Source organism: Numenius arquata, chromosome 8 (assembly GCF_964106895.1).
Source record: "Numenius arquata chromosome 8, bNumArq3.hap1.1, whole genome shotgun sequence".
Lineage (NCBI taxonomy): Eukaryota > Metazoa > Chordata > Aves > Charadriiformes > Scolopacidae > Numenius > Numenius arquata.
In genome coordinates, this window is record NC_133583.1 from 27,126,323 (window position 1) to 27,267,229 (window position 140,907).

A 140,907-nucleotide genomic window follows, 5' to 3' on the forward strand; every position below is an offset into this window, starting at 1 on the left:
CACAGGAGAAGACGACCTCAGATATCCTGGGTGGGAAACTTCGTGTCTGCTCTGAGCTGCCAGAGTCCTACAGCTGGCTCGTGCTGGGCCTGAGGAACTGAAACTGGCTGCACCGTCCGTTCTCACGTTGCTTCCTGGAAGCCCTTGAGAGCTAAAAATCTGCAGGGACTTCTACAACAGCTACAAGATTTCAGATCTTGTCCGGCCCTTTTATGTCGTCTCGTGCTTCATGTTTTTTAAAACACGTGAAAGGCTCTCCACCAAAGCATGGACCCCCGCCCCCCAAAACCATGCATATACTTTTGAAGAAGTTTCTAATGGGTTAAGAAATGCAATGCAGTGAGACAGTGTGGCTGAGAGCAGCACAGTAGATAACACACAGGAAAAGCTATGCCTGAACACCATACAGTTGAGTGCCATTAGTATTGTCTGTGTGCTGATAACAGCATCTTCAGGACTAATTTCACAGGGGCAGGTTTTAAACACTTCCTTTTATGCATGTAGGCTTGGGTGAGTCATGCCTTGTGCTCAGTTAAACTTTCTCCTCGTTGCACAACGTCGGGGATAATGACAGTTCCCGGCTCTTTACACAGAGATCTCGAGATCTTCATCTGGAGATCTCAAGCCATTCAATAGGTGGGGGAATCGAGGCATGAGAGGTGAAGTGATATGGCCCAAGTCACTTAGCAGGCCACAGGCAAGGCTGGAAGAGGCACCCAGTCCAGCCAGACAATGGAGACTCTGAGTTCAGATAATATTTATGATTAGTTGCTGGCGTGCGGCTGTCAGAAGAGTGTATTCAGGTGGATGTCCCAGGCTGTACAGGCCATGCTCTTGTGCGAGATGCCATACGTGTATGTTATTGAAACAAAGGCTATTATTTTAGGCCCCTCACTACAAGAAACACATTGAGATTCTGCACTGTGTCCAGAGAAGGGCAATGGAGCCGGTGAGGGGTCTGGAGCACAAGTCTTATGAAGAGAGACTGAGGGAGCTGGCGGTGTTCAGCCTGGAGAAAAGGAGGTTGAGTGGAGACCTTCTCGCTCTCTATGACTCCCTGAAAGGAGGGTGTAGCCGGGGGGGGTCAGTCTCTTCTCCCAAGGAACAGGCAATAGGACAAGAGGAAATGGCCTCAAGTTGCACCAGGGGAGGTTTAGGATGGATATTAGGAAAAATTTATTCACAGAAATTGTTATCAAGCATTGGAACAGGCTGCCCAGGGAAGTGATGGAATCGCCATCCCTGGAGGTATTTAAAAGCTGGGCAGACGTGGTGCTGAGGGACATGGTTTAGTGATGATTTCGGCAGTTAGGTCAATGGTTGGACTTGATGATCTTAAAGGGAATTGGGGCTTCAACAGCTTCAGCATGGGAAGGGTCCCCTGTGTCCTGGCTGAGGACTCCAAAGGCTTGGGAGCAACAAAGGCAGGTAGGAGTCATGTTCTGATAAGGGTGAGTCTCATTCAGTTATTTCAAGTAGCACCTGCAGGCATCGTCTTTTAGGAAAAGGGTTCCAGCTTTGGTATCTGGAGTCAACAGATGCATCCGTCTTGTAGCCTGGTTCAGAGAAAAGCAAGACCAGGTCTGCTTCCTCCCTCATACCTGCCGTGCTTAGCATTTCTTAACTGGTAGGCAGCTTCCCACTCAAAATGCAAAATTAGATCATTTTGTTCAAGTGTCGTGGTATGGCTCTTATCTCTCTTTGTGTTCTATGTTAGATGTTTAGATATCAACTTAGGACTTAGCCAAGTCCTGAAAGCTGTGTGTTGTCACCTTTGGAGTCCCTACATCCATCTCTGCATAAAGGGCTTCCACAGACGTGAATTGACTCCGATAGCTCATGCCCATATCCCTCATTAGGGTTGTTTTGGGAGTCCTGAGATAAGACAGACCTTTATGCTGATGTATGCAGGCTAGACACGAAAGGCCGCTCCAGAGGTAAGTGAGAGCGTTCCAGGATGGCTCCTGCATGTAACTGTTGGTCCACGAACCGACCAGCAATAACCCCACGTCATTGGCGAGATGACTTCAGCGGGGATATTCTGGTTGGGAGCATTGGTTGTAGTAGCAGGGAAATAAAAATTAGTCTGGGGGAAATAAGTCAATCCATCTGCTCAATTTCTCCCCCTCTCCCTGAATTTTGTAGAACCCATAAGCATAGACCTTGCGTAAGCAGATTGCATTTCGCACCTAATGTGCATAATTATATCTTGCAAACAGTTTATTAATGGATCCATAATCATAGCTTAGCTTGTATATACATAACACTGGTGTTTGATTATGCTGCAGCTGCCATAGATCAATAGATACCCAGGAGTCTGGCTTATTAGTGTCTCACATGCGCGAAGTCTAGGGAACAACATAACATCGGTGCCGTGTGGTTGTTCCTCAAACGCTGCTACCTAGGGGAAACCAGAGGGTTTAAAGACATGGGTGAGAAGTGTGTATACAGGACTTGTCGGGTGAAGAAAGCTCCTTCTCTCAAAACCGGCCCACCTGTCAATCCTTAACTGCTGTTCTGTCTCGACTGTCCATGGGCTGTAAGCACGTTAGATGTGTTCTGGAAGCAGCATGCCTACAGGCTTCACCATTTCTGTTTTTTTCTGAAGGTGACTCACCCAGGGGCCTGATGAGCTGCCCAAAGTTCTTGTCAATCAACGGAGCAAGGATTTGCAGACCAAGGTAAGCCTGCTAACATTGGAGCGGCCTGAACCACACCGAAAGGGTTTGCAGAGCTATCGCTGAGACACCCTGAGGTCTCATGCACCGAAGCCGCACTTGGTTTTGCACCAGGAAAAAAGGTTCTAGCTCGTTTTGGGGGCGTTGATGGTACAGACCTAAAAACACACACACAGAAAAAAAAAATATGTGCGTTGAGCTGCAGAATTCCCACGCGTTTGTATCCCATCTCCAACAGGGCAACCTCGGCTCTCCCTCTCCTGTCCCCCAGCCACCACCTGCGAAGCTGCTTCTCATCTGTGTTGACCGTCTGGCCAGTGGCCAGCAACTCCGGCCCAACAGGGTAAATAACTGCGGAGGTTATGCAGTAGCCTTTCTTGCAGCAAAGCCATTAATTCGTGTGCCTCTCCTCAGCCTAGCTAGGAACAAAAAAAAACCCCAAAACATAGGAACTTCTCTGTCTTTAAGATCTGAATTGCCTTATAAAGTTTTGGGGGCTGCGTGGGGTAGAGAGAGGAAGAGCTGGTCTAATTTTATAAGCTTCCCTTGATGAGAAAACAGGCCTAAAAATAATTATTTTCTCCCGGTTGTATCCGTTACAATATAAAGGAATCAGTTCCCTTCACTAAGGAGGTGTTCTTCAGAGCAGAATTGCTTTTTCTTTTTTTTTTGGTGTGTCAGCTTAGTTTAGAGAAACTGGATAAATTCAGAAGGATAATGACACTGTGCCACTGGTCGCATCTCGCCCCCTCCAGCTGTCCCGTTTCCACATCAGACCCAACCCAAACAGAGGCAGTGTCTGATCTGTTACAAACTTTCCAATAATAGGGATTCACTCTATTTAAAACAAAAACCTTTGCAGCCCAGAGATGGCAACTCCAGGGTGACAAACCTTAATCAAAGAGCTGCCCGAAGGACAGCAGTCAAACCTCATGTTGTTTCCAAAGTCTTGAAAAATATGCGCCAAGGTCAAAACCCCAAACTTGCTAGGTGGTTATGTCTCCAGTTTCTTATTTTAGGGTTTTACAACCACTCCTCTTGCTTTCGACCTTGGTAATTTTTATTTATTTATTTTCTGATTGCTGTCTGGAAGAAGGCACGGGCCATTTCAGGGAGGGGGGTGAGGAGGTGGGAACTGGGCAATGCACCAGCAAGCGGTGAAAGATTATTGGAGGTTAAGGGAGCAGATTTCTACCTTATGAACTTGGCAGCTCTCCTGCAGGTCTCCGCTCTTGGTATTGATCTTGCTGTAAGATGAATAGTGATATGGATTTTTTTTTTTTTAAAAAAAAGCCTTATTTTGGGACCTTTAAATGTGCCTGACATTCATGAGAATTTTGCTTAAGGGTTGGTATTAATCTAAATGCATCAAGGTAATGCATAACACTTTTGTATTTTCAATCTCAGCGTATTTTCTTTTCAGATTTGGTTATTATTGAGGAAAGCTTATAAAACTGTTCTTTTAGTGCTTTTAACTTCTGAATTTGCACGTGTGTCTGCATTACAGTAACGGACCAAAAATGGGAAGACACGGCTTAAACACATAGGGAGTTACTGCCTCAATCTGCAGTTCATAAATGTATTAAACTGCTCGTAGAATATTTTCTACATTCAGAAAGAAAAAAAAAACAAACAGAACTTTTACAGCTTTTTTTTTACCAAGTCTGTATACAATTAGTTCAGGGATACAGACACTTCCCTCATTTTTTACTAATTTGCTCGTACTTGATTCAAATCATGCCTCCTGGCTAACCTTAGCATTGCCCTCTCCCAATTTGCATGAGTACCTGTAAAGTTAAGATTGCAATACTGAGAGATTAGAAAACCTCCTATCTCTATCAAAAGATCTAATACGCGCTAATATTTTTGTGTTGGCAGTAGGTATCGTAATACCCAACTGCTTTTTGGCATGGGCAGCCATCCTTACGATGCTCCGGAGCTGCCGAAAACCCGGGGGAGTGGTTGTAGGAAAAAAAAAAAAAAAATGATGAAGGTACGTATGGAACAAATGGATTTAGGGAGACTGGTGATGTATGTCCTGCTGGGCCCCTTGATTGAATTAGCTGCTGTAAAATGCCGGTTTGTGAAGATGAAATCAAGAACTCAGGCTGCTGTCTTGGTGCGGTGCTTTTAGCGTTTAAGTGAAGTTTTTTTAAGTGCTGGCGAAACTGGGAGAGCTGGGGTTGTTCAGCCTGGAGAAGAGAAGGCTCCGGGGAGACCTCATAGCAGCCTTCCAATATCTGAAGGGAGCCTACAGGAGAGCCGGAGAGGGACTCTGTCAGGAGATGTAGTGACAGGACAAGGGGTAATGGTTTTATTTTGGAAGAGGGAAGATTTAGATTAGATATTAGGAAGAAATTCTTTACTGTGAGGGTGGTGAGACACTGGCCCAGGTTGCCCAGAGAAGCTGTGGATGCCCCATCCCTAGAGGTGTTCAAGGCCAGGCTGGATGGGGCTTTGAGCACCCTGGTCTGGTGGGAGGTGTCCCTGCCCATGGCAGGGGGTTTGGAACTCAATGATCTTTAAGGTCCCTTCCAACTCCAACCATTCTCTGATTCTATTCTATTCTATGAAACAGAGCGCTGGGGTTTTTTTCTTTGCTGTAGGCTGACACCAGGATTTCAAAGGCGCCCAGCGGCCTTGCTGCAGGTTCTGGAGCGCTGGGTGCCGGGCTTGATGGATCTTACAGGTCTCTTCCAACCCAAACCATTCCACGATTCTGCTCCCCTGGGGCACAGGCCCCTGCGGCCTGTGCTGGGCCGGCTCCCCGCCTCTCCCGGTCCCAGCGGAGGGTCCCTGGGGGGACACACCAGCTTCGGGACCCTCCTTTGGGCCAGGCCGGGCCTCGCCTCTTCACCGACTCCCAGCCCTCGCTGACCCTGAGGGGAGGCCGGTCCCCCCCCCCGCCTCACCCCTCTCCTAACCCCGGCAGGTGCAGGCCCCGTCCCCGCCGTGAGGGGACAACCCGCCGCGGGGCTGAGGCTGCCCCCCTCGGAGCAGGAAGCCGGAAACCATCGAGACAAGCCACGCTAGTGGAGTGGGGGGGGGGGGGGAGGGATGGGGGGAAGAGAGGGGGAGCGACCCCGCTCCCCTCAGCGCTGCGGGGTGAGTCACCGGCCGGCTCTGAGGGGGAATGGCGCGGGGGGGGGAGAGGGGGGTGAGTCAGTGTCCCCCCCACCTCCCTCCGCCCGGCATCCCCTCCACCTCACACCCGCTTCCCGCCCGGGCGGGAGGGAGGCGCGGCGGCCCCCGCGGCGCATGCGCGGCGGAGTTGTGAATGGTGCGGCTGTTCGGCCGGAGTTTACGAGCCGGGGAGGAAGTCGGAGGGGAGGGAGGGAAGGAGGGAGAGGGGCGGCGGCAGCCCGAGCTCCGGCGGCGGCAGGAGGGAGGAGGGAAGGCGGGAGGGAGGGAAAAGGGGGGGGGGGGGGCCGCCGCCGGCGGGGGCTAACAAAGGGCGAGGCGAGCGCTGGGGCTGGGACAGCGCGGGGAGGGAGGGAGGGCAGCCGGCGGCCCCCCCACCACCATGCCGCGGGTCGTCCCCGACCAGCGGAGCAAGTTCGAGAACGAAGAGTTCTTCAGGAAGCTGAGCCGCGAGTGTGAGGTGAGGCGGCGGCGGCGGGGTTCCCCAGTTCCCTTCCCTTCCCTCCTCTCCTTCCCTTCATCCATCCGTGGGGAAAGTTTCGGCGGAGGGGCCGGGGAAGGGGAGCCCGGCGCCTCGCTTCGCCTCAGCGGCGGGGAGGCGCAGTCTGTGCACTCCGCTTTGCCCCCCCTTATCGCCGGGATTGGGCCCTTCCCTGATTGCGCGCCCTGTTCCCCGCAGATTAAATACACCGGCTTCAGGGACCGGCCCCACGAGGAGAGGCAGGCCCGCTTCCAGAACGCCTGCCGCGACGGACGCTCCGAGATCGTAAGTGGCGCCGGGCTGCCCTCCCCTCAGGGCCCGCCGGGCGCCGGGCAGCCGCGGGGGGACGGCCGGGCCCCTCCGCCGCTCGGGCCCCTCTCGCCGCTCACCTTCCCCTCCGTATTTATTTAGAAATATAAAAAGTTTTAGGGAGCCTGAGAGGCGGAAGGCTTCGAAGTACCTCAGGCGGTGCGACGGGAGCCGGGGGGCTTTGGCGGGGGGGCCGGGAAGTTGTTCTGAGGGGACAAATGACACCCAACGCTGAGGGAAGGGAGGCTGTGGTTACAAAAATGATATCAGACGGCGAGAGACGGGAGAGTTTCCCCTGAAGAACAGCGCTTTTTTCGGTAAAAGGTGTCCGCTGGCGCTGCCTTGGCCCGGCCGGGGCTAATGGGGGGGCGGCGGGAGGCGAGAAGAAGCCCTCGGAGCCCCCCGACAGCCCGCGGTGCCCGCACCTCCCTCCCTCGGCACATCTTACAGCTGGGAGCTGCTCATTTCAATAGTCAGCTGCTTTTCTTTCCCACCCTTTCCCCCCCCCCCTTTTTTTTTTTTCTTCTAGAAATACTAGCTTTCAGGAATGAGTAAAATCGTTCAGAAAGACGCAGGCTAAAAGTCTTGGTTGAGCCTTTTGCTGTATCTGTGAACTAAATCAAATGCTTGTAAAATTCGGCTTTGAAACTAGCAACTTCAGCCCCGTTTTTTCTCATTCATTAGGGTTAGTTACAGGCTGCTCTCTTCTTCAGAATTAAGAAGTGAGATGAAGTATGGCTCGGAGCAGTCGAGAACTGACTAGTTATTTCCTGGTTTGATTTCTGCTATATGTCCCTTCTGTAGGAACAGTACCTCATAGCATTGTTGTCAACTTCTTAGCTCTCTGCTGTTCTTAAAATGCAGAAGTAACCTCTTTTTCATTTATATTATATAATGAAAGACGAGGTAAAAATTCCCTTCCCGTAGAAAATTACCCCGACTTTCACCAAGTGTGGTTTATGATGATCCTTTAATTTCACGTGGTATAGATATTGCTAGTCAGTTCACAGTGAAATTATTCTTACGCACAATGAAATTATTCTTATGCACATCCAAACACATATAATTGAATGCCAGTTACTGCAATTGATCTCGTTCATTTGCATTTGTGAGTAAAAGGGTATACACTCAAGTACACGGTTATCTTTTACTAACTTTATTTTAAGTGGACCTTATCTGCCTGCTTATTACAGGTCTTAGAACCTGTACTGTTATTTTGTGAGAGGTGCCCTGGAGTCAGTCCCTTAATTTCACAGTTTTTTTAACATTCATTTTTCATTGTGCATGTTTGCCTCTTTTAAAAACTCACCAGGGAAACAATGGGTGGATGAGGAAAGTGTAGTTTGCTAGCATTTGAAGTTCCTGAACAGATAAAAGTGTGTAGTGTACCTGGGTCCTTCCCTAAAAAAGAGAAAGGACATGTAGCTTATAAACTAGCTTTCTAATGCAGCCTCTGAGGTTATTTATATAAATGGGAAATCACTGTAGTTTCACCTTTGTACTTCCAAGCCTGCTGCTGTCTTTTTCTGCCGTAAGTTCATCTTCTGGAAGCAACCAGTGATGCCTGTTCTACGTATTTTTGCTTCTACTTAATTGTAAAGCAGCCTCTAAATTTCTTGGTCTAAAACATCTGGTTTTGTTTTGTGAACAGGGCACAAGTAGTCAGGTTTATTTAGAAATGTAGTGTGTGTAATGACTGATGTTAAAAAGAGCTAGCAATTTTACTTTTTTTTTTTTTTTTTAATCTTGAATGTTTTTCCAGACATCAAGGATTTATTCTTTTATCTCCAAAGGGAGTCTTTGCAAATGACCTTACATATTTTTAAGCAGGCAAAAAAACGCAGAGAGCGGCTTAGGGATTTAATGTAAAACTGGCATTAAGTTGTTGGTTACTTCTATCAAATAAACCTTGATTGAATAAAGAAAATAATTACCAGTATTACTCAGGAAGCAACTGTGAAATATTAAATGAGATTTTGGGTTTACTGGTATTGCTTTTATAACCTGAAAAGAACTTCACATGTTTAGTTTGTTTTGGGAGGCTTTCTAACAGCCTATTTGTTTGGAAGGTCCTTGTATTTATGTTGTCTACATGTGGGTCAGATCACCCTTGTACTGCTTGATCAGCTTTTTTGCAAAATTTGAGGCATATGTGTACGACAGCATTTCAGACTGAACTTTAAAAGGCTCTGTATAGAAAATTATATTTTTCTTACTTTCAAGTTAAAGACCAAACTAGTGATGCAACTTTTTTTTTAAATTTTTTTAAAATTTGCTTGTTACTAGAAGAAAATTGTTGGGTTAGAGTAGTCCTGTGTAGTTACTAGCAAGACTATTCTTGAGTTTTCCAGTATTAACCTATGATTTTGATTGAGAAGCATGTGGGTATTTTAATTGGATGATTTTATCTGTTCAAAGGGAGGGAACAAGCTTCAAAAATCGGGCGAATACGTATCTACATAGCTTTTTAAATAGCCTATGGTTTAAATATTGCCTGCATGACTCTGTGAGGATGTGGGAATCTGTGTACTTTCATTTTCTTCTTTTCTCTGATAATTTTCCCATGGTTTTTCATGGCCCGCTAGCACAAGTCAGGGGGTGGAAGCAGGGAGCCATGGGCACTTCGCTGCCTGGCTCGGCTTCTCAGAAAGCGAGTCTAGTACTTCTGACCCAGTATCCTTGGGGCCTGTATAAACTGGTGTGGTCTGGAGGGCTGCAGAGGTCAGCTGGGTTACACTCAAAGGTCTCACTCTGTGGTATTTTGGTTTAAGTGTATGAATTCGGGAGGATAAAACACGGATTTGCTAAAGATGCTCAGGGGTGGGGCGGCAGTTCTTGAATGGGCTAGGTGGTGATGACTTATGTGTCAAAAATATTTGAAGATAGGCATATTTTTTTGTTGTTGTTGGTATGTTAAATAAAATCACTTAGAAAAGCAAAGGGATAATACAAGCTAGGCAGCCTGATGGTCTGCAGCTCTCACGGTTTTGATGCTTCCGATTTGTGCAAGTGTATCTTCGATGAAGCTTCTGTTACATTGACTGAAATGTTTGTCTCTGCGGATTGTAGGGCAAACAAATACTAATGCACCAATACAATAATCACACTCAGTATTAGTAGGACTGATTCGTCAATTTTAATGATGTTGAGAATGTGCTTAATAGGAGATTTTAAAATAAAATAAAAATCTGCTTTTAAGGATAGTCTGGAATGGAACCTGATGGCAGAGTATTAGTCTCTCTTGGTGGAGGGGACACCAAGTCTCAAGACAAAGCACTTCTACTTTGAAAATAGGACGTATTAATCCTGTGAGAGATAATGTTGCAGTACATGACCAGAACTATCTTAAATAACACGTAGAGCTATTGTGTCACAGGTAGTAGTACAGTTATACTATGAAGTTGCTGAATTCTGGGTTGCTTGAAAGAAATCTGCTCGTCCAGAAAATCAAACTATTAGAGTAGTATTTGTATATCTTTTAAGAAAAACCATATTCTGGATTAATGACCGTTTAAATCTAAGTGATCCAATACAGTTATTTGATTGCTACAAATTATGTTTAACCCTGGGATTTTGAGTAGAGTTGTATTCTGGGAGCACGTTTGGGTATTCACAAACTTACAGGATATACGTGTACCAGAGAAGGGTATAAATACTGTGAATCCAGCTTCTACTTGCAAAAGTAATTTATTTCATGTCTGGAAACTGACATACTCTTCATGGCTTGGAGTTGATAAGATATAAACTCTCTGTATTTATTTGTATAAAGAAAACTGAATCTTATTTTCATTTGAACCTACAGAAAATTATTTACTTGAAAGCCATGTGTGCTGTTTCTAATATGGTTAAGTCAGTCCCTTTAATGATTTTACAAAGGGCTGCAGCTGAGAATTCCTATGGTTGCCTGTTCTCACTGGCACAGCATCTGCTGATTTGGATCTCACTGGTGTCTCAATTTGGTGACAGGAGTTTGTCCTGTGAAGTTTAATTGGGCTGTGCATTGATGCTGCTTGCCTGTAGAAGATAGAATAGGAATATTTACACTTCAGATGAGTGTTTATCTAGGTACGAGTAGATTGTGAAAGGAAATGAGTCCTTTTCTTTCAAAAAAAAAAGTTGTCCCTGGTAACAGGTCTCAGGAGTTCATTTTCCTTCAGCCTTTATTCTTTTAGAGATATGCAAACTCTTTAAAAAGCGTGGGCAAATCTTAATGTTGCAGGTACTAAGTTGGTGCAGGGTATCTATACAGAACTGAAAGGACAGATTTTAATGTCAGCAAAACCGATTTAAAGAAGTATTGATTCCATGTTGTATTTTATATCCGAAGCAGCCAATGGCAGATGTTGTCAAAATGGAATCAGATGTTTGTAATCTAATACTTAAGAAAAATGATGAGTGCATGTTTTTGACTTTAAGTATTCTCTATGCTGCCTGGCTTAAGACATAAACTGATGTAAAAATAAATGACTGTCTGCATAATTTATGTAATGTCTTGCTCCCTGATCCTGTTTGTATTGATTTTTCTAAAAGGCTTTTGTGGCCACAGGAACCAATCTGTCTCTCCAGTTTTTTCCGGCCAGCTGGCAGGGGGAGCAGCGACAGACACCGACCCGGGAATATGTCGACTTTGAAAGAGAAGGAGGCAAGGTAAGAAGGAAATTGTTGCCACTGAAGGAAATTTTTATGTTATGCTTATGATCTTCTTAATATGGACTGCATGTGTGATGCAAAATTACTAGTATTTCACATCTCTGTGCGTGTAGGTAGTACCACGAGTGCAACTGAAGGTTGGTAGGATAAAATCTGGTATCTCCTTGTTTTAAAGCACGTTAATATTTCTGGAGGGAAACGTGTGGGCGGTACTGGTGACTTCTTATTTTGAAGAACAGAACATTATTTCTCCTGTTATGCTGTGATAGTATTGTGGGGAACAATGTAGATTTGGTGTTGAGTAGGTCCTTCTAAAATGGTTCAGAAATTAAGACTTTGGCCAATGAATTGTGGTAGACTAATGAAAATTTACGCTTTGAACAGGTTACTTCATTGGCTCTGAGGTTGCCAGTTGATACACCAAGCATTCAGTGTACTGCTTAGTGGAATGAAGCTTTTTTTTCAGTTTCACCATGTGCTGTAACACAGAAGAAGCACCGCTTTCAGAATTGATTTCTGAATACTTTTTTTTTTCTGAGATGGTTGTCCCATGGACTGATACTGAAAGCTAGAATTCCCTAATGACAGTGATGGTTACTGTGAAGCTGTGTTAGATTTAAAGTCAGAAACCTTGCTTAGTCTCATCGGAATAAAGTTATTGAAATCACTTACAGCTGGTTTTGTTTTACAGGAAAAACATACCTTTAAAATGTAGATGCTGTCTCTTATCTTTAGGTGGTTTGGGACTTACCCCAAAATCACTGAATTCGATAGAAGATTTTCTGCAGACCTCAGTAGGTTTGGACCACCACTTAAGCCTCCATAGCCTTTCTGTTTCAGGCTAATTTCTGTATAATTTTTTTACTTTAAAGAGAAAATTCTTGCTTTGCCTGATTTTTTTTTTTTTTTTACCCACTCTTGTAACAAGTAACAGCTAACGCTACCAAACCTACCAGGCTGAAGGAAATATTTGAAGCATATTCAGGTTTAAAGGCATGTCGGGTCTCTTAAACGCTGCTAGGTGGAAGAGAAATATTTCCTGTAGTGGGAAAAGTTGATTGGAAGAAAAAAAAAATAATTCCTGAGGGCAGATATGGTATTTGGAATTAAAGTTAATGGGCTTTTTTGGAAAAAATTGTTTTCCATTTGGTCCTGTGAGGCTCGATGAAGTTTGACGAATTCGGGGAGAAGGAGTGAAGTTGGCTATGCTGGGTACTGACTGCTTTGCTAAGGAAACTGAATTGAATCTGGCTCTTATTGAAAAATATTGATTCTGGCTCACAATTGAATGAGGAATTTTTCTTGTAATGTGTAAGAAGACTGAAGTCTCTCTTCTTGCCAGTTCAAAACTAATTTTATTTACTCCTATGATTTTTTTTTAACTTTGTTTTCTCTGAATGAGTTCTTAAAGTACTCAACTACTTCATCCATTTTCTTGTGTTGTCTTAATCATGTAAGAGTGTGGTAGATGTGCTGTGTATTAAAATAGAACATGAGCCTCATTAATGAACGCCACTCCCTGTTTTATGTGTGTTTACAGTAAATTCTAGAGTGCTTCACTGAAATATTGAGAAGATTTCATCTAAATGAGGCGAGAGGTGGACAACTAATAAATGGGGATAGTGTTATGCTCTAGTATGAACAAATCATAAATTCACTGTTGTAATCAAGCTTTACTAGTGTAAACAGCATGTGAATGCGGGCTTGCTCTGCGCGGAATTGAACTTGTTTGAAAGTGAGCCACTCCCATAACTTCAGAGGAGGAGTAAGTAGAGTGGGAGAGTGTTTCTTACGTTATCAACAGAACCAGTTAAGCGTTTCATAGGAATTGTCTGAGATTTTGTCCTCTGTAGGCTTTTGTCATTTGGTTTTATTAAGAATTTCTTTCATAGGCTTCAGCAGGCTCTTAACGCCATGTGATTTTTGTAGCTCTGTGCAACGTTGTTTTATGAGCTTTGATTCTTGAGGCAGTGCATAATGTGTGTTTGTTCATCACTGGATTTAAGCCAGCAAGGCATGTTTTTAATTACATGAATAAAAAAAGGCTATGGGGGGAGCTGTCAGTTAATTATTATTTTAGGCATTAGTTGGAGATCTAGAATGTAGATAAACTTACCAATGCTAGAGTATTTTTATTCTGGAATTCTGCTTTGGTGTTTGGCTGAGCAAATGATGACCCAAAATAGTTTATCCAGAGTTGAAGTATGTCACTATTGTGCCTAAGCAGTTTTGTACACAGATTGACAAAGCATCTGCTAGAATTGCTTCTTAAATGATTGAATTTTAGAAAGAGCAGCACCCTTGTGAATCCACGTGAAAGTCGTGATTCTGTTAATATCTGCTTCAGGGGCTTGAGGTTTTCCATTCTGGTATTTCTTAACTGAGGGTTTTTTCGTATGCTTAATTTGCCTTTTAATTTGATGCATCTGATGTTCACAATGGGTGGGTAGGCCTCTGGTGGATACCCTGTCTTCATTAATTCAAGAATTGGATAGCTAAGTGTTCATTTAATGTTTCTACTCATTTTAAACTCGAGCTTAACATTTTTTGATTTTTTTTTTTTGAGATGGTTGTAACATTCTGTGCTGTCTTTGACCTGTAGCAAATTTAATTGTGTATTTGAGCAATTGTTCAGGTTTGTCATGGCAGAAGAAAAGTAGCACTGAAAATAGGTCCCTAGATTGTAAAAATCGTAGAACGTTGTATTTCATTGTGATTGTGGGGGGGTGTGTGTCTTGTGTCAAATCCAGTGTATGTCCTGTTTCTGGGTGTCTGAACCATACCAAGGCTTCCTGATCTTTTGTGTTGCCAGCTAATGTCCAGATGTCCAGTTCTTTTTTTTTCTTTTTTTTTTTTTTTTTTTAAGAATGAGTAGATATTGTTAAGAAATTCAGAGAGAGTGTAGTAGTGTAACGTATTGCCTGAAATCTCACATAATTGAACCCTGAAATGGAGAGCTTTACTTTCACCTTGGTTTTCTGGTATCATTAATTACTTAGGCTGGCTTTATTTTGCTTAATGAAGTTCTTTATTTTTTACTTCAGTTTTATACTGATACCGTATAAACTTCAGGCTGAATTGTGTGTGTGTGTGGACTTCAGTGCTTCTTAAAATCTAATTTTATTGAAAGTCCCCTTATTTTGTTAAGAACAGTGTGATCAACTTTCTTTGCATGATTCACTTTCTGTACTTCTCACAGTAAGATATAACGTCCCTGGTTTTCATTTGTTATTTGAGATGTTTGTATAGCTCTGGTCTTTCTTACCTGAAAGAATATTAGTTCTCGGGCTTTCTTTTTTGTTGTTTCAATACCAGTCAGAACACTGATGAAGTGTGTGAAGTTGTTTTACTTCCCCTCCCCTTTACAATACTCTTCTCCGTCTCGCTTCTGATGCAGCTTAACTTCCTGTCGGCTGTTCGGCGGCGGCTGCTCACGACCCAGCATCTTCAGCACAGGCTGGTTGCAGTACAGCACGTTATGAACTCCACAGCCCTGGAGGAGAGCACATCAGGCATGGTTTAAATTGATTCAGAGTGCCTGGTACGCCACATGTGCGATGTAGCTGGGATTTCTACTCCTTAGACCAGTAATTTTGTTGTAGCCGTAACTAAAGATTACAGTTTTCTTGAAGATGCTGAGTTTCTACTCATGTAGGTTTTTTTTGTCCTAACTAGGAAATTTTATTTGGCTATAAGTTGATGTTAAGTGCTTGGATGAATCTAAAAAAACTTAAAATCTGTTTTGCTGCAGACATTCCAGCGGTGACAGAAATGTAATGTGAAAGAAAGGTGCTGTATTTGAATAAAAAAAACCCTGTATTTAAATCGCAGCCCACAGCACTGGTTTTCCACTTGTGCCCTCTTTTCTCGCTAGAGGTTTGATAGATAGGACTTGTCCTCAAATCAACTTTTTCTTTTCTGACTTTAGCAGTATAATTTCATACATCATTGGGATGGTGTATTGGCTGCTCCATTTTCTGAGCAAATGCAATTTCCAGTCAAACGTAGGATCACAGTGTACCCAGTGGAATTTGCTTGGAAAGCGAAGGCTTAATTTATGAGAAATATCTGAGTATCAGTGCTAGCCTGTATTGAATTGGAAGTTTTACTTTCTTTACTTTGGTCCCCACTACTTTCTGAAGAATTTAGATGAAACATTAATTCATTCAAACAAAGTTGGATTATCAGCTTTCTTTTTTTCTTTCTTTAGGTATGCTTACTTTAAAAAAAAAAAAAGAAGAGTCTTGTTGATTCCAGGTGTGAAGTCAAGCTGAAGTTCATTGTGTAGCTCTGTACAGTCCTTGACTGATTTTTAGCTAGTTCCGTGATCCACTGCGGGGTTAGGGTAACGGTATTTTGGGGTCACATTTTTGTCATGTTCATCTGCTGTTTTCTGCCTTTGTGCTAGCAGAATGATACAGAGGAGGCCATGAAGATGCTGGGAGGGCTGGAGTCCCTCTGCTGTGAGGACAGGCTGAGAGAGTTGGGGGGGTTCAGCCTGGAGAAGAGAAGGCTCCGGGGAGACCTTAGAGCCCCTTCCAGTCCCTCAAGGGGCTCCAGGAAAGCTGGGGGGGGACTCTGGATCAGGGAGGGGAGCCATAGGAGGAGGGGGAAGGGTTTGACACTGAAAGAGGGGAGACTGAGATGAGATCTCAGGAGGAAACTCTTTGCTGTGAGGTTGGTGAGAGCCTGGCCCAGGTTGCCCAGAGAAGCTGTGGCTGCCCCATCCCTGGAGGGGTTGTTCAAGGCCAGGTTGGAGGGGACTTGGAGCAACCTGGTCTGTTGGGAGGTGTCCCTGCCCAGGGCAGGGGTGGGATTGGATGGGCTTGAAATGTCCCTTCCCACCCAAACCATTCTGTGATTCTGATTCCACTTCTGGCTTAGTTCCAGTTTACTTCAAGAATGTGGAACATAGAGGATTTGACTGGTGCCTGTCCTCAGGGCCCGTGCTTTTCCGGAGTGCCCTTAAAAAACTCTTCATCCTCCTACTTGAATCTGCCTGATGGCCCACCACCCCAAAACATTGTGGGAACTGGGATAGGCTCTTGTGTGAAGAGCAGCTGGTGGTCAGTGAAGGTACATCAGCTGCTGAGTTGTCTGTGTGCTCGGGCCCTTCCAGGGGCTTTTGCCTGCTTCAGCCAAGGGAAGTGGTGTTGCCCTGGTGAAGCGCACATCCCTGTCGTTCCTTTTTGCCCTTCTCAGACTTCTTCTGTCAGCTTTAAACAAGAAAGTCAGTGTGCGGTTATTCTGACAGCAGACAAATGGGTTCAGTGGTGTATCCAGGTTGTACTCAGCCTGGCTAAACAGCTTAATTTTACCTTGGAGTTGTGTGGTGGGAGTCCTGCAAAGGCTTGGTCAGTGAGAAGAATCCACTTTCCTTGATCAGTCTTCATCCAGGATCATCTATATGGTTTGAGTTAAATGCTAGTTTTCTATAGATGCTTGTGATTCTAGATTTTATTCTTGTGTTTGTGCTTAAGAATGTCTTACTATTTAGTAGAGACCGCTCAGTTTCTTTTTTCTTCTTTCCTTCTCTTTTTTTTTTCCCCGGATCCATCATTCTCCTATACCATTTTTCCTTTAGAGGAGAGTACAACTTTTTCTTGTTTTGCCTAGATACTTTGGGGTGTTAGTCATCATGACCTGCTATTGCATCGAGGAGAGCTGTTTAATTGAAACTCCACTTGAAGCCAGAAAGTCATAGTGTATCTTTGCTTATTCACTTTCCCTCCAAACTGGGAGATGCCTCTATCTGCATCCAGTTCATACACTGTTAACAGTCAGGAGCTTGGATTTTGGGGGGGAGAGATCTTTATTGCTCATAGCTCGTTAGGTACACGTTGTCCTGTGAGATTTGGACAGTTGTTCCTGAAGAGTGATTTACCGTAGGGTGCCCTCTGCCACTGGAGCATGAGTCACACCAGGCATCTCTCATGTGACAAGTATCCACAGCCTTTTCCCTGTAATCCTTTCACTCCTCCCATCCTCCAAATGCTTGTGTTACCGCACGCAGCCTTGTTTGTTACGTTACGGTGCATGCGGTGACCATGCCAGTTTGAAACAAGGCTTATGAACGGTACTTGCGGCATGGCTGTGGGGTTTGTGATGCCTACCTACCAACCCTTTCTGTAGGTCCCGAATACTTAAGGTCTGCTTTTGATTAGCTTTTATTGCATGTTGTAGAAGCAGTCATTCAGCCATATTTTATATATTATCCTGAACTTTTTCCAGTGGTCTAAATGCACCCATTAGAGTTGCATGGACAAGGCTTCAAATTTACTCTTCCGTTATCCAAAAGTTTCCCAGAAGAGGAACAAACCCAGAGTTAGTAAGCTAAATTTTGCATTTGGAAACAAGCTATATATAAGGACAGATGAGTGCTGTGTGGATGAAAGTGGTACTTGAGATCTCTGCAGCATAGCTACTGGAAGAAATCCAGACAGTTGGATTGTTGAATCCTCTTGTTTGCATATCAGTCTCCACTTACTAAGCAAAGTTGTTAACATTATGGTTCTCTGCTCTTCTTATAAATGAATGAGAGAAATAAGAGCATCGCTGTTGAGGATGTGTGTTTCCCTGTGAAAATCACTTAATACTTCATATGAAAAAAAAAAAGAAAAATTCAATAAGATGATGAAACATTTGCTACAAGAAACTGTAATTTTTCTGAAAGTTATTGAAATGTTACTTCAGGCTTTATTGTCCAAAGCACAAGTAACAAAATGAGCTAATTAGCTTGCATAATTGCATATTTGATTTTTAACAAGTTGGCCTGGTGAAATATGTACTGTGACAATAATATGGGAAAAAAAATGAGGACTCTTGCACAAGACTGCTCTTCCAAGATGAGCGCTAATGAAAGGATCATTTTTGGGGGAAAAGCTGATGCTGGATGTTTTGTTGAAGCAGCAAGTCTGTATGTTTTCTGTTAGAGTAATATCTAGACTTGTATGAGATGCAAATTGTAGCTACTTGAGGTGTCTGTGCAGAACTTCTGCCTTCTTTCTGTATGTTAAGATGCTTTGCTTGGACAGTTGCAGGCAGCAGCTCTACGTCGTGGGACTTCTGGGTATGCAACTTGTTTTATCTCTTCATCTCGGTATAAATACAGAATGTAAAACCTATGGAAGGTGACAAAAGGACATGACATTAAACCTGACATAATTTTTACAGTAAGAGTTATTAAATTTTAATTTTCTATTGAAATACAGTGAGCGAGGTCAAAAGCGTCTATCGCATATTTCAAATACTTTTAGGTCTGAAATTTAGGGAAGAAAGCAGCTCTGGAACACTTGATATGGGCTTTTATGTCCTGATGAAATATCTTTTGATGGCAGTTAAGGAGTAGCCAGCATTGTTTGGCAGAACAGGTTGGAGGTGACAAGAAGAAGTGACAAGAATTTTTAGCTTCCTTTCAGCCAGTGTTTTTCTTGCAAAAAATAAAATAGATGTAAAAAAAAAAAAAAAAAACCACCAATGGGAAAAGCTTACATTCTTCAGTAGAGGCATTATTGGACTTTTTCTTTTTGAAAAACTAATACGAGCCTAAAGAATGCTTAAGAACAGGAAAACTAGGGCAGGAAGGCATCTTGACAAAGTAAAACAACCATAGTAGCGTATTTTTCTCATACTAATAAAGAGCATTTGAGGATTTCTTTATAAAGCTTGATATTCTTTGATTATTGGGGTTTTTTTAACATATTGAGGGCAAACATTTTTCATGTGAGTAGAGGGGCAGTGGGCAATCATCTCGCGTCCAGATGCCTCAAACTAGGGGAATCGGTACAGTGCCCCGCAATGTGATTGTGGAACCTGGTAGCCTGGTTGTAGCAGAAAACTACAGAAACCAGAAAGCTGATGTTTCTAATCACTTCAAAAGCTCTTACAACAAGCTGTTTGTGACACATACAGCATGGTGCTTTCCTGACAAAGCATTCGGAGAAGCGGTGTGAAATTTTTTTAAACTCTATTCTGATACCTAGACGTGGGAATCAGACTTTTGGGTGAGTATAGCTGATGTCAGCTATACATTTTTTGAACTTCAAGAAAATGAATCACTGAGTGGTTTATAGGGTATAAAAATAAATAGTGCATAAGGATTTAAATCCGTTCTGCTCTCCCGTGGATCACACAGTGTTGGTTCTGTCCTTTTCTGGTCTTGTGCTGGGAAAATTCTTGTTGCGATTTGGCTAACCAAACCTGTATTCATATTATTCAGTCTCTTAATAACTGTGTTGATTTTTTTTTTTTTTTTCCCCACGATTTTTCTGTTTGGAGAACTTGGTATTAAACATATATCTAAAAGTGCTAGTTAGTCTGTTAAAGACGGTTCCCAGCCATTGCTAATGATGAATCTCTGCAGAAGATGATAGTTTTGCACAGAATAATTATGACACTATGGAATTTTATTGGATGATGCAAGCTACATAGTTGTTATGGTATACAGAAGACAAAAAATTACTCGCATTGTTTTAAGGCTTGATGCAGCACTACTTGTTGAATAAATGTTCATGTAGTTTTTCCAGACTTGAATGCTGCTTAAGGGGGAAGGATGAGGCTGTTTAAAGTGCTCAAGAACTGCCAGAGGGCAGAAGAGGCAACTTTTCTTGCCCCTCTCCTGCTCAAGTCAGTTCCTGAATGGTTTTTATTAGTTGCTTGCCCATGTTGTCAAAATCGGGTATCTTTTAATTGAGTATACTTGCATCATGCGTTTTGAATTTTTAGTTCAAAACCACAGGTTTAACAGGCTGTGTATTTGCACACAGGTAGCACGGTGTGTAAATGATGTGTTTTAGATGAACCACTCTTTCTAACCTTCTGTTGTAGTTTCTAGTTATAACTTTTTTTTTTTGCTATGCTATTTTTTTGAAAGCTTGTAAAAAGTACTAATTTTCCAACCAATTTTGAAATTTCCGTCTGGAAAATATATTCTGTCAACGTGGCAGAAAACGGTGTGCGTCCTTGTGAGTTAACTGGTTTTGTGAGCATAAGCACTTGTCAGTTAGGTGCGTGCAGGCTTGCAGCAGCAAAACAGCAGCAGTCTCCTGGCAATCTTTTGCTGCAAAAACATTTATTCTTTTTAAATGTTGCAAGAAAAGTTTGGTCTTTCTTAATGCGTGCTGCTTTGGGAGAGTAGATTTAAAATCCAGCCATCTTTCTCGTGTAGAATCTAGTGGTAAAGATGTACTGATAAAAGACCCTGTAAAGTTCCACAGGGGAAACCCCCAGCATTTATTTGCGTTTCAGATTATCTTTATATTCTGCTCATTGCATTTTTGTTGATTCTCGGTTCCAGCTATGTGGTTGGATTTGTCTTTTTGAAGGCAAATGGATATGAGTCTGAGCATGAGACACAAGTCACGTTGGGAGGCATTAGGCCTTTTTGTAGTGACACTGTGGAAACAAGAAGCCACCTACTTTTTGCTTGTATTGGGGTGGTGTTTTTTTTTTCGGTCGTTTTGGTCAAGTGTAGTATTTCCTGCTCAGTCCAGCAATTGCAGTATTTTGGAATGATGAACTGTGCCTGGGGGGTTATTTGTTATTAAATGATGAGTATAATTTCTGTGCAGATTTTTCTCTGCTAGTTTCTTAGCATAAGTTCTGACCAGTGAACTTAATCCAGGAATAAAGTGCTGTAGTTTCCACAGATTTTCATCGCATTTGGTCTGACATCCTTAACGCTTCATATCCGTTCTCGGTTTTACAGACTTGTTTTTTTAGTTAACTGAAATAGTAACCTGCATAATTTAATGAAACATTGATCTGCTTTCAAAAAGGAGTCATGATTACATAGTTGATGCAGAAAAAACCTGATAAATAACAACCAAAAAACCATGAAAATATCAAGTTTTATGAAAGTGACTTGTAAATTCTGTTTCTGCAGTAGAGCGAGGAAGATTATTCTGCTGTACTTTCTTTGAAGTTTTGGAAACCAAAACAAAAACCATCACTGTAGTATTTCAGTAACCAGAAAGAGTGTTGAGAGAGGTTTTGTCACAGCTCTGATACTACTCACAAAGACATTTTTAATGTGAGTCCATGCATGGATATTTTTACTCCATAGAATTGTAAAAATGGATTGAGTTGCATCTGAGTCTTATCTAGATGGACGTTTTGTAGAACTTCAGTGATATTTGTAATAAAAACAGGTGACTTACATAAGCATACTTAAAAATTGGCCGAAGTACATGATAGCAGACCGTCAGGCTTTGCTATGAAATTGAAAATTGTAGCAAGTATTTTCTGAGATGGTTTCCTAGTTGTGAAGTGCACTCCTTCCTCAGGGAATACACCGAGGGAATGCTATCACTTGTTACCCAAACACCTTCTGCTATAATTAGAGAGCTAAAATAGCTTTTTTTTGTGTATTGTTGGTTGTCTTGAATGGAACTTCTGGAATTTTTTTGTTTTATTTTTTTTTCCTTGGCTGTGAAATGCCTTAATCTAATATATGATTTTAAGCTGTATCTTGGCTCCCCTTTGACATTAGCATGTGTATATATATCTATTAGCATATGCAGTATAAATTATAGGTTTCGGAGAGGGGGGTGGATGCATCAAAGAGTCTAAAATTTAGATTAAAAAAAAAATAATTGTATCCCTTTGACTCTTGAGTCTGGCAGGTACAGTATTTTGATAAGGCTCAGGCTAAATTTAAACTCTTGAGAAATTAAGTCATAGTTGCAAATTCATTAATGGACTTTAAGGAGAAGCAGAATGACCCAGGGATATAGTTCTCTAAAGGGGGGAAAATACAGGGGTTTAAAATCTTTAACAGCTATTTTAACTGATTGTATATAACAAACCCCTGCAAATAATACAGTCGGTTAGCCCTGTGCTCAGCTGTTTTTACTTGCTGCTATTAAAATTCTAGTATAAGCTATTAGCAGACCATGGGATATTTTGTATTTCAGCAAATTCTTTTCTTCAAGATAGTTTGTTCCTCACAGTGGGTGAATTTGTATTTCCTCTGCTTTTTGAATCTTAAAATGTTGTGGTATGAAAGACTGCATTTAGAACTTTTATTTTCTTCCTTTTTTTTTTTTTTTCTAAGAGTAACAGTCTAGACTGAGACTCTTAGCAAGCATACTGTTTTGTTAATCTTTTTGGTTTTGCTTGAGGAATCCACCTTTGTCATAGCTGATGAAATAGAGTAACCCTATTTCATTTTGAATGTTAAACTTTCTTTCCAGAAACTAATGCCTGGGTGGTTGGCTTTTGGTCTGTTTGGGTTTTGGGTGGGCGTTATGGCAGGTGTAGGTAACACAGAGGAAAGAAGAGAACTAGAAAGCTCAAACGGGCTTTTCCCAAAGAACATTTCATGCACTACAACTTGGACAGTCCTGCCCTTGCCAACCTCTTTCCAAATTATTTCCGTAAGTCTGAAGTTGCAAGTGAAATGTCTCGGTGCAATGACAAGACAGAGGAGCTTCAGGAACAGGTCTCAGGCAGAGAAATGGTGGTGCTGGGAGCTGCGGCGTCTGCTGTGCCCGCTGCGGTGGCCCAGGGCAGCCCCTTCCCAGGGGTCCCGAGGCCAGCGAGGGGCTGCTGTCCGGGGGTTGTGACTTGGGTGCCACCCGTGAGAAACTTAGAGCTGTATTCATCTTGAAAGCCACAGCTGGGTCATCCATGTACAACTGTTTAGGAAAGACTCTTGTGTCAGGAAGCGTCACTTCCTTTGCGTTTTTACAGAATAGCGTAAGGCTTAAATTTTAACAAAAACTCATTTTCATATAGTGGAAGCTGTTTCAAGATGTAGCTTTCAAAATAACTTAGAAAACATTTTGTCTTTAAAGGAAGAATAATAATATGCTTTGAGGCATGTGACAGAAGGATTGATCTAAATTTGTTGGATTTTTGAGTTCTGATTTCTAGTGATGTGTCTATTGTTCTAAGATTAAAAACGCTGAAAAGTCTCTTTCACTCATCTGAAAAGTCTCTTTCTCTCATAATGACTTTCTAAATTGAATTCTTTTCAACTGTTTCTATTTACTGTTTCATTCCCAGCTAAAGCTATGTTACAAGTGTTATGTTTCAGAATTGAACTTAAAGTCTGATAAATGCTGTAAACTCCTGTCTGTGACCTGGTTGTTTTTCGTAAGTTTCTATTAAAATATGAGTGATCAGTATCTAAAAGTGGAGTCTGAAGCCTTGTGTGGAGTTGTCAGCTTTTGCTATAACTTCGGTTGTTACACTAATGAAGGTGCTATTCTGTTTTGTTCCCCGAATAATTGAGGACTTTAGTGGATAGTTGGAAGAGTTTTAGAAAAGTGTTTTTTTTTTCTTTTTGGGTTTTTGGTTTGTTGGGTTTTTTTGGTGTGTCATAGATTGCTTCCTCTCTCATGCTCTTCCCCCCTTCTTGACACCCAGGGTATCATATATTCTTGACACCCCCCCTTCTCTGACTATGATGTGAAAGTGAGTCTTGATATTTAGGAAGGGGGGCACTGACTCAAATCTGTATGGCAAGACCACCGCATTTTAGCTATGAAAGTGCAAGTACGCTCCCTTCAGATTTCTGTTAAAGGAAAGAGAGGAATACATAATTTCCTACTTGAACATTTTGAATGGTAGTCTCTGTTTACTCGGCAGCGTGTACAGACTATGTTAAGAGAAGCTGAAATGATGAGGTTAGCCTTAACCGATTTAACATCTTTCTTCCTCGGGAGTAAATGTTTACAGCTGTTTCTTTCTTAGTGGTCAGCGTTTCATATATGAAGTCACTGGGGAGAGTGCTGTTTAAATATTTGAAAGTGGGGTATGATTCAGGGGAAGGTGGGATCAAGGCTGGGGGAGAGGCAGCTTGTGCGAGCAGCTCTGAATGGGCAGATGTGTGTGTGATGAGGCAGGCGGTGAGTCAGAACTCAGCCTCTTCTGAAAGAATGCTTTTTTCCCCAGCGTGCTGGGAAAAAGGAAAGAGGAGGGAGGGGACTGTACCGCTTCACTGGGGACTGGTGTTTTCGGAGAGTGGGGGGTGAAGTTGGGTCTGTCGGTGGCTGTTGAGAGCGTGCTGATTCACGAGTCAGTGGGCGGTGAGAACTGTGGGCCATGGCTGGGGAGGAAAAAGCTTGGTTGCTTTAGGGAGAAGGGACACTTTCTGTAACTGCAGGATGTGTGGATGGAGCATACCGATAGCGTATCTATAGCACATCACTTAAGTACTCTGGTGTTGTGAGATAAGGATTTACTAGAGGACTAAAATAGGATGTGAAACTGAGGTTTTGCGTCTGGTGCTCAAGTAAAGCAAGTTTTTTTTAAAGTCATTGAGAATCGTCCTCTGTCTGCTTCGCTATATTCAAATCAAGTTTGGCTTTTAAAATATGAACGAATGGTAGTACAGGAGCCAAGTCCCTGCCTATTTTTATCAACAAAGCTAACTCCCAGTTAGTTGGAGTCGGAGGAGAGGGTTGCTCATTTAAATGCAGATGAAAAGAAATAACATCAGTTGAAAGAGTACAAAAAGGAAGGTGAGATCCACTATATATGGAAGGTGGGGCACAGAGGTCCTTGAGATCAAGCCAGCTGGTGGGCTGAGAAAGCACAAATGCAGCTCAACAGCTAGTATATTGGTGCAGCGCAGTTCTCAAGTTTACGCGTGTTTATGGTGCTGTTCATCCTCCATCCAGATAATCTGCTCAGAGATAAGAGCGTTTACTCTTGCTAGTGGTTCAGTCAGCAGACAGAGTATTTGTTCTAACACTAAAAGCCCGTTTCCAATGTAAAAGTAACACGTTTACTTTTCTCGTTTAAAAATTTCGAATGCTACTTCGATTTGTAGTAGGAATCTGACATGGAAGAGGTAATTTGAAGTGAAATGGAACTTTTGCATAACAGCCACCTGGACAAAAACTCAGCTGGGAGAAGCTAGTAAAAATTGCAGATTTCAGTATGTGATAGATTTTGAGACCTAGGTAAACTAACAAGCTAATTCACTTCAGCTCTGTCAGTGTGTGCAAAATGAGGGAGAACTTATTCTCCTCCTTCAATTTGTTTATAATAATGCTTAACTTAGTTACACGACCATCTACTGTCACTGTCAAAAAAGCCATACGTTGTTTGGTACATAGAACGGACAATACTCTGAAAGGAGACAGCTGTGCGGTATATCTTTTGTTCTTATATTGTCCCTAAATGGTATTTCTTTGTGTAGCATTAAATTCGTCCACTGAGTAAGAAATTGGTAACTGCCTGGCTTTCAACCCCTTCTTCTTCCTGCCACTCTCTAGTGCTTTTCACCCAAATGTCTGAGTTTTACAGGACTTCAGGATAGTATTATGAAAAGCACCCAAGGATCTGGGCAGGATTTATAAAATTGTATGAACGCCCTTAATCTGGGGTTAGCAACAAAACTTTGAAACCGGTAAAAGAATGTCGTTGTTAGAATAACTACTTTTAATCAAATTGTGTAGCTCAGTAATATTAAGGGGGGAAGTTGAGGTCTTTATAGAAATAATGTGGCTTTTGCCTTTGCTGTCTTACTGGCAGCTTTCTGAAGGTGACTGTCTTAAGGCAACTTTCAGCATAGAGAATTCTGAAATTTTTCAAAGGACAACTTTGTGTCCTGGATTTTGAGGTGCCATAACAGATCACGTGCTCATAGACAAGAGCAGTAATTTGTTAATAATTCTGTTAAGTTTGGAAATTGAAAGGGAACCAGCATGGCTTTATCTGAAAAGAAGGAAATATGTGGTTAAACCGTTTGGGCCACAGTCTTAGGTGGTTTCCATTCTTCAGAAAGCGGGGGGAAGGAGTCTAAATTCCTTTCTCTAAAATAAAGGAAAAAGCACCAGTGTGCTTTATTGTATGTCGTATTGGGAGAAAAGTTCCCGCGTAAGCACATGTGGTTTCAATATGAATTATAGTCAACTTGAGTTAGTGCAGTAATTCCAAAATTCAAATATCTTGCGAAGGCATTCATCCTTTCAGAGGTGAAAAATGTGTATTGTCTGCGTTCTGAAGACCTGCATGCGGTGGTGTAGGGCTTTAAGGGCTCTGACTGGGGAGCAAGGGCAGAGTGCTTTATCTGGAAAGGTCAGGCTGGGTGCCAGTGGTTCAGTGGTACCTGCTCTGTCACCAGCTCAGCTCTTGGTCACTGTGCTTAGGGCAGGTAGTGGGCATCAGTAATCACATCACCTCTGTCAACTTCTTTCCCTTTTCCCCTTTGACTTCTGGAGACTTACACAGAATTTCCAGCACTGCTCGGGCTTCCAGGTGATGTGTGAGGCGTTGCATTTGAAGTACTGAGCCCTCGGCGGCCGCAGCCAGGCTACCTCCTGTTTGCACATAATGCACCAAGGCAATGGAATAGCTGCTGAAACAAGGCAGTTAGTGGCAGCATCGTATTCCTCGTTAAAGAAACAAACAAAAAATACTCTCATTCTGGACAACTTGAAAAGCTAGATTTTTGTCATCTATGGGAAGTCCTATGTAACTTCTGATTTCCCAGGATTTTGTTGCGGGCCAAGAAGGATAATGGGAGGCTGGGTGAAAGGTAAACCCTGAATGAAGATCAGCAAAATGCTTGTTTGCTTCTGCAAAAAGTAACTGGCATTAGAGTACAGACTCTTTTGTCTTTACAGGCCCGTAGTTAGATTATGCTGCTTTTTTTTTTTTTTCCTCCTTGTGAATTATTCTGCATTCTTAGAAGAGAATGACTTGATTCTAATAGCCTTTTTAACTGTCTTTCACTTCCAAACTAATTAAACACATCTATTAAATTGATGGTGTGTACTTCGTTTATTTGTCGGATGAATGAGTGAAGACTCTGCTGAAAGGGAGTAATGTTGTATTTCGTATGTTTGAAATGATTAATCTTGAAATGAGGGCTGTGGGAGGTGGTTTCCTGGTAGTCCACATCTTACTCACGCTGGTTCTGACACCTCTGCTCGCAAAGGCTGTTGGCTGGTAGGTCTGCGCCCTGCCTGGTGTGCTGTCATCTCGGAAGACATAGGTGTGATGACTTGCAGAGATGGGCTGTGAGTACAGGGACAGAAAACCAGTCTCTGCTCTTCGGAGTAGAGACCCTGCAGTAGGAGAGCTGGTACAGAGAAGATGTGCTTGAACTGACCTTTATTTCTTTGTTATTGAGCTACTGCATATGTACTAATTGAAGCTTCTAGACTATGTCACTTCATACTGAAGTATGTCAAGTTCAGCACAGGAAGGACATGGACCTGTTGGAGCGGGGCCAGAGGAGGCCATGAAGATGCTCCAGGAGCTGGAGCCCCTCTGCTGTGAGGACAGGCTGAGAGAGTTGGGGGGGTTCAGCCTGGAGAAGAGAAGGCTCCGGGGAGACCTTAAAGCCCCTTCCAGCCCCTAAAAGGGCTCCAGGAAAGCTGGTGAGGGACTCTGGATGAGGGAGGGGAGCCATAGGAGGAGGGGGAAGGGTTTGACACTGAAAGAGGGGAGACTGAGATGAGATCTGGGGAAGAACTTCTTTGCTGTGCGGGTGGTGAGAGCCTGGCCCAGGCTGCCCAGAGAAGCTGTGGCTGCCCCATCCCTGGAGGTTCAAGGCCAGGTTGGAGGGGGCTTGGAGCAACCTGGTGTGGTGGGAGGTGTCCCTGCCCAGTGCAGGGGGTGGGACTGGATGGGCTTCAGGTCCCTTCCAACCCAAAGTATTCTATGATCCCCCAGCACTGAGGCACCACCGTATCCCACACCCAGCCGCAGCCCTCCAAAAGGCATTTGTGGCAGTCAAGGAGAACAGAAGGTGTTTGCAGCAAATATAAGCAACATTTACCATGAAATATACAGGAAGCATGGCTTTATCACACTGGAAATGTCTAGAAAAATACCACTGCTCGGATTTCCTAACAGAATATTGTGCCAGGTGCTCACACAGCAGGGAGCAGGGACTGAGAAGCCCAGAGAAGCTGTGGCTGCCCCATCCCTGGAGAGGTTCAAGGCCAGGTTGGAGGGGGCTTGGAGCAACCTGGTCTGGTGGGAGGTGTCCCTGCCCAGGGCAGGGGGTGGGACTGGGTGGTCTTTAAGGTCCCTTCCAACCCAGACCGTTCCATGATTCTATAAAGGAAAATCAGGGTGACACTAAGTGGTCACAAGCAGAGAGCCTAAGAAACAGCCCAAAAGGGCACATGCTCCAGCTTACCAGGACAGCCTTTGCATTAGATAAACCTTCCTTCTGTACCTCCTGTAACTCTTTGCCTTTCCTTTTTCTGCTTGAGTTCCCTTAGCTGTTAAGCGTGGAACTGAGCAGGTAGGCAGAGTCGGGCTGCTTTCAAATGTGTTGTAGCACTAAAGGTCAATTATACTTTGCTGATGAGGATTTGCCGGGGGATGAATTGAGAGCTGCTGAAGGAGACTCTGTGTGAAAATTCCCCTTCTTAGCTGCACCACTTCTGAAGACCGAAGAGACTCGGTGGGATTTTGAATGTCTAGGCAGTCTTTAAATCTGAAGTGGGTGCAGGCCTGTGTGCGTGGTTTGTTGCTCTGGCAATTCAACATAGCCGAACTTCTGTTCCATGGGGGGTCTGGCTGGCAAAGTAGGCTGAAATAACTACTGAAAGTTGATTTTTATTTTTTTTTTTCTTTACAATTTCGGTAAGTTTACTGCGGTTTTGTTGTGTGGTGTTTTTTTTTTTTTTTTTAGGCTGATGTCATTAAATATAGGGTGTTAAACTCATTTAGTGTTTTATTTGCTTCTTTTTAAATTTCCTGTGTGGAGATTCATCTTTCGTCTTCAGGAGGGGAACTGCTTCTGCTTTAAATCACTATATCGTCTACCCTTATCTAGATGTAGGGCCTTAAGCTCATGCATTATTCCTTGCTGTAGCTTAAGGCACTGTGCAGGCTGATGCTGTAGATGGTTTTTGATCAGCTGGTGTTGCTGCTTCTGAAAATCCTTTCACAAATGCTAGAATAGACACAGGAAGACTTCCTTATTTTTAGCATGGTGTGTATATAGTGTATTTTACTGCACTCTGACTGGTTTGTAGATTTGAGGAGGACTGAAACTGATGCTTGTACTTTGTTGAAAGAGCTGATGTATTGGAGTAAAATACAGTGCTTCTTGGGGGTGGAGGGAGAGGCATGTGTTCGTTTAACCATTTAAATGTGCTGTAAAGGATCCTCCCTGTCTGGCAGCACGCCACTTCCTTTGTGACACGAAGGTAAGCTGACAAGAAAAACAGTTACTCTTAACTGAAAGCAGTAACAGAATTCTAACCAAATCCTGGTGCACGCCAGTTTATAAAATGAGAACACAGCTTAAATTTATTCCATCCAGTACAGTAGGCAAAAGTGAACAGCACTCGCTTGATTAAAATGAGTTCTTGGAAAGGAGGCAGGAGAAGCTGTTAAGTGGAGTCTTATGTTACCAGCTGGTTTGGATGTTCTTCTAAGAATACATATAGAAGCTTCCTGCACCGGTATTTTCGTTATGCAGACATGTGTAAATGCTTTAAAATTCATAGCATGTGTTTTGCTTTTATTTCAGGTGTACTTGAAGGCACCTATGATTCTCAATGGTGTCTGTGTAATCTGGAAAGGCTGGATAGATCTACAGAGACTGGATGGTATGGGCTGCCTGGAATTCGATGAAGAGAGAGCACAGGTAAGAAAGACAGTCTGCCCATGACTGGTGTGCCTTAGATGTTTGTTCTTATGGAAGGAAATATGCGGTCAGGTAGCAGTCACACATTCTAACTTGCTTGTTTTCTGCCTTCACTTTGAGTACAAATTCCAAAGAAAACTTACAGTATAGAAGTTCAGAAATATGTGATTGTAACTGATCTGGTGTTTTAATTAGATCAAAATACTAGGGGTGGGAATCATCTGGAGTTCACAACTTTGTGGGTGATTTAGCGCTATTACTATGCTACAGAGTAGTAAATCTTAAACTATTTGAAAAGCTATGTCTGTAACTTGAAACAAGTTAACTAACAAGTTAACTATTCTAGCTGTTTACTTTAGGGTCATTTTTTTTTTTTAAACTAGCTTTTTGTTTTATTATGTATAGGGGGAGGATGAATAGGGTTTTTGCAGTTGTGCTTTAAGAGTGGTAGACTCTCTTGTCTGTTAAGGTATGGCAGCTTTTGAGAGCTTCCTTCCTATCTACCTACTTCCTAGCAGCAAACTGACTGTCTAGCAACTGAACCTTTGGACATGTGCAAGAACAAAGTAAACACAGAGGAAATGACACTTTTAAGTGCATATCATGTATGTAAGTTTGACTTAGACAGCTGTGGGGTTCCTTAATTTCGTCAGACTTGAGACAGACCTTCTCTGCTTTTGAGACGTAGCTTGGTAACAAAGCTCCTTAACTGATATTAAAAGCTGCAGCACCAGCTTTGTGTGGGCTGGCATGCAGATCACCTGTCTCTGCAGTGGACAGAAAACTGGACGCAGTAACATCCGCTACCAGAGTTATGACTTACAAACTATATTTTATGGTGAACCCAGCAGTTCATTTCTATAGTTTGATGATTTAGAAACGTTAGAACTATATGAAGGTGTGGTCCAAAGTACTTCTGAATACAAGGGTTTGTTCAGCATGCAGAGAAAAGAAGGGTGAGAAATTTCCTGCAGCCTGTTTGTTTCTTTTAACTCCCCAAGTTCTATATTGGTACTCCAGCAAATGATTCTTAATAACTTATTCTGTACCTGTATATAGCCATTTTCTCCCAACTTCTCTCTGAAGACTTCCTCTTTCACCCAAGACCATCATGACTTCCCCTAACTTTTTTGGAAATTCGAGTAATTCATTTTGAACCAATGTTCAACGTCTCCTAAATGGTAACTCTGTCTTTTTCAGCCTGATAGCATAATAAAATTGGAACTTTCTTCATCTCCTTCCTTTTGTTCCAACTTGCTTGTGAATTATTGAACTGGTTTGTGTGGCATTGGTGATTCCCTTTGTCTTTCTTTGTTACACTTCATATATGCTATACATATGGGTGATTTTTGCAAAAACTTAATATTCACACAAACTGTTTTTCCAGTTTTCCTTTCCCTCTGTGCCCTCTGGGGGGTTTGCTTCTACCAACTGTGCAGTGGAGCTGATTTAAATAAGGGTGCATTTTCTGTTTCCACACTCTGCCTCTTGTTCTCAGCCCTCGCTTCCTTGGGCTTTCCCTTTTAGTCTTCTACAGCCACAGTTGGTCACTTCATAACAAGCAGGAACTCTCTGATTCCACCTAAATACCAAGAGCACTCCTCTAGCCCAGGCAGGCAGAACTGCAGGTCATATTGATTCTTTTGTTTCTGTTCAAGAGCTGGAAATATTCAAATCAAATTTGATATGGGAGTCGGCGTATCACACTAGCGGAGTTCCTCTTCAGCGGGGTGCTCTCTAGAAGGAGAGGAACTGCTGCAAGCTCCATTGATTAGAAGGCCTTCAGGTGGTAATGTCTTACACAAGGTCACATGTACACCCCTGGGGACTGTACAAGATAAATCCCAGGGATTTTGATCTATGACTGTTAAGTTTGATACATAACACTAACTCACGTGACTTCTGAACTGAGAGGAGACTGATTTGGACGTGTGCTCAGAAGATAGTGTCACTCTATTTCAAAATTGGATAGTTCCTGAAAAAAGTGGGCACCTTTCTAAAAAAGGAAGGTATTCAGGTGGCCTGTGGGTTCAATTTTTCTCTTTTTAATTTCCCAATAAATGTTTTTACGTGCTCTTGGATTATTTTAGTTTCCTGATGTGTATATGCTGTCTTAACTACACTTAGGATTTCCTCTTTGTCGCCTTCAGAAAGTATTTGTGCACTGCACATATGATTTATTCTTTTTTTTTCTTTTGTGAGGGGTGTCAGTACTTTCTTGAGTTTTGAGTAGAGGGTGCTGAGCTGGAGGTATTACGCAGTGTGGATCTACAGAGATATGTTGGCACTCAGTTACAGGTGTGTGATTGTTTTCAGGTTGTGCTTCTCAGATTATGAGGAGGTCACCTTATTTGCTACAGTAGAAGTACCTGAGAGTTCCCAGTGTCACAAGGCGCTCTACAGACACAGAAAAGTAGCTGCACCCTTGTATTTGTTAGTACTGTAAACATTTGGGCAATCTATTACATTCTTCAGTTTCCTTTTTCCTGTACCTGTCACTTTGCTTCCTTTTTTAAAAACCGTTTTAATATTGCTAGTGGCAGTTGACTTAACTGCTGACTTAGATCCCAAAATAACACTGATGTCAGAGTGGGTTTAAGTGCCTCGTACTACGCAGTGTCGTGCCTGTGGTACCCACTGGCATTCGCAACCCCCCCCATATGCACCCCTTTACTCCCACTTCCTGGAAGGCTTGCCTTATACAGATGTAATGTTCTTGCTTTTTCCTGTCCCCTACCACTTCTTACTAACTAATACTGGGATCGGATAAAATTTTTCTCTGCTGCCACACTTTGGAAATTATACTGTCCTTCACCGGGTCAAAAAAATAGTTTAGGAAGAAAAACCACATGCATCATGATAAAGTACTTTAATTGTAGCTTTTAAGGTAGTGTCCTTTCTGTTTAATTCACAGCCTGTTAATGTCTTGCTACTAAGCAGTCTTTTTATTACTGATTCAGCTGCGTGTTCAGACTTCAGTGACTAACAGACACAAAGCTCTATAAACATGCCTGAATACCTTCTCCGTTTGGGGGCTGAGATTTCCATGGATTTGATCCTTATCTTGAGTGTCGTTAAAAGGCTGTTTCTGTCTTTGGTACTTCTGTATCTCTTCTGTGACAGGGCATTCTTGCTGTTTCGATTGGGTAGTTATAAATGGTTGTTCTCATAAAGTCTTTTCCAACCGGGCTGCTGGTTGGGGGGCATATGTAAATGGAGGGTGTGTTTAAGCTTTTCTCTTTTTTTTTTTTTTTCTCTTCTGTTTCTTAGTAGATTCGTACCAGGAGCATTTTGATTGATTAAAACTAAGATGAATAAACAAATGATTGGGTCTCACAGCTGAATTCACCAGGCTATAATTGCTGGATTTGAGTGACACCTGAAAAAGTCTTTTAAATTCCTGTCGTACAAGTTCCTGATATGTTTGTTCATTTCTGTTAAAACACATCACCAGGAGTAGAGCAGCATTTTATTTTTTTTTTTACTTAAAAAAAGTTCTGATGCTTCTTTCCCCCCTTTCTCAGACATGAGTAAACCAGTGTTTCAGCTGTCAACATGTGTTCATTCTGGACATCAACGTAATGATTATTTTCCTATGAGTTTCTAACTTAGTTCCTTTTGGTTATGACCATTTCTTTAAAGTATTCTGGCTGAGGCTATATGTTAGCCTTTTCTTTCATGACCACTTTAAATGATGATAAAATGTGGAAAATCTTTTATTTAAAAAATCTGCTTTTTTTTAAGCCTGTTTAAAATAAAAGGGGGTAATAAAGACATACATAGCTTTTGTAAATGAGAAATAAGGCAGCTTTTCTGTAGTCATCCTGGAGACGAGCTTATCTATTTTGTCTCTGTCCTTCTGCATTATTAAGAACAAACTTACTTTCCACTGTCTGACCTTGGTTGCTGTGCATTGCATGAACATTAAGATAGCTATAAATGGGCCAAACTCTACTCTTTAAAGATAGGTAGTGTTAAAATGTTGTTTTATTGGCAGCTTTAAACATTGCCTTTCAACATAGCTTTCTGGGGACCTGGCTGTGCGGAGTTATTGATTGACAGATGTTTGTATTTAACTGTGTTAGGCCACGAGGGGCACTCATTCACATCATTTCACAAAGTAGCTTCAGGGTGCACGACTCTGCCAACGGCGAAAGAAGCAATTTAACATTCTCTCAGAATAGGGATGCTTTATCTTAAATTAAAAAATTTATGCACTCAATCCCTTGCTGTATTAAAATTTAGTTGGGCTCTCAACATGTTTATGTCCTCTAACAGTCAAGGTTAGGATTTTTTTTTTTTATTATTTTAAATACAACTTTCAACTTGAAAATCACAGTTGTGGAGGGGGGGAATCATGAGCAGAGTTAGTAGTAATTATAGCTGAGGAATTATGAGGAGGGGGGAGCCAATACAGTTTATCCCTTACTGTTTCGTGGAACCTCTTCAGACCTTTTTCCTCCATTCTGAATGTTTTAAAATTCTGGTGGGCCACAGAGCCATCTCTTTTCATTCTGAGCAAAATATGTGCTAAAAGGTGTCTTTAAGAGAAATAACTTATAAACCAATTAATAATAGTTTCCATATTAATAGCACTATTTAAAACGTTTCTTAATAGAAAATATTGTTTGAAGGATTTTTTTTTTTAACTTATTAAATCTATTCCCATGCATAAATCATTGTTGAAAATAAACAATGGGGCTGTTGAAAACCTGCAGGTTTCTTCTGCACTGGGTGGGAACGTGTACAAGTGCTTTGTGCTTTCTTATGCATCTAAATTTAAATAATTTAAATGGTACATGAGGACTCTGAACATTGGTACTGTTGCACCTTCAGCAGCTTCTGATAAAATGGAAGATTTATTTGGTTCGTAACTTAATACTTTTTTTTTTTTAAATGGAAAAGGGTTAAATTGCCATTATTTGCATAATGATGCTAGTGAACTCTATGTAGATCTACCTGTCTTCAAAATGACTTCTATAAGGAGAATAAAATGTAGTGCCTCTTTCATATAAGTTATTTTTGAGAATTCCTAGCTTTTAGAAAAACAGCACCATTTTAAACTACTTTGGGAAAGCAGTTCTTTGAAAATATATATTAGCAGTAGCTGCGCTGCAGCTTTGGCTGTCTGTACAGCAGCGATAAAGGTGAGTATTATTTCATAAACCTGTATTGGCATTTGTGGGAACTCACCTGGGTTCTGGCAGGTTCTGTGGGACATACTTGTGATCCCTAATATCCAAAAGAAATGTGATGTGGTAGAAAGGAGGGTTGCCTTGTGTGTCACTCTGTGTCATCTGGTTTGGTAGCAGGAGGATGCATTGGCACAACAAGCCTTTGAAGAAGCTCGGCGAAGAACTCGTGAGTTCGAGGATAGAGACAGGTCTCACCGGGAGGAAATGGAGGTGAGGGTTTCACAGCTGCTGTCAGTAACTGGTTAGTACTTTCCCAAAACTTTAGATTGTTTCTGTTTATTTGTCTGTCTGTACAGTGTTGTGTATTTTCTGTTTGCTGTTCAATGTTGTCGTATAAAAATTGCAAAATGCATTGATTTTTAACTCTCATAAAATTAATTTCAATTTTGATAAGACTTCTCTGATTTTATCCTTTTTTTCCTTTCTGTAGATTGCCTTATCTGTGGGTACTTAAGCTGTAACAATACATTTGTTCACAGAGCTGCCGTAGCTCTCTCAACTGATACTTTAATAGCAGAGAGGGATCTTTTGTCCCATGCCATTTCTCGTGAACACAGGAAAGGCTTTGAGAGCTGCGGGCACGTAATTTTGTAGCTCGCTATCCCGTACTGTGGGAGACATTGCAAGTGAATTTAATCAGATGCCACAGTCTGCTTTCTTGTACAGGCTAGCTTTATTTTCCTCTCACCTTTTTCTTACTGGTGGGGAGTCTTACTCCTCTGTTTCACTGGTGTAGTTCCCAGTTCCCACTGTCTTGTTCTTTGCTTCTTTAGGGCCCCACAGTCTTGAATCTTGTTCTTTCTTGATGAGAGCAGAAATTACTGGGATCAGGAAGAGAGGAGCCAGAAAAGGGAATGGAAACCAGCTGCTCTGAGATGTCAGAAAGGCAAGAGCTGTAAGAGGATGAGTAATATATAAGGAGAGTTGGCAAGTTAAGGCAGGCTGTAGGTCAGACAGAGAATAGGGGGAAAAAAGAAACACTTTGAATTTCTTTCCCTTACTAACTCTGTTTCCTACTTCCTGCTTCATCAATACAGCCTGGCTTTGCTCTAATCAAATTTCCTAAAAACCTGAGTAGCGGCAGATTGATCACATTTGATTATTGTTCTTGCTAAGCTACTTTTCTTCTGGCATCCTTATGGATAATTGAGATGATTAGACAGACTTTTGTCAGGTGTCAGCTGCAGTAAAGGTAAAATCCTTGCCATGGAGGCCTCCCTGCCACTGGATTGTTGAAGCAACAGCTGGATTACCTGAACCATTCCCTCTCTCTCGCAGCGTGGCTGGAACCTGCTACTAAGTGCAGTTCAAAAGGAAGGTAGAATGAACTTAAAGCTGTTCAGGAAGATCTGTGGCAGCCTGCCTTAATTTTAACAACACAGTCAGAACTTTAAGCCTGGCCTTATGTCCTTGAGCTTGGGTTTACTGCAAGCTTTTCTTGATTTATTTTCCTTTACTGAGCCCTTCATCCCCACTCCTGTCACTACAGAGAAGCAGCCGTGTGCTTACTGAATGCTGAAGGTTAAAAAGAAATGAGGCTTTGTGAAATAACTTCTGGAGTTCTGTGGGACTTATTCTTTCCTCCAAGTGTAGAAAACACCTATTTGCAGCTAGGATGCGCGAAACCTCTTTCAATTAACAGTGAGCTTCATGTAATATCGAACATCATGACAGGCATCAAAACTTGTGGCGCTGAGAGAAAAAAAGCAACATCCCTGGCCAGCTGCAGGAGCAGGATTCAATAACTTCTGAAAAAACTCTTGCTTTTAATAAGGCAGCAGGCAGTTGTTATTAAATGATGTCCTTATTAGCTGCCAGTACCCGTTGTTTCTTAAAATAACAGTAATCATTGTCCCAGCTCTTATGGCACTGGTGTAGATCACCTACAGAAAGGAAGAAAAGGAAAAATTACTGACTTGAAATATGTTTAAGCAGAACAAAAGCATTGTCAAAAGGTACTTCAAATCTATGTGATGTCAGATACAGTTTTTAATGATTGTGATATGTTTTGTTATGCATGCTTTGTTTTTTAATTTACTGTATGTGTTTAATAGGTATAACCAAGAAATCTTTGCCTCAATTACTTGTAGTTCTATAATTGGGTTTTACAGTTTTTTGGTTTTCATTTGTGTTTTTGGGGGAAGTTGTCCTGGCCACATTTCTGGAACGGTTACAGATCAGCTTTTGCACTCTGGATCTTAGGACTGCATAAAAATCAAGATCTTTTGGGGCAGGGCAGGGGGGAAAGGGGAGCCAGACTCACAATGCATTCATTCCTAAGGAGGAATTAAGTTTCTAAACCATTCCTTGTTTCCCTGACTTTCACTTCAGTTGTATTCTAATGCAGCATTCAGGCAGAATCAAATGAACTTTAATCAGTAAGCACTTACATAAGGTGTTCATGATCATTATATAGAATTCTCAGTAGAAAATAACGCAGAAGTGTGCATTCCCACGTTTGTATTTATGGCCTGTATTGAATTTTCTAATGCTTTTATGCTTGGTCAGCTTGGAAATGTGGGTTGTCAATTGTCCCCTTCTGAGGATTGCATTCCTGACAGCTATAAAAACATTAGTCCAAACTGTATTGTGTACTGTTCGCCTAATTTCAATAGGTCAAATAATGTCCTTGGTTGCACTGCAGACATGGCACTGAAGGTTTTTACAGGGCAGCTAGAAAAGGTGGGTTCTAAATGTGCAGAGTGAATTTTTATCTATGTTACACTACACAGAGAGGAAGATCCCCTCAGCGTAATCTTTTAAATATGGTATGTTAATCAGAAAAGGAAAGTTAAAGCATACCCATCATGATAAGCAAGAATGGCAAACTGGTAACAACAGACGAGGAGATGGTTGAGGTTCTCAACCTTTTTGCCTCAGTCTTCACTGCCAACTCCTCGCACCACCTGAGTTGAAAGACCAGGTGAAAACAGGGGCTATGAGAATGAAGAACTGCACACTGTAGGAGACCAGGTTTGAGATCTTCTAAGGAACCTGAAGGTACACAAGTCCATGAGACCCAATGAAATTCATCCACAGGTCCTGAGGGAGCTGGCAGATGAAGTTGCCAAGCCACTTTCCATTATATTTGAGAAGTCGTGACAGTCCACTGAAGTTCCTGCTGACTGCAAAAGGGGAAACATAACCCCCATTTTCAAAAAGGGAAAAAAGGAAGACGTGGGGAGCTACAGGCTGGTCAGTCTCACCTCTGTGCCTGGCAAGCTCATGGAGTAGATTCTCCTGGAATCACTGCTAAGGCAGATGGAAAACGAGGAGGTGATTGGTGACAGCCAACATGGCTTCACAGAGGGCAAGTCATGCCTGACAAATTTGGTGGCCTTCTACTAATGCGCTACAGCATTGGTAGACAAGGGGAGACCAACAGATGTCATCTACCTGGACTTACAGAAAGCATTTTACACTGTCCCGCATGACATCCTGGTCTCTAAACTGGAGAGACACGGATTTGATGGGTGGACCACTCGGTGGATCAGGATCTAGCTGGATGGCCACACTCAAAGGGTTGTGGTCGACGGCTCAATGTCCAAGTGGAAGACAGTGACGAGTGGCATTCCTCAGGGATCAGTACTGGGACCAGTGCGGTTTAACATCTTTGTCAGAGACATGGACAGTGGGATTGAGTGCACCCTCAGCAAGCCTGCTGATGACACCAAGATGTGTGGTGCAGTTGGCATGCTGAAGGGAAGGGATGCCAGAGGGACCTGGACAGGCTGGAGACTGCGTGAACATCATGGAGTTCAACCAAGCCAAGTGCAGGGTCCTGCACCTGGTCATGGCAATCCCAGGCACAAATACAGGTCGGGTGGAGAATGGCTGGAGAGCAGCCCTGGAGGAGAAGGACTTGGGGGTGTTGGTGGATGAGAAGCTCAACATGAGTCTGCAACATGCACTGGCAGCCCAGAAAGCCAACTGCGTCCTGGGCTGTAACAAAAGCAGTGTGCCCAGCAGGTCCAGGGAGGTGATTCTGCCCTTCTGCCCCTGTACTCCGCTCTGGGGAGACCCCACCTGGAGTACTGTGTCCAGCTCTGGAGTCCTCAACACAGGAAGGGCATGGACCTGTTGGAATGGGTCAAGGGAAGGGGTTCAAGGCCAAGTTGGATGGGGCTTTGAGCAACCTGGTCTAGTGGGAGGTGTCCCTGCCCAGGGCAGGGGGGTGGGACTGGATGGTCTTTAAGGTCCCTTCCAACCCGAACAATTCAATGATTCTATCTCTATACACCTTTCATCATTACTAAAACTTAGTTTTTTTTCTTTCTTGCAAAACTTGGCATGGACAGTAAAACTCAGAATTGCCAGACCTGGAACAGGATCTCATCAGTGTTAACGATTGTTTTAGAAATTGCAACACTGTATGAAATCAGGATGTTTCAGACAGTAGAATTACAGCTAAAATGCCTTTAATAGAGACCAGATTCTGCTTCGGTCGGGGAAGGAAGGGGAATCCTGCAATATTCCACCCGCTCCTACCCAAAACAGAGGCGCCAGCTCTTTGGAAACATTTATCCATCCAAAGCCTGGCAGCATATGAAAATGATCAGATTCAGTTCTTTATTTATACAAGCTTTCTGCGTAGAAAAGTTTCCCTATTCTAAGTCTCTGTGTAGACTTTTAAAACAAAGTGGTACATCCTAGCATTGGAGTGATCAGCAAAGGCTGTTGAAAAGAGTTAAAATGGCTTGTACGTGGCAGTTGGATACTGGAATGGTGATACTTTGAAGAGGGGAAAAATAGCAAGTCCAGTAACAATTTAGGAATAATCACTGTACTAATTTTCATTTTTAAGTATCCTAAAAAAACCAAACCCAACCAACCAATAAAAAAACCCTCCAGCACTATGAAAACTGTCAGGTTTGTTTGCTTTCCTTTCATCACATAGTGTCCCTTCCATTGATTACGTCATTAGCACAACAGACCTTTATTTTAATGAACATATTCTTTGCCTAGAATCATAGAATGGTTAGAGTGGGAAGGGACCTTAAAGATCATCCAGTTCCAACCCCCCTGCCATGGGCAGGGACACCTCCACTAGAGCAGGTTGCTCAAAGCCCCATCCAGCCTGGCCTTGAACACCTCCAGGGATGGGGCAGCCACAGCTTCCCTGGGCAACTTGTTCCAGTGCTTCACCACCCTCACAGGAAAGAATTTCCTCCTAATATCTAATCTAAATCTCCCCTCTTCCAATTTAAAACCATTACCCCTTGTCCTGTCACTACACTTCCTGACAAAGAGTCCCTCTCCGGCTCTCCTGTAGGCTCCCTTCAGATATTGGAAGGCTGCTATGAGGTCTCCCCGGAGCCTTCTCTTCTCCAGGCTGAACAACCCCAGCTCTCTCAGCCTGTCTCCATAGGGGAGGTGCTCCATCCCTCTGATCATCTTCGTGGCCCTCCGCTGGGCCCGTTCCAACAGGTCCATGTCCTTCCTGTGTTGAGGACTCCAAAGCTGGACACGGTATTCCAGGTGGGGTCTCACGAGCGCAGAGTAGAGGGGTAGAATCACCTCCCGCGACCTGCTGGCCACACTTCTCTTGATGCAGCCCAGGATGCAGTTGGCTTTCTGGGCTGCCAGTGCGCACTGCCGGCTCATGTTGAGCTTCTCATCCACCAACACCCCCAAGTCCTTCTCCTCAGGGCTGCCCTCCAGCCATTCTCCGCCCAACCTGTACATGTGCCTGGGATTGCCACGTCCCAGGTGCAGGACCCTGCACTTGGCCTGGTTGAACTTCAGGCGGTTTGCGCGACCCACCTCTCCAGCCTGTCCAAGTCCCTCTGGATGGCATCCCTTCCCTCCAGTGTGTCGACCAAGCCACTGAGCTTGGTGTCTTTGGCAAACTTGCTGAGGGTGCACTCAGTTCCACTGTCCATGTCTCCGACAAAGATGTTGAATAGCATCTGATGGCAGAGTCAGTAGTGGTTGGTAGGTTGTGCTTGAATTTCCAGAACTGATCATATTTTTGTGCAGTTACGGCACTCCTCTAATGTAAATAGGGTGTGAGTGGATTTAGACATTTTCATCGACGTTTTTAAGGGCCTGTGAGTTGAACTGCGTTCCGTGTTATTTTTAATGTAGTTTCAGTTTCGAATACAAGACACTTTTGGGTTTTTCTGTCAACTTTTATAGCTCGGTCACATCAGATACCACAAATCCTGCCTCGCTGCTCAGGATTCTTTTGTTTCAAAGATGCTTTTGAAGTCAGTGAGTGTTTTTAATTAATGCCTTCAAAATTAATAATGTATTTCAATGGCTTTCACTCTTACAGAAACGTTGGAATGCTGAGACAGTAAATGTTTAATGGTACACGTGAAGCAAGATTTTATCCTCAGTTAAAAACTGCTGTAAAAATATATGATTGTATGAAGCTTCGTAAATTTAGGAACTCTGAGCTGCTTGGCAGATTTGCACCATTGAATGAGTTCATACCACTGGAAGGCAAAGTTCTCTTCCCATGAGCAAGTGCCACACCATGGGGAGCACCAGCATCAGAAGGACATGGACCTGTTGGAGTGGGTCCAGAGGTAGCCACAAAGATTATTGGAGGGTTAGAGCCCATCTGCTATGAAGAGTTAGATTTAGATTAGATATTAAGAAGAAATTCTTTCCTGTGAGAGTGGCCATGGCTGCCTCATCCCTGGAGGGGTTCAAGGCCAGGTTGGAGGGGGCTTTGAACAACGTGGTCTGGTGGGAGGTGTCCCTGCCCAGGGCAGGGCGTTGGGACTGGATGGTCTTTAAGGTCCCTTCCAACCCAGACCATCCTATGAGTCTATGATTCTATGACTTTGAGAGATTTAAACAGCCCCCAGTTGGTGAAGTTAGAATACATTGAACGTAATGGCCTGTGTTCGGTCCAGAGGAGCAGCAAGTGGGTCCTTCCTTCCAGGTGTTTGCTGGAGCAGAAGGGACAAAGCTGTGGATTTCCTGCAAGGGGATGGATAAGGAGGCTATCTTGGGTGTTGCTGTGTGCAGTAAGTTTTTTTGTGAAGGTTTGTTTTGTGTAGGCAAACCCTTAATGTCAAAATTTAAGTAATCTATTTGGGTGTGCAGTTTGTCCTACTCTGTTACTCTTGAGCTTAGCAAAGGATGCTCCTACTGACTGCTTTACCTGGGGTGGGGGGGGAGTGTCAGATCTCTTCTCAGTTTGCCAACACAATTTGTTCAACCAGTGTTTTTGGAATGTCATATTTTTTCTATTTTGTGTTCGTTTTCCCATGCCACTGCCACGCTCTTAATTTTAGCAGCACTGTGATTAAAGAGGCAGAGTGGTTTGCTCTTCCCTGAAAGAGTCCAGTCCAGCAATCTGTCTGTCTGTGGTCTTCTGCTAAATACAAATTACATTAATGGCTAAGCAGAGCCATTTTAGGAAACTGCATGAAAAAAACCATTTTAAAAACCTTCATTTTGCTGAAAAAAATACCTGTTTTGAAACTTTTGTTTCTTTCTCTAGAAATCCCTCTCAATACAAAGCACCACAAAACCCCACCCTTGAAAAAATTGCTGGAGTAAAAATTTATCAAAATTTGAAGTACTCAGTCCTGCCCAAGGTTTCTACATATTTTCGCTGTTTGGGAGTTAGGAAATGAAATGGGAGAGCTGCATTTCATTTAATTGTGCTGAAGTTGGGAACTCTTTAACAAACAGGATTTTTCTACAGAAATCTGAAACAAAATCAAGTAGGTAGGACTCACTTTCCTATTCTTCCAAGGTTCTAGACAGTGATGTTATTCTCCCTCCTTTTTTTAAAAAAAAAGAAAGAAAATAAAAAAGTGGAATTTAAAATGAAAGCGTGAATAAATGCTCTAATTATTTTTGTCAAGTATAACTTGCTTCAGAAGAAAATACACTATTCCAATATGGTCCTTTTTTTGTTTTTTCCACCTTTTTCTCCCCATCAAACTCTCTTACTTTTAAGGTTTTTTCCCTCAAAAATTAATCTGGAAAGAATTTAATTACTACTTATTCCATATACTCTCCAAACTGCCAATGATACAGAAGCAGTACAAACTTTAATATAGGTTTTTTTTTTGATGTGAAAGAAATCCAAACCGTTAATTCTTCATATGCAGTGGGTAGTGCACACTTGATTTATGCTTGTGTATGCGTGTATGAGCGTGTGTATATATATATATGATTTGTTTATATTCGATATGAGTACAACATAATTTAGAAAAAAGCACTCAAGTGGGTGCAAATACGGTTCTACCATGCGAGTGCAGTACAAGTAGGCGAGGAACGTTATGTCTCGGTTGTTTCGCGAGAACTTTAAATACCTGGTATTTGTGTAAAAGTGCTATGGAATGCATATATCAGAAAAACAATTTGTGCTGTGCTGAATCAATGCTGACTGTAGTGCAGAGGGGATCAATCTTGCAAATCGGGGAATACTGTAATATAAGCGTCTTCTTTCAGTCAATGAAGGTTAGAAAGGGGCTGAGCAACAGAGGAATACTGTCTGGAGGCAATCGATATTAATTACAAATTTATAACCTTTATACCAGCCTTCAAACAATACTTTCTAAAAGGGAGCATTTCAAGCTTTTTTTTTTTTTTTTTTTTTTCCCCTTAGAAAGGAAACTTTCATTAAAAAGTAAAATTTTTGCTGCACTTGCCGCTCTGAAGAGCTTACTCTGTGGCCGTGCTTTTTCCTTCCTGGGCTTGCTGTCCCCTTAGCCCGGTTTCCAGTGTGCGGTACCAGAATCTGTAGCTTTGCTATGGCTTTTTCAACGAAGATGCAACCGTTGCAGTGATTTCGGGCAAGAGAGGAATTTCAGGCATCGGGAATTGGTCAGGGAATTACGGTCGTGCTCTCCAGCAGGTGGTGGTGGGAGAGCAGACTCAGCACCTAACAAAGTTGGTATGTGTTTTTAGTGAAGAGTACCCTGTTTCTAGGAGGTAGAGCACTGGAAGCTTGAGATGAAATCTCGGTGGAGATAGCTCCTAAGTGATTTTTATCTGTGGCCTTTGTCAAGAAAATTGTTTATTTTGACTTCCAGTGAGCTTAAAAGGCAATGGAAATGGAGCTAGGAATAAAAAAGAGCATTGGGTATAGAGTTCATAATATAATCGTTCTACAAGGACTTTAATCTGACATCCAGATCTCTTGCCAAATTTGAGAGACTATTTTCTGTTATTTTCATAATTTAAGCAGTGCTTGACCACTTAATTAAGGAAGACCAAGGCTGCTTCTTCCCAGGTTCAAGTGAAAAGGAGAGGTGATTGCGAAACGGATGTTACGGCCAGCAAACAAAGCAACTCCGGAGGCTGGATCTGGGCTGCAAAGTCTCCTGTCGATAGCTCCGCTTGCAAGGAAGGTGGTGAAAATCATGACCCCTGCTGCCTGCCAGCGGGGTGTAGGGGCGGGAGGGGGTGATGCTGGGGGCCCTCTGCTGCTGTAGCTAAAATTGTTCCGAGAAGTGAAGACTGAGAGGAGGGAGAGTCTCTTTTCAAGCCTCCCAGAGAGCTGAAGTCATACAAGCGTGTTTCATCGGGCTACAGCTGTGACCGAAGAACTTTTATTATATATAAGCTGTCGTTCTTAGGATGGTGTCCTGGCCCAGTTCTGCTGACTTTAATTCTGAGAAGGCTGAGTTTCCCTGCCCTTCTGTTGAGTGAGGGGAATTGCAATGGAGGCACGGCCAGGATTTTAACCGTGTTCAAATCCCTGCTGGAGAGGCTGTTATTAACCAGCAGCTCGGAGAAGAGCTTTCAGTTTGTTGTTTTTCTTGATGTGGGTCTGCCTCAGTTAGCAGGACTAATGTGGAGGTGTGCTTGATTGTAACTGGTCATTTTTCTGAGTATTGCTCTCCTTATTTCAGGGTTTAGTTGTTTGGGTGTTGTTTTTTTTTTTTGTCTTGTGGTTGTATGCTTTTTAGAAAAGTATCTGCAATGTGTTCTCAGTTTGTGTTTTGTTTCTTTTTCTTTTTTTTTTTCCAAATCCTTTTCAGGAGGTTGACAGTCCTTCTAAGAGAATCCAAATGTTCACTGTTTAGTTTTTCATAACATAGCCTGATTTTTTTTTTACTTATTTAGTAAATTATAGATGACAGATGCCAAGGCACATAATGCATCTGCTCTGTCTGCTTCAGCAGTAAGGAGTTGCCAGAACGCAATTAAGGAATTGCAGTGGAGTTGTCCATGGAGAGACTTTATTTTGGCTACTCTTTGTCACAGCCCTTCTTCAAATTATCTCCCTTTTCCTTTCCTCCTCTTCACCAGTGTCCCAACTTATATATGCAGTGTGTATTGCTGGTTTTGTGACTTCGCTATTCAGAGGTCCCAATTTTGGGTTGGTATTTTTTTTAAGTGATTCATCGAAAGGGACAGGCCATCTTCATGGCAGTCCTGTCCATCCTCACTAAATTTACTGCCAGTTTTCCCAGTTCTGTTTTCTCAGAGCTGTCGTGTAAACCACACGGCGGGACCGCGATATCTTTTCCTGATGAACTGGTGTGGTAAAGGGGGCTGGTTTCCTTAGGGACATCGGGGGCCTCTGAGCAAGCACAGGAAGGGGGTGGTTACAGATGCTTTCTCAAAGCCGGCTGAAGGAGTTTTATTGGCACTGCTGAAAGCACCATCAGCTGCAGCGTGGGTCGGGATTGAGTGGCTGGAGGAGGAGGATGGTGTCCTGCTGGAGGAGGAGGATGGTGTCCTGCTGGAGGAACTGTGTGTCTGCTATCTTCCTTATTTGCTGTTATTCTTAGATCTGTTTTACCTGAGTACCCAGCAATAGATGCAAATGCTCCAACATGATCCTTGTCCAAAAAGAGTCACAATTCTAAGTTAATGATTTGATGACTTCAAGCTATCTAATTTATTATGAAGAAAGTTAATATAATACAGATATTACTGCATCATACTCTGGATATAACTTTTAGCCTGGACCAGGTAGCCTGTTTTTAGGCTTGGGAAAAGCTCAGAGATGTTGGAGAGAGAGAAGTAGGTGTGAGAGTATTGCGGGGGATACTTCTTGGATTTGATTATCCTCAAGTCAAAATGGTTTTGTTGGTAGCTTTTCTCTTGGTTCTTAGTATGCTGTTACCGCTATGGTATCAGGATTATGAGCTCAGTGTGAATAAATCCAGAATAGCATGTTATATAGGAGGCTTTGAAATGTGTTTTGCCAGATATGTTCCTGCAATTCCTTTGGTGGGTCACCGTACACTCTCCAACGTTCAAGGTTTTGAATGGCTGGTGGCCAGTTATAATTCCTTCCCTATTGCAGAAGATTTTCATGGCTTTGTGCGCTGAAAGCTGAGCACGAAGTATTTTGGGGTATCGAGACTCCCTATGTGACCATTGCGTTAACTATTCAATTTCAGGCTACTTGGAAGGAAACTGGCAGTGTTGGTTAAAATACATTCATTTTTAGGAAAATTCCAGCTGTGCTGGGATCTGTATACTATTTGCAAGTTTCTCTCACGAGAAAATATTTGTTATCATGTCATAACAGATGAGTAACATTAGGGGTAGTGGTCCTTCAAATGCAAAATCAGCATTTGACTGAAAAATGAAATATGCTGAGATAAGGTGAATAACTGCTGTTTTCTCATGATTCATTATGCGTGACTCATGGCAGAATATTCCACTTCCCAATGGCAAAGATAGACGCATCTTTCTTAATTGAAGCAAGGCTCTTTAATCTTTGAGAAGCTGAGCTCGTTATTCACTGAGAGTAATTCCGATGCTTTTGCGTGGCGGCATTAGGTATGCGTTTCAAAAATTACGGCAAAGGCTACAATTCAGAGGATTGATTAGCTGTGTGGAGAGTAGGAGACCCCAAAGTCTCTGGCCGGGTCCAGAGGAGGGCCACCAAAATGATCAGGGGGCTGGAGCACCTCTCCTACGAGGACAGACTGAGGGAGCTGGGGTTGTTCAGCTTGGAGAAAAGGAGGCTCCGGGGAGACCTCATAGCGGCCTTCCAGTCCCTGAGGGGGGCCTACAGGAAGGCTGGGGAGGGTCTGTTTACAAAGGCCTGCAGCGACAGGACGAGGGGCAATGGTTTTAAGCTGGAGAAGGGGAGATTTAGATTGGATATTAGGAAAAAATTCTTTACCATGAGGGTGGTGGAACACTGGAACAGGTTGCCCAGGGAGGTGGTTGAGGCCCCTTCCCTTGAGATATTCAAGGTGAAGCTCGACGAGGCCCTGGGCAACCTGGTCTAGTTGGGGGTGTCCCTGCTGACTGCGGGGAGGTCGGACTAGATGACCTTTGGAGGTCCCTTCCGGCCTGGACCAATCTATGAATCTATGAAAGTGAGAGAATTCTGGAAATGGCCATTTTTACATCTGTAAAAGGGAACTTGTAGCTTCCTAGACTGAGGAGAGCTACCAGATATTACCATACTGGTACTAATGCTCCTCCTGCCAGTGAGCGTTAAGGATCTTGTGGCATTTCTTATGAAAGTTGTGTTTTGCCCATTGTCAGTGAGCAAAAATATCACCCGGTGCCTGATGTTCTGCAGTGTGCTTGCTGTCTACATAGGAGGTGATTCCTCCTGTCTTTTATGAGTGGTCTTATTTTTTTAGAGCGTAGCGATAGGATGAGGGGTAACAATTTTAAACTGAAAGAGGGGAGATGGAGATGAGATGTGGGGAAGAACTTCTTTACTGTGACGGTGGTGAGAGCCTGGCCCAGGTTGCCCAGAGAAGCTGTGGCTGCCCCATCCCTGGAGGGGTTCAAGGCCAGGTTGGAGGGGGCTTGGAGCAACCTGGTCTGGTGGGAGGTGTCCCTGCCCAGGGCAGGGGTGGGACTGGATGGGCTGTAAGGTCCTTTCCAACCCAAACCATTCTGTGGTTCTATGATATATGGTGCTTTTACATTTATTTATTTTTTTTTATTTTTATTTCGCCATGTAGAGCACCGTTGTAGTTGTTCCATACCATGCACGTGCGCCTGGGCATGATGGTGACCGATACACTAAGCGTGTTTTAGGTGCGGTATAGTACAAGTAAAGGAGGGTGTCCAAGTGAGACAGAGCTGTCATTCCAACACGTTCCAGGTTGCTTGTGTAAATCCCCAATTACTGAAATGCAAAATTACACCTTTATCCACATACACCAGCGTGCGATATTGTAATGACTGCTTTTGGTACGTTTGAGGGTAATTTGTCATGCCTTTTGCACATCACTTGGAAGGGCAAATCTGGTAGTTGTTCAGTGGTGGCTTCTGCAAACGCTGCAAGTAGCAATGAGGTCATGAATTGTGAATTCTTTCATATGTTCTGAAAGAAAAAGCCACTTTGGGCAAAGCATAAATGCAACCATATGCCCTTACCTCGGAGTCCTCGCTGAAACTTGACAACAAAATTGCTGTGCGTATGATTTTTTTTTCTGAAGAAGAACCCGTTTTGCTTTTAGAGCAGTAGTATAGCAGCAGTTAACTTGCTCTTTTTTTCTACTTCGGTGTAAAAGCGTTTATCGAGTACCAAATTGATAACTAGATTGATGTAAGTAAGATTTTGATAATTGTTAAAAGGCAGCGCACACCTTTGTTTGCTTTTAGAAGAAAGAGGCAGTGGTTAAAACCAGAAGAAATCTTGCCACAGTCTGTTCAATAGGAGAAAAATACGCAAAGTGGGACTGATATCTTTTTGTTAATCTTAGTACAACTCCTAAATTACTGTGGAAGTACCTATTTAGGCTTGTTGAACAACCATTTTGTATTAAGAAAAAACTTCACAGCACAGTTTACTTCTCTGTTAAAATAATAATAATTAAAAAAGAAAAGCACGGGCTTTCCCTCTTAACTTTTTCCACAGTGGTCTTGATAGTCTAAGCTGAAGGATTTGGCATTTGGAAATAGTGTGAAAAATCTCAATTAAATGCCATCTCCTGATATTGTGCATCTTTCCAAAGAGAGCAGTTTGCAGAAGTGGCTTCAGGGGCTGAAGGGAATACGCCCTTTAGCGCTTACAGTCTGCAGCGCTGGATGTGATTAGAGCCGCTCGTTTTAATGCGATTCCTCGGAAAGATTACTGAGAAATCTGTGGGTTTGTGCCGCGGCGGTGATGGCGGCTGTCACGTTCAGAGTTGTTCTGCGCGGAGGAAAAGCAGAGTGTCTCCTTCAGCCAGAGTACGACCAGTGTAGGTGGAGCAGAGTGGAAAATCATAGAATCATAGAATGGTTGGAGTTGGAAGGGACCTTAAAGATCATCGAGTTCCAACCCCCCTGCCATGGGCAGGGACACCTCCACTAGAGCAGGTTGCTCAAAGCCCCATCCAGCCTGGCCTTGAACACCTCCAGGGATGGGGCAGCCACAGCTTCTCTGGGCAACCTGTTCCAGTGCCTCACCACACTCACAGGAAAGAATTTCTTCCTAATATCTAATCTAAATCTCCCCTCTTCCTATTTAAAACCACTATCCCTTGTCCTGTCACTACATCTCCTGACAAAGAGTCCCTCTCCGGCTCTCCTGTAGGCTCCCTTCAGATATTGGAAGGCTGCTATGAGGTGTCCCCAAAGCCTTCTCTTCTCCAGGCTGAACAACCCCAGCTCTCTCAGCCTGTCTCCATAGGGGAGGTGCTCCATCCCTCTAATCATCTTCGTGGCCCTCCAGACCTAAATATCTGAATGTGTTCACCTTAAATATCCAAAATGCCGCCGGCAACAGTGTTGGAGACGTGAATGTAGTAGGTAGCAGTTGTGCTATTTAAAATGGCGAGGGCGTTCTCAAAGCAATACTAAAGAAAGCGCCGGGGGGACCTGTCTCTGGCAACACGCTGATGGCGAGTGGGACGTATTGAATGAACTCGGCGCGTGTCAGAATGACGTCGCAGGTGAAAAGGCAAACCTAACCTTAAATCAGTAGTTGAATAGGGGAAGGAAGCAGCATTTCTCTGTTGGGGTGAAGCTAACGAATTGCATGGGGAGCATAGAACTATTGCAGCTGGTGAAACTAAGGGAGCTGCACCAAATAATACCTGTTTGGTGATACCTTCCACCGGCAGAGAACGTGGCCATCGCGCTGTTTGGGTCGCCTTGATCGTTAGAGGCCAAGGTGCCATTCACTCTGCAAACATAAAATAAAAGTGTCGGTACTAAAATGTCTTTCAAAACAGCTAACGTGTTCCCTGCATCGAAGTATTGCTTTGAAATTTAAGCGCGTCAATGGTTTTTAAGCATTTCCCTGCAGCTTGAAAGCAGCCTGCGTGTGTACAGGTAGAGAAAGTAGGCAGCAGCGTCTTTTACTGTGACTGCCCGTCCTTAATTTCCTCTTTAAAATGCCATCAACTCAAACAGTTTAACAAAATCGTTTCTTTAAAGGAGAACTTGGGTTACTTTTTCTTTTTTTTTTCTTTTTTTTTTTTTTTTTTAATACAGGGGTGCAATGCTAAGTACCAGAGTTTTCTCAGTTTTGCATTATTGCTGGCTTTACAGGTACACCAAAGACAAAAAAAACCCATGTGCTGCGGTTAAACCTCGACTTTTAAGAAGTGTTAAACTGTGTGTCAATCTATAGATTAAATTGTGCGAGTGTGTTATCGTGTTATAAGCCTCTTTATTCCAGAACGAGCTGAAGTGAACGTTTCCCACATAAAAATGCTGAGGGGAGATTTATTTGGAAACGATGTAACATACTCTGTGGCCTTTCTCCCCAAAAATCTCGATCCTGAAAACATTTAGAGAAAAGGTTAAAAGAAGGCAATTTCACAGGAAAGAAAATGTGTTTTGGAAGGAAAGAGACAAAATTGTTGCCGGACTGTTCTGGAGGTCTCTTGCTGATGGTTAAAATGATGCTGAGAAGCGTTTCAGCTGGGTGGAGGGGCAGAGCCGGAGCTCTGTGCCCATCCAGAGAGGGGACGCTGCCCCACGGCTGGGTCCCCAGCCCTCCTCTAAGGTTCCTGTCTGTTCTGGGGGGATTATTGAACTGAGGGGGAAAGAATGATTTTGATATTAAAAAACGAATGCATCGGTTATTGCTTAAAATGTCAAATTTCTGCCTTAGAATTGGTTATGGTCTTAGTCATGTTAATACACTTAAATTAACTAAATTGATAATTTCCCCAGTCATTTTTTTTGATCCTAAGCGTGTCTTTATTAATGCAGGCAAGAAGACAGCAAGACCCTAGTCCTGGATCTAACCTAGGAAGCGGCGACGATCTCAAACTACGTTAATCAACAGCAGCAGGCGACCAGGGGTCTGCACACATGCATTGCTTCTACTTGGCAAAGGATTTAATAAAAGACCAGAAACTGTGATAACTGGGTATATTATGGTCTGTTTCCTGACCTGCGGCAGTCAAAATCACCAGGAACTGCCATGGTTTGCACTATGTTTATGTTAGAATACCTGCATTTCCCATTTTAAGCATGTAGCCAGTGGCAATTTGAAATTTTGTTTTTCTATGCAAACTTATTTTCGTTGGCACTATTTTAGTGAAATGGAAACTTATGCAGCTATAAAACCATTTTTTTTCTCAACTGTAATAAAAATTGTCACTTAAAAATAGGTCAAGATATTACAGATTTAAAACTTCATTTTTTTTTTGTCGTTTTTATTTTTTTTTTGTAAACTGCTGGAAGCCAATGCATTCCAAGCTTAATTTTTTTAATATGGGCTTTTGGAATTTTGATTGTCCTTATTGTGCTCCTGCTTTGTTTTAGATACGCATTCTTATCTTTCTTTCAGTTTTCTTTTTTTTTTTTTTTCCTAAATTTGCAAGACCTTCTTAAAACTGCTGACATTACTTTGCATTATTTCCAAGCTAAACCCAGTGAATCAGAGCTGTTGGAATCAGTTTTCAAACTTTGTGGGTTTGTAAACGTTACAGTTGCAGTATTCTTTTAACTGCTAACAATTCGTTGGTCCCGCTTTTAAATGATAAAAATCTTCGAATATATATTTACATCCATTGATGCGTTCTGCCCCAGTGTCTGTCTTAGATTTTATTATGCACCAAGCGAGTTTGGGTGGTTATTATACCCCTGTATATAGTACTTTACTGAAACTCACGGGAAGTCGCAGGCTGGCTTCTGTTTTATTCAGGGATTTTTTTAAATAGTTCTTAAAAGGGATACTGCAACTCTACAACCGGATTCAACAGCACAGTTAAACTGGGAGCGGAAGCGATCAGCTGCCGAGGTGACCTGTATTAAATCATGTTTAAGATAGCTGCTTTAAGTATATTTTATATCTTAGGCTTTTTGTAAAGTTGTGCTGAATGGTGAAACGTTGAGACGAGGTTGTGTGCAGAAAAAAAAAAATATCTCATTACTGTGCATAGGACACTTCTATTAAATCTTATGCAAATTAAGACTACATTGCAGTATATATTGCGTTTTCTAACAGGGTAAGATTTGGGATGAGTTAATTGGTGTGAATTGATCTTGTTTTATCTGGGGGGGGGGGGGAGGGCGGTGAATGGACTCGTTCCAAATTTTTCATTGCATCTGATATTTGAAGACAATTGATTGGAAATGTGATGTTATTTGGCTTTGTTCAAATGTGGTGCTTCCTGTACAGCCTGATTAATTAAAATGTCACTTAAATACCTTTTTAAAAATAGGTGATCTGATTTCGGTATTTTAAGAACGATTTTGAAGGTAGAAACCCTGTATGGTTAGAACAGTTAAACCTCTATTAAATTCTCTAATTGAGATAATTACATTCCTCAATGGCAAAACAGTTGATGCAAAAAGAGGTCTTGCAAAAATGTAAGCAGATGTCAATGTGAAGGAGAATCTTTGTATGTTGATAATATGAATATTTAACATTCACTTAAAAATGTCCATAACTGTAAACTGTGAGACTCTCATCAAATAGAAATATTTTGATACTTCAATTTAAATGTGATTTCACCTGAAAGATTACCTTTTTCACTCTGTGGCCACGTTTATCCTTCTTGCTCTTCTTCCCCCAAAGAAATAATTTTTCTAAAGTGTTTCTGCAATGAGTTATTTAAGGGACACACACACACTCACGCATCCGCACGCATCCCCAGCCTTGGAGCTTCTCTGCCATCTGTGTATTTTTGATGGAATAGTCTGAAGATCTTATTTTAAAAGGGTTTCCTAACGTTTCAGACGGTGGTTTTAAACCAGAAGAACACAGGAAATGACGCTGTCAGATATTAACGTTGTTCTCTTTGTGTAAATACTGACCTTTCCCTATCATCATTTAGCATTCTGCTGCTTTCCATATCTTAATGCTGGCATTAAGATCACGGGCCCTTACCCTCCGCTGGTTAGCGCAGCCTTTTTAAAGTGCATTTTAAGTTATTGATGCAATTTTGATATTTTTCATGATTTCTATTTAAACTGAAGTTGCATCATCTTTCTCGGATTCATCTCCTGTAAGAGTTGCCTTAAGCTGCCAGATTGCTTTTGCTACCTTTTGTGTTGTATGTTTAACTTTCATAATAAACTTCTGTGTAGTGAAAACAAGGTGCTGTAAGATTGATTTCTGACCTCCTGGTGGTCCTCCCGTGTTTCTGGGGTCGCTTCCCAACCTGCTGCCGGTGGAAGGTCCGTGGCTAAAGCAATAGTGACATCCAGTGGCGGCTTAAACGAGGGACTGGCCGGGAAAACTTTTACTGTAAGGGCGTATATTGGGGGGAAAAAACGGATTTTGCTGCCCTAAGACACTCTTGTGGCGTTGCGCTGATGTACCCTGCTTGGTCTGAAAGGCTGTCTGTGACCCTGAGAAATTATCTTTTCATCTCGTTGCCTTGTAACAGTTGCCCGCGCTTGTAGAGGAGCGTTGTTTATGGGCCCCTTTTTTATAGCGGCCGTTAAAGCCTTGCTAATTAGGCTGCTTTTGGCCGAGGAGGGAAAGGAGGTAGATGACTAACGTTGTTAGACAGCTCCTTGGTTTACCCAAAAGCTCGTGGAATAAGCCGCTTCCCTGCCCAACTGGATGAGCACCTTGTTCCCGAAGCCTTGTCTCGAATGGGGGCGTCTGAAGGACAGGGGCACTTTGTCCCCCGACTCCTCCTGGACTGAGTTTGCCTCCCAGGTGCGTAAAGAGCAGGGGAATCTGAAAATCTCCATTTTATTTTTTTTTTTTTTTTTTTTTTTTTTTTTTAAAACATGCCAGTCCTTTCCCTCAATTAGCGTGACTTGGGGATGGCCGGGTTGCAATGTGGCAGTGGAAGACCGCTGGAAACGCTGGACCTTACTGGAATGGAGAAGGATGTTGGTGACCTGGAGCCCGACCGGAGCAGGTGAGGTACGGTGGCTTCCGTCTTGCCTTTGTAACCTCTTGCAGTTACCCGGCCTCTTCCCACCTTGGGAGAATCCCAAATATTACCTATTGAGCCCATTTTACAGACATTCCCAAAGCCTAGCTGAGGGGGTTTTCCCAGTCCCCCTCCAGGGTGGCTCCCAGCTCTCCTGGGCTGGGCTCCTGGGCCCCCCACTGGAAGCGGAGGAGACTGTGGAAATGAAACTGGGGGTACAAACAGCAGCGTTTCTGTTCCTGCAGGTCTCTGGCGTTTTGTCTAATAACGTGCCTTGTTCAGGTAAGGGCTGGGAAGTTAAAGGAAGGAGATGTGGGTTTGGAGAACAGCAAAATTCTTGGGGGGGAATCGGCAAGGACTTCCTTGGCAGGACTTCCTTTTTTTTTTTTTTTTTTGTTGTTGTTGCTGTTGTCCACCCTTAGGTGAGGATTTGCCCTGTTACGGGTGTATTTATAGAATCAGAGAATGGTTTGAGTTGGAAGGGACCTTAAAGATCATCGAGTTCCAACCCCCCTGCCATGGGCAGGGACACCTCCCACCAGACCAGATTGCTCCAAGCCCCCTCCAACCTGGCCTTGAACCCCTCCAGGGATGGGGCAGCCACAGCTTCTCTGGGCAACCTGTTCCAGTGTCTCACCACCCTCACAGGAAAGAATTTCCTCCTAATATCTAATCTCAATCTCCCCTCTTCCAACTTAAAGCCGTTAACCCTTGTGAACCCGTTACCCTGATGAACCCATCCTGCCTGCACGGAAATTTCTCTGCAGTTACATTATTTTCTTGCCGCATTTCCAATGCAAATAAGAGAGTGACAGAACCGGCCGTCGGGAGGAGAAGTGGTGGCAGAGCCAACATTTGCATCGGGGAGGCTTCTCGTCACTCCTTTGCCTGACACCCTGTCTTCTCCCCCCCTCCCCAGCCCCCGTGGAATGCAAATCCCACCCCATGCATATTCATCAGCCCCTGCACCGCTCTCAGCTGCGCGGGGCTTTAAATAACTTTATTAAACGGCTTTCTCAATTACAGGCTGAGATAAGTGAATTTTCCAGAATTGCCTCGGGCTTGTTCCTGAAAGCTGAGGAGCGAGGAAGTAGGGGGGGAATTATTGCAGGAGAGGGTTGAAAGACTGAGGGACTTGGGTCTTTATAGTCTGGAGAAGAGAAGGCTGAGGGGGGATCTGATCAATGCCTATAAATACTTAAAGGGAGGGTGTCAGGAGGACAGGGCCGGTCTTTTTTCAGTGGTGCCCAGGGACAGGACAAAAGGAAATGGGCACAAACTTGGATATAAGAAGTTCCACCTAAACATGAATAGGAACTTCTTTCCTGTGAGGGTGGCAGAGCCCTGGAAGAGGCTGCCCAGGGAGGTGGTGGAGTCTCCTTCTCTGGAGACATTCCAAACCTGCCTGGACACGTTCCTGTGCAACCTGCTCTGGGTGGACCTGCTCTGGCAGAGGGGTTGGACTGGATGATCTCCAGAGGTCCCTTCCAACCCCATGTGATTCTGTGAGAGCCCAGTGCCACTGCTGTCGCCCTGCAGGGGGTGGCCAGGGAAAAGACCTGCAGGAGGGGAAGAAGGTGGGAGTGGGGCCGGTTCTTGCTTAGCCTGGTGCTCGCTCGTCCTGGTCCCACGGTTTGTAGCAGGGGGTGAGGCTTTTGCTCGGGCTTTGTTGGTCCCTGCAGCTCTTCTGATGAGTAACTGGGTGTTTTCCAGCCTGTTAGACTGGACGAGGGTGTCTTAGGGGATATGGGTTTTCCCAGTGCTCCGCTCTCCCGTCTTCCACAGGCTGTCATCTTCTGCTTTTCATGGGAACTGGTGGCCGTATCACCTCTCGCCCGTTGTGATCCTCTCCCGTAGCAGGTGGTGTTAGCTTGAAAAGAGAGAAACCTCCTAGAGCTGGAGAAAAGAAGAAATTGGGAGAACTTCTTTGCTGTGAGGGTGGTGAGAGCCTGGCCCAGGTTGCCCAGAGAAGCTGTGGCTGCCCCATCCCTGGAGGGGTTCAAGGCCAGGTTGGAGGGGGCTTGGAGCAACCTGGTCTGGTGGGAGGTGTCCCTGCCCAGGGCAGGGGGGGGGACTGGGGAGGACTTTAAGGTCCCTTCTAACCCAAACCATTCTGTGATTCCATGAAAAGTTTGCTTCTGGGAGCTCCTGTGTCCTTCCCAGCTGTTCTCCACTGGTTTGCTGAAGGAGGCCATCCCTGGGAGCCTTGCCGGCTCTCATCCCCGGACTTTTTTTAGCTGCAGTCACACTGCATTTGCTGTTCATACCGTGGAAAAGCCCAGCAGAACACAGGCCTAGAAAAATGAGCGGTTGTAAGAGAACAACATTTTTGGCTGCTGGATGCGCTTGGCCTTCATCGCTGCTTCTGTGAGTAGGCTGCTAGTGGAGCACGGGGCTGGGGTGACAGTGCTGCTGCTGGGATGTTCCGGGAGGATTTCAGGGCTTTGGCCCTTTGTGGTGGTGATGCAGATGGTGGCTCTTCAGGAGGTGCGAGATCTGGGACAGGAAGAGCCGAGGTGTGTACGGGGGGAAGGAAGCTGGTTGATGGACGAAGCCAGGTGAAGGTGGGTTTAAGCGCAGAGGGTGGGAGATAAGGTGGTCCTCCCTTTAGGAGCAGGGACCCGTGTGCCTCGAGCTGGAAGAGAACATGGGGGTGGGTGGGAGGGAAGGGGAGACCCCCCCGGACAGGGATTCCTGACAGCAACCGTTTCCTTCGCATCGAGTGGACGCTGTTGTGTTTGTCCTCACTTTAAGGGTGGCCAGAATGGTTGTGGCTCTTGGCTTCAACTTGAGCAGAAAAGGGGACATGCGGTACTGAGGGCTCATCATGAGTGCAGTTTTGGGTGCTAATTAGTGGATTTGGTGAGGGAAGCAGGAGGGATATCCCTCTGTACAAGCAAGGATGCTGGAGTGTGAAGCCCCTGCATCTCACGTGTGCCCATGTTCTGTCCCACCTGCCTTGTCTGCCTTCAGCTGGAAATATGATCTGGAGTCCCTGTTGTCCTCTTCCTGGTGTGGTGGAGTTGGTCTGGGCAACCCTAAGCACAAATCCAGCCTGGGCAGGGAATGGATTGAGAGCAGGCCTGTGGAGTGTGGAGAAAGACTTGGGGGTGTTGGTGGATGAGAAGCTCAACATGACCCAGGAAAGTGCACTGGCAGCCCACAAACCCCCCCGCACCCTGGGCTGCATCCCCAGCAGGGCGAGGGGGGGGTTCTGCCCCTCTGATCCGCTCTGGGGAGACCCCCCTGCAGGGCTGCCTCCAGCTCTGGGGCCACCAACAGCAGAAGGACATGGACCTGCTGGAGCGGGGCCAGAGGAGGCCATGGAGATGCTGGGAGGGCTGGAGCCCCTCTGCTGGGAGGACAGGCTGAGAGAGTTGGGGGGGTTCAGCCTGGAGAAGAGAAGGCTCAAGGGAGACCTTAGAGCCCCTTCCAATCCCTCAAGGGGCTCCAGGAGAGCTGGGGAGGGACTCTGGATGAGGGAGGGGAGCCATAGGACGAGGGGGAAGGGTTTGACACTGGAAGAGGGGAGATGGAGATGAGATCTGGGGAAGAAACTCTTTGCTGTGAGGGTGGTGAGAGCCTGGCCCAGGTTGCCCAGAGAAGCTGTGGCTGCCCCATCCCTGGAGGGGTTCAAGGCCAGGTTGGAGGGGGCTTGGAGCAACCTGGTCTGGTGGGAGGTGTCCCTGCCCAGGGCAGCAGGTGGGACTGGATGGTCCCTTCTAATCCAAACCATTCTGTGATATTTGGGGGTGCTCAGCCCTGCACTCAGGCTGGCCATGCTGCGGATCCAGGTCTTTTGCTCCAGCTGCATTTGAGGACAGGGAGTCAGGGTGAGGAGGGAAGCGAGAGACAGGCACTGTTGCATGCACAGAGCACTCCTGAGTTTCCCAGTGCTCACCTTCTGCTTGGGCCGGAGCTGCTGGTGCTGCTGAGAAGCCCCCGAGCCCCTTCCCAGCAGTGACGGCCCCAGCGGATGCTCCCGCCCAGAGGAGAGGACAGATCCTCTTTTTGGTTCTGCTTTCGGTTCCTCTCTGCAGAGCATATCTGGCTGATGACCGCCGGGACCTGGTGTCGGTGGGCACGCGGGGTGTGTGACTCTCCAAAACCACCAACCCCACCGAGGTACCTCAGCCACTGCATCCTTCAAACCTTCCAGCATCTTACCCTCTGCTCCCCCCACCTGGGGCAGGACCTCCTGGTGGGGCCACAGGGAACCCCTGCTGCAAAGCAGGTCCAAGAGGGAATGAAATGGAAAGTGAGACCCTAGGGTCCAGGAACGTGGGAGGTGACTGGGAAGGGAAGACGAATCGGGTGGGAAAGGAGGGTCTGCTTGAAGGACCTCACTCCAGCTGGTCCCCTCTGGCCAGAGAGGGATGCTGGCCATCCCCCCCACCTCTCCTGGAGCTACTGGCCTGGCGGGACCTCTTCTCCTGCCAGCAAACTCTGCTATGGTGAGTTCATCAGAGTCTTTTAACTGATGGTGGTGGGACACAGCAGGAGAGTGTCTCGCAGCCACGAAGAACCGAAAACAGGGCTGAAAGGTAGTTGTGGCTCTGGGGAAGGCGGCAGTTTCCCACGCTGCTCCCCAAAATGCAGCGCTCCGGGGACAGGGGTGGCTCTCAAACATCATTGAACGTAGCTGGGCCACGGGGAGGAATTTCCAGCCACACGTGCGTCTGACCAAGTAATTCCCCGTTGCAAAAAAGGGGGCTGGGAGCGAGGCTTAACGAGCAGCTCTTTTGTTTTATTTTTTTTTTCCATGGCTGCCTGGGAGTAAGATTCCAGTCACACCCCCTCCTCCCCGTGCTGCTCGTTTGCTGGAAACGAGGGACAAACCGGGCAGCCAGAGATCCCCAGGGGGGCTCCGGCACCCAAACCTGCTGCTCTGACTCAAATCCCGTTAAATGATGAAATCGCTGGTGGGGGGGGGCTGCTGCCTCCGCCCGCCTCCTCAGGTGGCTTTGCCCTTCCTCATCCTCTGCCCTGAAGCTCAAACACCCTTTTTGGAAATGTCTCTGGAAGCCAAACAGCCCCGGGTGAAAGCTCTGCTGCCCGCACAGCACTCCTGGCTCTCTAAGCCCTCGGGATAAGGCTTTTGTGGGATTCTATAGAAACTCATCCTTTACTGTTTTTTTTTATAAAAACCTGTGCTTTGATTTATTATTTTTTTTTGAAATTATTATTTTTTATTATTTTTACAGAAACCTCATGCTCTGCCCCAGGCTTAATTTTCCCACGAGTTTTCGACGTGTCTTTGAAAACCCCAAACTCCTCTCTAGGCAGCAGCCGAAGGAGGGACTGGAAGGACAGTCCCCTTGCACCGGCTGCCAGTGGCTCCCTGCCGACTGATCCCGGAAGGTCCAAAGGACCATCACCTCCACCAGCCACCCCTCGCCTCAGCATCCAGTGGGAGCTGGGCTTCCCACCCTGCCCACGCCTGGCAGCATCTCCCTGGCTAAACGGCCCCGAGGAAAGAAAGAGAAACCGGCCCATCTGTTTCTAATGAAGCCGAAGCGCCAATTTAGATCTAGCCCTGTGTGAATCAGAGCTCGGAAAATATATCTGGAGGGGCTGAGTGCCGTGAAACGTGCGTCGCCGTGCCAGCCGTCGAGCGGGGAATGCTGCCGCCGTGCTCGGGTGATGGGGAGGAGCTGCTGCTGTGTTACAACAGCCCCTCCTGCCCCAGCTTCTACTGCTGCTTCCCTTTCCTTCTTGGAAACGCTTCCTTCCCACCCGTCCAGTTCTCCTCCCTGGCCCCAGCCCTGCAAAATGCCCTGAGAGGGGCAGGGGCTGCGGTGGCTGCTGCTCTTCTCGGTCGGTGTTTAACGTAAGGTCTTGGTATCTTTGGGGGAGCGCCGGGAGCCTCCTGTTTCTGCCCATCTCTGGGCACCAAGCACGGTGGGAAAACGCAGGAGAGGTTTTGTAGCCTCCAGGCGCTGAAATGGGAGATGTGGGAAGCGATGCCGGCAGCCACCGCAGTGCTGACCGAGCAAAGCACGTGCCAAAGCCTCGCCGTGCCCTCCTTCCTTCCCCTGGCCAAGAGCAGAATCACCTTGAAAATATTTATTCTTGATGGGATGCGCGGCCACGAGCCCAGCGTACCCCGGGGTCGGCGGGGAGGAGGACGCTCTCCTGGACCGTGATGCAAGCCCCAACCCACAGAGGCTTTTGGGACGAGGCTCACGACAGCCTGGAGACTTCACGTGTGCAGGTAACCAGTCAGTTGAAAAAAAAAAAAAAAAAAAAGGGAAGAAAAAAAGGTGTTTTCTGCCCCTGGGCTGCAGCATCCGCAGGCAGAGCATCTCAGCCCGGCCGGGTGCTGAGGCTGCACGTTCTGCCCGTCTTACCTTGGCTGCCGCTCCAGTGGGGTTCTGGGTGATGGAAACCATCCCAGCAGGGCGTGATTAGCGCAGGCGAGGAGGGGAGAAGCGCTGAGGCAGGGATAAATGGAGCCCCAGGGGTTTCCTCTGGGAATGGCTGGGCTCGGCGCTGCCAGCCCCTGCCCAGCCAGGGACCCTCCTCAAGGATGGGTGACGAGAGCCGAGGCCACGAGTGCTGCCCACCTGGACGGGACATGGGGCACTCAAAGCTCTTGGTTGTAGGAAAAATCATAGAATCATAGAATCGTCCAGGTTGGAAGAGACCCTTGGGATCATCGAGTCCAACCATCTACCCTACTCTACAAAGTTCTCCCCTACACCATATCCCCCAACACCACATCTAAGGGACTCTTAAACTCATCCAAGGATGGCGACTCAACCACCTCCCTGGGCAGCCTATTCCAACGCCCGACCACTCTTTCTGTGAAAAATTCTTTCCTAATGTTCAGTCTAAACCTACCCTGTTGCAGCTTGAAGCCATTCCCTCTTGTTCTGTCATTAATTACCTGTGAGAAGAGACCAGCACCAACCTCTCTACAGTGTCCTTTCAAGTAGTTGTAGAGAGTGATGAGGTCTCCCCTCAGCCTCCTCTTCCTCAAACTAAACAGTCCCAGCTCCCTCAATCGTTCTTTGTACGATTTATTCTCCAGGCCCTTCACCAGCTTCGTTGCCCTCTTCTGCACTCGCTCCAGCACCTCGATATCTCTCTTGGATTGAGGTGCCCAAAACTGGACACAATACTCCAGGTGTGACCTCACCAGTGCTGAGTACAGGGGGACAATCACCTCCCTACTCTTGCTGCTCATGCTATTTCTAATACAAGCCAGGATGCCGTTATCCCCTGGAGAGGCGGGACAAATCCCACCTGGGAAGTCTCCACGCTTTCCCTGGGAGCACAGACAAATTCCCCCTCGCTGCAAATACTGTTTGGAAACGCTTCTGATCGCAAACCCCAAAGCTTTTCGGCAAGAAACTCACCTCCAAAAAACAAACAAACAAACAAAAAAAAAAAGGAGTAACTTCAGAGCTTTACAGTTAATATTTTTTTTCCCCCATCCGAAACCACCCCGCCAAGTTTGGGGTCTGTTTCCAGGGCATTTTGCTGGGCAGGTTTCCTTATGGTTGGGATTTGCGTTGCTGTTAGATCCCATCGGGAGAGGGCAGCTCGCCCTCACCGCAAGCCCTGGTGTGCTTTTGGTCCCTCCCTTTAGCTTTTGCAAATTTTTTTTTTTTTTTCTCTCCCCCTTTCCTTTGTACCGGCTCGGTTGCAAAACCCAGCTCTTCCCTACCAACGTCTCCCCGCAGAGGTGTGGAATTTCGGAAAGCCAAGTGAAAACCTAGTAATTCACTCCAGCTGCCGGTCCCGCTCCAAAACGTGATGGCATCGCAAGCCTTTGGTAGCAGGGAACACAGACTGCATCCGATGGGTGCGTCCGATGGAAGCATCCCTTTGGTCTGAAACATTAACAACTGAGCTAGTCTTTTTTTTTTTTTTTTTTTCTTTAAAAAAAACCTAAAAATATTCTAATTTTCAGAAAGCCGTGCATCGCTTCCTGAGCCCTGGGGCTGGACGTGGGTATTTTCCAAGAATCTGGAGAGTCAGAAGGATAATTTTTTTTTATTTATTGTTTTTAAAATTCGATTTTTACCTGTTTCTCCCCTGGTTCTCGCAGCCGGAGGCTCCTAAAATGATGGTGCTTTGCCCAACCTGCCTCGAAAATGCCATCCTGCTGGGTGTCACTGGGGGAGGCTTCTCCGGTCACTATGGGGGGGGTGTGTGTGATTGATTTCAGCTGCCCACACCGGTCCCCGTTCCTGACCTCCGCCAGCCCCGGCCCATGGTGGGGACAGGCAATGGAGCTCCATCCCCAGCATCCCCACAGGTACCAGCTGCTCCCGGCCTCGGAACTAACCCACAGAACAGAGGGGGGCCAAAAGGGCAAACATCCCGGTGTCCCCGGGCAGGTCACTGGCACTGGCCGCGGGAGGAGCAGAATTGGTGCTGGGTGAGATGGGATTTTTTTTTTTGTTTTGTTTTATAACCACTGCCTTTGGCTGTGCAAAAAAAAAAAAAAAAAAAAAACCAAAAACACAAAAAAACCCCAAAAAACAAAAAACCAAAACCCAACCAACTAACAACCCACCTTGGAGCTGGATCTCTGCCTGGGACAGCCTCTCCAGGTGAGGAGAAAGCCAGGGGAGGGATGAAGTGTTCAAGGCCAGGTTGGAGGGGGCTTGGAGCAACCTGGTCTGGTGGGAGGTGTCCCTGCCCAGGGCAGGGGGTGGCACTGGGTGGTCTTTAAAGTCCCTCCCAACCCAAACCATTCCGTGATTCTATTATTCTATGACCTGGGATTTTTTTTTTTCTTTATTGTCCTTGACCGGGGGAAGGAGAGCTGTGGTCTGCAAGGAAACCAGCCCCTTTGGGAATCCTGCCTTAGGTGCCTGATGGGTTATTTTCCTGCACGAGCCCCGGGGCTCGGTGGTGGGCATGGACACGAGGAGGTGCTCCATCTCCAGCTGTACCCGCACTCGCTCTCCGTCAGGATGCCGCGGTGGCATTTTCATCCGGCTGGGATTCCCTGCGCCCTGGGACCTCCCTGCTCACCCCAGGGCGGGGGGGGGTCACAGCCGGCAACCAGAAAAACACCCAACACGTTCGCCCCCGGTGCCGCTGCCCTCGCCTGCCCTCCTGGCAGCTTTGCTCTGCCCTCCCAGGTATTTCGGGGGTATATTTTAAGCTCAGAGACGTAGAAGGGGCTGGCAGGCTCCCTGGATGAGAGCTCCCCGTCAGTACGCTGCTTATTATTTTAAAGAGCAAAGCCCCAGTGTGGGGGATCGGGGGTGGGTCGGCTCGGGAAGCTCCGAGCGCTCCTCTGCCTGTGGCTGGGGTTTGGGGTGACAGGTGAAAAAGGACGGCAGGGTAGGGGTGCATCCAGACATCACTTAAGCTCAGGATTTATTATTTCCCCAGTCGTATTTGGGCTTCTTTCTCCTTCCTTCCTAATCTCCGAACCTACGAGGGGAATCGGGCTCATATTTGCAATATTCTTTTTTTCTGTCCTTTTTTGAAGGGTATTGATTGAGTTATCGGTTTAAGGAAAGCCCAGCCTCTTGCCTTGCCCGACACAGGAGCGAGTCGGAGGAGAGTCTCCGCGCAGCCCGTCTGACCTGCATCCAGCCGCCATCCGCCCAGCATCTCCCAACCGAGGGCTGCGGGTGTCCTGGGCGCTGTGGTGTCCTTCATGCCCCGTTAAATAAAACGGGGCACACACACAAGGTGGGTATTTCTTCTCTCAAGCATGTTCCTTATGGATGTCACCATATATATACATATATATATATATATTTATTTATACATACACACGCTCATAGAATGGTTAGAGTTGGAAGGGACCTTAAAGATCATCGAGTTCCAACCCCCCTGCCATGGGCAGGGACACCTCCACTAGAGCAGGTTGCTCAAAGCCCCATCCAGCCTGGCCTGAAACACTTCCAGGGATGGGGCAGCCACAGCTTCTCTGGGCAACCTGTTCCAGTGTGTCACCACCCTCACAGGAAAGAATTTCCTCCTGATATCTAATCTAAATCTCCCCTCTTCCAATTTAAAACCACTATCCCTTGTCCTGTCACTACATCTCCTGACAAAGAGTCCCTCTCCGGCTCTCCTGTAGGCTCCCTTCAGATATTGGAAGGCTGCTATGAGGTGTCCCCAAAGCCTTCTCTTCTCCAGGCTGAACAACCCCAGCTCTCTCAGCCTGTCTCCATAGGGGAGGTGCTCCATCCCTCTGACCATCTTCGTGGCCCTCCGCTGGGCCCGTTCCAACAGATCCATGTCCTTCCTGTGTTGAGGACTCCAAAGCTGGACACAGTATTCCAGTCATCATACATATATATATATGTATGTATCGTGAGTTGGAGTGCTGCAGGTGGCTCATGATGATGAAGCTCCTGACAGACCGAGGGCTAATTTCTCTTAAGAGAATGTCAATAAGGAAAGGAAAAAAAAAAAAACTGGCAGCACCTCTGTGCTTTTCAGCATATTAAGATGTAACAGTGCTTAGAATTATTTCTTTTTTTTTTTTTTAAGAAAAAAAAAAAGCAAGTGAGGCATGAATAATAAATATAGCGCTGTGCAGCTGACTTCAAGGGAAAGCTGATTTCCCCAGGGCTTGCCCCACGCCTGTACAGTAAAACCTGTCCTCATTTGGCAGCTCTGTGGCCTGAAGGCAGACGCTGAGAACCACGGCATTGAGAGCAGAGCCTGGCTGAGGTCCTGCTCCCAAATGATCGTGAGGGTCGTGATTTTAGGGGCACAGAATCTAGTTGGAGGTCTGTAATAAGTGGTGTTCCCCAGGGAGTCAGTACTGGGTCCAGTCCTCTGCAATATATTCATCAATGACCTGGATGAGGGGATGGAATGTACCCTCAGCAAGTTCGCTGATGATACAAAACTGGGAGGGGTGGCTGACACACCAGAAGGCTGGGGCGCCATCCAGTGAGACCTGGACAGGCTGGAGAGTTGGGCAGAGAGGAACCTGATGAACTTCAACAAGGGCAAGTGTAGGGTGCTGCACCTGGGTAGAAATAACCCCCTGCACCAGGACAGGTTGGAGCTGACCTGATGGAGAGCAGCTCTCAGGAGAAAGACCTGGGAGTCCTGGTGGACAATAGGATGACCATGAGCCAGCAATGGGCCCTTGTGGCCAAGAAGGCCAATGGCATCCTGGGGGACATCAGGAAGAGTGTGGCCAGCAGGTCGAGAGAGGTCATCCTGCCCCTCTGCTCTGCCCTGGTGAGGCCCCATCTGGAGCACTGGGTCCAGATCTGGGCTCCCCAGTTCAAGAAGGACAGGCAACTGCTGGAGAGGGTACAGCAGAGGGCTACAAAGATGATGAGGGGCCTGGAGCATCTCTCTTATGAGGAGAAGCTGAGGGACTTGGGTCTTTTTAGTCTGGAGAAGAGAAGGCTGAGGGGGGAGCTGATTAATGCTTATAAATACTTAAAGGGTGGGTGTCAGGAGGATGGGGCTGGTCTTTTTTCAGTGGTGCCCAGGGACAGGACAAGAGGAAATGGGCACAAACTTGAATATAAGAAGTTCCACCTAAACATGAGGAGGAACTTCTTTCCTGTGAGGGTGGCAGAGCCCTGGAAGAGGCTGCCCAGGGAGGTGGTGGAGTCTCCTTCTCTGGAGACATTCAAAACCTGCCTGGACACGTTCCTGTGCAACCTGCTCTGGGTGGACCTGCTTTGGCAGGGGGGGTTGGACTGGATGATCTCCAGAGGTCCCTTCCAACCCCATGTGATTCTGTTAAATGAGACGGGCATTTCTTTTTCAGTGCTTTGATTGCCCCTGCCAGCGATGGCATGGTCTGCCCGTGGAAATAAGAGGTGTGACTGCACCTGTTGGTATTTATATCTGCTGGTTTTCTCTTTTTTTTTTTTTTAATTTTTTTTTTTTTTTTAATATGAGCTGCGGACCTCCTGGGAGACATGGTGGGCATGTGGGCTGCGGCACTTGGGCAGCGGCTGATGGTGGGGTCAAGCCAGGACAGAGCATCACCGCCCCGAAGGATGCAGCAGAGGAGAGGTGACGGGAGACAGGTATTGCCCAAGGGGAGGTTTTTCTGCTACCACCCTCCAATAAACATGGGGGAAAAATGCTTCTCCTACCGCTCCCTGCCCCTCCTGGTGCCCCGACCTGCCAGCAGAAGGAATTACAGCCACTTCCAAACCCTCTGGACTCTCTTGACTTTTCTGTCACCAGTGCAGCCCCACTCCAGCAGACATGTCGCTTCACACAAAGCTGGCACCAGTCCCTACCCGTGGGTTTTGCCATGTTTATTTTTCATTCCCTGCTTGACCTGGTGCCATTCATCTTGTATCAAGCTTCCACTGGGTGGTGGTCTGCTGTGGGGTGTCCAAAGCAGTGGTGGATCGTCAAGGTGGGAGCATCTCAGCCTCTTGGGAGAGCTCCGCTATCCTCACTCATTGCGTGGATGCCAGCACGTGGGGTCTTCTGGGTCTGAGCAAAGCGGTTCACGTATGGTGATCACCCCCCCAGAGGGTTGGTGAGCAGGGGGTTGGACTTCTTTAGGGCGGAAAAAAAGCTCAGGATTTGGCTACCACAGCCCTCTGGGTGGTGACCCCCTTGTTTTCTCAAGCAACATTGCAAGACCAATGACCTCCTTAAGACTTTCTTCCTTCCTGAGTCATTCCTGTGCTTGTTCAGGTACCTTCGCTCGTGTCTCTGACTAATTCTCCTCCGCTCCTTCCCACACCCCGGCCTTTCAACCGGAAAAACAGGATGCAACCGGGTTGGTTTGGGTTTGTTGCTGTTTTTCTTTTTTTTTTTTTTTTTTTAACCCCGACCTTACCATGGTGGTCTGTGACACGGTACAACTAGAACTTGCATTGTAGGCCTGACACTCGTCTGGAGACAAGGACGGGGGGTGGCAGTGGGGCTGTCCCCACCACCCCCAGGACTACCCGCACCCTCCCGCGGCGGGACTCGAACCTGAGGTCTCCCCCTCCCCAGGCCGCCACCTTCCCCTCTCCCCCACGGCCTGGGGGCGGGGCGCGCCTCCCCTGGCCCCGCCCCGCCGCCCTCCTCCCCGCCCCGCGCGCGGGCTCGCCTGACGACAGCCGCAAAGCACTTTTTCAGCAGCCGCAAGTGAGGTGAGTCGCAGCCCCGCCGCGCCGGGGGGGGGGGGCCGGGCCACAACCCCCCCCTCCCTTCCCCCTTCTATTCTCGTCCTCCGGCGGACGGGGGCCGCCCTCGGTGCCTCCGGGCCCAGCGACGAGGCTCCCCTTCCCCTGGGGGGGACGGCTGCCCAAGCCCTGTGGAGGCCCCGGGTAGGGCGGGGGTGTGTGGGGGGGGAGGTGCTGAGGGGGGTGGCGGGCAGCGGGGACGTGAGGCGATGAGGTGGGGGGGGCTGGTCGCTGTGGTGCCGGTGCCCGGGTTCGGCGGGCTGCGGTGTGACTCAGCGCCGGCCGCCGGAGGGGCTGGGGGGGTGGGACACACACACACCGGGGCGCAGGTCGGCAGCTTCTTTCCCCTCCCGCTTCCCTCAGAGGTCCGGCCCTGCCACCGGGTGACCCGCCGTGCCAGCCCGCGGCCTCCGCGCTACCTGAGCCAATGCTAGATCTGGAGGTGGTGCCCGAGCGGTCTCTGGGGAACGAGCAATGGGAGTTCACCTTGGGTAAGTGTGCTTCTGTGTGTGTGTTTTCCCACCTCCCCCCCCCGGAGCTCTCCTGGCTGCCCCATCTGTGTGAGCAGGGAGGATTCGCGTCCCCTCGCGATCATAAGGCTTCTCCTAACGCTTTCAGGGAGTTGCAGGAGTGAAAGGGAAAGAGAGTCAAAACTCACTTTTCTCTGTCACTTAAAATACTGATGTATGAGCTTTAAGGGTTCCCTTATAGCATATAGTCTCATTTTTCGCTTTTGAATGCCGAGTTGTGCTTTGTTTATCAGCTTGTGTGCTTTCCTCTACTTGCTTACCTTCTTTTTGGCTTGCCATCTTAAACTAGTATTCTTTTTTTAACTCAGTCCTAAAAGGAGGCGTGAATGGGCTCACTGACTGTCACCTGAATATATGTCAGGTGATACCAGCATCTTCAGCTGTGCACTAATGCTTGGCATAAAAACTGTGCTTTTCCGTATAAACCCTTTGTAAATATCGGTAGTTGAGTTTCACAATTTCTTTGTGTCGTTGCTGGATTGCGACATTATAGTGGAGAAAGTAAACTTTTGAGAGGTTTTCTCAGGGTTAGATAGCAAGTGTTTCTCTCCCCCTCCTCCCCCCTTAATCATTCTTATTTTTTTGTCTCTCAGAGAGGTCCTTCCTTAGCAGTCATTGCTCTGTGTACTGTGATGAGAGAGAACTTTCCCCCAGCTGATGGAAATTTGGCTGGTGCTCAGCTGAGGGCACTTAGATGTAACTCGGGTGGTATAGATTCTTCAGATGACCTGTGTTTTTTGAGCAGATATTGGTAGTCCTTAAACCTCTCAGAAAATATCATAGCTGTTGCATTTTCTGAGTGATTGCTTGGGATATCAGCCCCGGGCTCTTTCTCTCAGTTTTCCATCTTTGCTGTTGCTCTGCCTAAAGCACAGTTAATGGTAGTGATAGTTTGGCTGATGTAAACAGGGCTGTGTGTGGCAGCCGTCTGTATTTGCCAGAACTTGAATTACACTTCTGCTGCTGTTGCTGTTGTCACCTGTGACAGCAGGGGGACAAAGTGTTCCTTAAAAGCACTGTTACGCAGCTTCCATGAACTTGGGTCACACCAGAGGAGCGGTGCTGTGACGTGGAGTTGTTTATGTGAAACCCATCAAACACAAAGGGCTGTTTATGCCGCTGTGAATTCCGAGTCAAGTACAACTTGATGGTTACAGGGAGCGTTAGAATGGCTTTGGGAGGCTAATTATAGTACCTCAGGTCCCACCCTTGAAATCTCGGTGATCTCCTTGTACCGCTGGCACGTTACTGTGTTCCCAGCTCTGTGTCGCCTTCCACGATCCTTCAGTGCCCATATTACCTGAAAAGAAACGCAATCTCGAATTGTGTACCCTGACAATCTTCAGAAATAAATGGTACCGGCTTCCCTCCCTTCTCCTTATAAAAACAAAAAAAGGGAAGAGGGAAAATGTTTTTTGTTTTGCCAAGAACCCCCAAAGAAGCCCGTTAATGCAATCTCATGGTTAAAATTATATCCCATGTCTCCCTCTATGTGTACGTACACGCGCATGGGTGTGAGAGGGAGGAAACTCAGCTGCAATTCTTGGAGTAAACATAGCTACCACGTGATGCATCTAATATATAATTAGCATGACCTGCTGGTATAGAGCAGGAGGCTGACTAGGTATTAAGATACTTCAACTTTGTCTGGTGCTAGCGATATTGTATGAAAACGGCCCCTGCTGATAAAGCTGGTTCAGCTGTGTTGGTGGTGGCGAGGCTGGAAGCGCCGGTGTAAATGGGCTTCTGGCTGCCAGCGGTATTCCACTCGTGGTTTGTTTAGATCCGCTCTCAGCAGAGCGAGTGGCAGTATTCCTGAACTGTTGCTGACTCCGGCTTCCAGTGGTGTGCCCACAATGGAGATGACTGAGGGGGAAATGCCAGGAAAATTTTTTACATGAGTTTTTGGATTCTGTTTCTGGCTCTAGTGTTGACTCACTGTGTGACCAGAGCATAAAAAATTTAACCAAGGCTGAGTTTTGCGTTCAATTAGATACCTGTCTCACTGCACCTCTTGGGCTACACTCCTGCTTTTTTAAAGGAGAACAATTAAATACTTGTTCGGTAGTGCCTATAGCTCTATTATTAGCATTTGAGATGTATAATTTCTAAGGCACACTTGCATTTCTTGCTTTTTATACTTTCTTTTCCTACGAAGTTTCACTTCTCTTTATTTAATGTGTTATGATTTGTCTTCTCTTCGGGGTTTTTTTTTGTAATTCTTCTCTATGAATCTTTCTTCACTCCTCTACCTCGCTCCCCTTGAAGACACATAGACTTAGCATGGGCTAATGCTTCGAGCCATGTTGTCCATGACCAGCGTATATGAGAGAAGCGTCTTGTGCCGCTCGTATCACTCCAGCATCTAGAAAAGGGAAAAGTCTGCGATAAGAGAGACTTAGCGCTGGTCTTTGTGGGCGTTGTTTGCCATGGCTCACTTTTGGTTGACTGCCTGATATGCTGGAAACCACGGTTGCTTCCCCGTTCCCCCTGACTGATGAGCAGGGGAAAAAGAATTCTTTGTTTTCCCTCTTTGCCTGTGAAGGCTGACGAATGTTGAGGAAAAGGGGGTGTTGTGTGTGTGTGAGAAGGGTGGAGAAAAATAACCCAGTTTCTTTACTCCTCCTTTGGCTCTCTGCTAATGGAGGCAGAGGGAGGATACTGGCTCCTCCACGTGTTTTTTAGGTCGGAGAACTTAAGTCACCGCTCACAGCTGCATGGCAAAACCTGCTTGATTCTCGGCTGCTGAAAACTGAACAAAATTAGTCTATGTCCGTTTGCTCGCAGCTTGAGAAAGCTCTGAGTAAGAGAGTCACATGAGCCATCTGTTTGCACACTTACCAGCCCAAGATTGCATCAGTTTACATCGGACGACAGACTGAACTTCGTGTTTGTGTGCACTTTTTTTTAACCACATACTTTTTTTTTTTTACTGAAACCTTACCTACTTCTGACACTTGCCATCAGTGTATAGATTCTGCCAGCTTGTTCGCTGGCTTTGCTTCTGCCTTTGCCACTTAGGTTTTTAAAAAAAAAAAAACAACGGTCTTACCTCTGCAAGTCTCCTAGAAATACTGACTTTGAAAATCGTTTTTAAAGTTTTAAATCACCTTTACTACTTTTTTTTTTGGAATCATAGCTTTTGTTAGGTTAAGAAATGTGAAACTTTTACAGCAGCGGCTTTGATCTTAGCTTCTTGCTGTTATTTATGTTTCTGTTCCATTTTGAAAATATTATCTAATACATAATAACTGTCTTTTTAAAACTCAGCTGCTTAGACTACAAGGCAACTGCTGCTTCCTAGATAATAGGAAACAGGCTTCTCTATTGTGGCTCTGTGCATTTTAATTTTATTACCGTTATTAAAATAATAACTATTCTTTGTGATTTTATATCATCTTCTGGTCTATATTTTCTAGCTGCAAAGAAAAAAAAATTGTTTCCAGGATTATGGAAAATTAATTAATTAATATGGAAAATTAATGTGAAAAACAATTTTACGGAGACATTTCTATATGGTACTTACAAATTGAATCACTGTAGTTCCGATTTATGAGACTGTTCTGCCAAAACTTTATTTCTTAATTGCAGAAAAGCTGCAGTGTATGGGCACGACAGAGAAAAGAATGTGTGTGAAAAAGAACTTTTCACAGTGCGACAGTGAAAAGAATGGTTTTTTGGGTTTTTTTAGTGTTATGCTACTATTACCTGAAAGTGATCCCTACGGTGATCTAGCTGTGTGTGTGAAATATATATATATATATATATATGTGTGTATATATATATATATACATGCACATGGAGAGAGAGAGAGGGAGTTTTCTTGGTTTGGTACTGTAGATGATGTTTAAAAGGTGCTTTTGAACATGATGTACAGTCTGAGTTTGAGAGGGGTAGCTAGTAACTAAAAATTTGAGTGCCTGAACTGTCACCTCAATAAAAGCGTAAGGTCCTGTGGTAAATTTTTACCTAATCAAGGCAACTTTCTTGAAGTCTAAAATAGACAAGAACGGGGCAAGGGGTGTAAATACCAATGTCAGATAACTAATCTAAATTGACTTGCAGCAATTAGTAGGAAAATAAAACCTCACAATTATGAGCTCATAACCTCCCTTTATTATAGATGCCTGCTTTGAATTCAGGAACACGATCACGTTTCATTTGGAAAGGCAACAAAGGTTTTAAGTGTGATAAAGGATGAGATGGCCTGGTGCTGTTCTTTCTGCGGAATCAGCTGTTTCATTCCACTTCCACAAATTTATAGCTGGAAAGATAAGATGTGCGCTGAAGGAAAAAGAAAAAAGAAATAGCACCCTTGAAATCATGTTAGAGGGTGAATGTCTATTAAGTGTATTATTTCAATTAAACCAAATTGTCTGGCATGTTTATCTTGTCTGTAAACTGAGAAGATAAAGTTCCTTCTTTGACACAAGTGTAGTGGTGTCAGTGGTAGGACTAAGGAAAATCACTGCTCCGTTTTAATATTTGTATCTGGCTTGTACGACCGCTCGGTAGTTTATCAAGCCCGATAAAGGCTATGCCATAAAATGCAGTCCGGGAGTCTACTGCATGTGCGTAAGAACACTCTGGGCAGCTCTAGTGGCATTTGGTGTAGGCTGTTTTATCTGTTATTGGATTGTTGACCCCCAAGAAGTAGAAAATTTTGCACGTGGATTGTAGAAAGATCTGTGCTTTTTCTACCTGAACTTTGCAGGTTAATTTTGTGGCTAGGGATACTTTTCATATAGGCCGAACGAACTGGTAGATAAACAATGACTTCTCTGTTTCAAAGAACAGGTCTGTGCTTATACCCTGAGTCAAGTAGGCTTATTTGTTGATTGCATACCTTTCTGTTGTAATGTACTGTTTGCTGATGGCAGCTCTCTTACCTCATCTGTAACCTTTCTGTTAAAAAATACTGTTAGTCGGTCCCTGAACTGAAGAAATGCCACTGTTTCTGTTTACAGGAATGCCGTTGGCTCAGGCTGTAGCAATTCTTCAGAAGCACTGTCGCATTATCAAAAACGTCCAGGTTCTCTACAGTGAGCAGGTGAGTAGTGCAGGGTCTGGCCTCTCTGGGGTCATACACCTCGCTGTGTCCAGCATTAAGGCGTTAGGGGGTATGATGATACTTTGTCGTGCTAACATACGTGTTGTATGAATGGCGGAGCTACTTGAAATTGAATTATACCAAATTATTGCCACCACATCAGAGGGGTAGCTTTTATAACAGTTTCACATCAAGTGTTGTAGTCCTCAGTGCAGTGCAGTGATTTAACAGGTAGCGCTTTCATGTGTGCGGTGGTGGGGGTAGTATTGTTTCTCTTTTAAGAAGGGACATGTTCTGTAATTACCTGGATACTTTAGTTCTAGTCTCTTTACAATATCGTTGTCAAGCGTTGCAGTATTTTTGAAGTACTGAATTACTCATTACTTGCTGCTTTTATCTTTGGTTTAGTGGTGATGAACCCACTCAAAAGGCTTCCACGCTTCCTCTCTGGATCTGCAATTTTGTCTGCAGAAAGTGGATGCAGTAAATTAAACCAGCTATAGATGTCTTAATTGTTCTTCATGACCAAACATTCATTAGTTCCCAATACATTTGACTTCCATCAAAAAGGGGACCAGAAGTGAAACCTTTCTGCTATATCAAATAAAAGATGTTATATACCCACTTTTGCGTTGAAGGAAATGGAAGGGAAGAGGAGATGGGACAAGAGGAGGAGTGTGACTCTCCAAATGTATATTGTGCGAAGTGCATGTTAATCAGGAGATGATATTCAAATGTTGTAGATTTTTGCATCAGGAAAAAGGCAAAGTTTGCTAGAATTTCAATTTGTATCAAAATACCGATTTGAGGTCTTGGGCATTCACAGTGAATACGGAATGGCTAAGGAAGAAGCCTGGCTCTGGCGTTTACTGCTGGATACATATTTCATGTAATTAAATGAGTTATCTTTTTTTGTTTGACAATATGTAGATTTATGGGGTTTACGATGGCTGAATATTTACTTTGCAAATTGAAAAATCTAGCTCCTTGTACTTAATGCATGGGATCATCCATCTGGCACTGAATGCATTCCTTGGTTTTTGTATGCTTTAGAAGTTTCTTGGTTTTTTTCTTACCCCAGAGCATTCCAGAATTATTTCTAGGTTTGTTTAGGTAACCGATGAGATCCCCATTCCTCTCAGTTTTGTAGAATCACAGAAGGATGAGCAGTCCAGTGCTAGAAAGCAAGATAAACACTGCTTAGCTATTTGCACCTCTTGGATGACTACAATTGTGCTTGACCGCATACACTGAATTTTTATTGTCTCTGCAGGGGTTATTCTCAGGGCTTTTCTCCCCCAAATGGTAATAAATGTAAAGGTGTTTTTAACAGCTGCATAGTCCAACAAAATAGTAGTTCTCAGCTTTGTGGAATAGTTATGTTGATATTTTTCTGTATATTGTTCCAGTTCAGTGCCGATATTGGGGTGTGATTCTTTCCACGTGCCTCTTGGGGCCTGCAGTTGACCTTCTGGCTCTATCCTCACCCTCATGCAGAGCATCACGCACTTCGTTAGCAGCTGGGCACAGAGAGATGTTGCTGCAGTGCTTCGAAGTTTCAAAGCTTTACACAAACTTCATGAACAAGTTTTACCTAGTTAAATCACACTTGAACAGCCTTCTTGTCTTCCTTCCTTACATTCTAAAATAATGCCTTTGAGCACAGTGGTCAAATGTTATTTAAAGTTGTTGCATCTAAAATACTGACTTTTTTTGATCCTGGAACTGCAGTCGAGAGTTTTCTTTCAAAACTTTATATGACAAATAAATGCAATTAGATCTGCCCGTGGCTCTGTTTTGAGCCCAAATGGGATGCCCAAAGTGTGCCAGAAAAGCTTGATGAATCCTTCTCTGTGACTAAAGAATTTAAACTCCTTTTTGGTCAGCTTAATTGGGGTATTTAATTGCCTTTGTAGGTTTTCCTAAGCTTCTTCCTCTAGATTCGTGTTGATGGGATTGTTCAGTGATAGCAGTTTTTCCTGCAGCTTTATGAAGATTAGTGGTGTGAACTGCACATATGAGTTCCTTTCTTCAGGGAGGACCCTCCTGTTGCCTCCTGGCATCATCTTTCATACATGAGGTTCTATTTTGTGTCTTAAAAGTCCCATGAACTAAATTTGTGCCCTTGAAACTTTTCTTCTATTAGAAAATATGCCAGTGTAAAATAGAAGCTATTGGCTATAATAATTATCAAGGTTTTCCTCAGATGTTTGTGGGCGTTTTTTTCACCCACTCAAAAGTACTTGTAATAGCCTCATCAATTTTAGAATAACTTTAAGAAAATTCTGCTTGGAAACCAGTGAGATGCAGAGCATATCCCGTACCAGAAGAGCTCAGTTGGTATATTTAAGTGTAACGCAGCATGTGTTTGTTTTTTTTTTTGCTCTACCTGTAGCTTTTTTGAATTAGATTTATAAGGGATTTTAAAAAAGACCATCAGGATCAACGTTAGACCTTTTTGGCTCAGGCTCACAGCCATATTGCGGCGCTGCTTCCATTCTACACACTATCATAAAAGTTTGCCAGCAGTAGTGAAGTATTGATGCCGTTGCGCAAGGCGCTGTGAAGATTTCGTTTAGAATCTTACATGTCATATCACTGGTGTTGAAGAAAGATGAGCTTGAACTGAACCTAGTGCAGGAAAAGCTACAGGAGTGATCAAGGGGAATGGGAAATCTGCATCGCAGGAGATTGAAAGCCCCGGGGCTTGTTTTGACCTAGCGATGTGAAATCTAGAATCCGATCATTTAAAGGTATGGTTTGGGAAGGGATGGGAGACGCACGTGAGAATGCACAGAAAGTATCCAGGCTACAAGACGGTGCTGGTGTGAGAACAAAGAGGTGAGAAAATTTAGGATGAAAATTAGACTTGTGACAGTCAAAACAGACTTTCTTCCAGTAGAGCAAGGAGGGGGAATAACAGTTTTTAAGATAGCTTATGCTTAATTCATAAAGAGGTCTGTATGATGTGGTGACTTGCATTAGAAGCCTGTATGTGCCCCAGATGTCCCATCCCCATTCTGTCTTTTGCTAGATGACTGCCTGGTGCAATTCTAGGGCATGGATATTGCTGCCTGCCTGTCCTTCAGCCTCTTTTCTGCTCTGAGGAGGCAGTTGTGGAGCATAGAGCTTTTTGAAGCAAATGTGCTTTAGATGGTACAGGATCAAATAGCTGAATTAGGGCCAACTGGCGGCTGTGCTTGGATTGTACCGGTATGGGCGTGAGCAGCTTCCAGTGTCGCAGCAGACGGGGATGGCGCAGAGCCTGTACAGACACCAGTGAAGCCAGTGGAATGTCTCCTAGTGACTCCAGCAGACTGCAAATTAAGCCTTTCCTTGTTATGATTCACGGTAACTAAGGAAACCTAAATTCACAACGTAAGAGTCTGAAGCCTTCCTTTTGAGGCCTGAAAAAGACTGTGATGCTCTTTGATTTTGGAAGTGGAAAGCCCTCTCACCGTCCTTCTGTCGAGTGTGCGCTTGGTTCTGATGCAAGGCCTGGTGAGACGGGCTGTTTCTGTGTGCCAAGAATGCAACAGGCTGTCCCTGCATGATCTCTCTGATGCTAAACTTGGAATGTTAATTTTCAAGGTGGTTCTTCCCTCCCTCCCCCCTTAAAGTAATGGGCAGCTATCCTTTGAGAGTTCTTGTAGGGTGCAGGTCTCACACAGACACTTCTATTTCTTTTCATAAATAAACTGAGAGGGTTGAGAGGTTTGGCCAAATGTGTTTTTGTTATGCTTATTTGTTGAACAAGTGGTTGTTTTCTTAGGCAATTTTGTTTTTCCAGAGTAACCAATTTATACTTTTACAATGCTATTTATCTTAACAAAGAGGTGTTGAAATTAAAAGCCTTAACAGTTGTTTTTTTTTGTTTTCCAGTCACCTCTTAGCCATGACCTCATCCTTAACCTGACTCAGGATGGAATCAAACTGCTGTTTGATGCTTTCAATCAGAGACTTAAGGTAATAAAGCATTGCAAAACAAAGCCCTAGCAGATAGTGACACTTAACAAAGCATTATTAAGTATGGGGTCCTATACGTTTAGCTTGCCATATCTAGTGCTCTCTTGTGATAATGAACTGCAGTGTCTTTGGTTTGAGGGTTAAATTTTAGTTTATAGGATTAAGACACTTTAACATTGTACTGGGGACTGTAAGGTGCCACAGGACCAGGATGGCTCAGTGCGATCTCACTTGCCTGTCTTCACTCAAGATGCACCAGAAGCTGCCAAAGGCCAACTAAAGCTAAGCCTAGGATTTGAAATCAGATCATTATTTAATGCAGACCGGACAGTGTTGTGTTTTCCTAAGCTGTTCCTTTATTTGTCCTGACATTTTATTTTTGAAAACAAACTTGCTTCCTCCTATTCTTAGTTTTCAGTTGAGTTAAGTTCATTCTTGTGTGGCCATGAGTGCACAATTTCTCCCAGAAAGCCATGTTGAGGCCTGTCGTTGAGTGCAGGAGGCATCACCTCACAGTTTGTTCTGGATGAGCTTTTATCTCTGTGATCGAAATCCTCAGCCCAGCAATTCCACAGCTGTGCTTTTAGGTGACCAAGTTTTTAGCTGCCTCTCTAGGATGCTTGGTGTAGTTAAGATGCAAAATAAAGGGCAGGCTGGTCGCTAACCTCCTGTGGCATTTATGGTCACAAAAGCTCTGTTACGAAAGTGGTGTGGTTCATCCATACTGAATGGGCTGCTGTGAGGCTGTAGAGAGATGACTAGATCAGTAGGAAATTTTGAAAAGCTTTCTTAACTGAAACATCTTAAGTATCTGCATGTAACTTCTTAATTATTCAGCATGGGCCTTTTTGGCAGGACTGGCTGTGCTGAACAATTGTCAGTGTGGTTCTCACCTGGAGTGTATAAATTGCTTACCACAGTGCTGGGGTGTTGATTGTGCTAATTGGATGAGAGTGGACTGCTATAACTGCCCTGCTATTTAACGTTTGAAAGCAGAAGTGTGGGGTTAAATGTGATGGTGTCAAAAAAGTGAATGCTCACCCTTTACATAAGTCTGAAATATTGTGCTCACATCCATACTTTCGAATGTTGGAACAGTGGTAGCCTTGTTCCTCTTACTCACTCATGGCTCCAGTAAAACGAGCAGCAAAATATCAGCCTAGTGCTTTATCCGAAAAATGTGTGTAAGAGTGTAGCTGTGTGCTATCAGCTGAAATTTGAGCTCTTTATATGCTTTAAATGAATAGCAACCCAAATTAGTAATTATTGGAAGTACGTATTTCTCTAGTAGTAACCTGTAATGCCATAATATGCTTGTATTTTTCTTTTAAAAAGTATCTTTTATATTAACTATAAGAATACCTATTTTTGAGAACAGTTTTCCGTGCAAATTGAGCTCCGGTGGAGGACAGCTGAGCACTTGTTTTTTTCCAGATGTCAATTTTTAATTGCCTTATGGAAGTTTCTGTTCATGAAGTCATTCTGTAATAATGGGACTTTCATTTTGGTCGAGATTTAGAATTTAATCAGATTGTGTATGTGAGTTTACAGTTTTCAAGAGAGTATCTTGAAAATTCTCTTTGTCAGATGGATCTTCATCAGTGTAAGCACTTGCTGTATGCAGTCTTTCCGAAATATATTTAATTCTTAAGAAGTCTGAACTCAAAACATAATCACTTTAGGGACATGGCTTGCTTACTGGTGTTTTTCGGAATGTCGCAATCTTGTAGTGTTTTTTGAAGTGCTGTAACTAATGCTGTGTCTCTTCACTCCAGACAGTTTTTGAGGGTCTGGCTTTGTCATTTTAACACCCTGTGTTTTAAGAACTACGCCAGAGCTTTTCTTCTCTACTTTCTCCCCAATTTGTTTTGAAGATAAAATAGAAAAACCAAACCCTTCTGGTATTTGTTTTTAGGTTTGAAATATATAATAATAGGAAAAACAAATCACTTCTGGTATGTTGTGATTCAGTAGTGTAGTGGTACCTTCTGTTTGTTTGAACTATGAAGAGTAAAGCTGTGTAAATGCATACAATGCTATGAAAACTGACACTAGTAAAAGTGTTCAGAAAGCTTTACAGAAGAAATTCTATGGGGTCAGTTCTGAAGTGAGCAATGGGACTTGTTAAAGAGTAGTCTAGAATAAGTAATGCCTGTTTTATAGATGGTACGACTCTGTTTTCAGTGTTGCTCAGCAGCAGCAAATCTGGAAAAACCAGGATGCATTTTTTTCTTTGCTTTGTATGTTGTTTTTTAATACGCTCTTGCTATTTGGTTGTGAAAAAGAGATTAAAACGCAGGCTACTGAAATAGAAAGACTTGACAGACACAAAGACGCTGGTGCAGGAATAAAGCCATAGCAGTGTTCCTGAAAAGTTTCCTCCCTTTTTTCAAGGAGGAGGAGAAGGCAAAGTGCTTCAGAGAACTCTTCCAACTTTTCATGAGTCAAGAGCATACCATTAAATGTTGGGGGGCTTGGGGTGGCTGTCTTTTTTTTTTAATAGCGATTTGAGCCTTGCAAGTTATTTTATTTGGGGTTATTTCCCAGGCATCTCCCAAAACCAAGACTTCCTTCCTAGCTGGTGATATTTTTAGGCTTTCAAGCCACATTTGGTAGCAAGCTCCCTGTGGAATTCTGCTTTGTTGTCTAGCTGAAGAGAGTCCTTTCTGAATCTGCCGGCGGTTTGTCGGAGGATTATACAAAGCAACAAAAAGCACTTTACCTTTTCTTTACAGCGGTTATGATGTGCTCTCCATATTTTCCTTTTCCTGCTGACACAGGAACACGCACATAGGGTGGAAGAAGCTTGTGTTTGACCATGGTTAGTCACCAAAAATTATCTGCTTACAGCCCGATCTAGCCTCAGGATCCAGTAACAGTCACATAAAAATCATATGAAATCAATCTCAGCTGCACGTATGCAGAATATATTGAGAACAAAGGATCCATACCTAATACTATCTGCAGAGAGGGGACTTCCTTGGAATATTCAGCGAGGTCTAAAATATTTAATAAATATCAGAACTAGGTATTATGGCTCGCTCTTATTCTTTGTGGGCTGCTCTTCTGATTACCTTCGGTAATGATCTCAGAGATTGCTACGTGTCTTTTTAGGTGGTATTGAAATGGAATGCCGCTACTTGCTTTTGCTTTTTTGTTCATCTTTTCCTTTAGAAAAAGAGCTGGAAAATTGAAACAGTGCAGTCAACGCTAGGACTTGCTACCCTGCATGGGATTTCTTCAGCACTAGCTTGTCTTGCTTTTTGACAAGAATTTGCCTCTTTAACGATTTGCAAAAACGTGTGAAGTACAGTAATGTTTGTTTCCTCTGTTTCAGGTGATTGAAGTTTATGACTTGACTAAGGTGAAGTTAAAATATTGGTAAGTGATTTAAGATCTCCCATGATTTCTTCATGATTACAGTGACTGGTTTCTCTCTTTTCTTTAATCCTGAATTTATTTTCTCAATCATTCTTGTTAAAAAAACAAAATAGCTTCAAAAAAAATGTAGATAACTACCCGTTCTTGAACATAGCATTTGGTTAAATTACCGGTTTACTCTTTTCTTCAAGTCTTGGAGACTTCTTCCAATTTAAATGTGGTATTGCCATTAGTAAATGTTTGTAGCATCCATTCAATATCTGTAAGGCAGATTAATTTTGTTTTCTTTTTCAGTGGTGTCCACTTTAACTCTCAGGCAATTGCTCCAACCATAGAACAAATTGATCAGTCGTTTGGAGCAACGCATCCAGGAGGTAAGCCGAAGTATTTCTGAGAGTCAGAAACATACCGAATTGACAGACTTCTTTCTAGGAAGCCCTTTCCTGTGTGTCTGCCTGGCAAAATGTGTAGGCGCTTCTGTAGTCAAATGATCTGAAGATGTGTTCCGGAATGGTCTTATTCTTGTAGACGGGATAGCATGTAAAATGTACTGCAGGTTCTATTGTGATTTTAAGTGAAAGAGTGAGGCAGAGAGTCATTGGCACAGAATGATGTATTCGGATGTCATTAATGATCTGTTTTGAGCTGCCAGTACCAGAAAACTGTGAGCTTTACTGTTGATGCTGTTGTTTTCACACATTCTTATGCATGGTCAGCTCTCGAGTGGCCTTAGGGATTGAGGATACCATGAACATGCAGACATCGGAGCTGATCTCTCTGTGGAGTTGGCCAGGACTGTTTGTTCAGGCTCCGTGCTCTGAGATTGTCCTTATACCCCTGCTAGGGCAGGATGAAGTCCAAGCCCGTGTGTGACTGCCTTGCATCTCCCTGAGTCCGCTTCCTGTTACTGGGAGCGCTGGGGAGGTGTGGAGTCAGCCTACGTGCAGCATGACCAGAACCGGGACAAGTTTAATTAACCTGGCTGAGCCCATTCTGACTCTTGCACAGCTACTTGGCTGTTCACCAGCTCTGTAGCAGGAAAAAGACTATCTTTAAGCTCCTTGTTTACATATGAAAATGGAGAGTGTATTTTGGGGGTTTGGTGATGAAAGTAAGTCAGTGGTGAAACTTTGAAGAGGATATTTATAATTAAACTGGTGTGGAACCTTCAAGAAACAGAGCCGCAAACTGGTATAACAAGAGAGAAGATTAACTCCATATAGGCAAGATACTCTTTTTGGAGCATCATTTCCTATTTTTAGCTTAACCCAGTCTGTTTGCAGTAGTTGGGCTGATCCCAAATAGGCTGGCGTTCTTTGTGATTGATGGCGGTGACATATCCAGTCTTTTTGTCCCTGTTCTCCGCAGGCAAGCTCTTGCACATTACAGAGCAGGATTTATTAACTGTGGAGGGTCATGTGGCATAAAAGCCTGCTGTAGTAGATGAATATCAGGTTGAGATAAATGAAGCCTGGAGGATTTCTAGCCATAATGCTCCAAGGACCAGAATCAGCCTTTTTAAATTTCACTTAGGTTATGATCTTAACATTTCCTCTTAGGCAGAAACTCTGAGAACTATAGTTAGCTATTATGGAAATAGTATGTACCAGACTGTTTGGCTTGTTCTGCGACAATAGTTTATTTGCAAATATTTGCAAAATTGTAATATTATGAACCATAAAAATAAATACCCAGCTATAAGCATGGCTTGTGATACCGATAGCGTGTTTTATTACTGCATAAAATTGTATGCAAGCACTTAAAAGCATTACTTGGCACAGCCTGTCCTTGTGCTGAATTTGCCAGCTACTGTGCGCCTATCATATTCAATTAAGAAAACTTGCACACTTGCTTCATCCGATGATAGTTTTTCATAACATCTTTTTATCCAGTGACACGTAGATATGAAAATGTATTTATTAAAATGTTGGCCTATATTACTATTTCACTAGTGAATTTGCTTATTCAGTTTCCTCACTGGAAGTTCAGTATCTTCCATTAACATCCTACTTAGCAGAAGTAAATTCTCTATATTAACTGCCTGTCATAAACACTTTGAACTGTATTATGCAATGCAAGTTTTTGATAATTCTTCTTTTTCCTTTCTGCTTTCTGGAACAGAAAAGGCAAAAAACCACCGTAGTTTTCAGCATGTGGGGAAGGGTGATGATGGTGCCTTCATGTCCCATAGAAGAAAAGTTTGAAAGTACTTTGTTGGTTATCTCTGTGTTGACCTCCACTAGAATTTAAACAAAATGTTGCCTTTCCTTTAAAACCCAGGTGGTTGCAGCAGAGCTTTCCTGCAACAGGATACAGTGATAGTTTCAGAACATATTTCAAAAGGTTAGCAATGGGTTTGTGTTGAAACCGACCTTCAGTGAGCATTTTTGGTTTTGCCAAAGCAGTGGTTTTAAAAAAGAAGAGTCATCAGGAAAATCGCAAGCAGCTTCATTACTTTTTTTGGCTAATGTTAGTTTGAAACTTTGTAGTATTTTTGTCATGGGGCTGGTTGAAATATGACCACTGTGGAGGTCAATAGCTTCCCCCAAGCCAAGATTTTTCTCCCACATTTCCATGATTCTCTGACCTGCCCTCCTGCTGGGGAGCGCTTGCTCTTGCCAGTGGGGCTGTTGAAATCACATCCTGTTCTGAGCCCTCGTGGATGTGGCTGTTTGCCGAAGTGCCGTTCAGCAGGGGCTGAACGGGGTTCAGCCAGGGCTTTGGGGTTCAACTGGAGTCATAAGGTAGAAGGAAAAAAACCCCATCCTTCCCTCCTGCCCCAGTGGCCTGGCAGGGATGGGGAGGTCCTGTCTTCTAGCTCTGTAGCTCTTGGAGACTTCAGAGGTTGCCCAGGCTCCCCTGGGGTGCCAGGAAAGACTTGTGTTTGGTATCAGGAAGACTTGACTTCTGGATCTCCCTCTGCTTTTGTCAGAACCGTGTCCATTCTGCAGGTGGTGGTGGCTTTGTCCTGTCCTGCTTTACAGAAACGTTTTCCAGCTGGTCACACTCTGCTGCTTTCCTGGAAGGCAGTCTCTCTCCTCTTCCTTCACCTAGAGTCTTTTTGCTTCTATCAGCAATTTTGAGGAAAGTTATTCAGCAGGGTACCTGTGTCGTAAATAAAATAAAATAAATGCTTACCTTGTTCAGTCACATGGTTGTGACTTATGGTCTTGAGGGACACGTGAGAGAACTTCCTAAGGATGAAAACTTTCCTTGCCCTTTAAGCCTAAACATCAGCAAATGTTGCAGGGGATAGGAACTGATGCGATTTATATAATCAGATATCACACTTGGCATGACTAGGGGAAAAACACTTCTCCAGCTGGCTGTGGGCTTTGGAAAAGATGCATCATAATTTATCACATGAGAGAGATTTGTGTAATTTTCCTCCAGATCAAAACATTTCCCTCTCTCCCCACACGTTTTCCTTTGAGTGACAAGCAGGGAAAATGCTCTTAACCAGCACATTGTGCAGAAAAGGCAAAGGATGACTTTTGAAAACTTAATGGTTATTGCTCAACTATTATTTTTCTATCCTGGGCGGTCTGGCATTGTCTGGATATCTTGTGACACGTCTTTCAAGTTGAACATTTGAAAGGCACTTTGTGGGAGGGGAAAAAAACAATAATATGTATTTATATGCATTTTCCCTCTCTGCCCTGTCATCTTAAATATAAAATTATAAGAAGAAAAAAGAATATTGAACCAATTTCCTTTGGTAAAATGGAATAAAGGAGTTTCTTTATTGGTTTTTTTTTGCCTCTGCTGTTTTCAAACTGTTTTGCAAATGAGCTAGCTTCGGTGTGTTACAAGAACACTGTGTTCCCCCAGTGGCTACTGGGCACAGGTTGATGTTTGGTAGCATCAGTCTCAAAACTGTTCCCAAGCTCTCCCAGTCTCCTGGGGTTGTTTTTAAGCTTTCCACAGTCTCACAAAACGCTATGTCTTGTTAGGTACTGGGGTGACTTTTATTGCTGTTTATAGTTGATGATGTACAATTTATTGCAATAAATCAGGACGTCTCGTGACGTGGTGACAGCTGGAAGTCTGCACGTGTCTTCATTTATTTCTGCACTTCCTAAAAGCTGACTGATGGGTTTGGTGTTTCTGGTGATACTATTTTTAGTCAAACAGCCTAGGACCTGCATGTCTGAATCATTTCCTCCTGGTGCCGTGTTATTCCAGCACTGCACGCTGGAGCTCCTCTTGGGAAGGAGAGGTGGAAGTGGCAGGGAGGTACCTGTAAGCTCCCACTCGGGAACGTACTTCCCACTGGTGTGAAACATGGAATTTATCAGTGTTCTGGGCACATCTTCCTAAAAGACTTACTGGTTGATATTCTACAAGCGTTTCACAGAACAATGAACAGAATTGTTTCGTACTAATAGTAGCTGTTTAAACTACTTTAGGTATATTAAGGTATAATTGTGACATTGTATAATTGTATCATTAGGGGTAGGTTGGTGCCTGCAGGCTTACATAGGCAACTCTCACTTTAATGAATCCAAGGTTTCTCTTACTGCTGTGTTTCTACCACAACAAATTAAAAGGAAAACCCTTACTGTCCTGTGTAATCATGTTCCTCCCGCCCCTTGAGATGTAGTAAGTTCATTGAGGGTGATGGAAGTGCTCTTAGATTTAAACTGAAGGATTCTTACTTTATTTTAGTAACTGTTCTCTTTCTTTTTTCCTTTTTAGTGTATAATTCAGCTGAGCAACTCTTTCACCTCAATTTCAGAGGACTGTCGTTTTCTTTTCAGTTAGACTCCTGGACTGAAACTCCGAAGTACGAGGTCAGCAACCATTCTTAGTTAATGGATAGTCTTTTTTTTGCCTCTACAGTACTTGCAAAATATCACCTACAGCATGTCTCGCCTGCAAGCAAAAGAAGCCAGTAATTTGGAAAGAATTTTAACTCCTCGGTTGTGTTCTTATTTATGCTACGTAATCATTTAGAAGTTAAAAACTTTCTTCCTTTTAGTAGAAGGCATATGCTTAGAGGTTTTGCTTGCATCGTGAACTGGGACTAGCAATTCTGCTGTTGAAAAGAGTCTTCTAAAAATATGAGCGCTGTCTATGCAAATATGTGAATATTAAGCAATCTGCGGGAAGGCTGTTCTTTTATCAGATATTTTTGAATCTCATCAAAGGCATAATGCAACTAAACTAGGATAGAGTTCATAAAATATGTTTTCATCTTAAGTGTCCTTCAGTAAGAGTGCTTTTAGAAAGCCCGATGAATGAGCTTTATTTGTAATGCCTATTTGCGTATTCACCAAATGTTCCGATGAGTTACTGAATAATTGAACTGTGTTCTCTGAAATCTTTGGAAATCGCTGTCTATAGGGGAAACAAGATCAGGCCTTCTGTGATTTCCACCTATTCTAAAAGAAAATGTATGTATAACTTGTTTTGTGTGAGGATGGAAATGCTCTCGGTTGTATTACCTACGCTTGTCAGTTAAAAAGAATGCGTGGTGTATAGTATTAAAATGAAAAAGAGCATCTAAAGAACCAAAACAAAGTGGGAAGAATCAACCAACATGTTTTTATGTCCCAGCCTAGTACTTCAGGAGGTGTGTTTTGACATGTGAGAGGACAGGGGGTGACCAGGGGAAGTTACTATTTAGCAGTAGTGAAGGTCAGTTGCGTTTCAGAAATATTGGAAGGTAAATAGAAACCTAGTGAGCCGAACAGAAGGAATGTCCCAACAAAGAGTAGTTGCTTTTCATGCAAGAGTTCCCAGGGCATTTATGAATGAAATGGCTGAGCTGCTAAGAAAGTTGATTGCCATCCCGAAATTTTGAAAAGATGTTAAGATAAAATCGCTAGAATCGATTTTAGCCCTTGCATCTGTGTGTCTTGTTTTGGTACGTGGTTCGTTTAACTAAGAAAATAATTAGGGGTACTTACAGAAAGCTTGAATTAAATATGCTTTGTGTGTATGATGATTCAGTTCTTTTTAGCTGCCGGAACAGTGGAGAAAATTATTTTTGCTTTCTCAAAGTCTTTCATCCACTTGTTCAAATTAGTTAGTAAAATGTTGTTTGCACAGAGTGAGAGGTGAAATTTCCCCAGGACTTAGAAATAGGTAGAAATAGTTAGGATAGTTTAGAAAACAGAGTAGTGTGAAACAGTTCAGAGGGAAGAAAACTATTGTTTGTGCAGCCTTTCAGGGAGGAGTGTTAGGAAAGGCTGAACGAAGAGTGAAATGAAATTTGAAGGTGTCAAAATCTTTCGAGTCCGGAGAGGAACACACAGGAATGCTAAACTAGTTAGCAAAGCAGTGTGATCTCTGCTTGTGGACATGAAAAAACTCTGAAGGAAACCTTGGGTTTTTTATATAGCTCGTAAGAAACCGTAGGTGAGGAGCACATGAAAACCTACTCACACCGTTTCTGTTAAGAGAAGAGGCATATATGGCTCAGGCTCTTCCGTGGCTCTGGAGAAGATTTCTCTGTTGCTATGATATTAGGAGGAATCTTAAGTCAGCCTTATCTGACTATCAGAATCTTAATATGACTTAAGGAATCGTAAGTCAGACTATGTTAGAAACCTGTGTTTTCATGTGGTCATGCTGTGGGCAAATTCAGGATGGAAATCAGGGCATCTCTAGATTCGTTAGGTTTTGGCAATTTGCTTCTAAATTCCTACAGCAATGAAGGTTATCGCTCTGGGTTAATTTTTTTTTTATAAGAATAGCTTTTTGTGCTTATCTCATGGGATGTCCTGCTAAAGTAGACCAGGATAATGGTTTGTATCTTGTGCATCTTGTTATTGTTGCCTGCTTGTGGCAAAGTTAGTTCCTTTTTCGTCCAACGCCACCATCGTATGTTGATAGTGTTGAAGAAAGGTCTTGTCATCTTCAAAGTTGAAAGAATTAAGCTTTTACTGCAATGAAAGAATGAATTTGACTTTCTATTTGACGAGAATGCTCAAAATCCCTATCCAAAGAATATGCTTAAGAATGTGGTGATAAGGAGAGCAGAACAGAGACTCATTCCTTAAATAGGTTTTCATCAGAGAAAGGCATTTTACAAACTAGCAAAAATGTTAAAAGGCTGAAATTAATGCAGTGGGAGAGAAAAAAAGCATTTCTACCTTTAGGATAGCCTATTTCTTAGAACTTAAATACAGCATATCAGTACAAATATTCTTATATTGCTAGTTGCCGGTGATCAAACCAAGAAGACTGGAATTATCAATACGCACGTGGCTAATTGTCAGACTAGTGCCATCTTTTGGTGGATAAACATAGTGAGTGTTTCTCCCCAGCTTGGGAATCCAAGAGTGGTGTAATTAAATGAACACCATCTAGTAGGGTTGGTTTTGTTGTTGTTCTTTTTTTTTCCTCTCCCATGTCTTTGGCTAGAGATTTATCTGAATCGGTAAGTAGAAATTGTATTTCTAATTGTATTTCTAATGCAATTTGTAACTTTGACCTGAAGTGTCTACTGTGTCACCTAACGAGTGATTTTGTACCTCCACAGCCTAACTTTGCCCATGGTCTAGCCTCTCTGCAAATTCCACACGGTGCGACTGTGAAACGTATGTACATCTACAACGGAAACAGTTTGCAGGATACCAAGTATGTACATGCTGGTTCAATCATTTAGAATGTACTTTTTCCAACTCATTTCTTTAGGGCCTTGCGAATGCTAGCTATAATCTTATATACCTAGTTTTTGAGTTCAGTTTGAGTCTCCTATGACTTTGGTAGCATGCGGAACGCCTTTAGATACCTGCTTCTCTCAAATTTCCATGGGCGTTGTCCTCAGACCTTATGATCAAATGTTGGTTTGATGTACATTGCTCTAAGATCAGGTTGGCTCAGCTGTAGTAGATTAATTCAATTGACCTGAAAACGAATTCATTAAGTAAAGGAGGAAATGTAGTGAATCTAGTAAGAGATGCAGTTCGGCTTGTCTTACTCTAGATCTTGTTTGCATACTAAGGACCTCTCCCTGGGCAAATCAAACTTGGTGTAGGCACTCAGTCGTTTTGTAGTGTATCGGTACTACGTACATCATGGCAACCAAGGGTCTTAAACTCTTTTACTATGCAAAAATAATAAAATACATATTTTCAGGCTTGAGCCATATGTATACAATATATTCAATATATTTGCAGTTATGTGACTACTCTGAGGAAACTAATCTTCATGCCTTAATACTAATGGAACAGTTTTATTTTGATATGGTGAATGTTTTCTATAGTGTTGTATTCTGCATTCTCTGAAGCAGTAATTTATTGTACAACATCTGATGTTTTGCTCTTTCTAAAAACATTTTGTCTGAGGTTCTTTTACTAGGAAAAAGTGAAAGGACTTCTGCAAATTCTTCCTCTCAAACTGATAAGGCGGTAATTTTTGCAGAGACCGATTGTGTTTTAATGTTAAGGGAAGATTAACACATCTGTGGATCGCTGCTCAGAAGGGAGGGAACCTTGTTTATGCAGACATTGTCTCCTAATTAGATATAAGTGCACTTCAGAAAAATGTTATTTGTGACTTGGTGGGCTTCAGTGAAAGCACTAATTGTCGCGTGGGGCCGTGGTGTGTGTGAGAGCTCAAACCCTGACTTTTAGCTCAAGTCATTCATACAGAGGAGAAATTCACATAAGAAAAGTGAATTTTACAGAGCGTATACAAACTAACAGGAAGAAAATCAGCCCTTCTGTTGAAAATATTTTTCTTGGGGCTGTTAGAATTTTCTCAAATACTATTGTAATTGAATTAAAATGAGAACTGTCCCAGGAAAGCAGCGCCGTTGTTAATGATGTACCTTTACAAGCCGAATTTATATTCTGGGCTGTGGAGTATCTTCCCAAGGGCAGCGAGAACATCACAGCAAAGGCTTTTCTGCTGCGTTTGGGTGATGTGCCTAGTGCAAGGAGTAGATATCTTTAAACACTGTACAATTTCAATTTTTCCAAGAGAAGTCTGAAGTGATGCATCCTCATAGCAGGTATCCAAGGGCTAGATACCGTTTCGGTAATTTCCAGAGTCTTGGAAACTTGCTGTTTTTTTCATTAATAGTAAAGGCCCTGTGCTTGAGTGCTGCCTTCTTCCTCCTCTTCTTTTTCCCCCAGACTTTCTGATCCTTGTGTTTAATATGACTTTTAATCTTCAGTCTGAGTTAAATGCAGCCTTGTCAAAATTGACGTGTTCTGTTCCAATGAACTAGTACCAGCTTGTTAATGGAAAATTTGAAGATGAAGTGAATCCTATACATAGTTTTTGAATTATTTGTTTCAGGGCTCCCTTGATGCCCCTCAGCTGTTTCCTTGGTAATGTGTACGCTGAGAACGTTGATGTTCTGAGAGATGGAACTGGACCCTCAGGTTTACGGCTTCGCCTACTCACTGCAGGTATTAGTGGCACTCAGAACATTGAACTGGTTGCTTTCCTTGGGAAAAGAGGGGTAAACCTGTATAAATTAAGCATAGGTTACTTGTGATATTTTACAGTTGATTTCAAAGTGTTCCATATATCTTATTTTGAACTATTGGAAACAAAACCCAATAAAAACCCTGTGAAGGTGAGTCTGGCTGCTGCTTCGTTTCCCTGGCCCTGGAGAAACCACAGGGGACTGTAGCCCTGTCCTCTGTAGCTCCAGGTCTGCGAAACGGAATTTATCTCCAGGTGCATGTGTAGAATAAAACAGATGCAATTATATCATTGAAAAAAAAGCAACATGAGAAATCCAGAAGCCTTCTGTACACGTGCTTTTTCTGAGTTTCCTGTGAGCTGTATAAGGCTGATATTTTTGTGATTAATTCTGGAAGGATTTTAAAAATGCCAGCAGCCTTAGACTGCATTCTTAATTCAGTTCCATTTTCATTTGCTGTAGGAGACAGCAGTGAAAGCGACAGAGGCTGATGAGGACCTCCTTGTGTGCGCTTTTAGATACAGGGGAGGGCTCTTAAAAATTAGGGAAAGAAATAATGACTGCAAAGGAGCCTTGTTCGGTCACCATGACTTCAGACTTGACAGTATTTTAAAGAAAGAATACTAAGATATTTTTAACAATTTTCATTAGCAGGCTCGGCTTTTGACCTCTTCTGATTACTAGCGGTACAGATATTGAGGAAACACTTGGAATTCATTCCCAATATGCAAAAGTTAAAAAGGAGAAAAATTAAGATGACAAATAAAAAATTATGAATAAAAACGGAGCAGATATTTTCAAGTTACTTTGCTTCCCTCTTTACAGAGGAAGATAATGGAGAGCTGCCTAGGACAGGGAACATAGAGCCTCGTGTACTAGGGAAGGAGTTAGCTATAACATCATAATAATGTAAATGATTTTGAGAAATTGGACACTTCTAAGGTAGAGTGGCCAGTTTAGTTAAAAATACATATATGCAGCTTAAAGGAAATGTTGTCAATGAATAAAATACACTGCTAATGTTCAGACTAAAACTTGCAGAGAGGCAACCTGGCCATGTGCTGTTCTTGTCTTGCTAAAGTTTGCAGAAACTCCTCTGTAGAAGATATTATACGCCTCTTCTAGCACCAGTTTCTCTGCAAGTGTATTAGTTTTAAGTAACTCTTGCTTAAGAAATCAAGGATGACTCAATCGGATTTTTCTGATTTATTTTATTGGGTAGCTGGCTACATAAATAATGTATAGTGAGAATAGCTAAGCGTGTGTTTAGGGCACATCCTGTGTTTTGCAGTAATTGCTGCATATGCATACGTGTGTTCTCATAAATGTAGGATGCCGCGTTCCTGAAAGCAAATGTGGTCACATGCTGTAAGATCTTCCCATTTCTTAACATCTCCTATCATGTCAGCCATTCATCTGTGTAGTTGGAGGTTAAGATGGGGATCTGTGCAACAGTCAGCACGTACGTCACTTTAAGAAATGTTTTAAACTGTTGCAAAATAAAGGGTTAAATTTATTTTGGCACTACAGTCTAAAGAATGCAGCTGGTTTGTGATAAATAGAGGAATGCTAAGCTTTTGGCATTGATTTGCTGATGTATTCTCTGATGGGAAGGATGAATTTTGGGTTGTTTTCCATTCCTCAGGTTGTGGCCCGGGTGTTTTAGCCGATGCCAAGATGCGGGTATTTGAGCGTTGCGTGTACTTTGGTGATTCGTGCCAGGATGTGCTGAGCACCCTGGGGTCTCCGCACAAAGTCTTCTACAAGTCCGAAGACAAGGTGAGGGAATTGATTCAGGCACATGACTTCGTTCAGTGCTGTCTTGGTTTTATCACGGGGGCTGCGTTTTTCAAGGCCGCTGAAGCTAAGCTTCCACGTAGCACATTGAGGGCTTCACTTGACGCACAATAAACCAGGATGAGCTGTTATAGAATTTGATTTTTAAAAAGATTTTTTTTAAGCTAAATTGATGTGAATCTGTTTAAAAAAAAAAAATGTGCATCATTTTTAACTGGCTTAAAAATCGATTAAAACGGAAGCGCTTCTGAATCCAAATGAGCCTTAACAAGTGTGTACACCCTAATTTTTTTGTTATATTTTATGTACAATAACTTTAGCATATACTTTGATCTTTTCCTGATGAGTAAGCCTTTTACTTCAGATAACTAAAGAAAAACACTGCTGTATCACTGTGCCGCTGCAAGCAGCTGACGGTCCTGTCATGTAGCACAGTTGCCTTCCGTATTTGAACAAGGACTTCAAGTGAGATTATGGCAATTTGTTTGGACGTGGTGATGTTGTGAACGGCACTCATCTTTTGTGAGCATTACTAAATACATCTGAAAAATGTGTTTCTTGCAGATGAAAATCCATTCGCCCTCGCCCCATAAGCAGGTCCCATCAAAGTGCAATGACTACTTCTTCAACTATTTCACGCTTGGAGTGGTGAGTGGGAAGCTTCTGTAAACAAATTTAGGTCGAGTTTTGATTTAGTCACACAGCAAGCCTTTCAGAGGGCCAAAGGCTGGGAGAAATGAAATACACGGGTACTGTTGTAACTGATCTCAGGTTGGTTTGGGAAAAGCCACTTTCCTTTATCCAGATTGCTTCATGTCTGTGTCTCTGTCTTTTTTTATTCAATAGGATATTCTCTTTGATGCAAACACTCACAAGGTGAAGAAATTTGTCCTGCATACAAATTACCCTGGTCATTACAACTTCAACATGTGAGTGTAAAGAACCGATCTGTTAAAGAGTATTTTAAAACACAGGAAAAGAAAATCTTATTTTCCCTTCATAGAATTCAAGTAGTTTTTCCCAAGTGTCTTTGGTGTATCTGGTAACCCATGGAGGTTTCAGCCCTCGCTATTAGCACCTTTTTTTTTCCTTATGGTTTTCTTTTTCAATGCCTATATATTGTCCAGCATATCTTAAAGCAGTAAATGAGGTAAGGTCCAGCTATAATGTGCAAACTCTTGCTAGAGGCAAGCTTTGTATTAGCAAGTGTCCATTTACTGGCAGGTAGGCTGCTGGCTTTTTCTCGACAGTATTTCAGTTAGTGATTAAAAAGAAATATTCCCTCATGCTTCTGAACGTATTTTCAATACTTTTTAAATGTAAACTCTTTAGGGGAGGAATATGAGCTAAGGAGTAAGTGATTAGATGTCTGATTGAAGCGAACGTGTTTTCAAGCAGTTGGCATTAGTGATAGAGAAATCCATAGTACTGTTTCTGAGCTGAGTATTTCTCCATCCACTCTGTAACAGCAGAGTAATTTGTGCTGAAGGACGTTTTGTGTCCTTTAGAAAGTTATTTTAGGACGTTGCCAGCCTGCTGCCTTTTTTGATGTAGAAAATAGATGTGAGAACTCTTTTCTTTTTAATCTGTTATCATTGAGACTCTCAATTTATTATTCATGTGACATTTCATTAAACTGATTATTAAGTGCCCTAAGTTTACCCTACACGGTTTATTTTGGGTCTTCTGTTTTCTAATAGCTTTACAATTTGCGCTTTCTAGTTACCATCGCTGTGAATTCAAGATTCCACTAGTCATTAAGCGAGGTGAGTAGCTCAGCTGTTGTCCTGCTTCAGGGGGCGCGTGCCACAAAAAGCTCAAAGGGGAGATACGTTCAGTTTTCATTTCTAATGCACCCTTCATCATCAGAGGATGCTAACAGCGAATGTCGTTGAGACGGAGGAGAAATTTTGAGTTTAGGTTTTTGGTTTTTTAAATGAAAAAGATACTTCAGGAGAGGTTCATCAGTTCTCTGATTTTACTTACACGACCTTGTTTACTTACTTGGATCAGGTGAATATTTAGCTGCAACAACACTTATTTTCTGTAATGCTGCCAATCTGCTAAGGTCAATTGCCTTGTACCTGGAGTCTCAAAATCTGGAAGGCAACGTTAGTCTGAGCTGATCTCTCCAATCCGCTGTTGCACTTTAAATGTTGAACTTGCTCTTGAAAGGCTCATTCGTGATATTTAATATAAACTGATTTAGCTGCAAATGAGAGCAAACACCTGGAATGTGTTGGCTCTGTGTGCTATAGACAAAGTATGTCTGTTGTTTTCACTTAAAAATCTCCACTTGAAAATACACACACACACGTATATAAAAAAAAAAAAATCAGTAGCGCTGAATTCTACAAGATATTTAGATGTGCCCAGCTCTGTGCATGTAAATAATCTCAACAAAGCACGTGGAACGTTGTTTGATGGAAGATCGCAGTGATTGATGTAGACTTCTTTATTGTAAGAATTAATAGGGATACTGGGAAGGCATGTGTTTTGATTATCCAGGGAAAACTGGACGCTGGCTGGGTTTTGGCCAGGGATACTTTCTTCATTTTGGTAGGTTTTCACTGAAAGCACTTACTGGTGTAAAGTGCAATTCTCCCGTGGCTGTCACAGCTGTTTGAGCATGTAGAGGAATAAAAACCTGGAAAAACAATGTATGTATATACAAGCTTATATGAAAGCAGATTTGTACTTCAGCCAAGAGAGTAAGTGTGAAAATTCTGCTTGCTTTAAAAATTCTTTTCCCTTGGGTTATTGTGCAATACTTCAAAGGCATTAATTACTGATAATTTTTATTTACCTCAAGCAGTACCATGAATCCCTTCTGAATATGTCTGGTTTTTTGTTTGTGGTTTGCTTGTTGTTTGTTTGCTTTTTTTTAAACTGACCTTTCTGGTCTTTAGCTTACGTTCAGGAGGTGTAACAAGCTGTAAACAAATGTTATAAAATTTACGAAGACCCCCATCTTTTAACGTCTGGTGGCAGTGCCTCATGCAGCTTTTTTTTAACTCCTTTCTGTAGTTCAACTTCAGACAATAAATTGACAGCCAGAGTTCAAGTTGCACAGACATCAAACTCTTTCAACTCAAAGAGACCGGGTTTATTTAGCAGGTGGAAAATACAGAGGAGCTTTCAAATTAAAGGCTGTTTGCTGTGTTTGACTTGTTTAGTGTCTAGCTTCGTTCCCAGTGCTTCAGGAAGTCCCCAAATGTATGTATGGAACAGTGCTTGAAACCATCAGCAAACAATTTATTTTTAAGGCTCTAAGTGGAAATGCAATGCTGTCCTTGCCTGCAGCTTTTTTGTTATTTAATACATACAAGGTTGGGGTTTTTTTGTTTGTTTGTTTGTTTTTTCTTTTTTCCACAAGAATTATACCGGGGGCTGTAATTCCCTATCTTTGTTTCGGAAAAAGCGGCATTTTAGCCCTGCCAGCTCCTGAGCTCTGCTTTAGGCAGCTTCCTCCCCAAGTGCAGGGGAGCGAGTGGCACATCGTGCTGCCTTGATGAGGCATCTTAGCCTCATGCAAGTCGATGTAGTTCCTCTTACGCTGACGTTCTTACGTGTAAGATTATAGCTTAAACATATAGAGTGTTAGAGCTCACTCTAAATAGGCAGATTTGTTTAATCACCTTCACTGGCGCTTAATGTTGACAATTCTGGTGGCTAGTAAATGCTGGTAAACTTGTATATGAACTGATCTAATGCTTCTATGTCTCCTTCTCTCTGAACCTCCCAAAATAAAGGGTTAGACAGGAGACTTTTCAAGCACAAGCTATAAGGACTTTTCTGTTTTTCTCTCGTAGATAGTGCTGATTCACAGACCGAAACGTGTACAACGTACAGCAAGGTAAGTCTGCGCGGAACTGAATGTTTTCCTTCTTTTCCTAAACCATCTAAACGATCTATGCTGAATTTGCAATGCGCTTTGAAGAAATAATAGCAGTTGTACAGTATCGTTATAAAATAAAAAGGTTGAAGGCCAAAAGCTAATGTATGTTTTGTGGTTTAAACATTTAAGGATTAAAATGACTCCTGGGCTGCCAAATGGAGACTTTCCTTGGTGAATTTTAATTCCCGTACTGGGAAGAAAAAAAATTAGAGTCAGCAACCTGGAAGCTGCCATTCTTTGATTTTTGATTTGAATTACTTGCATCTGTTGTTGCTTTGACTGACTTCAGTCTTGTGTGTGAAACTTCAGCTTCTTAAGTCTGCTTAGAGTCTGAAAACATTCCCAATCATTAAATAGTGCAACCTTCCTCCTCTTTTCCAAGAGGCAGCAGTGATGCTATTTTTCCCTCTGCAAAGGTATGTAAGAGGATATTTTGCTGAGGTTTCACACAGCTGCTTTGTTCTCTGAAATGCTACAAGACTTTCCAGTCAGATTTTACCCATAAGACCCATAGAATTTTTTTATACTAATAATTTTAATTCAAAGCTATTTTGAGACAAAAATGAGAATAAACCCCGAGAGGATGCCCTGGCAATGGACAGTTTCCATTAGTGGAGTATGGCTTTGGTCACAAAATACTTCTGTAAATACAACTTCTATGTTATTTGGCAAGTGAGCATGTCACAAAACAAACTGTACACCATTCTCATCCTAGATAAAAAGAAGAGTTTCCCCGTGCCTCATTTTAACACAAAATCTTTACTATATTTCCAGTGGGACAGTATTCAGGATCTTCTGGGGCACCCTGTAGAGAAGCCAGTGGTACTTCACAGGTAAAGACCTCTATTTTTCTTGGCAGGGATTGAACTGATAACAGAGGATAAATTTAGGCAGAGAAAGGGTGTTTACTGCACTAACTACTTTTAGGCTGCTTTGCTGCTCTAGTTTCAGACTCTTTGGTTGCTAACAAGGCTGCTCTCGGATGAAGTAGACCGACATGCAGAATGAAAACTTGGAAAACTTTGGAATGAAATTTCCAAAGTTCCTTGAACTGTAAAATCCAGAGAAGAGCTAAGCAGCATATAAAGAAGTCTCTCTCTTTATGTGTAATACATACTGTAGGGTTGGTTTTTTTTATAATGGTTGCATGCATTTCAACAACGTGACATCATACAGCGTATACACGTAGTATATATGGTAGCAGTCTGTCTGAAGAAGTTCTGGTTTTATGAACAGACATGGTAGTTCTGCAGTTCTTTTAGGCTGACTGATGCTAGAATAGTCCTTACAATTGCAGTGTTTCCCCAGGGGCTGAGCTGGGTGATGGGTTAAGTAGGCATTGCCTCTTTGCACGATATGATATGAAGCTATGATTTATCTTGCGACAAGTGTAAGTCATGGGGACTGTGGAAACACTGCAGCAATTTCAGATATACACACCACCTAATAAGGTGTTTTTATCAGGCTTTCATATGATTTTGAGTTTGATTTTTTTTTTTTTTTTTTTCCCCCTGCTAAATCATTGTGCCCTTTGCTCCCCCTTATTCCTGTTTTATTCCAGTGAGATCATTAGAGGAGAAGCCATGTAAAGCAAAGCTGGGGTGAAATAGTGATTACATAGAGCCCTTCTATTTTTCATCTGTGTTGTAGAGAGTAGTTCAACCAGAGGTTGCTTTACTGAGCACATCTCAAATGTCTCAGATACGCAATTTGAGAAACTGACAACCAAAAGGTAAATATTTTCTAGGGTTGTTTTTTTTTTGGCTGTAATCTAAAATCCATTGCAGTCAGCAGGAGTCTTCTGCTGTCATATATATGATCCAGAAATACTGGAAATATCTGAAGGACAAATTATACATTAATGTTGAAAAATATTGTTTAATAAAAATTTGGATTATTCTATTTCAGCATCTTACAGTGTAATTTTCTAACATGATAAAACCAGTGAATTAATAGACCACATATAGGAAATACATTTGGTAAAGGCTGAGAAACAAAGTAGATTGAAGAGTGAGAAAGGATCTTGCAGAAAAATAATTTATAGTAAGTTGCATGGTGTTTGTCTATGTATCTGTTTATTTTCAGGGTTCTTCCTGTTAAAGTTCAGTCAAGGCAAGTTTTCCTGTAGAGGTCATTAGTAACTCTTTGACTCCTTTCTCTCCCTGAGTTAGTAATGGCTCTGGTGCTAAGCAGAGGTATCCTCTGGCTCACTTGGAGTCTGGCAGTGGTGTTGCGTAATGTAGATCTACTTGATGAAAGCCATGGTAAAGATGCAGTTACTGAGTGATTATTCTTCCCTAAGAAGTTCCTGATCCTCACACATCCATTTTTATTATTTTTTTTTTTTCCCCCTCTTTTCTGTTCAGGTCGTCATCTCCGAACAACACTAACCCATTTGGGTCAACCTTTTGCTTTGGACTGCAACGAATGATCTTTGAGGTTAGGAGAAAAACTTCCCTATTTGTATGAGCAAGAGAAGATGAGGCGTTTGCTATTATATTATATATTTGGCTGCTTATTTCCCATTTCAATAAAAGCCAGTGCTTGGGAGTGGCTGTATTTTTAAAGCTTACTGGCAGAAACGGGCAACTTTCCAATCTCTTCTCTGAGGCTGTGGGTTTGCATGTTGAAGCTGGCACTTCAGGTTTGTCACCTGGAACTCGTAGGAGCAGGAGACGCATGCGCTCAGCTCCCAGTAGTGGTGGATGGATGTGTCACAGAGATCTAGAGACCTGTTTTTAGGAACTAGCTGAGAGCTCGTTGCATTCGTTTGTTGTTGGGATTTCTTTTTTCCAGGCAGATCAGTTCCGTATTCACCCTTTTCACTCTTCCAAGTTCCTGTTTAGTGTACAATTCTTTTAATTTCCCTTTTTCCCTGCCATCTTTTTTTGCAGGTGATGCAGAATAATCACATAGCTTCTGTTACTCTGTATGGCCCAACGCGGCCCAGCAGCCAGTTGAGAACATCAGACCTTCCCCAGTGAGCATCCCCTGCAAAGTCAGCTAATCTCAATGCTACAAAATTAGTACAGCGTGCCTTGATTTGCTGCCACTTATAATATGGAAAGCACGTTATGATTTATTATATTTTTTTTCTTCAATAAGCCTTTCCACCCAGGAGCGGTGTGGAGGGGAAATTCTCTCAACCCTTCATCATGGGGCATGGAACTGTTGATGGAGGAAAGCAGCTTAGGTGCCTGTGCCGTCGTTTATTCCTCTCGGTTGCCCTCATCCTATGCAGCACAGACCCGAAGAGACTGTCCCTCCCCTTCTCAGCTGGCAGAAGGGGGGAAAATGAAAGAGGGGGCACGTAATGACTGCAAGAGTTAGAAGCACAAACTTTCTGAGCCTTGGAGCATCTGGAAGCAGGTATTGATTTTTAGTCCGTTTGTGTTACTGTATTGATGTGGTGGTCACATTTTAAGAAAACGTGTGTGTGTATATATATAGATATAAACACATCGGTATTTCTGTGGCTTAGGACATTGTACCAAGTGTGACAAGGATGTATATATGTCCATGATTTCAGGCACCACATCTTTGTGTAACTTTAAACCAAGCAAGTAGCATGTGCATAATACTTGGTTGTAACATTTGCACTACATACACTTTAATTACTTGATAAACGTTTATCTTCACTGAGGAGCATCTGTGTACTGGGTGTGAGTGGGGTGTGATGGTTATTTAATGTACGCTGTGCATAAAGCTTATTTATACAGTGGATCAAATTTGTCCACCTTCCTGCACTAATATGTACTTGATACGCTGAAACAATTTTTTTTCTGCCATGGCTGGTTTACTAATTTTTTTTTTTTTCATATGCAGTTTCAAAAAAAAAAAATAATTCTGGAAGAGGTTGTTTCTGTGTTTGAATTGTGTTTTAGTGAAAAGGTTTGATACAATTTTTCATACTACAGAAAAATTTAATGAAGAAATAACGTTGCCTCATTTGCCTCTGTTCCAAACCCCTTTATTCCTACTCTGTTTCCTTAGAGAAAGAAAAACTGTATATAATGGTATCTCAGAAAGAAATCCCCGAGCTCTGCCATCACCGAGAAAACCTTTTCTGTAACTTTTTGATGTATGATTTTAATTTATGCCAAAGGTTTAGCCAAAGACATCCTTATTGTAGTTTCACCATTTCTGTACATACATGCTAACTGCACACCCCACCCCAGCAGACAGGATATAGGCTTCTTTCTAGTTGGGAGATGCTGCTCGCAACATTTTTATCCCAGGAGGATACTTTAGGTTTCTAGTTCTCTTACCAGTCTTATTTGGGGGAAATAGGTGGTCTGTCTTTGAAATATTGAACCCTTTTTAAAAATGGACAAGAGAAATGTATAATTTTATCCCATTTTTAATATTTTGGTGTAGCAACTTGTGATACATAGATGACAATTTTGTGAGTTTTACTATGTGTGTACAGATTTTGTAAATATGACATTTTTGTAATTTTAACTCCATGTACAGTGTAATCCTGTATAGTTTATCAATGAATGAGAGATAGGAAATCGAATGTTAACTGCAGTTTTGGATCCTGGACCAGTAGCAGGGATAAATGTGGTGTGTGTGTGTGTGAGACGTTCTTTGCCATTTAGTCTTCCTGTATACTGTGATACTCTGAACTGTTTTGCTAAAACAAACAAAAAAGCCCCATGGAGAATCTAATGGATAAGGAAAAAGTTACTGTTCACCTTTATCCCTAGGTGTCACTCCTGTTGAACCCCTGTTCAATCTGTGCTGTCTCCTGTGATCATTGCTTGCTAAGAAAATTCTATGCCTCAACCTTCCTTTTGTTTCCTCTCTAATTTTAATTTCATTTTACATAGCCCTTCTGTAAATTAAATGGAATAATAATGAGCATGTACACTGAAAGAAAAATAAAATGAGACTCTCAGTTACTGTTTTTGTGTTAAATACAGTTGCTGGGTGTTTTTGTAATAAAGTCATGGACGTTTTTGCTTTTTTTTTTCCTATCAGTTAGTCCTTTTTATTTTACTGTCTTTCAGAAGTTATATTTGAAGTAGCTGACTAGTGTTCCTCCTTTACAGCCGATGTGTTGTGTTCTCCGAAGAAGTGGTATAAAAACTAATGTAACTTGCAGTCTGTTTCCTAGTAGATACATGAAAGCATATTATAAATTTTTGCCCCAAAGCGGAGAAGGGAAGTCTTTAAAGTACGGTAAATAACACTGTATTGTGTTCAAAAACGCAGTTGTTGCGCTCGTGTTAACCTTTGGGTATCACTAAAATTGATTCAAGCTTCAAAGAGTTTGACTATGGCACAGCAGAATGGAAGAAATGGCTGCAGTAGAAGGAGCAAATGGGGGTTGTCATACCACTTGCTTGTGCCCTAAGGTGCTTCAACAGAAAAGCACTGAGCGTACGCTTGCCCTGGAGTAGTTTAGGGGTTAATGGGACTCCTGTTTCCATTTGCCTTTCTCCTGCCTGGGCTTCATAATGTAGGGTTAGAGCACTTGGCTCTCCCTCCTCCAGCATCCCTCTGTTTTGGAATATAAAATGACCTTGCATAGTGCTTGGCTCAATGGGTATTTTCATCCCACCAAGAGAATTTTATGATCTCTGGATTGAGATGGTGTGCATGCTGATGCTTGTTGCTAAAATATGGCAGCAATCCTAGTAATTTGCATTAATTTTGATTAATCCTTTTCTAATAATGACTCCAGATTAGCTGCAGAAGGAGACAGTTTGAGTAACAGCTACGCAGGTGCTACCACTATCCTGCTGTCAGGCATATTCAGTTGAAATTCTTCAGCAGTGAGAGGTCAGGACTGTTGCTGTTGGTGCGCCTCCAGGCTTAGGACAGGATGGCAGCGACAGCAGCAAACCAAAGGTATTTAACGACTTCAGCGACTCCCATCTTCGCTTGTAACATGCTGGTGAGTCCAAGTGATTAAAATAGTGTAGATAATGAAATGTGCTCTTAACAGCCCAGATACTTCTCTAGGTCAGTCCCCCCATCTTGAAAAGTTCCTCCAACAGACGAAAGTTAAAGGCAGCTTTGCATCTTGGCCACTGGGGATGGGCTGAGCACAAAGCGTTTGACTTTTGGGAGAGGTAGAGCAGAAGAAAAGCACAGGGAGATGATGCGGAGCAGCTCTTTTGGGTTCCCTCACCCGCCCTTTGAGATCGCAGCCATTCGTAGCTCGCTTTACAGAATCACAGAATGATGTGGGGTTGGAAGGGACCCCTGGAGATCATCCAGTCCAACCCCTCTGCCAAAGCAGGTCCACCCAGAGCAGGTTGTGCAGGAACGTGTCCAGGCGGGTTTGGAATGTCTCCAGAGAAGGAGACTCCACCACCTCCCTGGGTAGCCTCTTCCAGGGCTCTGCCACCCTCACAGGAAAGAAGTTCCTCCTCATGTTTAGATGGAACTTCTTATATCCAAGTTTGTGTCCATTTTTTCTTGTCCTGTCCCTGGGCACCACTGAAAAAAGACCGGCCCCATCCTCCTGACACCCTCTCTTTAAGTATTTATAAGCATTGATCAGATCCCCCCTCAGCCTTCTCTTCTCCAGACTAAAAAGACCCAAGTCCCTCAGCCTCTCCTCATAAGAGAGATGCTCCAGGCCCCTCATCATCTTTGTAGCCCTCTGCTGTACCCTCTCCAGCAGTTCCCTGTCCTTCCTGAACTGGGGAGCCCAGATCTGGACCCAGTGCTCCAGATGGGGCCTCCCCAGGGCAGAGCAGAGGGGCAGGATGACCTCTCTCGACCTGCTGGCCACACTCTTCCTCATGCCCCCCAGGATGCCATTGGCCTTCTTGGCCACAAGGGCCCATTGCTGGCTCATGGTCATCCTATTGTCCACCAGGACTCCCAGGTCTTTCTCCTGAGAGCTGCTCTCCATCAGGTCAGCCCCCAACCTGTCCTGGTACAGGGGGTTATTTCTACCCAGGTGCAGCACCGTACACTTGCCCTTGTTGAATTTCATCAGGTTTCTCTGCCCAACTCTCCAGCCTGTCCAGGTCTTGCTGTATGGCAGCACAGCCCTCCGGCATGTCAATGATCCCTCCCAGTTTTGTATCATCAGCGAACTTGCTGAGGGTACATTCCATCCCCTCATCCAGGTCATTGATGAATATATTGCAGAGGACTGGATCCAGTACTGACTCCCTGGGGAACACCACTTATTATGGACCTCCAACTAGATTCTGTGTCCCTCAGCTTCTCTGAGATGTTTTGATTTGTTTGCTGCTATTTGGCCTAAGCCAAGCTGTTCGTGTGCTGATGTGCTGGGGGAGCTGGCGTGGAGCTTTCAGGACTTGCCAGGATGAGAAGTTTAGGAGTGTGAGGAGGGGGGGGACTGATTGCAGTTTTGCATCTCCAGAAGGAAGAGAGGAAGGAATGTCAGTCTGAAGTGACTGCTGCTCCTTGCGGAGGTGCAGCAGCGTGCCAGCTCCTGCTCTGCCGGGCCAGCTGGGCAGTGGGCATCGCCTTCCTCTCCCAAAGGAACCAAGAGATTTGGGCTGTGTCAGATCCTGTCTCTGTGGGTGCCCTTGTTGGGAGTTACGTATGGTTTGACGCAGATCCTGCATTGGTGGTCCATCATTTTGGTTTTATACGATACAGCTGTTTGATATAACATTAAGTACAATTGCATTTTTAATAAAACGCATTGTGCATATGATCCCATTTTGATGTGTGCCTTTTTATCAAAATTAGGAGTTTGTGTGGGTCTCTGCTTAACTTGAATATTGTAGTATTTTCCACATTATTTCATTTGTTTCCACTTAAAAACCCTTATTGTTGTGCCCTTTGGAGGTGAAGCTGACATTTCTTCCCGTATTCTTCAGGCCTGCAAACAGTCCCTGGACTCCTGTGAATATTTCGGGCAGTGCTATATAGATCTGTGCTGCTGTGTAATACTAGAGCCCTCTCTTCTCCAAAATGCAGTTCCTCTCAAGAAAACCCAGTTTTCTGTCGCCAGGAATCATCGTGCTTCTAATTCTAAACATAGAATCATAGAATGGTTAGAGTTGGAAAGAACCTTAAAAATCATCGAGTTCCAACTCCCCTGCCCTGGGCAGGGACACCTCCCACCAGACCAGGTTGCTCAAAGCCCCATCCAACCTGGCCTTAAACATGGTTCTTTTTGTGCTGAAATAGTAGTCGGGTGGTGGTGTCTGAGAATTGATTCATGTGCTCGTGGTCCTTCACATTCCTCAACTCCCATCCAACTGGTTTAAAAGAGGATCTTTCCCTGGCGGCTCAGCGTTACGGTGACTCATGGTTATCGGGGGCTGGCTGGAGGTCAGACTCCAGCTGGTGGATTCCAAAGGGAAACTGAGGGGGTTGGTGCCCGCTTCGTGTTGACTTTCTATGTGTTGTTCGAGCCTGTTAGTCGCTTATAAGCAGAACTTCTGTTAGATTTTGTGTTTGGTGGCTCCAGACGTACATAAGAAGTAAATCTGCTTGCGTGTGAAGCTGTGTGGCTGTTACCTGGGAAGAAGTATTATATCCATGCTGTAGCTATTTGCTTGCTCCAGAGTCATTCGGATGAGGACCAAGATGTCTGATATGGCAGGATTCCACATGGGCTGGTTGTGTTCTTGGAGTTCAGAATAATTTTTGGTGTCATGATGCAAAAAAAAGGTAGTTTGTGCCAGCTCTGCAGATACAGTTGTTCCATGTCAGCTTTTGCCCCATAAACACCTTTTATTTTACCTCTTTTATCTTGATTGCACCAACCCTGTCCTCTCTGGCCGATCCTGTCAGACACAACCTGACACAGCACGTGTCCCCAAATGAATACATCACTGCCTGTTTTGGGGGGGTTAATAGAATGCAAATGAGTTCTGGTTGCTTCTTTTCACGTAAGGTATTTCACTGAATTTCACTGAATTTTTTTTAGAGTTGGAAGGGACCATAAAGATCATCTAGTCCAACTCCCCTGCCGAAGCAGGATTGCCCAGAGCATGTCAGAGCATGTTACTCAGGACTGCATCCAGGCGGGTCTTGAAAATCTCCAAAGAAGGGGACTCCACAACCTCCCTGGGCAGCCTGTTCCAGGGCTCTGTCACCCTCAACGTGAAGAAATTCTTTCTCATATTTGAGTGGACCCTCCTATGTTCCAACTTGTGCCCCTTGCCCCTCGTCCTGTCACTGGGTATGCGCCAGGATGTTTTGGAGGTAAGGTATGGTTGAAGCAAAATAAGGGGAGGATTAAAAACTGAGCTTACTGAAGATGTAACTCTGGAGCATTAACATAGGATGGGGAGTTAATGAAGTAGGGGGCTTTGTTCAAGGCCAGGGTATAATATATATATGTGTACATATACATATATATAATATATATATGTTTACAAGTACCTAAAGGGTGGTTTGAAGGATGATGGAGCCGGACTCTTTTCAGTGGTTTCCAGCGACAGGATGAGGGGCAACGGGCACAAGCTGGAACATGGGAAGTTCCACTTAAATATGAGGAAAAACTTCTTTCCGGTGAGGGTGCCAGAGCCCTGGAAGAGGCTGCCCAGGGAGGGTGTGGAGTCCCCTTCTCTGGAGATCTTCAAGACCCGCCTGGATGCAGTCCTGAGTGATGTGCTCTGGGCAACCCTGCTTTAGCAAGGGAGTTGGACTAGATGATCTCTAGAGGTCCCTTCCAACTCTGACAATTCCGTCATTACCAGTTCACCCAGTGAAAACTGCACCCGCGAAGGGATTTGGTTTTGCAGGGGCTGCATGGGTTACTTGGAGGCTTCAGGTTGAACTTAAATACCATATTCTCCACCTGTGTGAATTTTAGCTGTAACTAACAAAGTCACTGTTTAAATGTTTCATCTGCCAAACCTTAAATCCAAGGCTTTTGCTTTGTTTGTGAGGACGTGTATTTTGCCAGCCGACAAAACCGTTCCTTCTCGTGATCTGGGAACTCTCGAGCGCTTGAAGCAGTGGCAAAGGTAAGCTGGAGTTTGCAGAGTAGGTCACTTACCGTGGTGTAAGGTACCGTTGTAACAGTGACTTGGGTTGTGGACTCCACTGCAATACTTTAACGCAACCTTTTCTCTTTCATACCCTAATTCCCCTTTAAATGTTACTAGATTGGTCATTTTAAAGTACTGCATGTTGCAGTCTTGGAAGCTGGTTTTAAGTACCTTAATGTTTTGCACCTGTGCTACATATTCCCCTTGGTGCATACGTTTCGTTCCACTGTTAGTATCCTTCAGAGAGACATTTATTTTAAATACCAATCACAAAAAAAAAATAAAAATCCCTGCCAGTGTGCAGTCTAATCAACTAAAGAATCAAACCAGCCTCAGTCACTGTATTCCTTTTTTAACCTTTGCTGCTCTCGTAGAAAAACCGAACCCCTGAAACCCCGAGTTTGCCCTGTTCCTTGCTGGGTTGCATCTATAAGTACGGAGCCTACTGGGATTGTTTCTCACTTTTCCCTTGCTTCTGTGGTCACAGTGAGCCTTTGTCTTAATATCACGGCTTTATTCCCACCCAGCTCCCTCAGCCCTCTTGGGGACAAGGCAGTCGCTGCCGACCTGTGTTATTTTATGGTTTTTCCCTGGTCTTGGTACTGGGACGGGCTGGGAAAGGGAGAGAGGGAGAGGAGATCCCTGAGCTGGGTCTTGGTGAATCGGAGAGAGCGTTGGGCTGGTCAGGACGGGTGGGGGAGCTGTTTGCTGCTCTAGGAGGGAGGCAAGATGCGCTCCTCCTTTGGGATTTAGTTTCCTTTCATTCCTCAGCATGGTTTTCTTACTGAGCGTAAAGCCTACAAAATCATGAAAAGTTGGACTTTAAAGCTTTATGGGTTGTGCCGAATGTCAGTAGAGTTAGTAGCATCGTTAAGGAAACACGGTGGGCTGATTTTCAGGGCTGCTGAGACCTGCAGCTACAGCTGAAAGAAACAACTCGGGAGCTCAGCCGTTCTTCACATGGGGCTTTGGGGTAGACATTTTTCCACCCAGGCTGATGGTCTCCAGGGAACGTTCTCAGTGCCGATATTTAGTGAGGATTCTCTTGAGCCGTTCAGTTAGTTTGTACTGTTTGATTTTGCAGTCGGGGTTTGCTTCCGAGAACCTGCTGGAGCGAGATGAATAATTAAAGAGCAGACAGGAAGCACAATATTTTTAACACTCAATTGCTTCAGAGCTGTCTTTGGCTTTACTTTTTATGATGCCTTAGCCAGCGGAGGCCTGACCGAGTGATGGATCTTGGCGTTCTCTGCCAGTTTGTGTGTTCAGAGATGCATTCGGAGGTGCTGAATGTGCGGCTCAAGCCAGCTCTGCTCGTTAGAGTGACCAAATCTGGCTACTTATGTACAGTAGGAACAAAATTTGACCATGTGCGGATCCCTGGGACTCAATAAACCCTACTGTACTCTATTAGCTTCAGACGTTTATGTCTGTCTCGAGGAAGGCTGCTTGCTTTCCCTGCTACCGGAGGAACCCACTTAGGATGTTTTTTATGTTTTCTTATCATGGGTTAGTCATGAAAAAAAGTTGCCAGGCAAGGCTTTGTAGCAAACCCCTGACTGGTGCTTTGAATTAGGCAGTTAATAAAAGCTGCCCAGAATTTCGTTCCGAAACGGATGGGTTTGTTTTTCTGAGATGCATCAGAAAGGTGCGTAGGGGGTCCTTCCTGCCAGTTCTCATACACACCGAGGGTTTCAGGGTTTTCTGGAAAGAACTCCATCTTCTAGGAAAAAAATCTCCAGCTTGGATGAAGTTAAAGACTTTTTGCCTGCTGTAGCAGTGAGTCAAATTTAATAAACTGCAAGGGGTGCAGCACAGCTCTGCAGCATTTCCCCAGTGTATTATGGCTCATGTTTGGGGTCTGTAAACTCCCAGCTCAACTGCAGAAGCAAATGGAAACTTTTAAAACCAGGTCAAGCAGGCCATGCAGCAGAGGCTGGAGAACAAAAGCAGATGTGTCTTTCGTTGATAGACACCAGATTTAGTATTCATTGGATAAAAGAAACGAGCTATTCTGTACACTAAGGCAACAGAGTTTGCTCTGGTTCTGTTTGTGGCAGCTCTCAGGGTATGTGCTGGCACAGGTGGATGTTGAACAGCAACTTTGATCTGGGACAAAATGCGCTCATTAATGCTGTGTTGTGGGTAGGTTGCAGATCTGAAGACTTTATAGAGGGAGGAGCCAATCTCTGCGTCTCCAAGCTTAAAAGGAAGATGTTAATACGGACTGCTGAACCTGACTAGCTGCCTTGTAGGAAATCGTAAGGTAATCTGTGTTTATTTTTCTGTCATTACCATTGAAGTAAGTCCAGCATACAGAAAGATTTACCAGGTTATCTAAAAGAATGAATAATGTATTTTTCATGCTGCTGTCTTCATGAAAAATGCATGTGGTGATAGCCTTCTGACGTGTGTGCAGATGTGCTCGACAGACTCACTCCGACAACGAGAGGCACATCGGCATGTTGACTTTTAATTATGGCATAAATAATTTCCCAAACTGTAAACTAATCACAGGCAATACACTTCTGTACAAGTCCATAAATACGTAAGTATCACACGAGTTAGCAGACAGGGCCGTGACTGGCTTTCTCCCACCAGCAAGGCTGTGGCTTATTTCCACACCCTACAGGGCTCCGTGTAAAACTCCCATGAGCATTTTGTATTTCAAGGTGGCGTCCTGAAAATATTCCGAATCAGCGTGTGGTCTTTTGATTTCTATATAGCTGACCTTTCCTTGGAAATACATTACTCCAATGCTTACATGCTGTCCTCACCATAAGATTTTAAGACTGTTGTTAATAGTCTGCCAATAGCTGTTACTAAGCTATCAGCTTGTTTTCCTCCATGTTTTCCATCATTTGTCCGAGTACTGAGCCCGGACCACTGCTGGGTGGGAGAAGGGTTATACCCAGGTACGAAATGCAGCTGTGCTGCAGGCTCTGTTTAAGGGAAAGCAACCTCCTGGACATTTATGACTGATTGTAGTTTCCTTTGAAGCTGTGTGTATGTGCCCTCCTGAAAAGGGACGGCATTAGGGCTTCTCTAATGGAGAAGAGTTTTGTTTTGCGGGGAAAAAATTGGAAAAGAATTAACACAGTATCAGAGGTGAATTCAAGCTCTTTGCCTCACGAATTTTGTAGCTTTTTAACCCTGATTTAGAGGAATTACTTCTTGTTTGATGTCCAAGAAAAGGATGTACTTTTAAGGTAATCTGCTGCTAGAAAAAACAAAATGCTTCAAAGTATTGCCTGTTCTTTGAAAAACTGTGCAATCCAGTGTTCTTGTCCGATGCTTGAAATACTTACGGAGTTACAGACTGAGTGAAACTTGGGAAGTCCAACAGAAAGATCGCTTTGTGTTTTTGCTTTCCTGCAATAAATTTAGAAAGGCTTTTATTCTGAAGGCCTTTTGTCTGAAGGCTACTTTCTCCCTTCACATGACACCCGCAGCAATGTGAACAGTCTTGGCTGCTCTTGTCTGCAGAAACCACTCCAGTCCATTGAAAAGTTTTCCTTTGGTTTGAAGAAGCTCCCAAATGTGACGCAAGCAGCAGCTCTGTGTGGTTTTACCCTCACAAGGGAAGGCCAAAGGATCTCTGCAGATGCAGACCTTCTGAAGATCTGGGTTAGATGATGAGAGAGATCAGATGCTGTTGAATGAGTCTGAGTTTCCACTGAGTGCCATTCAGCATAATGTAGAGAGCCTGAGCTCATGGAAGTGCCAAAAACTGGTCCCCTGAGTCCTGAGTGTGTCAATGGAGCAAATATTTGAACTGAGGTGTTGCTACGAATGATGAAAAATCAAGACTTAGAGGGACCAACTCAAGGTTCTTCTTGTCCTTTATTTAAAGGCCCTTCAGAAATCTGCCTCTTCCCGGTTCCCTACTTACCTCTGCTCAACCAGCCACACCAGCCTCAGCCTCCAGTTTGTGTTCTTGTAGTCCACCTTATCTGCAATGTATGGGACCTCCTTTCAATAGGTGTTAGTTGTTCTGTTGTTCTCCTCTTATGAGGCCTACAGAAAGCCAACCAGGCAGCGGTGATATGATCTGAGTGTACGCTAAGGGGTTTGGTTTCCTTTACTCTAGTTACTGCGTAGTTTCGTCATTTGTCAATGAGTCTGAGTCAAGGTACCAAGTTGACAACGATCCCTGGGCTCCTTGGCGTCATCTCCTACCCTCTGTCTTCTTTCATTTCTCACATGTCTAACCATGCTGAAAAACCTCCAAAGGTTACATTTTACTATGTGTTTTTGCACGTTGGCCCACTAAGCACTACTATAATTCTAATAAATAATAATAAATTAAAGATACAGTTATGGTTATTTGGACTCACTAATGAAGAAGGACCTACACGGTACGTGTGTGCAAATGTGGAATTTTGGCAAATCCCTGCAATAGTTTGTCATCTTCTCTTAACATTGTAAATAAGGTGTGCTAAAATAATCTACTTCTAAATTTGGTTCATTTGGTTGCAACAGTTCCAGGTTCCCTTTCTCGGCTGATTTTCTATGTGTTTCTGCTGCCGCGTGCCTGCATTAGCTTAGAGGTGATGCCTGTGGTGTTATTTGAGCTTTCTTTTTCCATTGGAAAGGCTTCTTCACTTGCTTCTTCTGAGTACAGGAAAGACGTGGGCTGTGGAGCAGGTTCCACATTAGCCAGATCTCAGCAACTTTCAGACTGTGCACTACCATGAGATCTTTGTAAAAACAGGGGTCAAATGTCTGTAGGTGTGGGGCAGCAGAAGGCTTCACAATGCCAAAGGTCTTGAAACCTTCATGCAAAATGGGTTTGAGGTTGATTCTCTGTAAGCACATGCCCAAAAAGACATCGTCGATGGGGAAGAGTTCCACCTCTCTGCAAGCCCTGGAGAGCTTCTTCATAGTATGGCTGGACAGCAAAAACCCTCCTCCTCCTGCGTAGGCTGGATAGATGCTTAGTCCATACATGGTCTCTGGGATGTAGTATTTGCTCTTTTGGACACGAATAGGGCGTGCGTTGTAGATGATGTCCCCAACAAAGAGGTCCTCAGTGGGGTCGTGTCTCTCAAGGAAGTCAACAATGTTCTCAACGTTGACAAAAACATCGGCGTCACCTTTAAAAATAAATTTGACGTTGTGGCAGAATTCAGCAGCCCAGTTCAGGAAGTGGATCTCCTTCAGGGTCAGATTGAAGAAAGTGTCCATGAAGTCCCAGAGTAAAATGTCTTGGTATGTCTGACTCTCCTGATGGATCAGAGTCTCCCATGTTGCCAGCACTGTCCTATTCTTTGGTGTTCCCAGGAGGAACACGCGCTGGATCTGCTCCCCGTTCACCAAACCCTCCCTGCCCCACGTTTTCCGGACAATCTCACGTCTGTCAAAGTCTTCAACTACCGATTTGATAGCGATGAGCAGAAAGGGACCTCCAGGTGTTTTCCTGCATTTCTTGGGCTGGTTAATGAGGAGATTGAAGTTCCTCTTGTCCTTGTTCAGGAGATAGCGCTTGAAGTTGAAGGCAGAATCAGTCAGTGGGGGTCTTGTTGTAGTTTGGACCCTGTTGTTGGCCACTTCTGTTCGTCTAATGACAGGAGTTACTTGGGGCCTGAGTACCGGTGCCTCCGCTGGCGTCGGTCTCCCAGGTGCTCTGGGGGCAGAGAATATCTTTGCTGTTACTGAAGGCTGCTTCTTTGTCGGCTCCTTGTTTCCTACCGGGACTAAATGTTCCAGCTGGGAGTAGAGTAAAGAGCAGAGTGCTACCAGCAGGAGGAGGGTACAGATCGCGTCCCCTTTGAGACGAACTCTCATTGTCTCGGCCGTGCTTCTGGGACTGTTAAAAGCTGCGTTTGAGCTGCCCGGCACCAATTTCCATCTGTAAATAAATAGAGGGCGTGTCAGCAACGAGGATTCGGCAGCTTCGAAGCATGCAGGCAAGACTAACTGAAACACTGTTTTAAAAACTAGCGGCAAAGTGCGTTTTACTCATAAAAAACCACCGAAGACGTGTTAAGAAACTAGGCAAAAGGCACACGGGTTGCAAACCGGGCGCCGATCCCAGTGCTCTGGCTCTGTGACTGGGTTTGTTAAGTCACCCAGCTGTCATCCATCATCCCTCCCTCCCACATCCCCCTCTGCCGAACATGTTTTGCCGTTTTCAGAGATTTCACCGCGTTGGGAAAAACAAGGTGGAAAACGATGAAACAATGCCGTTATTCCATAAATCATTAGTGGTTTTGGGGGGGTTTTTTGGTTTTTTTTCCCTAACTTGGTAACGGTTTCTTGCTGCTTTTACCCTGGAGTCGAAACAGGGAGGCTCAGAGCTGGCTGTTGAAGGACAGAATTTTCAGAGGCAGGCATTTCCCTGCACGCAGAGCCAGCTCTCATAACCCAGCTATCGTTTGTGCCTTCCAAACCCACTTGAGTGCGCATAGGGCCTTTTTGCTGCCAGTAATCTTTGTAAAATATTAAACCGTTATAAATAACTTCCATCAATAAGGTTAGAAGGGGCATGGGTGTTTGGGCTCCGCCAAATCGCCCGAAGTGGGAAGCAAGAGGTGGGCAAATAAATCCCAATATGCAGAAGCAAGGCAGAGCCTGGTGTCAGGAATGTTTCATTCAAGTGTGAGAGATGAAGCTGCCTTTTGAAACACAAGGTTTGATTCCTCACTTACCCTTTTCCCACGGATCTTCTGTCTCATTCAATCAGTTCTTCAACTGCAAACAAACAAACAAAAATAATAATTAAAGAGTAGTAAGAAGGCAGAAACCAGCATTTAACCATAGCTCAGGGAAAGAGGTGGTCAAGGGTCTGTAGTTGCAGCAAAGGCAGCTCCTCTCGTCACCACCATTTCCCACAGCAGCTCAACAACGGGGTCGAACGGAGGGGACCCAACAGCCGCTCCGGGCTCCCGGAGAAGGCAGGCGACAACCATACTCCCTAGAGTCATTAGCAGGGATGCACGTTCCTCAAAGCAAAGTGCTTGGTAAGGATATTGTTATTCAGCATGATTATGACCTAAACCAGGACCCTCTTGAGTTTGGTGGCATTCGTTTTCAGCAAATCTTCTTTCACTGCCGTGGATGTGTTGTTCACTACCCATCAATTTTCTATCAGCCGTAACGTTATCTTTTCCAAGCTCAAAACCAAACTGACGAGTCTGTAATTATGAAGTACGAAAATAGTGGCAAAACATTGCCTCCAGACCCTGTGGGATCTAGGCACTATTTCAAGACCTATGAGAAAGCAAAATCAATAAGCCGGTTGATTTCTTGGCTGTCCCCTTTAAAACTCTTGATGCACGTTGCTTGGACTTCATAATTTTAAAATACTTTGCTTTTTCATTGCTGGTTAACTGCATCTCCAAGTTACTGTTGAAATGGAGAGTATTTCATCATCATATGGCATCAGCTATCTTTTTGCCTAAGTTCAGCTCCAAAATATTTGCTGACTGCCTCTGCTTTGTCTCCAGTATTACTGAAAACTTTATTTTAGCTTATCTGAGCCTTGGTGTAAGGCTCTTTCCTTTCCCAATGGATTCAAAATCACTTCCTCCTTGTCCTGATGACCAGGCTTTTTTCCTCAGGCTGCCTTTTTTTGCCATCTTCTGGCCTCTGATAGAGATTGCTGGGGTTTTCTCCATTTCTTGGCTTTTTTCTTACTGTACTTTTCCCTTCTCTCCTAGGCCAGGCAGATGTTTTAACCGGCGTAGCTTTGATATTAATAGCAGGGTTGCAGAATTTTCTCTGATCTCTCAGAAATTGTTGTTAAAATGCTTATAATAATCGGAAGCTGTTTTCTGTCTATGTTCTTTCTGCCACGTGACTCAGCTCGTAACTATTTTCAGCCTCGTGAAACAGTCCCTGCTAAGGCATATAGGATGTTAGTTTGCATTTTATGCCAGTCGTATGGAAATTACCCCTGGCAAGTTGTGATTGCGGTGCTCTGCAGCAACCCGCCCTGTGTCAGTTTTGTGCTAAATCATCCTTTATCTGTCAAAACCTGGTTCCCGGCAGGCTTTCCCTCACGTTGCCTTCAATAATTTTCCAGAAGCTCCGGGGGTATGAAGGGATGGTTCCACTACACCAAAGGAGAAAGAGTCTGTCCCTCTTCTGCCCATCATGAGCAAGAATTTTTACTGGCTGCTATTGAGATACCGAAAATAGGCACCCTGTCTCAAAAAGCTCCTAAGAACTAAAATTGAGGCATTTTTTTCTCCTTCTGTTGTGATGGAATAAGCTTTATTTGAGGTGCATGCGGTCTCTGAAGCGAGTGGCAGATGCGGACTCCCTGGTGGGACAGATCCTTGACAGCGTTGGAATATTTGTCTCTATTCAAGCTCTTTGTCAAGTCTCATCTCTTTCCCCACTGTAATTATTTTTTTTCCCCTTTTCTATGCAAAAATTTGATCTTATTTCAGCTGCCAGGCTCCAGATGTAATTAAGAAGCTGGATGAAAGTCCTGGCTCTTTCCTGTGTTTAATTTTATCAGCGACAGTCTGGAATAAAATGTATGTGTCGTGAGATTCGTAATTTCCATGACTTAAAGATTTACCCAGCATCTCAGAATCTGGCAATAAGTGTGCTTGAAAAAGCCAAGAAAAACCCTGAATTGTTACAAGCCTGGGCTGATAGCCCAGATTTTCCTCTGTGTTTTCATTTATTGAAAGAGAAGAATCTGAAATAGTGGTTTTCATGCTGAAAAAAAACCAGTTCGGTGCTGAATATAGACATCTAGCTTTCGAAAGAAGTTGCCAGCCCTCGAAGTGAATCCTTGATTGAATTATACGGATTTTCCAGTCTTTGTTGGATATTTCCTTCTTCTGAAAGGAAATACCCTCGACTGTTACACAGGTGTAAGCTCTATCCGTGGATGTCAGTGTGGGAAAAGCTGTCCCGCTCTTGAATTTAGAGGGATTGATGATTCTGGCAGACACTCCAGTATGTCCTGAAGCCAAAAGGATTATTCATCCACCTCGACACCAGGAAGACAAAAAAAATATAAAACTATAGGGCTATTAAAGTGAGCAGAAAATATTTGATGCCAAACAAAAGAGCTGAGAGCACAGCAGAGCATGTCTCGGCACAGCGTCACACTGTGTGTCCCCATCCAAGGTGGACGTGCCTCTGCTTCGTTACGCTGTCGTGGGGGATCTCCATCCAATTTGTGAAACGGAGCTGGGTTATCAGTCCAGCTCGAGCGCGTGTGAATCATAGAATGGTTTGGGTTGGAAGGGGCCTTAAAGACCACCCAGTCCCACCCCCTGCCCCGGGCAGGGACACCTCCCAACAGAACAGGTTGCTCCAAGCCCCCTTCAACCTGGCCTTGAACCCCTCCAGGGATGGGGCAGCCACAGCTTCTCTGGGCAACCTGGGCCAGGCTCTCACCACCCTCACAGCAAAGAAGTTCTTCCCCACATCTCATCTCCATCTCCCCTCTTTCAGTGTCAAACCCTTCCCCCTCCTCCTATGGTTCCCCTCCCTTATCCAGAGTCCCTCCCCAGCTTTCCTGGAGCCCCTTGAGGGACTGGAAGGGGCTCCAAGGTCTCCCTGGAGCCTTCTCTTCTCCAGGCTGAACCCCCCCAACTCTCTCAGCCTGTCCTCACAGCAGAGGGGCTCCAGCCCTCCCAGCATCTCCGTGGCCTCCTCTGGCCCCGCTCCAACAGGTCCGTGTCCTTCTTGTGCTGAGGATTGGGAATGGGATGGTGAAGTTTTGCCCCAGCAGTGGGACAAGGCAGGTCAGAGGGCTGAGCTGGGCTGTAGAAAGAGGCTGAAAGGCCTCATATCCATGAGGTGGAAACATGGAGCGACCATACGTAGGGAACATGCTGGAAGGACCAAGGGGGCCACAGCCTGCGTGGCCCAAGAGGCAACAAAATGCTTGAAAGTTGGAAGTGGCCAGAGCTGGACACGTTACCCTGGTGAGCATCCAGGCAGGGAATCTGACCTGTGCTGTTGCACGCTCGGGCAGAGGGCCCAGTCCTCCGCCTGGTTTTAATTTATTTGAGAGGAGGATTCTGAAATATGGCCAAGGAGTGCTGCAATAAAAGCAGGCTAAATGATGATTTAAAAAAAAAAAAAAAACCAAACAGAAAAATAAAAAAAAACAGTTGCTAATCCTCCGTTCCCAGTTGAATGACATGAAGCCTTAAGCTCATCCTGGAAATTTCCTTCTTTTGCAGCAGCTGTCACATTTCCATCACTTGGCACTTCTGCTCACGTGGGCCCAGTGGGAAAAAGCCTCCGGATCCTGTCCCCGAATTCGGTTAAGAAGCCTTGGTGATTCTGGCACGTTGCTTTGTGCCTTGGAGAGTGGTTGTTGAACCCACCCAGCCTCGGGAAATGCAGCTGGGATAGCGAGGGGAGCTGAAAATGTGAGTGAGAGGGCATGAAACACGGCGAGGAGATCTGCTGCGTGCTCATCCCAGCCCGCCTCCTGGGAGCATCTGTCCCCACCGGGCATGGCTGTGGCTTGTCCCCAGATCTGCTTGCTGCCCTGCCACATGCAAAGCGTTTTCAGCTCCTCTCCCAGCTCCTGAAGCTGGGGTGGCCGCTGGTAGGTTTGGGTTGTGCAGTGGAGGGGCTGTGTACGTTGTGTGGGCCATGCAATACGGGGGGCTGTGGCCGCTGATGGAGGTGTCTTAGAATCATAGAATCATCTAGGTTGGAAAAGACCCTTGGGATCATCGAGTCCAACCATCTACCCTACTCTACAAAGTTCTCCCCTACACCATATCCCCCAACACCACATCTAAGCGACTCTTAAACTCATCCAAGGATGGTGACTCAACCACCTCCCTGGGCAGCCTGTTCCAGTGTCTGATCCCTCTTACTGTGAAGAATTTCTTCCTAATGTCCAGCCTAAACCTACCCTGTTGCAGCTTGAAGCCATTCCCTCTTGTTCTATGGCTATTTGCTTGTGAGAAGAGACCGGCACCGACCTCTCTACAATGTCCTTTCAAGGTAGAGAGTGATGAGGTCACCCCTCAGTCTCCTCTTCCTCAAACTAAACAGTCCCAGCTCCCTCAATCGTTCGTGCCATTTATTCTCCAGGCCCTTCACCAGCTTCGTCTTATCTGTTCTGCTGTAAAATGAGCTAAAGAAGATGTTGGAGATCCAGCACCAATGAGTTCAAGGAGTTTTTTGCAATACCCGGGGGAACCTGGAAAATTCTGGATGGTGGGGGTGCTTCATAGAATCCTAGAATGGTTCAAGTTGGACGGGACCTTAAAGATCATCTCGTTCCAATCCCCCTGCCATGGGCAGGGACACCTCCCACTAGAGCAGGTTGCTCAAAGCCCTTTTGAAGCAATGCTTGAGGTTTTGGATATTTGTTGTCATTTCACGTGGGTTGGATGCCTTTCACAAGAACAAAGTCAGGCTGTAACACCCAATGCTGGAAACTGAGACCTGGGCTCTGGCCTGCAGTGGGGAAGTCTCCACACGTGTCCCTCTCCTGCCTCATTTCCAGTGGTTTCTCCATCCTTTTTTCCATTCTGGCTCGCTCAACAAGAACAAATCAAACTCCCAGGCCCCTTTTCACCTTGTGCTGCTTTTCTTCTGCCACCTCCTGCCCCTGCTCAAGAACCCACCAACAAAGGTAACACCATACTCTATGTCCATCCTGCAGCTGGGACTGTGCAAAATAGATGTGCGTGGATTGGCTTCATCCCACCAGACCAGGATGCTGACAGCAAGAAGTCTGCACCCCCTGAAGCTCTGGTAACTACATCTTCCTACTGACTCTCACTTGGTCCCATCTTCCAGCCCCCTCGAGAGAGGGTTTGACTTCTGTGTCCCCACCAGCTGAATTTAAACATATTGCTGGACACGCAAACGCAAGGAGCGCTCTGTTTCACAGGAGGGTTACTTCTACTGCTCTCTTTGAGCCACCTGGGGCTGCCACCCTCCTCTTGCCCTTGTCCAGAAACCCAAAGTGAAGCGCTGAGGCAAAGGTTTCAACACATCAGCTGAATTATCTCAGTACAGGTCTCACGTGGGCAAAACCCTCCTCGTCATTTTGCGCCGCGTGGGCGTCTGGGCTCTTCGGGGGTACCCACACGGAAACGCGTCAGCTTCCAGAGCTGGGTTTCTTCTGCCCCACGTACAAAAACGTGCACGGAACTACTCGAGTTTACCGTTTTGAGCTGGTTTTGAAGCGTTTAAAGGGGAGAAATAGCTCTGTGTGTTGGAGCACAGGAAGCAGCTCTCTTGCATTTCTACGTTTGGGTGTCATGTAGTGAGTTTTATTCTTTTTTTGGTTTTGTTTTGTTTGTTTTCTGGGTTGTTTTTTTTCTTTCCTCTCTCTAGGCAAAGTCAACAACCTCATCAGAGTTGATGCTTCGAGTGGCTTTGGTGCCGGACAACTCCTCTCTGCGTTACAGGCTGTTTGTGAAGAGCTCTCGTTTGGAGCTCTGGGATTACGAAGCGATGCTGAACGATTTGATCTTCTTGACTAGAAGACAGGGCAGGCTGAAATAGGAGGGACGCCCTTCGGCACGTTGGTGACTGCAAAGCCCAAGAAAAAACCAAAACCGCCGCTAAGCTGCCTTACCAGAAAAAAACCAAGCCCATTGCATTCAGCTGCTTAGAAGTTTTGAAGTCTATAAACAAACTGAGAAGAGGCTGTAGGATTTAATTAGCTGAAGGGCTTAAGAGAGCTTTCCCAGGAGTCGGGATTGTGAGCCAGAGCCAAACGAGCACGGTGCAGAGGGGCAGAGGCTCCCAGTGCTCAGCGGCGCGGCACGGTGCTGCTCCGATGCTGCTGGCCAGTGCCGCTGTGACAGCAGAGCTTTGGCCCCATGTGCAGCATCATCAGCACAGTGTCACCGCTGCCATTACTCCGCTCTCCTGAGACCTCACCTGGACCAGTGCGTCCGGATCTGGGGCCACCAACAGCAGAAGGATGTGGACCGGCTGGAGCGGGGCCAGAGGAGGCCACGGAGATGCTGGGAGGGCTGGAGCCCCTCTGCTGTGAGGACAGGCTGAGAGAGTTGGGGGGGTTCAGCCTGGAGAAGAGAAGGCTCCGGGGAGACCTTAGAGCCCCTTCCAGTCCCTCAAGGGGCTCCAGGAAAGCTGGGGAGGGACTCTGGATCAGGGAGGGGAGCCATAGGAGGAGGGGGAAGGGTTTGACACTGGAAGAGGGGAGATGGAGATGAGATCTGGGGAAGAACTTCTTTGCTGTGAGGTTGGTGAGAGCCTGGCCCAGGTTGCCCAGAGAAGCTGTGGCTGCCCCATCCCTGGAGGGGTTCAAGGCCAGGTTGGAGGGGGCTTGGAGCAACGTGGTCTGGTGGGAGGTGTCCCTGCCCAGGGCAGGGGGTGGCACTGGATGGTCTTTAAGGTCCCTTCCAGCCCAAACCGTTCCATGATAAAAATGCAGGCCCCATTCCAAAGACTCCTTCCAACTTTCCCATTGGAGCTGCTTTCCAGGCCAGTGCAAACAAATGGATGAGATCCATGCCGTTACAAGACAGGGTCCCTTATTTCTCTCTCTCTCTCTGCTTCCCCAGTCCTGAAATACGTGGTTTCATCAGCCTGCCAGCTGGCTGGTCCCGTTATATTCCAGCCTCTCCTGTCGGCGCTGCCAGCCTGGCCCTCGCAATGCCAGCTGCAAGTTGGACAACCGCTTGCAAACGGTTGCTGATGCGGAGAACCTGGAGAGCTGCTGCGTGGAGGCTGGTGGTGGATGCCGAGGTGTCTGGCCTCCCTTGCAGGGATCTCAGAAAGCAACTCGCACCATCCCTGGTGGGGAATCCCGCGGTGCAGCAGCACTTGACTGTCCCCACGTCCTCCGGGAAGTGCCGTCGCCCTGCCGACCCGCTGGTAAGTTGCTGGTGTGATGATAATCCTCTAATTTAAAACAGTGAGCTGCAAAACGTATCCAAAAGACTTTCCTTCCCGAGTATCTGCCCGCTCAGGTACTGGGCAATGAAGTAAACATCAAGTTGCGCTGGGAGTTGTTTCCATAAAGAAAATACAGACACCGAGGTGTCCCTAAAAACTCTTCTGGGGGCTGCATTTTAGCTGCGCGGGCTGTTTTCCCCGGCCCTTTCAGGGCAGGACAAGCCATCGCGGCAGTGCCCGTGCAGGACCACACTGTGGCTGGTCCTGGCAAACGGGGAGAACTCCCAGCATCACGTCTCTAACGAGAGCCTTCAGCTGCCTGCCAGCTAGGAGAAGGTCACAGGCGGATTTAACAGCCTTGAGAGGTGCTTTCCTAAATCTAGATGCGGGTTTGCCTGTAGGTGCTCTGATTTTCAGAATTAGGGAGAGCTCAGCAGCTCAACTCTCACCCCGAGAGCTCTGGGGGAGATGGGCCCTTCCTGGAGCAGCCCAGAGCAAGGAGCCTGCCTTTTTCTTGTAAATATTCGTTTCCCCCCAGCCCCAGGAAGAGAGTAAAACCTTGCAGGCTCGTGAAGGGGTAAGAAACAGCCCCACAGAAGCAGCCGCCCTCCTTTCCCCAAGCTGCTGTGCTGTCTGTTCATCTCCCAGACCTCTCGTGAGACCCCACCTGGAGCACTGTGTCCAGCTTTGGAGTCCTCAACACAGGAAGGACATGGACCTGTTGGAACGGGTCCAGCAGAGGGCCACGAAGATGATCAGAGGGATGGAGCACCTCCCCTACGGAGACAGGCTGAGAGAGCTGGGGTTGTTCAGCCTGGAGAAGAGAAGGCTCCGGGGAGACCTCATAGCAGCCTTCCAATATCTGAAGGGAGCCTACAGGAGAGCCGGAGAGGGACTCTTTGTCAGGAGATGTAGTGACAGGACAAGGGGTAACGGTTTTAATTTGGAAGAGGGGAGATTTAGATTAGATATTAGGAGGAAATTCTTTCCTGTGAGGGTGGTGAGGCACTGGAACAGGTTGCCCAGGGAAGCTGTGGATGCCCCATCCCTGGAGGTGTTCAAGGCCAGGCTGGATGGGGCTTTGAGCAACCTGCTCTAGTGGGAGGTGTCCCTGCCCATGGCAGGGGGGTTGGAACTCAATGATCTTTAAGGTCCCTTCCAACTCTAACCATTCTATGATTCTATGATCTGAGAAATAATTTGCCTAAAGTGTCCCCAAACCCGGCAACGACAGCACGTTAGCATGGATTTATTGTTGCACCCCGGCATGAACGGGGGAGGGAGTACGTGCTGACTTGCCCCACTGATTTCAAGGTGGCACCCGGGGCAAAAGTTTATCAGATTCTGCCTGAAAGCCATTAGAAAATGTGATCAGTCACTGCCCGTTTTACTGGAACCGAACTTTTCTTCTTCCTGCCTTTGTGACGTTAGAGAGCTTGAAAGTTCCCGTGTTTTGCTGAAAGCAAACAATAGTGTTACATGGGGCAGGGTGGGGGGGGAGAATCGTGTCCTTTTACTGAGGAGGAATGGCTTGTGAATTTAATGTGCCACCACCGAAACCTGTTTGCGGTCGGGAAGAAACCCTGCCTGGCAGCACTGGAGCCATTCTCTGAAGAAACCCCAAAGTTTCTTCTGAAAACAAAAACAAAAACAAAAACAAAACCCAACCTAAAACATGCCAAGAGAGTTCTTTGGAAAGCAGAGGGAGCGGGGCCGGAGAAGTGCGTGTCCAGAGCCCGTAGCCGACTCGGGGCTGCATGTTTAAGGATCACTAAGGATCGGCGTTGGGGCTGCTGCAAGGGTGACACGGCAGCAAGAAAAGCTGGAGGCGAAGGAAAGGGGTAAGGACCAGCCTGCAATTCACGCTGCACAGCCCTCCCCGACCCGCTCCCACCGAACCTACATAACAGCTACTTACATCCCATTCCATAGCGCTGATCCCGCGTCCCCCCGGTAATGGTTCAGCAGCTGGCTGCCAAGGAGGCACATCTGGATGTGGTTAGCGTTAGGCATTCCTCGGCCCTTCAGCGAAACCCAGGGAGGAAATCCTGGCTGGGTCGCCCGCGCTCCGGACCCTTTTCATGCTGAAAGCCGGCAAAGCCGCTCGGCTGGGGTGCGAGTGCCGAGAGGCAGGGGGCAGGGGGGGGTCCCAGAGGAGACGCCGGGCTCCCTCCTTGCACACCCTGGCTTTCTGGATGGAGCGAGGTGGAAGGAGCAACCGCGCCGGGGGAAGGAGCTGGGGCGGCTGCCAAGCGCCTGACACGTGATCGGGGAGCGCCGATGGCCTCCAGCGCCGCCGAGCCCCCCGTCCCTCGACCCGCCGCCGTCCCCACCCCACAGAGGGTGTCGAGGGGCTCAGTGCGGAGCCCGGCTGGGGACATCCGCCAGTTCTGCTGTTTTACGGGTTAAAAATATAACAACCACAAAAAAGGCTATTTTTTTTTTTTTTTTTACTGTAACTTTTTTCTGTAGGAAACATACTATTTCCCCCCTCCCCCTCCCAATTTGGCTTTTTTTTTTAATCTCCTTGCAATTATTCGCTGTACCTCTGCAGAGCAGAAACGGACTCTGGGTTTAGCTCGGCAGGAGAATCCACTTTGGGAGTCGCTTTCTGGTTTTTTGAGGAGGGAAACGCTGGGAGCAGAGGGGAGGCGAGCGGTGGGGAGGCTGACACCAGGGTCCCTCCCAAAACACTGAACAGAAGAAAAAAAAAAAACCCACCTACTGCTTTTTTTTTCTTTTTTTTTTTTTTTCCCCATGTAATTTGAATGACATCAAAACATTTTTATTTGGAGCCAAATCTAAACTGCGGTCCCTCCAGATCTGCCGGCTGACTGGCAGCATTTCCAATGGGAACAACGACCCTTTCCCGTGGAAACAAGGATCCTTATTCCTCTAACAGAGGCCAAGGGTGCCCAGGCCACAACCCCTTTATTATAGAGAGTTTTTCATTTATAGTGAACTTGCGATAAAACCAGGTGTCGTGGTTTCAGCTGAATTTACCAAAACCAGACCCACAGATGGCCCTTCCCCCCCTCTCCCCCCTCCCAAAAGAGAGAGGAGAGGAAGAGATAAGGAGATTCAGAAGTTTAGAATGAACTAAACTACTTTAATGAAGAATTAATATTAAAATAAAAATAAAGAAGAAAATAATGAAATAGATACAATATACAAAACTGTATCAAGATCCCAGGATGATGTCACCGGCAGGCACTGGGGAAGTCCCAAACTGGACTCAGCGACGGATGGGAACTGGATTCCAGCTCTGGAGTCAGGAACACACGGATCGGGATCAAAGGCAGACAGACAGACAGAGTCCTCTCTGGACGTCGACCATCGAAGAAAGAGGGCTGACCCTTTGATCCCTCAGCTTTTACACTGAGCATGGGGCAGATGGGATGGAATACCCCAGTTGGTCAGGTTTGGGTCACCTCTCCTGTCCACTCCTCCCCACCGATGGGACCCCTCTACGTTTTTTCCGTTTCCAACCCTCTAAGGGGCAAATAACGAAATGGGCTGCCCTTGGTTGTTACAGCAATAACTATAAGCAAGGGCCTCCCTGCACACCATTCCTTGGCATGGAGCACAAACATTGGGCTTATCATTCTGGGAATGAGCAGTTTTCTCCACAATATGCCGTTAATTTCAGAGAGTTAGAGGAGGCCTGGCTAGGATGTAAAGTTACAGAACAGAAAATTGGTTCAGTTTTACTTCAAACCGGGACACCAGGTTTTGATCTACTCCTGTTCTTTTCACAAACCCCCCACGTTATGTTTTTCAAACGTAACGTAAAAACGTTGTGGTTTTTTGTTTTTTTTTTTTTTCTTGTGTCTGTGCTTTTTTTTGTTTGATGCTTTTTTTTGTTTGATGCATTTTTAATTTTTTTTTTTTTTTTTTTAATTTTTAATTTCGGCTCAAACGTTCGGCTTTTATTTGAAGGCAACGTCGCCGTGAGAAGCTGTCGCACGGAGGGGGTTCCTGATGAGCAGCCCTCAGGCCCATGCTCGCGTTCGGGTGCTCCAGGCTGGGAAAGCTGTTTCCTCGGGATCCTCAGCCGTCTGAAACGCAGCCGTTCCTCGCTGAATAGCACAGCTGAGCAAAAACCTCAGCCAGAAATGCTACATAAAGGCTTCACGCTCTCCCTGGGCCAACCCAAGGTACGTTTATCCTGCTGTGCAGCACTGGTCCCCGGGGGCTATTTTTCACCCCTCTTCCCTAAGGAGGCAGATGATGGTCACGGAGACGAAGAGCAGACCCCTGTGTCCACTTTTGCTGCAGCGAGGGGGACTGCTTCCTGAAACCACCGGGGACTCGCAGCAGGTATTTTGGTCTTGGAGTATCCAGGTATTGGCCTGGAGCATCTCTCTTATGAGGAGAGGCTGAGGGACTTGGGTCTGTTTAGTCTGGAGAAGAGAAGGCTGAGGGGGGATCTGATCATAGAATGGTTAGAGTTGGAAGAGACCTTAAAGCCCACCCAGTCCCATCCCCTGCCCTGGGCAGGGACACCTCCCAACAGACCAGGTTGCTCCAAGCCCCCTCCAACCTGGCCTTGAACCCCTCCAGGGATGGGGCAGCCACAGCTTCTCTGGGCAACCTGGGCCAGGCTCTCACCACCCTCACAGCAAAGAAGTTCTTTCTGGTATCTAATCTAAATATCCCCTCTTCCAATTTAAAACCGTTACCCCTTGTCCTGTCAATGCTTATAAATACTTAAAGGGACGGTGTCAAAAGGACGGGGCCGGTCTTTTTTCAGTGGTGCCCAGGGACAGGACAAGAGAAAATGGGCACAAACTTGAATGTAAGAAGTTCCACCTAAACATGAGGAGGAACTTCTTTCCTGTGAGGGTGGCAGAGCCCTGGAAGAGGCTGCCCAGGGAGGTGGTGGAGTCTCCTTCTCTGGAGACATTCAAAACCCACCTGGACACGTTCCTGTGCAGCCTGCTCTGGGTGGACCTGCTCTGGCAGGGGGGTTGGACTAGATGATCTCCAGGGGTCCCTTCCAACCCCACGTGATTCTGTGATTTCCTTTGCATTCCCTCACCCAGGTTTTGGGACCTACCGTCCCTTTTTTGCTTGCTCCCATGGGGTGAGAATGAAAGCAGAGGCTTTCATTGCTGCACAGTAAACTCTGTGGCTGCCGTGGCTCAGGGAGCCATGCAGGGACCTTGAAAGATCATAGAATCATCTAGGTTGGAAGGGACCTTCAAGATCATCTAGTCCAACCATCAACCTAACTCTGACAAAAAAAACCAAACATCACTAAACCATGTCCCCCAGCACCATGTCAACCCGTCTTTTGAATACCTCCCAGGATGGTGCCTCAACCACTTCCCTGGGCAGCCCATTCCAAGGCTTGATAACCCTTTCAGTGTAAAAATTCTTCCCAATATCCAACCTGAACCTCCCCTGGTGCAACTTGAGGCCATTTCCTCTTGTCCTATCGCCTGTTCCTTGGGAGAAGCGACTGACCCCCCCTGGCTATACCCTCCTTTCAGGGAGTTGTAGAGAGCGAGAAGGTCTCCCCTCAGCCTTCTTTTCTCCAGGCTGAACACCCCCAGCTCCCTCAGCCTCTCCTCATAAGACTTGTGCTCCAAAGATGGAGGACTTTTATCCACTGGTGCTTCTGGTTGGTTGCTCTCTCACCTGTACCTACTTCCCAGGCACCAATCCATGGCTGATTCGTTTATTTTGCTGCCAGCAAAGGTGCCCTTGGTCTGTCCCATGGCATGTCACTCGGTCTTACAAGTTTGGGTCAGTCACCTTGTTGACCCTCATCAGTAGGTCAGCCCTGTTGGTGTCCAAAAGCCCTTCCACCCGCTGTAGGGCAGAGCCCTGCTCCCCGTCAAGGCATCAAGCCATGGTGGTAAATAAAGAAGGGCTGATCTTGTGATTTTTTTCAAGTACTGTCTGAGATTTAAGTGAATCAGGGTGAAATACTGCTCTGCTGGAGTTCCTGGCAAGAGAAGCTTCCCCAGGTTCAGCTGTCGGGTCAGCCAGTGGCTTCCTCTGCAAAGCTGCTGGAGAAGATTTAATGTCCGAGCTCCTTGGCTCCTCACCTGCAGGACAGGCAGCCTTGTGAGACGGCTCACTAATAGCGAGGGCACTCCAGGTAACAGCCACGCCGTGGCCTCAGAGGAGTCCCAGATACTTAACAGCACTGAAAGAAACACGGGGAGCTCTACCAGGTTCGGGACAAACCTCTCCTTCTGGCCAAGTTTGCTAAAAAAAAAGGCTCATCAGAGGCACAACTGACCAAAGGTGGTGGCTTAGCTTGGTTTCCACTTGAAATCAGAGCCATTAACTCGCAGGTGGGGCACCAGCTTTGGGGTGTCAGTAGAAACATGCGATTTGAGGCAGGAGCCCGTTGTGCATCCACACGCTCTGGCTGGACGCTCCTCCGAGAGCTGGTGTGGCCAATGTGGTCACAACTTCAGCGAAACCCTTTCTTACTACGGCATTAAGCGTTTAATGAAAATCTCTGAGGCACTTTTCATCAGAAGTATGTATTTATTTATAAAAAAGAACTGGGGAAAAAATAGACCAAAGTGCTGGGTTTTTTTGTTCTTTTTTTTTTTTTTTTTTCTCTTTTCTATAAAAGACAATTCCTTGGAGGCTGGAAGTCCTAGACCTGAGCATACATGGCATAGCAGTCCATAGCTGTAGATGGCTGATCCAGGTATGACGCTGAATATCAGGGAAATTTGGAATTAGGAGGTCAGCAAGGGATTTTCCACCGATGACTGAGGGACTTAACCACACACCTCCTACAGATTTCGGTTAGGGATGTATGGCCAAGTTCCTTCAGTGGCTTTAAAATTCAATTCAAAGAAGAAAAACCAAAACCTTCTTGACTCTCATTCTGGTATCTCCTTGGGTTCAGGTGCACAATACCAGAGGTTCCACGGCTAGACCAGAATTTTCCATTAAGCTAAATCATCAGTTTAAGTGAATTCGAGGCCCCTCATGGCTGTCCACGCTCGCTTTTGGTTTCAGAGGCCGCGGGCGGCTGCTGGGGTGTGACTCGGAGGTGGCTCTAAGGTGCCTTTCAAAACCACCGAGGGCAGGTGACACGGTGACCCAGGCGGCAGGACCACCTCTCAGCGCTGAAGCGGATTTTGAAATTAATGGTAAAATTAAGAGGGTAAGGAAAAACCCCACCATCTCCTCACGCTGGGAAAAGAGCTTTGTCTGGAGCAGTGTCTGCACCAAGCACACTTGGTCAGGCTCCTAATTTTTAAGTGCTTCCAATCAATAATGGTGAACTCTTTCCTTCTTTTTGAGTCAAGGACTGTTTTCACCTGACAAACTGGTCGGCTGTCAGCAGTTGTGGCATGTGAGAACTTAAAATGCTGGAAGAAATCACTTTCCCTGTCTGCCGTGATGGTGCATTGTTGTCTTCAGCAGGTGAATTAATTGACGGTGTATTTTTAACAAGCATCTAAGAGGGTTAATGTCAGCCTTTCGCTAACTCTGCCCTCCAGGACAGCTTGATATTTCTCTTTTGTGACAATTTTCCATTAGGGTATACTCTCAGGTTTATTTCACAGAATCACAGAATATTTTTGGTTGGATGGGACCTTTGAGATCATCGAGTCCAACCAACAAAAAAACAAAACCCACCAAAAACAACAACAAAAAACCCCCCCAAAAATCCCAGAACACCAAACACCAAAACCAAACCAAAACAAACACCCACAACCACACACACCCCCACCCACAAACACAACCCAACAATCTCGGGCACTAGAGCATGCCCTGAAGTGCCATGTCTACACGTTTCTTAAATACCTCCAGGGATGGCGACTCCACCACCTCCCTGGGCAGGCTGTTCCAGTGCCTGACCACCCTCTCAGTAAAGTAATTCTTCCTGATATCTAATCTAAACCTCCCCTGCCCCAACTTCAGACCATTTCCTCTGGTCCTGTCATTATTCCCTTGGGAGAAGAGGCCAACACCCACCTCTCTACACCCTCCTTTCAGGGAGTTTTAGAGGGCAGTGAGGTCCCCCCTCAGCCTCCTCTTCTCCAAACTAAACATGCCCAGTTCCCTCAGCCTCTCCTCATATGACTTGTTCTCCAGACCCCTCACCAGCTTGGTGGCTCTCCTCTGGACACACTCCAGCAGCTCAATGTCCTTCCTGTAGTGAGGGGCCCAGAACTGAACACAGCACTCGAGGTGAGGCCTCACCAGTGCCCAGTACAGAGGCACCATCACTGCCCTGCTCCTGCTGGCCACGCTGTTCCTGACACAGGCCAGGATGCCGTTGGCCTTCTTGGCCACCTGGGCACACTGCTGGCTCATGTTAAGCCAGCTGTCCACCAAATTCTATCAGGTGCCTCACGCCAAAGTGTATCCGGTGAGCGTTGTAACTCTCACCCTCCTCTTTGTTATTACCCATTTGAACACGGTAGCTCGGCGACGCCAGAACAAATCATTCAAATTCTCCTTTGGATGGATCTTCTCTTCTTTCTGGCAGACTGAAAGCAGCCTCCTTCACATCTGAAACATTGCTAAAACTAAAAAAACAATCCCTACCACAAAAAAAGCCCTCTTGGATCCCTTCCTGTAAGCACATTTGGGGCTGGTTTCCGTGGTTTGTTTTATACTTGGTCTATTTCATTTTTTCTTTGTTTTTTATATGCAACTAATTAGCATCTTTATTTGCTTTTAATATCGTCTGCCGGTTTGCGTGTAGCTTGATTCTGCAACATCACCTCCCCCGTGAAAAGATAGAGATTTTATTTTTTTTTTTTTCCCCAGACATATCTCAACAGGGAGAGAAGAGTTGTTGTGGGATGAGGCCAACTCCAGCAGCAGCAGCGCTGCCCGTGGCTGGTCTCCCGCACTGGGCGTTATTCACCTTTATCAACCTGCCTGGGGAAGAGTGTGGCCAGTAGGTGGAGGGAAGTCATTCTCCCCCTCTACTCTGCACTGGTGAGGCCACAACTGGAATACTGCATCCAGTGCTGGGCTCCCCAGTTCAAGAGGGATAGGGAACCACTGGAAAGAGTCCAGCGAAGGGCAACGAGGATGATTCAAGGATTGGAGCATCTCCCTTATGAAGAAAGGCTGAGAGAGCTGGGACTCTTTAGTCTGGAGAAGAGAAGGCTGAGGGGAGACCTTATCAATACTTATAAGTATCTAAAGGGTGGGTTGAAGGAGGAGGGAGCCAGACTCTTTTCAGTGGTTGCCAGTGAGAGGACGAGGGGCACCGGGCACAAGCTGGAACATAGGAGGTTCCACTCAAATATGAGAAGAAACTTCTTCACGGTGAGGGTGTCAGAGCCCTGGAACAGGCTGCCCAGGGAGGGTGTGGAGTCCCCTTCTTTGGAGATTTTCAAGACCCGCCTGGATGCCGTCCTGAGTAACATGCTCTGACATGCTCTGGGCAATCCTGCTTCGGCAGGGGAGTTGGACTAGATGATTTTTATGGTCCCTTCCAACTCTAAAAAAATTCAGTGAAAATTCAGTGAAATAGTAGTACGGGGGGGTGTCGCTTGCGTGTCTGGCATCTGAGTAGGTGCAGTACGTGGGCAGCTAACTTTGCGAGGCTGAAAGCATGAGCGCGCTCCTCTTCCAAGGAGGAAGGGTGTGACAGCCCTCGGACCAGCAAACAGCGCCGAGCTTGCGGTGTAGCGGCAAGAACCCCCAACACCCAGCTCCTCCTTCAGTTCCGCTCATCGCGTTACTATCCAAGGTAAAGACACGCCGCTAATTTCTTCAACAGATCTCTGCTAATGTTTTTGTTTGTTTGTTTGGTTTTTTGTGGTTTGGTTTTTTTTTTTGTTGTTTTCTTTGAGTGCTTCTTCCTTCCCTGCCCGATGCGAGTTCCCATGTCTTTGCACACTGGTGTAAAACCGCTGTAAAATCTTCTGGATAAAACAGAAGGAAATTCGGAGTCAAGCCCCAGCCAAATGCCAAATCAGTGCAAACGACATCACCATCCAATTGATCTATTTATTTCTAAGGCTTCTGTGAAAATTGTCCCATATCTATGTTTGTGCCAGATAATAATAAAATACTAAAAAAACCTACTCTTTTGGCAGGAAAGGAGTCCGCTTGAGACCAGAATCGAGTTTTCATTGAATCTAATGATGATAATGATCAATCACAGAAAAGAAGGTACGAAAGAGCCATTGCTATGGTCCCAAACCATGCCATGTGCTCAAGACAATTCCACCACGGAATATCACTGGAAAACCCTTTTCCTTCCAGTCTCTGCAATGAAGGCACCTGTGAATGCTGTTAAAGACGATGATATTCCAGAAAGGCTGCCAGGAGCTCCAGCACTTAATGGCACTTTTGAGAAGGAATCTGTGAGTAGGAGGAAACACATACACCAATTGCTGGCAGAGGAATAAAATGCGCAAGGTTTGCATTAAGAAAAAAAAAAAAAGCATTCATGCTCAGTAACAAGCACGAATACAGTAATAAGTATACAGTAATAAGAGCAAAGAAGTTATTTGGACTTGAAGTAGCTGCTGAATAACAAGCCTTTCTCATTCTGAGCATTAACAGACAGTATAAAAGCTAGAAGGTCTCACTACTCGGTGGCTGTCTTATAACTGTATATAAAAGTTTTGCACGTGAATAGCTAGCCTGAGAGCTTCGAAATTACAAATGAGGCAGGCTATGCATATGACCTTGTCTTCTAAAAAATCATTTTTGCAAAATCAAGAGCAAAGCCTCTTGCTGTTAAAGTAATTTTCAAGTTTCTAATGTGTTTTTTTATTAAAAAAAAAAACAAACAACAAAACATTTGCCAGGTGGGTTCTGCCAAATAGAGTTCCCCAGCTGGGATCTGGCAGGAAGGCTGAATTGAGGTATGGTTCCACAGCAGCCTAAACTAACTAACACCAGCGGTGCTGTGCTGGTCCCAAAAGCAAAACTGAAGAGAGAAGATGATTGCTTCCTTTTGGGAAAAGCACTGGTACTACCGTAGGAGGGGGCCCGGCATGGAGCAGGAATGGAGGAGATGGGACTGTACCAGCACCGACGTAGAATGGCTTAATAAAATGCTGTGGGGCCACAGTCTTTGTAGAGGTGGTGCCTGCACGAAGCCCTGCTTCCTTTGAAGCTAAGGGTGAGATGGAAGCAGATTCACACCCTGAAAACATTCTCCCCATCTCTGACCCCCTCCATTTCCTTTCCATGCTGTGTATGTGACCTTGGGTATTCAAAACCTGCAGCAAAAAATCCAGGTTCCTCAGGTTTACACTGGGAAATGCGATGCTCAGCACATCTGATGGCCATCGAAACCCTCCTGATCCGGCTCTTCAGTTAGCTGATGCCCACAGCATGCCTTTTAGCAGACGCAAAGGGAGCGGCACCAGCCCCCAGAGCTTGGATCTGAGCCCACACCCGAATCCCGCGTTGTGTCCCTCCTTACTGAATTACAGCTTTGACTCCAGGAAGGATTAAGACACGAGTTGGGGTTTAAAAGGCCACCAGGGCTTGCCTGTCGAAAAGCTGGTCCTACCTTGACTGCCGGTGGCCTGATACTTGCCTGCACACACAGATCTTTGTGTGCTGGCAGAGCCACCCTCCGATTCTGAAATCATTTCCAAGGCCCACTGGCTATTCCCATGGATGGGAAGGGCAAAGAGGGATAGAATCAATGAAAAAGGATAAGTAAAAACATATCAGGAGAGGGTAGGGAATATGTCAAAGGTAATCAATCTGCTGTTGTGCTTCGTGGGACCCATGTCATGCCAGATACTTGCTCTGTGCTTTGTCATGGGCAAAGGTGTAAACTCTGCTCTGTTACAGTCTGCATCACCCGTACCAGGAGAGAGTCAGCTTCTCCTACAGGGACTGAAAGCACGAGCCAGACCTGGGGACTGTGGGCTTTGTCCTTTAAGCCGTTTTTAACCCTCAAAATCAGGGCAGGTAAAGCCAGCAGCTGATGCCCAATTGTCACACGGTGACAACACCGCCAGGGAAAGGCTCCGTGGAAATCCCGACTCTTGTGAGACGCGATGGCGTGAGCTGTCCTCTCCGGGAACTCAGAGCAGTTAGGTTCCCGGGTTAGCTGGGAAGTTAAGCGGCTAACTTAACCGCTTAACTTAAGCAGGCCGGAGTTAAGAAAGGAGCGAAGGCACTGGCAGCCGGCTGCTCAGAGGCGATTGCTCGGCTCTGTGGGTTGGGGTCAGGGTGGCATTTGATGCTGTGACACACCTCAGAGCAGCAGTTCCAATCTGCGCTCCACAGGTAACTTGCTGACTAGGAGAATATTTTCCTTCCAGCTCTGTAGTTTTTGTTTTGTTTTTTTTTTCTTTGACAGATGCAGGCTTCCTTGGGGTTGGTGGGAAAGAGCTAAGCGCGATGTAGTCAATATATTATTGTCCACTGTGGTCCCGAAAAAGTTGGGAATCATTCTCTGAATTTGTCTTTGTCCATATTGCTTGTTCAGTGCCTGAGATTTGCTCTACAGAAGCAATCTTGTGCCCTGTGGGAGACGATGATTGTCCCAGATAAAAGGGAAACCATCAGGTGGTGAGAGGTGGGAAGGAGCTGTACTAGAGTAGGGCAGGACAAATGCACTTGCCACAGATTTTCCTCGTTTGAAGAACAAAGAAGAAAAATAGTATAAAATTGACTTTTCCTTAATTTCCCCTCTGTCTTTGCTTGATGTCACGCCTGAAGGCATCAATGTCTGACGTATAAAAAATATATTGCAGCCCTCCAGGTGATGGCCCTGGGCCCCAGCCTGAGAAACAGTGGCGTTGTCTGCTTCCCAGAGAACTTCTCCAAGATGCCTTCCTTGCTCTTCTCCTCTCCCTGACTTTCCCCTAGGGCTCTCTAACTGTCTGGCTGCTTCCCTGCGCCGTTTCAGTCCTGAAGGAAGTCAGGCTGAAAGCCTCTCTCACCAGTTCACGGGAAGGTAACTTTGACTTCTGGAAACAGAATGAAACAAAGAACATCAGAGGTCTGTGCTGGCCTCTTCCCCAGGCATTCCCATCTACATGGAATCCTGCGGTCATTTTCAGGACTTTACATTCCCAGACACTGCAGCAGTCTCTTACATTAGCAGAAGCAAGAAAGCTCTTAGCAACGCCACTACCCTTTGGGGTCTCTAGGAGCAGTCCTCGCTGGAATGGAGGCCCAAGAGCTCCTCAGCCAAGCTGATGAGACTGTTTTCTTCCAGGGCCGCGACCAGTCGTGCTATTGTGGCCTTCTTCCCCTCTGACTGGATAAATCTGAGAAGCAGCTGATAGGCTTGTTCATATAGTCCCTCTCGGTCGTATTCAAGGGCCAGGTTATCAATGACAGGATCACGCAGGGCCCGGCAGTTCTTCTGCAAAGAGCGACCCACTTGCTTCCATTTCTTGGACACGAGTTTGGCAAATTTCTGGTGGTCGTCTGGTGTGAGCATTCTGTTGGCTGAAAGGGACAGAGGGTGGGTAAGACAGAGGGGTTTCATGGCTAATGTGATGCAGCTTGGGCCAGTCCAAGGTCTGCTTGGTATCTTGCAGAAGTGCAAGAGCAGTGAAGTTAAAGGGACTGCCCTACTGTTGGCCTGGGGTCCTGCACACAGGGCTGTGATGGCATGGGATGCTTGGTGACACAGGAATGCTGTGATGACATTCCTCCACCGCTGGAGAGGGAAAATCAGCTGGAGTAAGCCTCACCTCTTGAGGTGTCATAGAATCATAGAATGGTTTGGGTTGGAAGGGACCTTCAAGACCATTCAGTTCCACCCCCTGCCCTGGGCAGGGACACCTCCCAACAGACCACGTTGCTCCAAGCCCCCTCCAACCTGGCCTTGAACCCCTCCAGGGATGGGGCAGCCACAGCTTCTCTGGGCTTCTCTGTCCCTGCTCCCTGCGTATGAGCTGGAGTCTGCCATCCCCTGGGCCAACGCTGGTGCCTCAGGAGGCAAACTGAGCACGTGGTGATGCACTTCCCTGCTCACAGCCGTCTGCCCTGGCTCATCTGAGCTCCCTGCCTTGCTCAGGTAGGAGCTGTTGACAGGAGCTGTTGGCTGGTTTAGCACTGGAGACTGTTTATACAGCTTAAGCATGCTCAGAAATGATCCAGCTGATCTCAAGCTAAAATTGCTACGTGAGACTATCTGAAAGCTCTCTGGAGAAAGCCAGTGTACTGCAGGGAGCCTGGACGCATCAGTCTGGGCTTGAAAGCAGGGCCGATGGTGTCCCTAGTAACCTTCCCAGTCTGATCCCAACTCACGCAGTTAACTCGCCTCAACCAAATGACGTGGAGGAAGAGAACTACACTGTACTCTCCCTTTCAGTATTAAGGAGTTTTAAAACATGAGCAACCTGGAAGAGACACAGACCCTGAAGCATCTGGTTCTGTGCCACCCCAGAAAGCAAGCAAGTTGAGGCCTGATCTGAAGCAGTGTGCCAATATCATAGGACGATGGTAATCCCTTCCTTATGGGATGCTGGAAAATCCTTGATTTATCTGAGGTAGACCCCAACATGTCATCACGTTAATCCTCCCTTTTGGGCTTTGAGGCGAGGAGGAACCAAGGGCTCTCTTGGTCAGTTCTAGCTACTCACCGAACTGTTGTCCCTGAAAGATAAAGGTGACTTGTGGGGAAAGGGAGCCGCCTTGAGAAGGACAAGGTAGAGATGGGGAGTTCAGAGACGGGCAGCCTTTTACAGCCGTGTTGTTGTTGATGCTCTGGTGAACGATCAGGCTCTTGAGGCATTCCTCCAGCTCTGTGATTTCCTCATCCCGCAGGCGGTCAGGCTGTAAGGCAAACAGCATCATCAGGGAGTTGTGCCAGGTTCACCACCTCGCAAAGCTGTAGATGCCGTAGCTGGAAGATGATGGTGCCAAGACAGGAGCAATGAGACAGCTATTGCCTGTAAACTGACCAAATGAGATGGTCTGAAGGAGTTCTGGCTGTAAATGTGTGACTTTGAATCTGTAATGTGATATGAAATAGGCAGTCTCCCCCTTCTGGGTTTCTCACATGCAGCCGTGCACGCTTACAAGTTGCACAAAACTGCTACTAGTCCACGTTTATTTTCAGCAGCCCCCTGCAAGAATGAGGGCGCACCACAGGCAGCGTGGCTTCTCTGACTGACACATGAGGCTCAGACCCACAGAATAGGGTGACCTGATGCCAACAGCTCCTGGCCACCAAAGCAGGCAGCTCCTGCTACCCCCTTCTCTCTTTTTGCCACTCTATTACCCAAGTTTTGTTAGTCCTGGATCCTCTCCAAGACAGTTTTTCTCACTAACCAAGAGAAAACTAGTCTGACCTCTGCAAAGCAGGTAATGAGAAATGGAGTAAAGAAGGCAAAGCACATGGGAAGAGTCAAACTTGGCGAGTGCTGTGACTCAGTCTAGTGTTTAGCTCACGTACAGCAGGTACCCAGCGCTGCTCCCAGCCAGTGACAGCTGTGCCATAGTGTCACTGTTCTGACTGTCACGCTGTTAGGCAGAGTCAGATGGAGTTGGTTTTGGGGAACTGGGAATAAGCCCATCTCTCATGTCCAGTCAGCTGGTTCAGCAGAGGGAGGGAGCAGCAAAGCAGAAGTTGACAGGGTATGGGGTATCACGTGTTGTTTAATTCAGGGCTGAAAGGTCTGCATTTCATTCTCTGCGCTTACAGAAAAGCAACCTGGCAAAACACACTCTTGTGCCTAATCTTCCCAAATAGATGGTGACTACCTATATCTCAGGATCATCTCGAGGGAACCAAAGGTATTGCTAGTTCCGGGTGAAAAAAAGGAGAAGAGAAGAGAAAGGCAATGAGTGTAATCATGTCAAGTGCCTTGGTTTTGTGGTGAGATGACAAGATCTCACTGTTCTTGCTAGCAGGATTAGAGTGCCAGCGCCAATGTGATATGAGCTAGACGTTAGATATCGCCCCTGAGGGAAGAGGCTTTGCCTTCAGAAGGGCAGCCTACTCCTGCTGGCAGCAGATGCTGTGTATCCCCACTCTGTCACAAGTTGTTGGTGTAATGTGTGGAGTGTTTACGCTCACACTCATCTCTAGGTGCAGTTACCACTGCTGCTCGCAGAGGAGGTGGTGTGCAGTGACGGTTCCACACAGGACTGCTGTCCTCTCTGCCTGCCTCACGGGTGTATCAAGGCACACTTGCTCGTGCTCTCAACTCCACCTTCTGTAATTCCTCATCTTAGTGGTGATAACAGCCACGCTTATTGTTAGACACAGAAACCACAGTGATTTAGCAGGGCTTTAGTGTGACCAGCAGGTCAAGAGAGGTCATCCTCCCCCTGTATTCTGCCCTGGTGAGGCCCCATCTGGAGCACTGGGTCCAGTTCTGGGCTCCCCAGTTCAAGAAGGACAGGGAACTGCTGGAGAGGGTACAGCAGAGGGCTACAAAGATGATGAGGGGCCTGGAGCATCTCTCTTATGAGGAGAGGCTAAGGGACTTGGGTCTCTTTAGTCTGGAGAAGAGAAGGCTGAGGGGGGATCTGATCAATGCCTATAAATACTTAAAGGGACGGTGTCAGGAGGATGGGGCCGATCTTTTTTCAGTGGTGCCCAGGGACAGGACAAGAAAAAATGGACACAAACTTGGATATAAGAAGTTCCACCTAAACATGAGGAGGAACTTCTTTCCTGTGAGGGTGGCAGAGCCCTGGAACAGGCTGCCCAGGGAGGTGGTGGAGTCTCCTTCTCTGGAGACATTCCAAACCTGCCTGGACACATTCCTGTGGGACCTGCTCTGGGTGGACCTGCTTTGGCAGGGGGGTTGGACTAGATGATCTCCAGAGGTCTCTTCCAACCCCACATCATTCTGTGATTCTGTGACTTCCCGAGTCTCATGCTACCACTCCTCACTGCTACCCGGCCTCCCTCCCTCTCCCACTCACCTTTTCTCTGTAGATGCACTCCAGGCAGCGATCCTCATCCTTCAGCATGTTGTCCAGGTGCTCGTTGCCAGCCTTCAGCTCCATTTCAAGAGGCACCCTGGTCATGGCTAAGGAGAGCTGGAGGTGGCTCTGGAGGGATTCCTGGAGCGCTCCTTCCCGGTAACTCTGAAGGAACCGGCGGCAGTTCTCCTGCTTGCAGAACTTGAGCTGGACTATGAGGTGCGGGTGGCTGCAGTGCACTTTGAGCATGTCCACACCGTTCACGCTGCCGGTGGAGTCTGGCAGGGAGAAGTGAGCACAGTCACTATCCAGGCATGAGACAGACAACCCAGACCCACTCCCATCCACCACCAAGCCTGCAATGGGGCAGCTTTTGAATTCTCTTCTCTCTGTGATAAAGTCCTCTGGGAAGAAAAACCTGTATGTAAAACCAAGAGGAAAGGATTAAGTTTTTGATGCCCTGCTGAAGTACGGTGTCCAGCTGAAGCCATACGGTGCTACACCCCAGGTAATTATCTCAACACTGTTTATTAGGGGAGGTTTTAAGTTTGAGGCTCCGTTTCCAGGACAGGAACAGTTATGCTAAATCGGTAGCACAGGAAAGTTTTAAAAATGAAAATGCATAGCTCAGCTCAGTGCCTGGAGTTTTACACAATGATGAAGGTCCTGGAAAAAGACCCAGTGTTTCCTCTCCACCCTGTGCCTAGAGGTAACTTTTGGCTGGCTCTGAGCCTTCAATCCATCTCACAAATAGTGAATGATAGATCCAGCCACAGGAATTAGGCTGCTTGAGGCTGGGCCTTGACTTGTTAAGCAATTTTGCACAGAGAAATAATTCATGGTAAAATCTAAGGAAGAAGAAGCCGGAGATGTTCCCTCTAACATTAGCGTGGGGGGGAGCACAAGCGACGTGGACAACAGAAATTGTCTAGGGCTTTCATTCTTCCTTCTCCCAGCAAAATTTAAATTTGATTAGCTGTGCACATTGACCTTGTCACCACAGGGATTTTATACGCTGATGATGACAGTGTTTTTCTCTCTTTTGCAGCGGAGGCCTGTGGGAGGCTGGCTGTACTGCTTCCAGACCCAAATGAACCTCCTGGCCTGTCCTCGCACAGGGCTGTACGGCGCTACCAGCTCAGACGGGCACTACATCAGGTATTTCTAAACCACGTCTCGTGGCATTATTTAGACATGCTTGGGGGACGGTGCCAAGGCAAAGCAGTCTTGTGTGATCCACATTAGGCAAGACAAGTGACCTGGCATTTAAAAGTATGTGATCTAACAGTGGCGTTACAGGGTTTATTGAGCCCTGGTTGCATCAGAAAGTTTAGTTTGGACCAGATGTGTAACTGGAACACAGGACTAAGCACCTAGGAAAGGCAATTTAATTCACTGTGGCTGACCAGAAATGCCTTTTTATCGCTTCCTTCACGCTTTGTTTTTCGTGAGTGCTGGTGAAACAAAAGCTGCCATAACAGGGTAAGAGGACTGGGGATGGAAAAGCTGCACAGACATGGAAACCTTTATGAACGGTGCATAAGACAGCTTGAAGCTACCTCAAAAGAGAGGACTTTGCACGCATTTCTTCATGGAACTTCAGACAGCCTCAGATTTCATGTCCTTTTTAGGTCTGAATAAGCCTGATAGGATTTAGTGGTTTTGTGGGCTTTCCTTTAAATGTGTGAGCAGATTTACATTCCAGTGACACAAAGCAGCTGTAAATCGAGCCTAATGGGACAACTGTGTCGGGCGTCCTGCTGCTGCTTCCCATCTTTGGATAGAGCTGCAAGATGAGCAGGCCCGCATTGGCTAAACTAGCTGACTTGGCTGGACTCGTGACTGCCAGAAGAAATCACAGAATAGTTATACAAGCCCAATTAAACAATAGAGGTCTGGCTCTATGACAGGTAAAGAACGCCATGAGACTCATTCGAGGCAAGTACGATAAACTCTTCGAATTACTATTATTCTGCAGTCAGGTTGGTGCAAGGGTGCATAGAGAAACACAGGTTTATGGCCATTTGCATCTCAAGTCCTTTTTTCATATAAATAGGGTTACATACAGTTGAGGCTAATGTATTTGTGGCTGTTGCTATCGGAAAAGAACTTATACTGGCTATCACTAATTTAAAAATATCGGCTTCTCAAAGCAGAAATCATTTTTCTGTGGTGGTATAAAGACAGCAATTAAATCATCTTTCATAGCAATTGCAGTCTTTCTCCTCTTACATAAATGGTTTTAAACAAACATTCATAAAGTAGGATAACTCACAGGATAGTTCAAGTTGGAAGGAAGCCCAGGAAGTCTCTAGCCCAACCTCCTATGCAAAGCAGGGTCAGCTCTGAGGTCAGACTGAATTGCTCGGGGCTTTGTCCAGTCCCGTTTTAAAAACCTCCAAGGATGAAGAATACACAGTCGCTCTGGGCAACTGCTTGACTGTCCTCATGGGGAAAATGTTTGTCCTTATATCTGGTGTCTATCTCTCATTTTAATTTTTGCCTGTTGCCTCCCATTCCCCACTGGGAAGAGCATGGCTCCATCTCCCGCTCCCCGTAGATACTGGCAGGCTGCTGGTAGGTCCCCCAAATCCTCCGCTTCCACAGGCTGAAGAGGTCCAACTCCCTCAGCCTCTTCTCACAGGACAAGTGCTCCAGCCCCCAACCATCTTGGTGGACCTCTGCTGAACTTGCTCCACTTTGTCTTTTCAAAATATAGTGAGCACCAGCTTTCCCTCACCCATGAGTGTGAAATTAAAGAAAGGCAAGGCATCGCGTGAAGAGACGAGACCATGTGCCAAGATATCAGAGAGGATGGGTACCTGCTAACGCCAGCTTCAGCGCCTTGAACACACTAGGCTTCTTCTGGGAGCTTTCGTAGAGAGACGGCAGAACGATGGTCTTGCACGTCGACTGGAGGAAGAGATAAGCGCTGCCGATCCAAGGAGCGGAGTTGCCTGCCATCTTCAGCCCTACAAAATCACAGGGGTGAGCTGAGAGACCACAGAGAAGATGGCCTGATGCTGGGTGAGTGCTTACAGCAAGCACTAAGCACACGCATGTCAGGATTATGGGGATTTGCCCTCGTTTCCTAAAGGAGGTAGGGATGTTGTTAAAGCAAATGTAACCTTCGTGGAGTTCACTGTTAATTCTGTAAAGCACAGCACAGTGGGACACAGTGTTCCAAAGGCTCAGCAGCTCACAAAGCTCTGCTTTCATTTTCCATTCATTTTGTAGTTCAAGGAGACTCCGAAGCAAAAAGTTTTAGTCCTTGTGCCTCTGACTGCCCAGCCAAGCTGGCAAAGTCTGAAGAGGCATAGTTGGGGTGCTCCAGGGAGCACCCAGCAGTCCTGGTTCTGGCACGTTCACATGGAGTGAAGCCCTGTTTCAGGGCAGAGGTCCTGGTCCCCTGGTTGTCCTCATTAAGGGATAGGTTACAGAGCTTCACATAGCAGGAGGCTTGGGGCTATCCCTCTGCTTTATGTACTAGCTCATTTATAATTCCTCTCCCACCATCCGCCTCTTGCAGCAATCACCTGGAAGCCAGCACACCCACCTCTCCGTTCTCATCACGCCTTTTCCTTGCTGGCCAACTAATGCAACACTTACATCCACCGCAGCTGCACCCAGCTCTGCTCCTGAGGCAAAGACAAACCAAAACACCTCCCAGGCTACACATATTCAGAACGGAAAAGCTGTGCTAGATTGGGCAATGCTGGACTGAGGCTGTGGTGGCCAGAGAGAGCCTGGCAGCCCAGGAGACAGGTATGGCCACCTCTCCTTTCTGGTATGTACACAAACCGTCTGAGCTGGCATCCCTTCCTTCCTGCTTTCTGCCCTGTTGCTCAGCCCCAACAGCCTTCCCTTGGCTGCAAGCACTGGCCGGACAGTATAACTGCTGGCCAGGACAGTGTCCCTCTCTTCAGATGTCCTTTAGATTGTGGGTGTGAAGGTCTTTTGTCACCAGGGGCTGCCAGACCAAGAAGGATGACCTCCCATGGACAGGCTGTCCTCCAGGTGCTAGCTGGGATTGGGAACCAGTTCCATCCCTTGCCGCAGTCTGACAGGGCACTGGGATGTATGGGCCACCCTTACTATAACCTTGAACTATGCCCAGCACAGGAGCCTTTCCCTTCTTCAGAAAATACAGGAAATAACCAGCAAGCCATAAAATTCCCACTGAGTTCAAGGAGTGCCTGTGGGATGCAGGAGCGAGTGTTTCCAGGCAATGGGCTCCCATATCACACAGGCCTTTTAGGAAAGCATCTCATAAAGAAAAAAAGAAGAGGATGTGCTGCTGCTGCAGTCCAGGTCTGGTCCGAGTCTCCAAACACCAGGAAGTTTGGGATCTGGGCACCCATCTCCTAGCGTCTCACAGGAGAGTAACAGAAATCTGAGTAACACCTTAGAAAATTACAGACGTGGGATATCTAAAAGATTTAACCCACAGAACAATTTCTCTTTTGCAGCGCAAGTGCCCGAGAGCTCCCTCCCAGCCCAGAGGAAGCACATGAAGAACAAGGTCCCCGTTTCACCCTGCTCCCATCGCTGCAGTGTGGACTCCGCTGCCCCTGCACCCCTTGCCGGCGCAGACTGGGCTCTTGCTCCTCACCCACCACCTGGTTCCACTCGGCAACGCTGGGGAGCCTGGAGATTACCCCCTAGGTAAGACTCAAAAACTCAGCTGAGGAGCCCTTCGCTGCTGTGCCTTGGCAGTTTTACAGCCCCATGGGGGCTGCCCCATCCCAGTGCCCACTCGGCTGTAAGGACCCACTGCTGTCAAACTGTTGTGGGGTAAAAACCAACTCCAGGCAATTAGTAACGTACACGATCATTGTTATTGCCCTTTTTTTGCCAACATATCATAGAATCATAGGATGGTTTGGGTTGGAAGGGACCTTAAAGATCATCGAGTTCCAACCCCCCTGCCCTGGGCAGGGACACCTCCCAACAGACCACGTTGCTCCAAGCCCCCTCCAACCTGGCCTTGAACCCCTCCAGGGATGGGGCA

The 140,907-nt window shown here is 45.0% G+C and overlaps 4 protein-coding genes across 8 annotated transcripts in view; 2 read left to right on the forward strand and 2 right to left on the reverse strand.

Moving 5' to 3' along the window:
- Positions 1–6,158: 6,158 nt before the first annotated feature.
- Positions 6,159–53,408, forward strand: CBFB (core-binding factor subunit beta). Of its 4 annotated transcripts, none has more exons than XM_074152083.1 (6): positions 6,159–6,279; positions 6,499–6,585; positions 11,140–11,256; positions 29,711–29,827; positions 35,137–35,263; positions 51,079–53,408. In XM_074152083.1, the coding sequence occupies exons 1-6, from the start codon at positions 6,202–6,204 to the stop codon at positions 51,099–51,101; spliced, it is 549 nt and encodes a 182-aa protein (XP_074008184.1). In that variant the 5' UTR covers positions 6,159–6,201; the 3' UTR covers positions 51,102–53,408. The 4 variants fall into 4 exon arrangements, with proteins under 4 accessions (XP_074008184.1, XP_074008183.1, XP_074008186.1 ...); XM_074152082.1 differs by having other exon boundaries at positions 6,161–6,279; positions 35,137–35,232; XM_074152085.1 differs by lacking the exon at positions 29,711–29,827 and having other exon boundaries at positions 6,202–6,279; positions 35,137–35,232; positions 51,079–51,147.
- Positions 53,409–67,672: 14,264 nt separating this feature from the next.
- On the forward strand, positions 67,673–100,230 carry PHAF1 (phagophore assembly factor 1). The gene is made up of 17 exons (XM_074152144.1): positions 67,673–67,794; positions 72,801–72,883; positions 76,766–76,849; positions 80,187–80,230; positions 80,525–80,604; positions 84,929–85,023; positions 87,720–87,817; positions 89,486–89,598; positions 91,264–91,397; positions 91,980–92,063; positions 92,262–92,344; positions 93,138–93,181; positions 95,228–95,271; positions 96,088–96,146; positions 97,680–97,752; positions 98,208–98,293; positions 98,419–100,230. Exons 1-17 carry the CDS (start codon positions 67,731–67,733, stop codon positions 98,486–98,488), a joined length of 1,338 nt encoding a protein of 445 aa, XP_074008245.1. The 5' UTR covers positions 67,673–67,730; the 3' UTR covers positions 98,489–100,230.
- A 7,484-nt stretch (positions 100,231–107,714) lies between these two features.
- On the reverse strand, positions 107,715–121,340 carry B3GNT9 (UDP-GlcNAc:betaGal beta-1,3-N-acetylglucosaminyltransferase 9). Of its 2 annotated transcripts, XM_074151734.1 has the most exons (3): positions 120,994–121,340; positions 111,908–111,950; positions 107,715–111,108 (listed from the first exon to the last, which is right to left on the reverse strand). In XM_074151734.1, exon 3 carries the CDS (start codon positions 111,042–111,044, stop codon positions 109,797–109,799), a length of 1,248 nt encoding a protein of 415 aa, XP_074007835.1. In that variant the 5' UTR covers positions 111,045–111,108; positions 111,908–111,950; positions 120,994–121,340; the 3' UTR covers positions 107,715–109,796. The 2 variants fall into 2 exon arrangements, with proteins under 2 accessions (XP_074007835.1, XP_074007834.1); XM_074151733.1 differs by lacking the exon at positions 111,908–111,950 and having other exon boundaries at positions 120,994–121,088.
- Positions 121,341–129,013: 7,673 nt separating this feature from the next.
- TRADD (TNFRSF1A associated via death domain) overlaps positions 129,014–140,907 on the reverse strand; it is a 12,691-nt gene continuing 797 nt past the window's right edge. The window contains exons 2-5 of the mRNA XM_074151735.1: positions 138,719–138,868; positions 135,897–136,174; positions 133,601–133,793; positions 129,014–132,458 (exon numbers count right to left, since the gene is read on the reverse strand). Coding sequence (XP_074007836.1) covers positions 132,151–132,458; positions 133,601–133,793; positions 135,897–136,174; positions 138,719–138,868 — 929 coding nt within the window. The 3' untranslated portion in view covers positions 129,014–132,150. The remainder of the gene's footprint in view (positions 132,459–133,600; positions 133,794–135,896; positions 136,175–138,718; positions 138,869–140,907) is intronic.

Excerpts from the sequence above, each read along its gene's own strand:
- CBFB (XM_074152082.1), top strand. The coding sequence starts at position 6,202 with ATGCCGCGGGTCGTCCCCGACCAGCGGAGCAAGTTCGAGAACGAAGAG. Across the intron at positions 11,257-29,710 it reads TTGAAAGAGAAGGAGGCAAG|GTGTACTTGAAGGCACCTAT; the intron begins GTAAGAAGGAAA and ends CTTTTATTTCAG. Across the intron at positions 29,828-35,136 it reads TCGATGAAGAGAGAGCACAG|CAGGAGGATGCATTGGCACA; the intron begins GTAAGAAAGACA and ends CTGGTTTGGTAG.
- PHAF1 (XM_074152144.1), top strand. The coding sequence starts at position 67,731 with ATGCTAGATCTGGAGGTGGTGCCCGAGCGGTCTCTGGGGAACGAGCAA. Across the intron at positions 87,818-89,485 it reads AACAGTTTGCAGGATACCAA|GGCTCCCTTGATGCCCCTCA; the intron begins GTATGTACATGC and ends TATTTGTTTCAG. Across the intron at positions 93,182-95,227 it reads TCCACTAGTCATTAAGCGAG|ATAGTGCTGATTCACAGACC; the intron begins GTGAGTAGCTCA and ends TTTCTCTCGTAG.
- B3GNT9 (XM_074151733.1), bottom strand. The coding sequence starts at position 121,088 with ATGCCTAACGCTAACCACATCCAGATGTGCCTCCTTGGCAGCCAGCTG. Across the intron at positions 111,109-120,993 it reads TCAGCGCTATGGAATGGGAT|ATGGAAATTGGTGCCGGGCA; the intron begins GTAAGTAGCTGT and ends ATTTATTTACAG.